The sequence below is a fragment of the Phyllobates terribilis genome, unplaced genomic scaffold (genome assembly GCF_046119375.1).
Source record: "Phyllobates terribilis strain yellow unplaced genomic scaffold, ASM4611937v1 Scaffold_3__8_contigs__length_932513732, whole genome shotgun sequence".
Classification (NCBI taxonomy): Eukaryota; Metazoa; Chordata; class Amphibia; order Anura; family Dendrobatidae; genus Phyllobates; species Phyllobates terribilis.
In genome coordinates, this window is record NW_027362763.1 from 706,990,873 (window position 1) to 707,135,051 (window position 144,179).

The following is a 144,179-nucleotide window of genomic DNA, read 5'->3' on the forward strand; positions in this document are numbered from 1 at the left end:
GCTGATTGGTCGCGGCCGCTGCCCGCGACCAATCACCGATTTGGGCGCCACATTTAAATAGCGGCCGTGACCAATCACCGATCTTGCCGCCACATTTAAACACTGCTGTGCTAATTGGTCGCGGACGCCAGCCACGACCAATCAGCGAGCTTGGCGCCAAATTTAAACAACGCTCTGCTGATTGGTCGCGGACGCCAGACGCGTCCAATCAGCAGTATTGGCGCAAAATTTAAACAACGCTCTGCTGATTGGTCGCGGCCGTCAGCCGCGACTAATCAGCGATTTTGGCGCCAAATTTAAACACTGCTCTGCTGATTGGTCATGGCCGGCGACCAATCAGCGATTTTGGCGCCAAATTTAAACCCCGCTCTGCTGATTGGTCGCGGTCGCCGGCCGCGACCAATCAGCAGTATTGTCGCCAAATTTAAACACCTTTTTGCTGATTGGTCGCGGTCGCGACTAATCAGAGATTTTGGTGCCAAATTTAAACACGCTCTCCATTCCTCACTAACACGGTTCGCGATCAATCAGCGATTTTGGCGCCAAATTTAAACACCGCTCTGCTGATTGGTCACAGCCGCCATCCGCGACCAAACAGCGAGATTGGCGCCAAATTTAAACAACGCTCTGCTGATTGGTCGAGGCCGGCGACCAATCAGCGATTCTGGTGCCAAATTTAAACCCCGCTCTGTATCGCTCTGCTGATTGGTCGCGGTCGGCGGCTGCGACCAATCAGCAGTATTGGCGCCAAATTTAAACACCGCTCTGCTGATTGGTCGCGACTAATCAGCGATTTTAGTGCCAAATTTAAACACGCTCTCCAGTCCTCACTAACACGGTCCGCAGATTGGTCGCGGCCGCCGCCCGCGACCAATCACCGATATTGCCGCCAAATTTAAACACCGCTTTGCTGATTGGTCGCGGTTGCCTAACGCGACCAATCAGCGATTTGGGCGCCAAATTTAAACGCCGCTCTGCTAATTGCACCCCGTCGGCCGCATACGTATTCTAGAATACCCGATGCGTTCGAATCGGGCCACCATCTAGTATTATAATATATACCGTCATATATCCTGTATACTGTATGTGCACAGGTATCTGATGTTATATATAGATAATATATTATATGACTTGCATAATATGTGATGTCTGTATCAGTGTATATTCTATCACACATTCTCCAGTATTTTGTATATAATATACTATGAGTACAGACATCTGATGTTATCTACAGGATAATATGTGAACGGTATAACATCTGATGTCTGTACTCATAGTATAATATATAGCAGTCACATATTATCCAGTAATAGTGCAGTCATAGTGTATGATATACCAGTCATGTATTCTCCTGTATACTGGATGTAATATACTATGTGCACAGACATCAGATGTTATACCGGATATGTCGCCGATATATCATTCACCAGTCACATATTCTCCTGTCTTCTTATTTCAAAATGTAACCAGGCCTACTACAAGGAAAGGATGTGACTGTAGTCACTTATATTCTGCTTTACAGATAACTCCCCCCTCCCGATTCTGTGTAGATGTTAGGGTACTGTAGTGTGACTGTGTTAAGATAAAGCATTGGGCTTTAAAAGTCTCCTCACTGTGACGTGCTAAACATGTCACTCTTCGCAAGGAGAAATGTTACCCCTTAGATACCGGTCTGACGCCTCTCACCCAGCCAAACCAGAACTCACACTTTGCACTGATGAGGGGCAGTACCCCGAAACACAATGTCTGCAAATTGAGTTTCAAGGTATTGGCTTTTACCCCAAGGCTGTGTGCCCACGATGCATTTTTTAAGCGTTTCCGCAGCGGCAAAAATGCTGCAGAAACGCTTAAAAAACGCATGGTAGAAGGCCTGCCATGTTCCCCAATGATAATCCGCATGTGCTGTGCACATGCTGCGGAAATTTCCGCTGCGGATTATCATTGCGGAAAAATACGCAGCATGTCCATTAATTTTGCGGACACGCAGCGTAATCGCCGCCATTGACTTGCATTGAAACGCATATTATCCGTGTCAGCACATTTGCACACACGGATAATATGCGTTTCTATGTGCAGATGGTACCCGGGTGTGGAGGACAGGAGACTCTCCTCCGGACCCGGGTACCATAGAACCTGTGAAAAAAAGAATAAAATAAAAAATAAATATTATACTTACCTTCTGATGGCCCCCGATGCGCTTGTCTTGGCTTGCCGACAGATCGCGGTGGACTCAAGGACCTGCGCTGACGTCATTTAGTCATGTGACGGCAGGTCCTTTAGGGTACCGCAAGCTGCCAGCAAGCGAGGACGGATCGAATAAAGACTCCGGGGGCCATCGGAAGGTAAGTATAGATTTATTTTTTTATTTTTTACCATTCTTTATGGTCACACTATATAAATCCATGCCGGTTGCATGGATTTATATAGTGTGACCAAGTTGTCAAGCACTTTCCAAGTAATGCTAAAATCGCTTGGAAAGCGCTTGACAACTCGAATGCGGAAATGCATGTGAAGAACGCTTCACATCCGCAAGTCCCTGGCAGGAAAACGCATGTACAATCCGCATGTACAATCCGCATGTACAATCCGCATGTACAATCCGCATGCGTTTTTTTCTGCCAGGGAGATGCAGAAACGCTCAGGAAAAAATCCGGAGCATTTCTGCATCGTGGGCACATAGCCTAAGTCATGTGATAAGGCTTGTTAAAGGTTCACTATTGACTTTTAAGATTGCTACTTCCTGTAGGTGGCAGTAGAGTTCTAGTCTTCCTCCTCTCTGAAGAGACAATTTGCGTTAATATATTCACCTAGAGTCTTCTCCTGTATCCAGCGCCGTTCTGCTCCTCTTCTGAGTGACGTCATTGCTCTTCTAGCTCACCTTATGCTTTATGTGACGTGGAAGTCTCTTTTACCAAGTAAGTCTATGGACCCTTGTTATGAGCCTCATTCTTACACTCCATAGACTTATTTTGTGAAAGTCACTTCCAGGTCACGCAGAGTGACTCAGAGAGTCTGCAGAGCGGTGACATCACTCAGAAGAGGAGCAGAACGGCGCTGGTCCTGGAGAAGGCGGCGGTAGGTGAGTGTATTGATAAAATTACATACACTACAATGACATTTAGGTGGACGGTTTTGTCTATTTTACAATAGAGGTAAAAATATATTAATCAATTCTGAAAACATCATGCAATTTACCAGCCGCACACTTTTTGTTTCCAACACACTTTTCAGAGCTCAAATTTCTGTAGTCCCTGTGTCACTGCAGATTGCTGAATCGTGATAGAGCGCTGTGCACACACTGTCACGATTCCTCCGTATTGCCAGCGTAGTGATCGCAAGTAAGAGTTTGCATTGTTATGGTCACATGCCGACTAGAGTCTGACACCTCTCTGAGCAGCTAACTGCAAGAAGTGGATGAGAATCTAGTCGGCATTTGACCACAACTATCCCATCATTACTCCGGCTTTATCTTTTTAAAGTCTTGTAACCTCTGCTCCCTTTATAAAGTAACCATAGGTAAATACAAAAAAGAGGGACCACTGCTCATGGGCCCCCTAGGCCAAAATTTGCCAGCCAGCCCCTGGATGCGGAGGACAGGGCTGTGCACTTTAAAGCAATAATCTTGAGAACATACAGTCACAATGATTTTATAATCTGTGGGCACATACATGCAGGATACACAGATTATATTCTGCCTTTAAGGTATTTGTATTCACCCACCAATACTCCTCCGATAGGAGCCGTACCGGAACGTCTGGACCGCTGCACAATATTTTATCATTAAACCCCTACAGCTCTGACCATTTCTCCAGTGTTTACTTCCAGGAAATAATTATGCCTTTCTAGGAATTAATCATCGCCGGTGGGGGAGCTGTCATTTTCTCTACTTCTGTGATCTCAAAACAGTATTTCACATAACATCTACTTTGATGTTCTGGGCCTGGAAGAAAAGATAAAACAAATTCCACCAAGTTCCTATTAACAGGAGACTGAAAATAGTATCATACCCTGCAACATTGAGAAGTGGAAAAAAGAAGCACAAACATCATTCAAATCGCCCGCTCTTATTTAGTTTTGGGACATGTAGCACAATGATATATTACCCCCAGGCCATAACATCAACCACAGATGTCTACCTATGGTGCCGCAAAGGTGCATGAAGCTGTAAGGGACCAGTCAGATTGAGTGTGGCATGCCCAGGTCGGCTCAAGCTAATTTCCTCTAGAGGCGGCACAGAAGAAAGGACACCAGACAGTCTCTCAGAACGGTGCTAACTTTACTTAAGGTTTCCGAGGTTCAGTCTCCATAAATTTACAATTCCACTCTGATACTATGGGCGGCACGGTGGCTCAGTGGTTAGCACTGTATCGTGGCTCAGTGGTTAGCACTGCAGCCTTGCAGCACTGGGGTCCTGGGTTCAAATCCCACCAAGGACAACATCTGCAAGGAGTATGTATGTTCTCACAGTGTTTGTGTGGGTTTCCTCTTACACTGTAGATTGTGAGCCCCAATGAGGACAGTGTCTCCACCCGGTCACTCTCCTGGTCAACAACTTAACTTCCTACAACCCGTCTTGGCTACGGCAAGGTACTACCAGGCTACTCTCATTCTCCCCATGTCAGCTTTTCCTATCAAGTTTAACCAACCACATGTTTAAAAAAAAAATTTACATTCCTCAACATTGAAATTCCAAACACCAAGAAAGAAGAGTTGTGGAATTTTGGAAATCAGAGAATGGATAGACGTTACTGATATGGAAATGATGAAAAAATAAAAACAGAATCTTCAAAACATCTGGATTTATTAAGTTTGGAGTATGAGCCACGTGCAGAAATCCCGACACTTACAGCCTCGGCTGCTGTCACTGAGGTTATTAATGGTCGTCTGTGGAATGTTCTGTTGCGCTGAATGCGCTTGGGCAAATCATCAAGATCCGCTGCTGGCAGATCCTGTGCAATGATTGACCAATGACGTCCCAGATTAGCTCGATGGGAGACAAGTCCGGAGACGCTGCAGGCCAAGGTAGCACATTTAGGCCATGCAGTCTGCTCAAAGTAGCACAAGCAAAAAGTAACTTGTTGCCTTAACAAATCTGCTGGGACTCTATGGAGAAATAGCCGTGCCACTAGTTCCACAATTGATCCATTCTGTACTGCAAGTGATATTAGACGTCACACACCAAACCTAAGGCATCACAAATTGTATACACAAACCTCCTGAAAACATCTGCCCAATATTGGGTTACAAGCCAGAGGACCAGCTACAGGTGCTTCACTGATCTCACACCATTGCTCTCAAAGACCTTCATGGTGCAGAGCAAGACGGCAATGACCCCTGGAGTAAAGATCTGACCATGATGAGTCCTGCTTTTGTCTTGCACATAATCATAGCCAGAGATGAGTCTGGACACCATTTGAGCAATGCCATGAAGAAGCCTTTACGAGGAAACGTGAAAGTGTCCTATGAGATGTTTTTGAACACAACATCAGGCCACATGTTGCTGGTGTTACTGTGAGCAGCCTTCGTGGTCTAAACATGCTACCATGGCTGCAGCGTTTCCAGACTTGTCTCCCATCGCCCACATCGATCAGTGATTACACAGGAGCTGCCAGCAGCGGATCTTGATGATCTTCCTCAGACCACCATTAGTGACCTCATTGATAGCAGCCAAGGCTGTAAGTGCCGGTATTTCTGCAAGTGGCTCATACTCCAGACTGAATAAATCGATAAGTTTGGAAATTTTTGTTTACATTTTTTCAGCATTGGCAGATCAGTAACATGTCCATCCCGTGATTTCCAATATTCCACAACTTTTTCTTCTTGATGTTCCGCCTCCAGCTCAAAAATATCTCCCGGATCCGTACATTCCTCAACCATGAATCTGCAAAAATACTAGTCCACGCCCTCATCATCTCCCGCCTCAAATACTGCAACCTCCTGCTCTGTGGTCCCCCTTCTACCACTCTCGCCCCCCTCTAATCTATCCTAAACTCTGCTGCCCGACGAATCCACCAGTCCCCCCACTATTCCCCGGCCTCTCCTCTCTGTCAATCTCTTCACTGGCTCCCTATTACCCAGAGACTCCAATTCAAAACCCTAACTATGACATACAAAGCCATCAACAGCCTGTCTCCTCCATATATCTCTGATCTAGTCTCCTGGTACTTACCTGCACGCAACCTCCGATTCTCACAATACCTCCTCCTCTACTCCCTTCTTATCTCCTCTTCCCACAATCGCATACAAGATTTCTCCCGTGCATCCCCCCTACTCTGGAACTCTCTACCCCAACACATCAGACTCTCGCCTACCATGGATATCTTCAAAAGGAACCTGAAGACCCACCTCTTCCGACAAGCCTACAACCTGCAGTAACCACCGCTCCATCATACCACTGCACAACCAGCTCTACCCTCACCTACTGTATCCTCACCCATCCCTTGTAGACTGTGAGCCCTCGCGGGCAGGGTCCTCTCTCCTCCTGTACCAGTCGCTGACTCGTTTTTGCTCAAATTATTGTACTTGTTGTTTGCTATGTATACCCCTTTTAAATATGTAAAGCGCCATGGAATAAATGGCGCTATAATAGTAAATAATAATAATATGCTCAACAACATTGAAATTAAGGGCCTAACCGCCCAACACTCAGTAGGCAATAATAAAAAAAAACAAGTGCAATAGATATAAAAGGTGGAGGTGGTAGAAAGAAGAAAATAATAACACTAAGAGGCCAGTCCATTTATAAAATATTGACTTCTTGCAGTTTATTTTCAACTTTTTTACATGGCCCCTACCACCCACCTGTATCTGATTTCTGCCCCTGATTTACTATGATAGTTTTATGTAAGAATACAAAGAAAAAATAAAATGATGGCATGTTTTATCAGATGCCATAGGTATGGAGAAAATAGCGGTTAGTGGAGTATTCCTCCATACTTATGGCAGTCAATGGAGTTTGTATGGGTGGTGCACAGCCCTTGGGACATAAAAGGACTGTGGCACTGATGTGTGGCAGTGCAATGAGATGTAAGGGTCCTTTCACTCTGGTGGGTAAATTGCCTGCAACAAACGCTGACTGATTATATTGCATCTCAGTCAGTGTATCACGATTCCACCACGCTGTGTGTGACAGCTTAGCTGCTCTATAGGATAGGGGCGTGCTGAGCTCTCGGTATTGTGATTGACAGCTCAGCTGCCCAATCTGCCCGGGCCTGCAGAGTCTTCCAGGTGCCACCTGTTTTGGGTGATTACCTGGCTTTTTAGCTGGCTGACTATTATCAGGCTTTGCTAGTTGTAGCTTTTAGCTCAGTGATGTGTTCGCTCAGTGCTCTGTATTCTGATCTTTGTTGCAGGACCCTGGATTTGCCTTTTTAACTACCCGTTTGTATTACCTTTTGCCTTGATGCACTTTGACTTTGGTTTCCTGACCCCTGACTTTTCCTCTGACTATCCATTTGTATTATCTCTTTGTCTATGACGTACCCTCCTGGCATTTGACTTCGGACTCCTTGACTTCTCTGTCTCAGGACTTGCCCGTGAGAAGTGACTCAGCATCACAGTGGGTAAAGGTTATTGTGAAGAGAGGGGAGGAGGTGAGCTGTAACATCTCCTATTGTGAATGGTGGATCCTGTGTTATCTACTGTATATAGAGGTGTTATCAGTCATTGTACAGAAGAAGGTGAGCTGTGACATCACCTATTGTGATTGGTGGATCCTGTAGTATCTACTGTATACAGAGGTGTTATTAGTTATGGTAGGGGTGGTGAGCAGTGATGGCATCTATTGTATATAGTGGATTCTGTGTTATCTTCTGTATATAGAGCTGTCCATTGTAGAGAAAGGGAGGAGGTGAGCTGTAATATCACCTGTTTTAAATGATAGATCCTTGGTAATCTGCTGTATATAGAGGCGTTATCAGTCATCGTAATCCTGTCTGTGATGATAATGAGACTGCTGAAAAGTCTTCTGTACAGAACAGGACATGCGAGTCTAGTATTAAGCCATTCTGACTTGTAAGAACATCGTACAATTTCTGGAAAATAAAAACAAATACAAATACATGTAACATAAAATCCAGATTTATACAGTATGTTGTTTTCTGATGACACATTGTTACATTAGCATCAGCTGAATGTGTCCCTGCATCGTGTCAAGATATCCATCCTCATTATCAAACTATCAAATAATTCTAAACCACAATCGCCTTATCCAGCTTAAGTAAAGAGATTATTTTAAGCTTATCTATGTGACATTTAACTCCTTTTTTTGATAATAGTAGTTGGTTAGTGGCCAGATCAGAAAGAAAATAAAGTCTGTTAATAAAGGCAGACATTTATAACCAGCTGCTGAGCAGAACGCCGGGGCACGAGGACACACATGTATAATAAGTGCTCGCAAGTTACACTTCTGAAAAATGCCCCCCCAAAAAATCGTCAAACAGAATAGGCGCTAGCTCTTTTTTTGGCAACGCATCCAGGATTTGGATGATTCTTGTGATTCTCAGGCTGTTTCTGACTGAGGCCCCATTCGCACATCTGATAATCACAGAACACGTACCCTTTATAGTCTTCGAGTCTTTTCACATGACCATTGTTTTTTACATCCGATTGATCTGCAAAAAAAAAAAATTAACATGCCCGATTTTTATCTGATTTGACCTATCAAGTGAATGGGTCTGAAAAAACCCCAAAGAAAAATAAAAAAAAGAACGGCACAATAATCCCATCTCTGAGTTGAATCCATGTGCAGTTTTTCATTTACTAAGCCCCTGTTCAGACAGGGATATTTCACGGTCTGTATACGGATCGCAATGGCAGGAACTGACCGCAGGTCTCTCAATCTTACAATCTCGCGGTCAGTCTGGGTATTGTGGTCCCTATGCGGACCGTGAAATATTCCCGCCTAAGGCTGGAAGCTTAGGAAATCTTAGAAGTCTTGGAGAATGCAACTCTCTCCGATAAATTAACAGCATGCAGCAATCCCGACGGTGTAAGGGTTCATTTACATTTACTGATTTTGCGGGGTTAAATAACCACCGATCGGTAAATATTTACCCCTCGAAGGTCGTTTAAATGCCTTGACAGGGCTCCTGAACGATCTATAATAGATCATTCAGTGCATGTAGGCTGCCATGGTTCTCGGCAGCACAAATCTTGTTTACACAGGACAATGTGCTGCAGAGTACGATGATCTTTTGGGAAAACCAAAAGATCATTTCACCCGACGATAGAGCGTTCTGCTCATCCATCAGGTGATCGCCAGCCTGTTTAGAATGCACAATTATCGTGAAATGAGCGTTTAAGATAATGTTGCAAAGTAAAATGCATCTTGACTGCTTCAAGGTATCACAAAAAAAAACCCCATAGCATCTGCATGGTCCATCTGACCACAGAGGTGTATTTTTTCTTAATTTTGCAAACTTTAATTTAACAGCCATCTAAACTAATAATAATGAAAGCAATAAATGAATAGATAAATAAATATAAACACTTCAATATAACTCTGTTCTTCTTCTTCTAGACTGGTAAAAATTATACTTTTATATTTTTCCATCTAAGTGAAATGATAATTCTCGGACTGGCCGTCGGCCCTCCCTACCCGAGCATGACAGCTGCATAGAAATATATGCGGTCATGCTCAGGTAGGAAGAGCCGACGGCCAGTCCGAGAATTATCATTTCACTTAGATGGAGAAATATAATTTTTACCAGTCTAGAAGAAGAAGAACAGAGAGTTATATTGAAGTGTTTATTTATTATTATATTGCCATTTATTCCATGGCGCTTTACATGTGAAAAGGGCTGTATGCATACAAGAACAATTACAATAATCTTGAACAAATCGTGACAGCGACTGGTACAGGAGGAGCTTGGACCCTGCCCGTGAGGGCTCACAGTCTACAAGGGATGGGTGAGGATACAGTAGGTGAGGGTAGAGCTGGTCGTGCAGCGGTATGATGGAGCGGTGGTTACTACAGGTTGTAGGCTTGTCGGAAGAGGTGGGTCTTCAGGTTCCTTCTGAAGGTTTCCACGGTAGGCGAGAGTCTGATATGTTGGGGTAGAGAGTTCCAGAGAAGGGGGGATGCACGGGAGATATCTTGTATGCGATTGTGGGAAGAGGAGATAAGAGGGTAGTAGAGCAGGAGATCTTGTGAGGATCGGAGGTTGCGTGCAGGTAAGTACCGGGAGACTAGATCACAGATATATGGAGGAGACAGGTTGTGGATGGCTTTGTATGCCATGATTAGGGTTTTGAACTGCAGTCTCTGGGTAATGGGGAGCCAGTGAAGGGATTGACAGAGAGGAGAAGCCGGGGAATAGCGGGAGGACAGGTGGATTAGTCAGGCAGCAGAGTTTAGGATAGATTGGAGGGTTGCAAGAGTGTTAGAAGGGAGGCCACAGAGTAGGAGTTTGCAGTAGTCAAGGCAGGAGATGATGAGGGCATGCACTAGTGTTTTTGCAGATTCGTGGTCGAGGAATATGCGGATCCTGGAGATATTTTTGAGTTGGAGTCGTCAGGAAGTAGAAACGGCTTGGATATGTGGTTTGAAGGAGAGATCAGAATCCAGAGTGACCCCAAGGCAGCGAGCTTGTGGGACTGGGGAGAGGGAACAGCCATTGACGTTGATAGATAGGTCGTGTGTGGGGGATGAATGAGATGGTGGAAAGATGATGAATTCTGTTTTGTCCATGTTAAGTTTTAGAAATCTAGCAGAGAAGAAGGATGAGATAGTGGACAGACATTGTGGGATTTTGGTTAGTAGGGAGGAGATTTGGGTCTAGAGAGGTAGATCTGTGTGTCATCAGCATAGAGGTGATAATGAAAGCCATGGGACTCTATGAGCTGTTCCAGGCCAAAGGTGTAGATGGAGAAGAGGAGGGGTCCTAGGACTGTTAGGTATGAGGAGATCCAAGATAGGGCCAATTCTGTGATGCCGAGAGTTGAGAGAGGGAATGGTCCACTGTGTCGAAGGCAGATGACAGGTCCAGGAGAAGGACGAGGAAAGAATAGGGTCGCTTAGATTTGGCGGTTAGTAGGTCGTTGGTGACTTTAGTCAGGGCAGTCTCAGAAGAATGGTGCAGTCGGAAGCCAGATTGTAGGCGGTCAAAGAGAGAGCAGGAGGAGAGGTGGGAGGACAGTTCAGAGTGGACATGTTGTTCCAGTAGTTTTGAGGCATAGGGGAGAAGTGGTATGGGGCGATAGCTAGACAGAGAAGATGGGTCAAGGGATGGCTTTTTGAGGATGGGTGTGATCAAGGCATGTTTGAAGCATGAGGGGAAGACTCCAGTTGTTAGTGACAGGTTGAAAAGGTGGGTTAGGGTTGGGATGAAGATGGTGGTGAGGTTGGGGATGAGATGGGATTGGGTCAAGTTCACAGCTGGTGAGGTGTGATTTGGAGAGTAAAGAGGAAAGTTGATCTTCTATAATGGTGGAGAAGCTGGTTTTGGAGGAGGAGGAGGAGAATTGAGTAGGTGTGAGGAGGGGCTGAGGGGACTTTTGGCAAAAACTTTGTCTTATGTATTTATTCATTTATTGTTTTCATTACTATTATCAGTTTAGATGGCTGTCAAATTAGAAAAAAAAGACGAATTGATGATCAGTCGCCAGTAATTAGGGCTTATCCACATGTTGCTTTCATATCGCATTTTTACTATGGTAACAGGAATATCGCAGCTAATGACATGAGGTGGATATGTGAGGATGCTCCTGCAGCTCATCAGTTATTTTCTAGATATACAGTATCATGCACCCATTACAATCTTTTCAAATATCAAGTGTTTTCTTTTTCTTTTTGGAGGACAGATTGATCGTAAAGATGTCCTATAATGATAGTCAATGGCCCGTGAAAAAAATAATAAAAAAATAATAAATACAATGGATAGCAAAAAAATCTGATTCTCAAAAAATCCGAGAAAATAAATGATTGAAACCGACGTAAGTGGATGTCCTCCAACTTTATCAGACTCATGAAAAGCTCAGAGACAAGTCGTTGCTTCCGCTCCAGCCCGGAGGTAAACAGGTCCATAGTAGGAAGCTGGATAAGATCCCGGCAGCGGCCATATTCATTGTCATTAACGTTCCCAAAAACAAAGACTAGATTCTGAGTTGTAATTAATGTTCGTTAATACAGTATTATTTTTCTCCACCTTCCCCTCTCCGGAGCGGCAGCGATTTCCTATGGGTTTGCTCACAAGTTGCCAGCACCTCGGGTAACTACATGAGCCAAGAGCTTCACAAGAGAACAATCCTATTCAAGGCTAATTAGGAGCTGAGTGTTGTCGTGTAATAAACCGCATTCCACAAAACTTTAACCATCTGGTGCACAAGTGGCAGCCCGCCAACGAGGGGAGATATAAATAACCGCCGCTCGCTGGCAGCACTATGTGCAGAGACGACCGACCACTGCTGGAAGAGCTCTAGATGCTGTTCACTTGTTACTGAAACGCATTTAATATGCAGCACGGAGACATTTAATTAAAGGGAACGTCCAAGAAATGGGAAAAAAAATGGCCTGAATGGAGGGGGAAGCATGAAATCAAAGAGCATCTACATGTTTGGTAAGTCGCCTGCCGCTTTCGTGGTCCTACCGGTCTTCATTTTTCATTAGCTATCCTGCAGTGATGATGGTCCAGCTACACTCTTATGACTGCTGCAGCCAATCACTAGCTGCAACTGTTATGTCTTAACCAAGCTACCGATTGGCTGCAGCAGTCACATGATGGTAGCCAGAATGTAATCAATGCAGAACAGCTAATAAAGACCAGCGAGACTACCAGAGAGGAAGGCGATTTAGTGCTGTGAAGTGGTGGGAAAAAAAAACTAAAAATTCCACCACTTTTAATGAGCATGCTCTAAACTGGATAAGGATCATTGTACAGGAGGGGGAGGAGGTGAGCTGTGATATCAGCTATTGTGAATGGTGGATCTTGTGTTATCTACTGTATATAGAGGTGTTTTCAGTCATTGTACAGGAGGAGGAGAGCTGTGACATCACCTATTGTGATTGGTGGATCCTGTGTTATCTACTGTATATAGAGGTATTATCAGTCATTGTACAGGAGGAGGAGGTGAGCTGTGACATCACCTATTGTGAATGGTGGATCTTGTGTTATCTACTGTATATAGAGGTGTTTTCAGTCATTGTGATGATAATAAGACAGCTGAAAAGAATTCTGAACAGAACTGAAAGTAAAGAGTCCAGGTATTGAGGAGGATTTCCACCCAAAACAAAGTTATTGTAGCAGATAACATTTGGATATTATTGAGGTGTGAATTTGTTTCTTGATTGCTTCATTAAGAGACACAGAAACCATGGGTGTACATTGCTGCCACCTGGAGGCCGATACTAAAAATTACAGCTAAGAAAAAAAAGTTGGCTCCTCCTCAGCTGGCTAGTACACCCGCCTACTGGCAACCAAGCTATTCAGTTGAGCTTAGTGTCATTAGGAGGCAGACACAGGACTGGAGCTCCAGAATGGCTTCTCTCAGAAATTAATGTCTTTTTTGTTTTCTTTTCCTTTTTCTCTAAAAGAGGTCATTTAATCTTCATCTCGTCTCCTCTGATAGGGTAACAGGAGGATGGCCGCTGTTTTCCCGACCAGAGAACACATTCTGCCATGGATCAGTCTGTGTCCTCTCTTCTCAGAGATGATAGGACCCTTTCTTCTTCCAACGCAGTTGGCATTAGAGCACTGGTGCGGATGGTGTTTTTTTTTTTTTTTTTTTTCCAGCTCCCGATACCAGGATAGAAAGACGAGACTGTGTCCGCTTCAGCCTGGGCCATTAACCTCGGTCTGTTACAGATCAGACCAAGGTATCCCAGACTCTAACCACTCATGGAGCGGGTACCCATAGCCACCTCTACACCGGGAATCTCGTTTTGTTACTAGTGGATTTTCCACATCTACTGCAATTTCTGGGAAAAACCTGCACTAAAACTCAGCGTACCAGCAAGAGAAACTGACACGTTGCGGATTTGCTGCGAGTCAGTTTATGCCGAGAATATAAATATAGTATAGTAGGCCGGTTTCTATAAATCTCATCAGCTTTGCTGTAAATACAAGATGCCGGGTTTTTTAAAAAAAAAAAAAAAAAAAAAAAAAAAAGTTTAAAAAAGTGGAGCCAATTGCTACATACTTGATAAAACTTTGAGTCCAAATATCATCATATGCATCTCTACCTAATTACCCCCAAGCGATTCAGTGAACTCTGACGGCTCTTCAACAAATGCAATGGCCTCTGCTGCCATTATTGGGGAGAGTTTCAGCTGCGAGAAGGTCAATCCTGCCCAAACTACTCTACAAAAAGACTTTGCCCATTTCAATTCCTTATAGATTATCCACTCTTCCATCCTCCAATTCATCGGGACCCATTAAAAAGACACAGAACAGCGAGACGGATCCAACAATCTAGTAGATACAAAAGGGTAGTCTGGGGGTCCCGACTGGGCACCTCTCCTCCATAGAGCACCAGCTTGTTTCTTCACTTTTGGACATATTTCACATGGATGGAGGCTGAGAAGCTCTGGATTGCATCAGTCCATTCTTACTCCTCTGTGGGAATCCACCTCCTACATTCATGTTTAGCCCCCGCATATAGTTTTAATTTGGGCAGTATGGAATATCTGGTTAAAAAAAAAAAAAAAAGATTCTTCACGCCTTGTTCACAAAGCACAAAAATAAGCCGCTTTTGCTACATGTGAATAGTCTCCCCATGCCTTTATATCTTTTTCTTCCCTGATCAGCAAAACCATCGGTTCAGTTTGCAGAAGCGATGGGCTCTCTCAAAATAAAAGTTACTCCTTTTTGTACTCTTAGAACCTCTTGATTCGCCACAAAGATGTCACTATCCTTATATGCAGATCAGACAGTGTGTACAGAGCCTACTCCAGCCGACCACCAGGGATAAATGACTGCCGTTAGGCAAGGTTTCCCCGATCGGCGGTAACGAGCATCTTGCCTGTCCATCGGATGATCGGCAGCCTGTTTATACTGTGCAATCATTGAGAAACTAGTGATTCTAGGATTGTTCACTGTAAATACACCTTAAAAGCAAAACTGTCAGCAGGTTTTTGCATGAAATCTGACAGCAGCGTAATAAAGGTGCAGAGACCCTGATTCCAATGATGAGTCACTTATTAGGCTGTGTTTTTCCATTTCAGTAGTGTTTTCTCAGCAGATCATCACTACAGGACTAAGCATCTTGTGACTCCTGGTCTAACCATGCCCCCCCCCACTACTAATTGTACACTATATATTCATAGAACTCTACCATAGAAAATAGCCAATCATTAGTGTGGGCAGGGTTATACACAGCTCAGCATTCAGAGCTATGGTAGATCCACAGCACAGAAAACAGATTTTGATATGACAGCATGCAGACTAGTAAATGATTCCTCAATGGAATCAGGCTCTCTGCCCCTACATGATGCTGCTCTGATTACACAGCAAAAACCTGATGCAGCCTCCATACCCAGTATAAACTTTAGATGTTCTGGTTTCATACTCCAGCCCCCCTTCATATGCTGAACCCCTAATTGCCATTAGCTAATCGGGACCATATCTCCACTTTGCACAAGTGTCAGGACCAGGGGAACCCAGAAACACTTCTTGCACATAGTAATGGCAGCACAGTCTGATAGCCAGAAAACAGAGACAATGGAGCCAGAGCATGTCCCCCTGTTACATACTGGCATATAAGCCTGATGTAACACTAAATTATTGAATAGGTATGAGGATTTAAGTGGATATTTATTAGATACAATTTGCCATTTTTGGGGCCAAATTGTTTATGCTTAAATGTTGGACTTTGTAATTTAGTTTAAAGAAATTATGCAACTTTTTCCCTATAGCCTGTGTGTGCCACCATTTATTGCTGGCTGCAGAATGAGTCAACTGGGAATCCATAAGTGAACTTGTTCTGACCGTCCAATGGGACAGTTTGTATCTATTATTTTATCTTTTTCTGAGCGCATCTCAGCTGATTTATGAGCACAGACCACAAAATTGAATATGCATGAAATCAAAGTATATAAAAGCCAAAATTTTGAGGAAACTTTTTATAGAACCAAAAATTACAAAACTGATTTTTAGCCTCAAGAACAAGTTGTTCTTAGAGGTGGACAAGCCATCACTCCTTTAAGCCCTTACTTTAGAAGATTGCTAGTCTCTAGATGGGAATCCATTTCTCCCATCTAAAGAATCAGAAGCCCCGCTCCCTTATTTGTTTTCATGTTTTGTCTGGCTTTTTTTTAGTTTATTCCCCAGTTTTTTTTTGCTATATGCTAGTAGTAAATGTATTGCTTTGATCTCCGTTTGCTACTTTTGCAGTAAGTTCTTCTTTGCTTCCTAGGTAAAGTTTCTTCTAGTGATAGATATTTGCTTCTGATAACTGAATTACTTTTTCCACTTTTCTATCTCCATATTAAAAAAAAAAAAAAAAAAAAAACAAAAAACTAATTTCTATCAAGAAAACACAAAATGCAATACTTTTAAAAACCATTTCTATTTACATCAGTGAAATTTTTAACAGGAAAAATTTGATAAAACTACAAGGTGAACAAGAAATAAATAAATTCCAGGTAAAAAAAAATCCACTGTAGAAAATGACTAAAACCCAAACAAAAAAAATGAGTAAAAAAAGTTACTCAACTTTAGAAAACAATTTAACAAACAAAAACCTTAAAAACATTTTAACCAAAGAAAGTGGACAAAGATAAAGAGCCGTGACTCATAATTCGGCACATCTTGCTGATCATATGTAACAGCGCTGTAGTGGAAAGGTAACATTTAATTCTAGGATTTCCTTTGTGTACAACCTATGTCAGGGGGAACTACAACTCCCAGTATGCTCCATCAGTGGATGACAATTATGCAAACTCCTGATCAGCCACCAGAATATGATGATATCTGGAGGATCAGGAGCAGATATATAATATCTAATATAGTAGCGACTGCTTTTCACATCAGCTTATACAGATGATTTCCAGTGTACAAGTGACACCATGTGCAGCTGAACACAAAGGCGAGTTAGAAATATGGAGACATTCATGCTGCTGGAAAGACTTTAGTGGCCGCTAGGTTATTCTGTAGGCTTCTTCTGAAAGTACATTGAAATCTTCCTTGAGGAACCCGATGCTGAAACCTGAAAGCAAAAGAAAAAAACTAATTATATACAAGAACACAAACGCATTAGTTGTGACCAGAAAATGCTTCACTATAGAGCCCGTTGGGAGTTTTAATTCCACAAAATATAGAAAGCCACATGTTTGATATCGCTGCATTATATGCGATGATTTAGAGGACCATAGTTCAGATGTACTGACTTCAGGGCGTAGATCCCTTCTCAGAGGCCATGGCTCTGGAATCACCCAGCTTTCCAACTGTGTGAGAAATCTTATCTCCTCTGTTCACTTACTTGGTATGTTTGTAAGCGGACCCTGTACGACCCCTGCTCACCACTTTTCTTTAGGACCAGCCTGTTTTTACTTTGCATGTGTTTTATATGCTGCATCTGGCTCAGTTTATAATTATCTGATAAGCAGAGGGGGAGGCCTCTGGCCCAACACCTGACTGCATTTGCTAGCATATATATTGTGAGTACTCCGTCTGCCAGTGTGCATCTGACAAGTGTGATGAACTGAATTAAACCTGAAGGAAACTGGATACCCAGGCAAAGTAAACAATGGCGGTTTTTCACTCTCCCCTATAATCCTCCACTTTCTACTAACCCCCCTAATCCCTACACCTAGCAATGAACTCTTCATCTCCCCCCTCCATCTCACCTCCTCCTCAGAACTATCCCTAAACATTCATTCCTGTGCCTCTAAGCAAAGAGCCACCTAATGCCCTCTCCTGCTCCCACCGGCTAACACTTTCCTTGCTCCTCCTCACTGCCGGTGATATCTCTCCAAATCCTGGCCCTCCTCACCACATCCCCAGTCACTTCCACTTCCAATCCACGATCACAAACTCTCGCAACCCTTCTAACCCTATACCCATCGGCCCAGCCCCCGCTTCCCCAGTCCCACTAACAGGAGCTCTATGGAACGCTCACTGTCTACAACAAACTTTTCTACATCCATGATCTTTTCATTACTAACAAACTTTCTTTCCTCTGCATCACTGAAACCTGGCTTACCCCCTCTGACAGCCTCTCCAGCTGCACTTTCGTACGGAGGATTCCACTTTTCCCACACCCCTTGCCCCAGTGGCAAGCATGGTGGAGGAGTTTGTTTTAGCCTGCCAGAAAACTGCTCCTTCACCAAAATCCCACTGCCACCCTCCGTTACTCTCCCCCCTTTTGAGGTGCACTGTGTGCTCATCTACTTCCTCTCCAACTGGTTGTCATTTACCGCCCGCCTCCCCAAGGGTCAACCACCACCACCTTCGACCACTTCACTTACTTTCCGCTGACATCCCCCACTATTCATGGGTGTCTTCAACATCCCCATTGACACTTCCCTCTCAGCTGTCTAAGTTCTCTCCCTTCCTCCTTCAATGGCCTTCCGCAGCCACTCACAAAGATGGCCACACACTGGACCTCATCTTCACCCGCCTCTGTTCCCTATCTAACCTCCTTCACCTCTCCCACTGTCTAACCACAACCTACTTATATTCTCTGCCCTCTCCAGGTCCACAATCTCTACTCCACAAACTTGCACACCCTTGCAGAAATCTTAAACACCTTGACCAACACTCACTGAATCTCTTCTCCCTCTTAGACATTGGTTCTGCATCATGTACCGCCACATCAGCTGCAGCCCTTAATTCAGTTGCGCCCCCCCCCCTCTCACACATACCAAAGCTCGCACAATCAATAGGCAACCCTGGCACACCAGCCTGACTAAACAGAGGCTTCCAGGGTTGCTGAGCGGAGCACTTAATCGCATTCAAACAGTCCCTAACTACTTTCAAGTCCACACTCACAGCAGCAAAACATACTTCTCATATCCTCCTTATCTCAACACTAAACAGCTACTCACTTTCAATTCTCTCCTGTCCCCCAGCCGAAGTCTTTGCCTCATTCTTCAGACAGAAGATTGTCTCATGGTGTCAAAGCTTTTGCTTAAAGCTCCACAGCCCTCCTCCTCCAAAACCAGCTTCTCCACCATTAAGGACGATCAACTTTCCTTTTTCTCTCCAAATCGCAGCTGACCACCTGTGAACTTGACCCAATCCCATCTCTTGCCACAGTCTTCATCCTATCCCTAACCCACCTCTTCAACCTGTCACTAACTGGTGTCTTCCCCTCATGCTTCAAACATGCCTCAATAACACCCATCCTCAAAAAGCCCTCCCTTGACCCATCCTGTTTGTCTAGCTACCGCCCCATATCACTTCTACCCTATGCCTCAAAACTACTGGAACACCACGTCCATTTTGAACTGTCCTCCCACCTCTCCTCTTGCTCCCTCTGACTGCTTACAATCTGGCTTTAGACCGCACCATTCTACTGAAATTGCCCTGACTAAAGTCATCAACGACCTACTAACCACCAAATCCAAGCAGCACTACTTTGTCCTCCTTCTCCTTGACCTGTCCTCTGCTTTTGACACCGTAGACCATTCCCTCCTACTACAGACTCATCTCTTGGAATCAGACTTGGGCCCCATCTTGGATCTCCTCATACCCAACAAACCAGACATTGAGTCTCTCACTCACACACCACCTCCTCACCTCCTATGTGTCGGTGTCCCCCAAGGTTCAGTTCTAGGACCCCTGCTCTTCTCCATCTACACCTTTGGCCTGGGATAGCTCAGAGTCTCACGGCTTTCAGTATCACCTCTATGCTGATGACACACAGACCTCTCTGGACCAGATATCTCCTCCATACTAACCAGAATCCCACAATGTCTGTCCGCTATTTCATCCTTCTCTGCTAGATTTCTAAAACTTAACATGGATAAAACCAAATTCATCTTTCCATCATCTCACCCACCCCACATCTGACCAATCTATCAAAGTCAATGGCTACTTACTCTCCCCAGTCCCACAAGCTCGCTGCCTCGGTGTAACCCTGAACTCGGATCAATCCTTAAAACCACATATCCAAGCCCTTTCCACTTCCTGCTGAATGCAGCTCAAAAATATCTCCCGCATAAGCACATTCCTAAACCACGAATCTGCAAAAACACTAGTGCACGCCCTCATCATCTCCCGCCTTGACTACTGCAACCTCCTGCTCTGTGGCCTCCCCTCTAACACCCCTTCAATCTATCCTAAACTCTGCTGCCTGAATAATCCACCTGTCCCCCACTATTCCCCGGCCTCTCTTCTCTGCCAATCCCTTCACTGCTCCACATTACCCAGAGACTCCAGTTCAAAACCCTAACCATGGCATACAAAGCCATCCACAACTTGTCTCCCCCATATATCTCCATATATCTCTGACCTAGTCTCCCGGTACGCAACCTCAGATCCTCACAAGATCTCCTTCTCTACTCCTCTTCCCACAATCACATACAAGATTTCTCCCGTGCATCCCCCCTACTCTGGAACGCTCTAATCCAACACAGACTCTGGCCTACCATGGAAACCTTCAAAAGGACCTGAAAACCCACCTCTTCAACAAGCCTACAACCTGCAGTAACCACCGCTGCATGATCAGCTCTACCCTCACCTACTGTATCCTCACCCATCCCTTGTAGACTGAGCCCTCGCGGGCAGGGTCCTCTCTCCTCCTGTACCAGTCGCTGTCACGATTTTGTTCAAGATTGTACTTGCTGTTTGCTATGTATACCCCTTTTTCACATGTAAAGCGCCATGGAATAAATGACGCTATAATAAAAAGGATCATAAATAGCTGCTGGCATCTCCACCCTGATGGGAGTTGTAGTTTTGAAACACCTGAAGTGTAGCAGATTAGAAGCCGCTAATATTGCAGTGAAGAGGGAACGTTGGCAGCAACCCCAGCCTTTATATTAAGTACGGCCACTGCAATTATTAAAAAAATAAATCTGATCAATTAGCAATGAAGTCCTGAGTGGACGTATCTAAAGAAAGCAGCCAAGTAATTTCCCAACAGCGAGCTCCTTACATCTAGTGTGACTTCATATGCCATCACCCAAGTCAACCAGGACTCCACAAAAGCGGAGTGTGCCCAATTATAAAGAGTCTGCATACCTCGCTACAGTTTTGTAAGAGAGTGTCATAAAAAAGGTGTGTTGGTAAGGAGTAAACAAAGTTGTGTTATTGTTAAGGGGAGGCACTTTTTAGGTGTAAAGTACAAAAGCAATCGTCAGAATCGGCACAAGGCAGATGAGTTGCACCATTTTTACTAGATTTGTACCCGGACAAGTCCACACACCCACAGCATGCATGGGCAGTCAAATTCCCCACCGACCGCATGGGTGCACACTATGAATTCATGGGCAGCAGGTGGCCTAGACATGGGGTGATGTGGTAAGTAAAGGGTTTGGATCATTTATGCCAGTATGCACCAGGCTATGGTATTTTAGAGATCAGCAAATGGATGACCCCTTTAATCCTAAGACATAGTAAATAGCGAGCTTTATCTAGTGATGGCTACTGGAACTGTCTTTGCAGAGATTTGAGGTTGCATCATAAAAATGTAACTATGACTGCGCTACAGAAAGGTTTCTTTCTGTAGCATGGATTTCTACAAGCAGATGCACTTAGAGTATTTCTGCAACTCAAAAATTCTATTATCTCCCACCTATGAAGAGACATGAGCTAACATGCAGATTTACAAGTACTTACAGATTTAGGAGAGTTTGCTGTACTTCTTGCAGGGGTCTTTTTTGCACTCCCACTACTTGATGATGGGCTGTGTGTTACTTTACAATGTGCTGTGGACTTATCAGATTTTATCTTGCTCCCAATTGCGGACAGCCAGTTCTTCTCAGGGGTGCAATTTTCTTTGTCTTGCAGACCAGAGTGTACAAGACCGGACAATTTAATGGGTCCGTCTATGGAAGGTGATCTATCTGCGCTGTCCTTGCTCAGATCTGCAAGGCTTAGACACCTTGCATCAATGGCGTCGTCCTTCTCTGCAGAGCACAGATCCATATTCATTTTGGTCTTCTTTGTGCCCGGTTCCAGCTCCATCACACAGTTACAAGAAGTAAAGCATTCATGCTCTGACTCCTCGCTGCTTGTCGCCAGACGTCTCTTCGCCCTCTTCTCCAGGGTTGATGGTGCTCTGGAATCAGACCCTACAGGGTGCTGCTCGACAGGAGTAAATGCCTTCCGTGGTGATGGGGTTTTAGGAATTGGTGTGAGTGATTTAGGTGTACGGGTGACCCAGTTTGTAATAGTTAGCTTAGACGTAGACTGCTGCTGGGGAGATGGATGCTCCTTCTGCTTTGGTGGTGTGTGCAACCTCTGTAATGGCACGAAAGGGGATGTTGGTGTGCTTGAAGAAATCGGGAGGTCCCCAGCATAACTTGGGGCACAGGTTGCTGGCGTTGGTGAAGTCATAACAAGAGGGTTTTGTATTTTATGGGATTTTGCAGGGGTGCGGTGAAGAGAACCTGAGGACCGCAAAAAAAAAAAAAAAAAAGTTAGAAAATAAAGTTAAATCTTTAATAATTTTAGCAGCTGTGAGTTTGCATTACCTTTCAGACTACTAAACCAACTTGTAGTAGTTGTAACACAGTTGCAACAGTTTTCCCAAAAGTTCAAACATGAGTGGTGCAAATCCATTACAAGGAGGCCCATTAGATTTGTGCACTTTTATTTTGCCCCAGTACATACATACACATATACATATATATAACTATGAAAGACACCACATGATCCTGCAGTACTCAATTCTGAAATTAAATCTAAATGTAGGGAAAAAAATAAAAATCTGCAGAACTGTGAATGTGCAACAGTTATAAACACCTACTATGTGCTGGTTTACGGAGTGTAACAGACATGGATTCTTACAAAGTCATGTGTAACTACAACTCAGCAAGTATTTGGAACTATAGGCTGGAGACAACTTTCTTAATTTTTTCTTCTACATGAAGGTTTTTTTTTTCTCACCTGTACATGGAAATTCGACCTTCTTTGGACAAGTCCATCCCACTCTGTTCATGGTCTCCTCCTCAGTACCATTGCTGCCTCCCCTCTTCAGTCTCCAGATTCTTATAGTATTATCATCAGAGCAGGTAACGATCTACAGGCAGGATACAAAATAATGACAATTAGAAGAACAAATCCAGTTACAAAATTATATACATGTCCTGTGGAAGCATTACTGTAGTGGGTCTCTGCATGGAGACTGTACCCTCAGAGCTGTTACCTGTATTAGAAGATGAGAATCCTGGTAACATTGCAAACTGCTTGAAAAAACAAGCAACATTGCAACTTACCCCTTGACTAGTTTCCAGGTCACCTCTGCTGTCTATCAGAGGAGGCCGGTTTCTTCAGCAAGAAGCTCAGAACATGCAAGCTTTTTGTTTTAGAGCCTGTAAGTGCTGCTCTGAAGCTGGCCGGATTGGCCAGAAATCAGTAGACCTGTCTTAGGGCGAAGCCAGATGGCCGTATAAACTGGACCGCAGTGCGAACTGGTTGGCGACTCAACTGCAGCATGACAGCTTTATGCATTTCTATGCAGCTGTCACACTCGGGTCAGGAACGCTGCAGCCAGTCCGAGCATTGCAGTCCAGTTTATACGGCAGTCTGACTGCGCTTTTAGTCCAGTGCTGCCTCTGCTTGCAGCATTGGAGGGCACATCGTTCAGACCTGCATGTCCCCAGACCTGTCAATGATCAGGTGCACACCTCTCCAGTAAGCAGGAAGACAGGGAAGCGGTGCGCTCCTGAATACACGAGTCAACCCATTAATCTGCCATACCATAACTATCTAATCTGACAACTTAATTTGTCAAAGAGCTTGTCATTAGAACACAATCTGTTTGGACAATTGTAGGCTGACCAGTTAAAAGTACTCACTCCCAAAAAGCAGGAGGGGAAGCTTTTTCCCATGCCATCATGCAGTCATTACAAGATTGTGATGGTCTTAAAAGTGCAAAACATTTTAGAAGAATAGAGAGCACCACCATACCTGTGATTGGGATCCAGCTGTGACATGCCAAACAAGAGTCAAATGAGTAGAGGAAAAGAGGACATGCATCGACAGGGATCACAGCAAGTATAAATATTTGACACAAGTCGAAACTAAAATATTTAAAAAAAAAAAAACACTTAAAAAGGCACAAAAGCCATGAATACATTTCAGACCACAACCCTATAAAGGTTGAGATCTAATCCATCTGTCTGTAGAATGATACACAAAGAGCCAATGAGATATACAGCACTCAGTTATAAGTATATGATAAATCTGGAGCTACCTGCACTAATGTAGGAAAGAGACTCAAAGTATAAAAAAAAAAAAAAAAAAAAAAAAAAAAAAAAATACAAACTAGTAAACACTACATGTAAAACACAAACCACAAGTCTGGTAGGCAAAAAGGCAAGTAGTGTAAGGCAAGGTAGCAGTATCTGGTGCTCATATAGAATATATCATGCAAAAATAACTCCAAAATAGTGCAGTTGACATCATGACAGATCATAAGCTAAGAACAATAGCAATGTATATTGCTGGCACAATAGTAATTCATACATCTAGATTAAAAAAAATAAAAATTATAAGTATCAAAGCTAAGAAGTAATCTGTTGGGATAAAGCTAGCACCATATACTGCTACCTCTCCTACATTAGTGCAGGTAGCTCAGATTATTCATCATATACTTATAACGGAGTGCTGTATATCTTATTGGCTCTGTGGGTATCATTCTACAGACAGATGGACTAGATCTCAACCTTATAAGGTTGTGGTCTGAAATGTATTCATGGCTTTTGTTCCTTTAAGTGTTTAAATGTTTGGTTTTGACTTGTGTCAATAAATATGTATTATACTTATGGTTCTTTCTCTACTCCTTTAAAAAGAGCAAAACGTTGTACATAACAAACCTTAGTAAAATCTGTAGGAGACCAAGTGACCGAGGTGACGTCTTGACTGTGTCCCTGAAGCATTATAGGAGCAGCACGGGGACTGGACACCTAAAACATTCAGGGAATGAAAAGTTAATTATGAATTGATGGGTTAAAGCTTTTTTTTTTTTTTTTTGCATAAAGTAGTGAATACGTGATACCTTGAAGTTGCCATTTGCCCAGTAATATATAACTTAACAACTTCCAGCAGTTCCCCTCTCCCTGTCCGCACCCCGTGGAAATTTAAGCAGTCCAGTAAGTGAGGGAGGAGGGATATGATGCTGCAGACTCAGACTTATGATAGGAGAAAAATAGTAGTAATGACTGATTGTGCGGAGCTCAGACCAGTTATAGAAAGAAAACTCATTTACACAACATCCAAAGTTTTAGCTGGCTGCAATGCAGGGGCATGTTTTTAACATGTACGTTAACGAGTTTTGGTCTGGATTTGCAACCGGGCCACGATCGGTGGCTGTAATAGGACTGCTAAAATGCCCCCACATCATGGCCGTCTGAACGATGCCCAATACACGCTCTAGAATACAATCGCTAGTGTAACAACTATGTTCAGTGTTTGGTTATAGGGCAGTAATTTCAGGCCTTTACCGCAGACCTAACACCCTATGAGAGAACATGCAAAAGTGGATTTTTTTGCTTTTTATAGAGGCCAGAGCATAATAACTAAATGCAAAGCAAGGCACCAGAAGCCAGAAACACATTGGTGGTATGGATTTATTGTGGATTTTCTGTACTCATCTTAAACATTATGGAATAAAAGCAGTGAAAAAGTTTTAATACACATTCAATGAGCCGGAATATTTTTTCTTCCTGTGGATTGATGAGGTGCACCGATGTTCCCATCCATGGTGAGCAGCTATTTTCACAATATAAAATGTGCACGTTTGCTCTTAGTGCAGACTTTCTAGACGATGGCATTCACACAGGTGAGAGTCTGGGCACTTCCATTGCAATGTGCTGCCTCTCCTCACACAAATACAAGGTGTAAAGACACATTGCACATCCACATGAAGGTTTGGAGCACGAGAAGTTGTTTTTTTTGTAGTATAATACAAGCTGCACAGCCGACCACAAGCATTATGCAGTGACAAACCCAACAGGAAGCCTCAACGCTGCGCCTAAACCTGACAGCCCATAATATGCACATCACCATTGCTCTACATAAGATGTATAGACTCGCTAGTAAAAGCCATCGACATGTGACATAATACACCGTGCTGCAGAGTGTTAGGACGTTATATAGTAAGGAAGACCAAGCACTCACTAGAACACCAGGTACTACCGATTTTATCTATCAGTTCCAAAAATAAACTAAACACACCATGACTAACAAAGTTTATCCACTCCACCACAAGGTGGCGCTTTATAACATGTCAGTAGGGACTAGCACTGCACTCTTTTGCAACTCCAGTCCCTTTGTTAAAAAAAAAAGTCATTCCATCTCCCAAAATTGAATGAATCAATGCAGATACCATAAAGTGCTTTTGGAAAGGCAAATTGAGGACAACTTGTTCATGTAGGAGAGGTGGTCACTTATCACATATTCCCATGCCAGAACAAGGTGCAAACCTCCATCATAGAGCATTTGAGGCTTTGTTTTCTAGCAGAAACCATTTCAGAACAAGCTTTTTCAGGAAGTTTGAGCTGTTATTTTCTGTAGCATTTTTGGAAAAGTTTTTTAAACTTTTTTGTGCAGCCTTTTGATTCTACAATGCCTAGTTTGGAGCATTTAGCATCAAGAGGTGCTTCAAAAAAAGAAGTGGCATGCAAGGTTTCATCCCACAAGGCTTTTTTTTTCCTCCAACTATACATAATTGCATAGTCAACATGGCAGACTATGGGCGGTCCGCCTTATAGATTCCTCCTTTGCTGCATGGAAAAAAAAAAAAAAAACATGTAAGCGGACCCCTACGAACAACATCTAAAAGTCGCTCAATTAACAGGAATGTAAAAAAAAAAAAAAAGTTTCAATCCAGGAATTAACAGCTGTGATTCGATAATTCTGTATCACGTTCATGTAAATCACTTTTACTACTTTCCAGACGCAGAAGACGTTCCTGTGTAACAGACAAGTGACGGCGTAAGTGGCATCTGCTTCTCAGCTGACGGCTACGCTCACTTTCACTCCGCGCTGTCAGGGGCAGATTAAGAGGCTGCGATCCCGGTCCGCACAGCTGCTCCGAGCTCATACAATACAACAGACGGCCATTCATACGCAACATGTGTCGCCCCACGGGAGGGGAGGGATGAGGACTATCTTGTGACTCCTTGTCAATGATGATACATTCCAGTAAGCCCCAGCATGAACAGCCCGCTAATGATACAGCAGCTATCACGTTTCTACAGGGGTTTTTCATTAAGGGGCAAAATGTGAAGTTATCCCCTTACCCATATTATATAGGGACCCTAGCCAATTCAGAGAATGGGGTGAAGGACGTTCTCTGGATCGTTGGGGGTCCCAGCAGTTGGTTACCTACATATAGGGAATTGGACTTCCTGGAATCCAAACGGTAAGACTCGAATCCACCAAGAACATTGTGCTTCACTAGGAATGAAGAGGTGCATACAGTGTGCGCCGCAAAGTCTGGAGTGGTGATATAAGGGAATGGAGAGGGCCATGCAAGCAACTGCATCTCCATTCCCAGTAACATGCAATAGGACCAGTTAGAGACGTCGTTATGACTCGCAAGTATTGAACATTTGTGGCGCATCCTTTGGCTCTGCAATAACCCTTTAAAGTCGGCCACACATTAAGTGGCAGACGGGCAAACGATGCTTCGGCCGATTCCCCCATACACAGGGGGTACTCCTGTGTTCTCCGGGAGAACAATGCAATCGGCAGTCTGAAATCGGATGTGCCGATTGACATCTCCCCCAACCATCAGCTGGCCGGTGCCCCATTCACAATAGACAGTCAGCCAAACCGGTCAATATCGGCAGGTTCAGCCAACATTAATCCAATGTGTATGGGGGCCTTAAGACTTAATGCACTGCAACCAGACGTTGGCAGAGTCACTAAGACAAGAAACGGACGGCAAATGTTTTTGGTGTGGCTTTTCACACTTGGGTACCAAAATGCTTCAAAAATAATTTTATATATCACTGCCAAAATTTATGTAAAAGAAAGCCTGGAGGGGTTGTCCAAACGAAAAAGGTTGCTTTGTTTGAAGGGTCCGTAGACTATACAGGTGTCGTTATGTGGTGCCCTGCTGCGTACAGGTGCCACAGAACCCAGTAGGGTGCATGGATGGACTTCTCCACAAGAGGCCCTCACACATTCACACACCTCCACCCTACCACCTCAGACCACCAGAAGGAGCCCGTTAGGGATATAAATATCGAGGGTGGAGCCAGGCAGTTCAGTTTCGTGTCGAGTCGAGTCTGAGAGTGTGCTGGCACTTAGACCAGTGAAGAGGCAGCACGCTAGCGGCAGTGCTTAGGTGAGCCAAGGCCTACAGCACGAGTTGAAGCCTAGTGAGGGCCCTGAGTGTGGCCGACGGCAAAAAGGAAAGGAGAGAGGAGTCGAGGGGGCAGAGGAGCGTACCAGGCTCACCCCAAACTATACACCGGGTCCGCGCCTACGGGGCCCCTTTATACCCAGTAGGGACCACCGGATACCTGGAGGACTACAAGTCCCAGGTCGACCAACGCTGACTATTGTACCAGGGCTGGGAGTCACGGAGGCCCCAGCGTCCAGGGAGAGCGATCTCCAAGAGAAGGCCCTACCACCAAGTGCAAGAGAGACAGTAATAAAGCCAGGCCTAGCTCCAGGCAGGTCAGAAGCTTAGTAAGTGAAAGCAACGGATCAGGAGGCCCTATACCTGCTCACTGGGGAGAGTCCAGAAGTGCACCCTGCGTACCGAGTACCCTGGACCATACCTGCATCAACACCAGTAAAGGTACCGAAGCAAACCCCCGTGTGAGTGTGTCATTTCTCCCTGAACCACCATCCATTCCCCCACGCTGCCCTGAGGCCCGCTCCACCTGTGGGGAGCAGTTCCATCATAAGCTGCCCTACCATCTGCCTCAGAGGACTGCTCTGCAGCGGCAGCTCCCTTTAGCCGCATTCCACAGGTGGCGTCACGAACTTTCCAAATCCCCTATAAATAATTCCCCTTTTTGTTGACCGCCCTGGGCCACGGACCGGGCCAGCCACCGTGATATCCCCCACCGGCATCCATAGAGGCCTGGCTGCCGAGTGCCCCATGGCTCTGGAGGCACGTCATCTCCATACAAAATGTCTGTCCAATATCTATTCAGTAACCCCTAAAATTGGTAGAAAATTGTTATTTGATCTGATTAAAGGGTCTCATCTACCAAAAAAATTGATCTGACATGCTAAAAAAAAAAAAAAAATTTTTTTATTTGATGAACACAATTGTACTGAAAAAGCAGATAGCTGAATTACAACTCCATTACATTATACGGAATAGAAAAGTTATTAATATAATAATATTACCTTGTTCAGAGATGTGGCCAGACTGCTTATTAATGTTGACATATAGCAGGACTCATTCTTCCTTGGAAGACCACAACTCTTACTCACTGCCCAGTGATTACTGCAGCACTCGATGGATCTGCCCATAATCCCGAAATAGTTGAGGTAAACTATTGTCAATGCCTCTTCCTTCGATATGAGAGTTGTCCCAACTACTATAATTCTCCATAAAGCCTTAAGGCTCATTAACATCTGAATGGAAGGACAAACTGAAAGCCTAAATCCTCATTTTATGCCAAGAACTATTCTCAGGAAATTTGATGTTTCATGTGAATTGGAGCCCGATTGTATACATCCTTAAAAGCCTATACTACTATATGGCAATCTGGAATTGCAGATCTGCTAGCAGGTCTTATAGAGTCCATTTCCAATGATCTAACTCAGGAATCTGTACAGCCCATTCGGGTTGTAGCAAAACCTAGGTAGGACTGGGTTAAATAGCTTTACATGTCTTGATTAGGACACCTGGAGAGCCAAGCACCAGAGAAGGCTAGGCATTCACCTTAGTCAGACTGCTGGAGAGCAGAGCAGACTGTATGTGTCTTGGAGAGACACAGGCCAGACTCCACAAGTATCAGTGGTTGCCCTGGATAAATATTGTTTTGTTTGATCAAGCTGGGTTAGCTGAGCTGTATACGAGTAGACTGGGTCTGTCCTATTTAGTCAGAGCATGGACAAGACCAGAAACATTAATGTTGCCTCCTACCTTTAAGAGTGAAACCCTACAAGGTTTATTATTAACCTGCAAAACTAAGGAAGCGCTCTTATGGTCCCCTGCCCCCAACCGGCATTACACCGAGCCAGCTGAGCACCAGCCAGGAATACTGCCACCCTCCGTCTCAAAATAGAGGCTAGGATATTTTTCCCCCTGAATTGGGTAAGCTTGCCATGAACAGTTTACAGTCGCTGAACTTGGTTTTGTCAGACAACTTAGTTGTGGAACCAGTAACTTTACAAAGAGGGACTACAAGGCACAGGGACACTATGCTGTGGTGTGCCATGAGGCACTATGCTGTGATGTGCCATGATGTGCCCAGAGGCGCTGTGAGGCACTATGTGATATAAAGAGCTATGATGTGCTCTTTGTGAAGCACAAAGAGGCTTTATAAGGCACTGTGCTCAGATTTGTATTTAATAGAGTAATCCATCTGAATGAAGGCTAAACCTTTCCTTTGGGTGGTAAATCTCATCTGACAGTAGCCCCACCCGAAGGAGCCAACTGATGAGACGCAGCTGGACAGCAGACCGTCACAGAGACCATGTGCTGTATTAACACCATGTGCCGTCCTATGGATGGAGTAAACAGACTGGAGGACAACAGTAAATACCTCTGAGTGTTACTTTAACATTTACTGAGCAGATTGAGGCTCATTTTTGTGGTGAACGCTGAAGGCCAATCATGAGGCTCTGTGCGGCCCAGACATGTGGCTAACTTTAGCCTAGAGGTCCTGAAGCCAAATTTATAAGCAAGAGGTCCTTGGCCAAGATGGGGACTTAGAGCGCACACACACCCATGTCTGAGTTTTGCACTAACATCCTTCAGCCTTCCCTAGTAACCATAACAAGGAAAGGGCCCCATAAACAAGGTAAACATTCACAAAGATCACTCACCACCAGCTGTACGGATTCGGAGGCTGGACCAAGTCACAGGCCTGTTCCTCTCCATTCGGCCATGACTGAGCAACACTGGGGTGGTCAATCCCAGGCAGGGCCAATAGTGCGCCGATCAAAGCTGGAGCCGCCGACCCCAGACAGGGGCGCAGTTGCACAGCAGTGATGCTCAGCCATACCCAGATCTTCAACAGGTAACCCTGTCTAAGGTTCTCCTCATCAAGGACTCTCCGGTACGCTCGTCATCAGGGCCGCAGGCTGGTACAAAACAGTAGCTGGAAACATGTTGGAAGACATGGGTCTGCTACTTTTTTCACCGGCGTGCATTTTAGGGCACGATTTCTTGGACAGCGTCCTGGATCTGTGCAACCGGGATGCGCGGCTGTCAGGCCACCATAAGGTAATGGTGCAGCTGCTGCTCGCACCCGTCCGACGGAACAGGCCCCCTTGGACCCACCATGGCACTTGGAAACTGACCGGCCCAGGTCTGGGAATAATCTTCTTTCGTCTGCCGCTGTTTTAACAAGGTTCCCCCTCAAGGACAGGAAACCAACTGAGGTGGTGGAGGCACCGCCCTTTTATTCTGTAGGTTTCCTGTCCTGGAAGGGCGGATCCCCTCTCTCGTTGTAGGTGCCGTCATGGGTAATAGGAAAAATGAGAATATCTGATGGTGTGAATGGACAACTCAGACCAATGTCATCCAAGATTAACCTAATTGGTCAAATAACTATGTAAATGCAGCTTAAAAGCCGATCACACATGGTCCCATTTCAGGGAACAATGACTGCAATCAGATGTTACTGTTGGGAAACTATACAGCAAGTTTTTAATATTTCTACAGTGCCACCAACAGGAGAAAAAGTGTGCCTGCTAGAATAAATAAGCTGGCTGTGCAAAGCATAGACATATCTTGTCATGCTGTGCAAGAATCTTTGTAGCCACTCTGCTTTGGATAATGGAGTATTCTGACCAGTGAACTACTCCCCTTTTAAAGGGTTATTCCTTTCTTCATAGACAATCTTGTTGAATATGGCATAAAAAAAAAAAAAAAAAAAAAAAAAAACACAGGACTTTTGCAATTTACATCTCATTAAAATGAACAGCCGTTAAGATACTACATTTTTACAGCTCATTGGCTACAAGACCGACAACTGTTTGGTGTCTAGCTTGTAAGCACTGCGCCAAAGCTGACCAGGAGTAAGAGGTAACGGTCCAGCAATTTAGGCTAACTTTAAAACAGTGCTTACAATTTCAATAGGAAAAAAACAAACAAAAAAAAAAAACTTGTAAGCACTGTGCGTGTTCTGTTGACTAGCAGTGGTGGACGGTTGCCAAGGCAACCAGCTGTAAACAAACCTGCCCAAAAAAAAAAACTTAATATCTTAAGAACGGTTGAAAATTTTAATAAGTAGTAAGTTGCAAGTTTGTTCATCTTTTCAAGCACGATCCAACAATATTTATGAAGTTGAGAATAACCCCTTTAACTCAGATTAAAAATTTCTATTGGAAGAAACGTAGGAAAAAGCTATACAAGTATTTACCCACATGCCATATCACACTTACCTGCCAGATATAAGCGCTGTGGTCACTTGAGCCGCTAAGGAGAAACTGTCCGTCAGGACTGAGGCTGGACTTGGTATAAAAGGTGGAATTGTAATGACCGCAAAACACAGAAACTGATGGGAGAGATAGATTTGGGTGAAGAGAAAGTTACAGCACGACATACAGGGATTGCAGGCAGATGTTATATCGTTCACAGAAATTACCGAATATAGATTAAAATGACTTTTGCCCATTAGACCTCATGTTTACATCTAACTTTAAAAGCATTGAAGGACCGCTGTAAAATGAGTTGTGAAAGAGCAGAGACCAGCTAAAAATAAGCCGGTAACCAGGGCACACCGCACCGGCTCCCACGAGAAGGAATTCCTGCAATGTAATAAATCTTACAGTCTGTTCACTTCCACACAAGAACCAGAGAGCTGCAGATTCCTCTCAAACCTCTTACCAGCTTGACCTCAAATTAAGAAACAAGACAACACTTTTCCTGTATACCCAGTGCAAGACCCATTGGAGACTTTACGGAGTTTATACTGCCCCCTAGTGTTGAAAACAGTTAATACAATAAAGAGTACACCCGGGAGCTGTACAGATTTAAAGAGCTGCAGGAAATGGTGCGAAAAAGCTTAAACTGTTCCTGTGCAGTTTCAATTATGCCCATTAATATGGATATTAGTTGTACAAGCTAATTAAAAGGGGTGGTCCTCAGTGATCCTAGTTGCAGAACAGTTTAGCAATGTCTGTGCAATCAGAGGTGTCAGTGTGGCCGTGGTAATCAGACTCAAAAGATTGCACTCTTCTGACCGCTGATGTGATCTGCACGGATTAGGCAGCAACTGGACCGAGCACTGGAGATCACCTGGTTGTTAATTTGATAACGAATGCACAGAAAAAAAAAAACCTAACATTTTTTGCAATCAGGCGGCCATTGAGTTATGATAGTTTAACTTTTATTTTTGGACGGTCTTAAAGAGTAAATGTCATTTTAAGTTTTACTTCACATGAAAATAAGCAACTTTATAATACATCTTATAGAAGTCTGACACTCGTCCTGGATTAATCTTGCACTCAATTTGTGGATAAAATCTGTATTTAGCGAAGACAGATTATCCCATTACTGGACTAAAACAATATTCATAAAGCACATAATATATAGCCAGGCTGAGAACATCTAAATAATAGAAGCTGACAGTTGGAGCTTTTAGAATTCAATAGAGAGGGGAGGAGCTAGGAGACATTCTACTGAAAGTTCCATAGAACTTTGAGAACTAACGGTCATCTCCTATCTCAGGAATGCGAAAGTCTTCACTCACTGGAGAAGTTTAACCACTTCGCGCCAGAGCCTGTTTTTGCCTTCGTGACCGGGCCAATTTTTTCAATTCTGACCACTGTCACTTTATGAGGTAATTACTCTGGAACGCTTCAACGTATTCCCCTGATTCTGAGATTTTTTTTTTGTGACATATTGTACTTCATGATAGTGGTAAAATTTCTTTGATATCACTTGCGTTTGATTGTGAAAAAAATCGGAAATTTGGCGAAAATTTTGAAAATTTTGCAATTTTCAAACTTTGAATTTTCATGCCCTTTAATCAGAGAGATATATCACACAAAATAGTTAATAAATAACATTGCCCACATGTCTACTTCACATCAGCACAATTTTGGAACCAAAATTTTTTTTTGTTAGGAAGCTATAAGGGTTAAAAGTTGACCAGCGATTTCTCATTTTTACAACAAAATTTACAAAAACATTTTTTTTTAGGGACCACATCTTATTTGAAGTGACTTTGAGGAGCCTTTATGACAGAAAATACCCAAAAGTGATACCATTCTAAAAACTGCACCCCTCAAGGTGCTCAAAACCACATTCAAGAAGTTTATTAACCCTTCAGGTGCTTCACAGGAATTTTTGGAATGTGGAAGAAAACAATGAACATTTAACTTTTTTTCACAAAACTGCTACTTTAACCTCAAATTTTTAATTTTCACAAGGGCAGCCAGAAAAAATGGACCCCAAAATGTGTTGTGTAATTTCTCCTGAGCACGCTGATACCCCATATGTGGTGCAAAGCCACTGTTTGGGCGCACGGCATGGCTTGGAAGGTAAGGAGCGCCATTTGACTTTTGGAATGGAAATTTGACTGGAATGGATAGCGGACGCCATGTTGCATTTGGAGAGCCCCTGAGGTGCCTAAACAGAGGAAACCCCCAACAAGTGACCCCATTTTGGAAACTAGACCCCTCAAGGAACTTATCTAGATGTGTGGTGAGCACCTTGAACCCCCAGGGGCTTCACAGAATTTTATAATGTTGAAGTGTGAAAATAAAAAAAACACATTTTTAACACAAAACTGCTACTTTAGCCTCAAATTTTTAATTTTCACAAGGGCAGCCAGAAAAAATGGACCCCAAAATGTGTTGTGCAATTTCTCCTGAGCACGCTGATACCCCATATGTGGTGCAAAGCCACTGTTTGGGCGCACGGCATGGCTTGGAAGGTAAGGAGCGCCATTTGACTTTTGGAATGGAAATTTGACTGGAATGGATAGCGGACGCCATGTTGCATTTGGAGAGCCCCTGAGGTGCCTAAACAGAGGAAACCCACAACAAGTGACCGAATTTTACAATCTACTCCTCTGTATAAATTAATCTAGTGGTGGGAAAATAAGTAGATAGGTAAATGGTCACTAAACCCATAGATTAATTCCCACAGAGGTGTCATTTCTATAATGGGGTCACTTCAGGGGGGATTATGCTGTTCTGGCACTTTTCAGAGTACCAGAGCTAAAGAATCCCCCCTGAAGTGACCCCATTTTGGAAATGAAACCCCTCTGGGAATTCATCTATGGGTTTAGTGACCATTTTAACTCAATGGATGATTTCCAGAAACAAGCACGCAATGGAAGGTTTAGATTCTGGAGAACCCCCCCTGGAAATTAAGTGAGCTCTACTCGAATGTGTCATTCACTAAATGAACCAAATGTTTGAATGACAAATTGGGATACATTTTTACAGTTTAAAAACGTGGTTCTGTGTGGAAGATTTTAAAGCAGTCAGTGACGCATAAGGCTGGCAATGATGGGCATTGTGGGCAATAGTAGCGGGTATCACGCCTCATTCCTCTCTTAGTACATACACGACATCTTTTCTGGGGGTTCCTTCTTGTTTCCGTTGCTGGAATAAGTGCAATAAAATGTCGCTCAGTGAGTCTTTTCACATCCTCAGATTCTAATGGATGAGCGGGGCTAACACTTTGAAAGACAAGATTTTCAATTACCTTTTCTTGATAATCAAGAAAAGGATCTGAATTTCCTGCTTTTTTGTACAACACAAAAGAATTGTATGTGGCCACCTGAAACAAATAAATAACCAACTTTTTATACCAGGTATAGGACTTTCTTGATACCTGGTATGGCTGTAGAACCTGGTCTGCAAGGTCCACACCCCCCATGTGTTTGTTGTAGTCAATGACTGACACAGGTTTTTGCTTCGGAGTGGTGGATCCTAGTTCTACAGTGGCCCTTGTGGCATCTGTGTGGATCAAGCTGAGGACAAAAATATCCCTCTTATCCCTATATTTCAGGGCAAGCAGCTCTCCGTTGCGTACAGCCCCTGACTGCCCCTTTTGAAACTTTTGGTTGACCAATGGTTGTGGAAACCCCTGACGGTTTTTACGGATGGTCCCACAAGCCCCGATGTTGTGTTCAACCAGACTTTTAAATAGGGGTATGCTGGTGTAATAATTGTCCACATATAGATTGTAGCCTTTTTGAAAAAATGGACTTATCAGCTCCCAAACAATTTTTCCAGATGTCCCCAGATAAGTAGGGCATCCTGGTGGGTTTAGTTGGCCATCTTTCCCCTCATATATGCGAAAAGCGGATGTGTATCCGGTTGAACTTTCGCACATTTTATAGAGCTTTATTCCAAACCTTGTCCTTTTAGATGGGATAAATTGCTTGAGGTGCAGTCTTCCTTTGAATTTTACAAGGGACTCGTCTATAGAAATATTTTGTGTTGGGGTGTAGAGGCTTAAGAATTTTTCTGACAAATTTTCAATGATGGGTCTAATTTTATATAACCTGTCATGTTCTGGGGCATTTCTGGACAGGCATTGACTATTGTCGTTAAAATGCCAAAACCGCATGAGCATTTCATAACGGGTCCTAGGCAGAATGACTGAAAACATAGGGGTGGCTTGAACAGGGTGGTTGGACCAGTAGGATCGAATGCTCGGTTTTTTAACAAGCCCCATGGCAAATGTAAGTCCTAAAAATTTTTTTATTTCCGGGACATTAGTTGGTGTCCATAAATTTGCCCTAGCATAGTAAGATCGGGGATTCTGGCTTATGAATTGGGACGCGTATAAATTTGTTTGCACGACAATATGCTCTAGCAAGCGGTCTGTAAAAAACAAATTAAAAAAATGAATTGGTCCAAAATCTTCCACCTCCACATTTATACCAGGAATGGCGTTGAAATCAGGGCTGAATGGAGCAGCCGAATCTGAAGCCTCCCATCTGGGAAATGCTAGATCATGTGGCAACGCCCCTTGTACACTGGCATGCGCCAATTCACTAGTAGCAGGGACAGCGCTTGTACTGGGCAGTGTTCCCTGATTTGGAGACGTTTCTCCAGTAGCGCTATTTGCCCCTATTGCTGTACTGGTCCTTGGGCTTGAGGATGGACCAGAATCACTGCTCATTTCTGGGCTCTCAGTGTCGCCGCTACTAAAGCCCTCAAAATCCATATCTCCATCTGAGACTGCACTGTCATCAGTGTCAGAACACAGCAGGGCATACACCTCCTCTGCGGTATAAGTCTGACGGGCCATTTTATTTTTATATTTTTTGACTGGACGGGACCTGACTGACTGACTGACTGACTGGACGGGACCTGACTGACTGACTGACTGACTGGACGGGACCTGACTGACTGACTGACTGGACGGGACCTGACTGACTGACTGACTGACTGGACGGGACCTGACTGACTGACTGACTGGACGGGACCTGACTGACTGACTGGACGGGACCTGACCTGACTGACTGACTGACTGACTGGACGGGACCTGACTGACTGACTGGACGGGACCTGACCTGACTGACTGACTGACTGACTGGACGGGACCTGACTGACTGACTGGACGGGACCTGACCTGACTGACTGACTGACTGACTGGACGGGACCTGACTGACTGACTGGACGGGACCTGACCTGACTGACTGACTGACTGACTGGACGGGACCTGACTGACTGACTGGACGGGACCTGACCTGACTGACTGACTGACTGACTGGACGGGACCTGACTGACTGACTGGACGGGACCTGACCTGACTGACTGACTGGACGGGACCTGACCTGACTGACTGACTGACTGACTGGACGGGACCTGACCTGACTGACTGACTGGACGGGACCTGACCTGACTGACTGACTGACTGACTGGACGGGACCTGACTGACTGACTGGACGGGACCTGACCTGACTGACTGACTGGACGGGACCTGACCTGACTGACTGACTGGACGGGACCTGACTGACTGACTGACTGACTGGACGGGACCTGACTGACTGACTGACTGACTGACTGACTGGACGGGACCTGACTGACTGACTGACTGACTGACTGACTGGACGGGACCTGACTGACTGACTGACTGACTGGACGGGACCTGACTGACTGACTGACTGACTGACTGGACGGGACCTGACTGACTGACTGACTGACTGACTGACTGGACGGGACCTGACTTGACTGACTGACTGACTGACTGACTGGACGGGACCTGACTTGACTGACTGACTGACTGACTGACTGGACGGGACCTGACTGACTGACTGACTGACTGACTGACTGGACGGGACCTGACTTGACTGACTGACTGACTGACTGACTGGACGGGACCTGACTGACTGACTGACTGACTGACTGACTGGACGGGACCTGACCTGACTGACTGACTGGACGGGACCTGACCTGACTGACTGACTGACTGACTGGACGGGACCTGACTGACTGACTGGACGGGACCTGACCTGACTGACTGACTGGACGGGACCTGACCTGACTGACTGACTGGACGGGACCTGACCTGACTGACTGACTGGACGGGACCTGACTGACTGACTGGACGGGACCTGACCTGACTGACTGACTGACTGACTGGACGGGACCTGACTGACTGACTGGACGGGACCTGACCTGACTGACTGACTGACTGACTGGACGGGACCTGACCTGACTGACTGACTGACTGACTGGACGGGACCTGACCTGACTGACTGACTGACTGACTGGACGGGACCTGACTGACTGACTGGACGGGACCTGACTGACTGACTGGACGGGACCTGACCTGACTGACTGACTGACTGACTGGACGGGACCTGACCTGACTGACTGACTGACTGGACGGGACCTGACCTGACTGACTGACTGGACGGGACCTGACCTGACTGACTGACTGACTGACTGGACGGGACCTGACTGACTGACTGGACGGGACCTGACCTGACTGACTGACTGACTGACTGGACGGGACCTGACCTGACTGACTGACTGGACGGGACCTGACTGACTGACTGACTGACTGGACGGGACCTGACTGACTGACTGACTGACTGACTGACTGGACGGGACCTGACTGACTGACTGACTGACTGACTGACTGGACGGGACCTGACTGACTGACTGACTGACTGACTGACTGGACGGGACCTGACTGACTGACTGACTGACTGACTGGACGGGACCTGACTGACTGACTGACTGACTGACTGACTGGACGGGACCTGACTTGACTGACTGACTGACTGGACGGGACCTGACTGACTGACTGACTGACTGACTGACTGGACGGGACCTGACTTGACTGACTGACTGACTGACTGACTGGACGGGACCTGACTGACTGACTGACTGACTGACTGGACGGGACCTGACTTGACTGACTGACTGACTGACTGACTGGACGGGACCTGACTGACTGACTGACTGACTGGACGGGACCTGACTGACTGACTGACTGACTGACTGACTGACTGGACGGGACCTGACTGACTGACTGACTGACTGACTGACTGACTGGACGGGACCTGACTGACTGACTGACTGACTGACTGACTGACTGGACGGGACCTGACTGACTGACTGACTGACTGACTGACTGACTGGACGGGACCTGACTGACTGACTGACTGACTGGACGGGACCTGACCTGACTGACTGACTGACTGACTGACTGGACGGGACCTGACTGACTGACTGGACGGGACCTGACCTGACTGACTGACTGACTGGACGGGACCTGACCTGACTGACTGACTGACTGGACGGGACCTGACCTGACTGACTGACTGACTGGACGGGACCTGACCTGACTGACTGACTGACTGGACGGGACCTGACTGACTGACTGACTGACTGACTGACTGACTGGACGGGACCTGACTGACTGACTGACTGACTGACTGACTGGACGGGACCTGACTGACTGACTGACTGACTGACTGACTGGACGGGACCTGACCTGACTGACTGACTGGACGGGACCTGACCTGACTGACTGACTGACTGACTGGACGGGACCTGACCTGACTGACTGACTGACTGACTGGACGGGACCTGACTGACTGACTGGACGGGACCTGACCTGACTGACTGACTGACTGGACGGGACCTGACTGACTGACTGACTGACTGACTGACTGACTGGACGGGACCTGACTGACTGACTGACTGACTGACTGACTGACTGGACGGGACCTGACCTGACTGACTGACTGACTGACTGACTGGACGGGACCTGACCTGACTGACTGACTGACTGACTGACTGACTGGACGGGACCTGACCTGACTGACTGACTGACTGACTGGACGGGACCTGACCTGACTGACTGACTGACTGACTGACTGGACGGGACCTGACCTGACGGGACCTGACCTGACTGACTGACTGACTGGACGGGACCTGACCTGACTGACTGACTGACTGGACGGGACCTGACCTGACTGACTGACTGACTGGACGGGACCTGACCTGACTGACTGACTGACTGGACGGGACCTGACCTGACTGACTGACTGACTGGACGGGACCTGACCTGACTGACTGACTGACTGGACGGGACCTGACCTGACTGACTGACTGACTGGACGGGACCTGACTGACTGACTGGACGGGACCTGACCTGACTGACTGACTGACTGACTGACTGGACGGGACCTGACTGACGGACGGGACCTGACTGACGGACGGGACCTGACTGACGGACGGGACCTGACTGACGGACGGGACCTGACTGACTGACTGACTGACTGACTGACTGGACGGGACCTGACCTGACTGACTGACTGACTGACTGACTGGACGGGACCTGACCTGACTGACTGACTGACTGACTGACTGGACGGGACCTGACTGACGGACGGGACCTGACTGACTGACTGACTGACTGACTGACTGACTGACTGGACGGGACCTGACTGACTGACTGACTGACTGACTGACTGGACGGGACCTGACTGACTGACTGACTGACTGACTGACTGACTGGACGGGACCTGACTGACTGACTGACTGACTGACTGACTGGACGGGACCTGACTGACTGACTGACTGACTGACTGACTGGACGGGACCTGACTGACTGACTGACTGACTGACTGACTGACTGGACGGGACCTGACTGACTGACTGACTGACTGACTGACTGGACTGGACGGGACCTGACCTGACTGACTGACTGACTGACTGGACGGGACCTGACCTGACTGACTGACTGACTGACTGACTGGACGGGACCTGACCTGACTGACTGACTGACTGACTGACTGGACGGGACCTGACTGACTGACTGGACGGGACCTGACCTGACTGACTGACTGACTGACTGACTGGACGGGACCTGACTGACTGACTGGACGGGACCTGACTGACTGACTGACTGACTGACTGGACGGGACCTGACTGACGGACGGGACCTGACTGACTGGACGGGACCTGACTGACGGACGGGACCTGACTGACGGACGGGACCTGACTGACTGACTGACTGACTGACTGGACGGGACCTGACCTGACTGACTGACTGACTGACTGACTGGACGGGACCTGACCTGACTGACTGACTGACTGACTGACTGGACGGGACCTGACTGACGGACGGGACCTGACTGACTGACTGACTGACTGACTGACTGACTGACTGACTGACTGACTGACTGACTGGACGGGACCTGACTGACTGACTGACTGACTGACTGACTGGACGGGACCTGACTGACTGACTGACTGACTGACTGACTGACTGACTGGACGGGACCTGACTGACTGACTGACTGACTGACTGGACGGGACCTGACTGACTGACTGACTGACTGACTGACTGACTGGACGGGACCTGACTGACTGACTGACTGACTGACTGACTGGACTGGACGGGACCTGACCTGACTGACTGACTGACTGACTGACTGGACGGGACCTGACCTGACTGACTGACTGACTGACTGACTGGACGGGACCTGACCTGACTGACTGACTGACTGACTGACTGGACGGGACCTGACCTGACTGACTGACTGACTGACTGGACGGGACCTGACTGACTGACTGGACGGGACCTGACCTGACTGACTGACTGACTGGACGGGACCTGACTGACTGACTGGACGGGACCTGACTGACTGACTGACTGACTGGACGGGACCTGACTGACTGACTGACTGGACGGGACCTGACTGACTGACTGGACGGGACCTGACCTGACTGACTGACTGACTGGACGGGACCTGACCTGACTGACTGACTGACTGACTGACTGGACGGGACCTGACTGACTGACTGACTGACTGACTGGACGGGACCTGACTGACTGACTGACTGACTGACTGGACGGGACCTGACTGACTGACTGACTGACTGACTGACTGACTGACTGGACGGGACCTGACCTGACTGACTGACTGACTGACTGACGGACGGGACCTGACTGACGGACGGGACCTGACTGACGGACGGGACCTGACTGACGGACGGGACCTGACTGACTGACTGACTGACTGACTGACTGGACGGGACCTGACCTGACTGACTGACTGACTGACTGGACGGGACCTGACCTGACTGACTGACTGACTGACTGGACTGGACGGGACCTGACTGACGGACGGGACCTGACTGACTGACTGACTGGACGGGACCTGACTGACGGACTGACTGACTGACTGACTGACTGGACGGGACCTGACTGACTGACTGACTGACTGACTGACTGACTGGACGGGACCTGACTGACTGACTGACTGACTGACTGACTGACTGGACGGGACCTGACTGACTGACTGACTGACTGACTGGACGGGACCTGACTGACTGACTGACTGACTGGACGGGACCTGACTGACTGACTGACTGACTGGACGGGACCTGACCTGACTGACTGACTGACTGGACGGGACCTGACCTGACTGACTGACTGACTGACTGGACGGGACCTGACTGACTGACTGACTGACTGACTGACTGGACGGGACCTGACCTGACTGACTGACTGACTGACTGGACGGGACCTGACCTGACTGACTGACTGACTGACTGACTGGACGGGACCTGACTGACGGACGGGACCTGACTGACTGACTGACTGGACGGGACCTGACTGACGGACTGACTGACTGACTGACTGACTGGACGGGACCTGACTGACTGACTGACTGACTGACTGGACGGGACCTGACTGACTGACTGACTGACTGACTGACTGACTGGACGGGACCTGACTGACTGACTGACTGACTGACTGGACGGGACCTGACTGACTGACTGACTGACTGACTGACTGGACGGGACCTGACTGACTGACTGACTGACTGACTGACTGACTGGACGGGACCTGACTGACTGACTGACTGACTGACTGGACGGGACCTGACTGACTGACTGACTGACTGACTGACTGGACGGGACCTGACTGACTGACTGACTGACTGACTGACTGACTGGACGGGACCTGACTGACTGACTGACTGACTGACTGACTGGACGGGACCTGACTGACTGACTGACTGACTGACTGACTGGACGGGACCTGACTGACTGACTGACTGACTGACTGACTGGACGGGACCTGACTGACTGACTGACTGACTGACTGATGACTGACTGACTGACTGACTGACTGGACGGGACCTGACTGACTGACTGACTGACTGACTGACTGGACGGGACCTGACTGACTGACTGACTGACTGACTGACTGGACGGGACCTGACTGACTGACTGACTGACTGACTGGACGGGACCTGACTGACTGACTGACTGACTGACTGACTGGACGGGACCTGACTGACTGACTGACTGACTGACTGGACTGGACGGGACCTGACCTGACTGACTGACTGACTGACTGACTGGACGGGACCTGACCTGACTGACTGACTGACTGACTGACTGGACGGGACCTGACCTGACTGACTGACTGACTGACTGACTGGACGGGACCTGACCTGACTGACTGACTGGACGGGACCTGACTGACTGACTGACTGACTGACTGGACGGGACCTGACCTGACTGACTGACTGACTGACTGACTGGACGGGACCTGACCTGACTGACTGACTGACTGACTGACTGGACGGGACCTGACTGACGGACGGACCTGACTGACTGACTGACTGGACGGGACCTGACTGACTGACTGACTGACTGACTGACTGACTGGACGGGACCTGACTGACTGACTGACTGACTGACTGGACGGGACCTGACTGACTGACTGACTGACTGACTGACGGACGGGACCTGACTGACTGGACGGGACCTGACTGACGGACGGGACCTGACTGACGGACGGGACCTGACTGACTGACTGACTGACTGACTGACTGACTGGACGGGACCTGACTGACTGACTGACTGACTGACTGACTGGACGGGACCTGACTGACTGACTGACTGACTGACTGGACGGGACCTGACTGACTGACTGACTGACTGACTGACTGGACGGGACCTGACTGACTGACTGACTGACTGACTGGACGGACCTGACTGACTGACTGACTGACTGACTGACTGGACGGGACCTGACTGACTGACTGACTGACTGACTGGACGGGACCTGACTGACTGACTGACTGACTGACTGACTGGACGGGACCTGACTGACTGACTGACTGACTGACTGACTGACTGACTGGACGGACCTGACTGACTGGACGGGACCTGACTGACTGACTGACTGACTGGACGGGACCTGACTGACTGACTGACTGACTGACTGACTGACTGACTGGACGGGACCTGACTGACTGACTGACTGACTGACTGGACGGGACCTGACTGACTGACTGACTGACTGGACGGGACCTGACTGACTGACTGACTGACTGACTGACTGACTGGACGGGACCTGACTGACTGACTGACTGACTGGACGGGACCTGACTGACTGACTGACTGACTGACTGACTGACTGACTGACTGGACGGGACCTGACTGACTGACTGACTGACTGGACGGGGCCTGACTGACTGACTGACTGGACGGGACCTGACTGACTGGACGGGACTGACTGACTGACTGACTGGACGGGACCTGACTGACTGGACGGGACCTGACTGACTGACTGACTGACTGACTGACTGGACGGGACCTGACTGACGGACGGACCTGACTGACGGACTGACTGGACGGGACCTGACTGACTGGACGGGACCTGACTGACTGACTGACTGACTGACTGACTGGACGGGACCTGACTGACGGACGGGACCTGACTGACTGACTGACTGGACGGGACCTGACTGACGGACGGGACCTGACTGACTGACTGACTGACTGACTGACTGGACGGGACCTGACTGACTGACTGACTGACTGACTGACTGGACGGGACCTGACTGACTGACTGACTGACTGACTGGACGGGACCTGACTGACTGACTGACTGACTGACTGACTGGACGGGACCTGACTGACTGACTGACTGACTGACTGACTGACTGACTGACTGGACGGGACCTGACTGACTGACTGACTGACTGACGGGACCTGACTGACTGACTGACTGACTGACTGACTGACTGGACGGGACCTGACTGACTGACTGACTGACTGACTGACGGGACCTGACTGACGGACGGGACCTGACTGACGGACTGACTGGACGGACCTGACTGACTGGACGGGACCTGACTGACTGACTGACTGACTGACTGGACGGGACCTGACTGACTGACTGACTGACTGACTGACTGACTGACTGACTGGACGGGACCTGACTGACTGACTGACTGACTGACTGGACGGGACCTGACTGACTGACTGACTGACTGACTGGACGGGACCTGACTGACTGACTGACTGACTGACTGACTGACTGGACGGGACCTGACTGACTGACTGACTGACTGGACGGGACCTGACTGACTGACTGACTGGACGGGACCTGACTGACTGACTGACTGGACGGGACCTGACCTGACTGACTGACTGACTGGACGGGACCTGACCTGACTGACTGACTGACTGGACGGACCTGACTGACTGACTGACTGACTGACTGACTGGACGGGACCTGACTGACTGACTGACTGACTGACTGGACGGGACCTGACTGACTGACTGACTGACTGACTGACTGGACGGGACCTGACTGACTGACTGACTGGACGGGACCTGACTGACTGGACGGGACCTGACTGACTGACTGACTGGACGGGACCTGACTGACTGGACGGGACCTGACTGACTGACTGACTGACTGACTGACTGGACGGGACCTGACTGACGGACGGGACCTGACTGACGGACTGACTGGACGGACTGACTGACTGGACGGGACCTGACTGACTGACTGACTGACTGACTGACTGGACGGGACCTGACTGACGGACGGGACCTGACACGGGACCTGACTGACTGACTGACTGACTGACTGACTGGACGGGACCTGACTGACGGACGGGACCTGACTGACTGACTGACTGACGGGACCTGACTGACTGACTGACTGACTGACTGACTGACTGGACGGGACCTGACTGACTGACTGACTGACTGACTGACTGGACGGGACCTGACTGACTGACTGACTGACTGACTGACTGGACGGGACCTGACCTGACTGACTGACTGACTGACTGACTGACTGGACGGGACCTGACTGACTGGACGGGACCTGACTGACTGACTGACTGACTGGACGGGACCTGACTGACTGACTGACTGACTGACTGGACGGGACCTGACTGACTGACTGACTGACTGACTGGACGGGACTGACTGACTGACTGACTGACTGACTGACTGGACGGGACCTGACTGACTGACTGACTGACTGGACGGGACCTGACTGACTGACTGACTGACTGACTGACTGGACGGACCTGACTGACTGACTGACTGACTGACTGGACGGGACCTGACTGACTGACTGACTGGACGGACCTGACTGACTGGACGGGACCTGACTGACTGACTGACTGGACGGGACCTGACTGACTGGACGGGACCTGACTGACTGACTGACTGACTGACTGACTGACTGGACGTGGACCTGACTGACGGACGGGACCTGACTGACTGACTGACTGGACGGGACTGACTGACTGGACGGACCTGACTGACTGGACGGGACCTGACTGACTGACTGACTGCCTGACTGACGGACGGGACCTGACTGACTGACTGACTGGACGGGACCTGACTGACGGACGGGACCTGACTGACTGACTGACTGGACGGGACCTGACTGACTGACGGACTGACTGACTGACTGACTGGACGGGACCTGACTGACTGACTGACGGGACCTGACTGACTGACTGACTGACTGACTGACTGACTGGACGGGACCTGACTGGACTGACTGACTGACTGACTGGAACGGGACCTGACTGACTGACTGACTGACTGGACGGGACCTGACTGACTGACTGACTGACTGACTGGACGGGACCTGACTGACTGACTGACTGACTGACTGACTGGACGGGACCTGACTGACTGACTGACTGACTGACTGACTGACTGGACGGGACCTGACTGACTGACTGACTGACTGGACGGACCTGACTGACTGACTGACTGACTGACTGACTGGACGGGACCTGACTGACTGGACGGGACCTGACTGACTGACTGACTGACTGACTGACTGACTGGACGGGACCTGACTGACCTGACTGACTGACTGACTGGACGGGACCTGACCTGACTGACTGACTGACTGGACGGGACCTGACTGACTGACTGACTGACTGACTGACTGGACGGACCTGACTGACTGACTGACTGACTGGACGGGACCTGACTGACTGACTGACTGACTGACTGGACGGGACCTGACTGACCTGACTGACTGACTGACTGGACGGGACCTGACCTGACTGACTGACTGACTGACTGGACGGGACCTGACTGACTGACTGACTGACTGACTGACTGGACGGGACCTGACTGACTGACTGACTGACTGACTGGACGGGACCTGACCTGACTGACTGACTGACTGGACGGGACCTGACTGACTGACTGACTGACTGACTGGACCTGACTGACTGACTGACTGACTGACTGACTGACTGGACGGGACCTGACTGACTGACTGACTGACTGACTGACTGGACGGGACCTGACCTGACTGACTGACTGACTGACTGACTGACTGACTGGACGGACCTGACTGACTGGACCTGACTGACTGGACGGGACCTGACTGACTGACTGACTGACTGGACGGGACCTGACTGACTGACTGACTGACTGACTGACCTGGACGGGACCTGACCTGACTGACTGACTGACTGGACGGGACCTGACTGACTGACTGACTGGACGGGACCTGACTGACTGGACTGGACCTGACTGACTGACTGACTGACTGACTGACTGACTGGACGGGACCTGACTGACTGGACGGGACCTGACTGACTGACTGACTGGACGGGACCTGACTGACTGACTGGACCTGACTGACTGACTGACTGACTGACTGACTGGACGGGACCTGACTGACGGACGGGACCTGACTGACTGACTGACTGGACGGGACCTGACTGACGGACGGACCTGACTGACTGACTGACTGGACGGGACTGACTGACTGACTGACTGACTGACTGACTGACTGGACGGGACCTGACTGACTGACTGACTGACTGACTGACTGACTGGACGGGACCTGACTGACTGACTGACTGACTGACCTGACTGACTGACTGACGGACGGGACCTGACTGACTGACTGACTGACTGACTGGACGGGACCCTGACTGACTGACTGACTGACTGACTGGACGGGACCTGACTGACTGACTGACTGACTGGACGGGACCTGACTGACTGACTGACTGACTGACGGGACCTGACTGACTGACTGACTGACTGGACGGGACCTGACCTGACTGACTGACTGGACGGGACCTGACCTGACTGACTGACTGACTGGACGGGACCTGACCTGACTGACTGACTGACTGGACGGGACCTGACCTGACTGACTGACTGACTGGACGGGACCTGACTGACTGACTGACTGACTGACTGACTGACTGACTGACTGACTGACTGACTGACTGGACGGGACCTGACTGACTGACTGACTGACTGACTGACTGGACGGGACCTGACTGACTGACTGACTGACTGACTGAGGACGGGACCTGACCTGACTGACTGACTGACTGACTGGACGGGACCTGACTGACTGACTGACTGACTGACTGACTGACTGGACGGGACCTGACTGACTGACTGACTGGACGGGACCTGACTGACTGACTGACTGGACGGGACCTGACTGACTGACTGACTGACTGACTGGACGGGACCTGACTGACTGACTGACTGACTGACTGGACGGGACCTGACTGACTGACTGACTGACTGGACGGGACCTGACTGACTGACTGACTGACTGGACGGGACCTGACTGACTGACTGACTGACTGGACGGGACCTGACCTGACTGACTGACTGACTGGACGGGACCTGACCTGACTGACTGACTGACTGGACGGGACCTGACCTGACTGACTGACTGACTGGACGGGACCTGACCCTGACTGACTGACTGACTGGACGGGACCTGACTGACTGACTGACTGACTGACTGACTGGACGGGACCTGACCTGACTGACTGACTGACTGACTGGACGGGACCTGACTGACTGACTGACTGACTGACTGGACGGGACCTGACTGACTGACTGACTGACTGACTGGACGGGACCTGACTGACTGGACGGACTGACTGACTGGACGGGACCTGACTGACTGACTGACTGACTGGACGGGACCTGACTGACTGACTGACTGACTGACTGACTGACTGGACGGGACCTGACTGACTGACTGACTGACTGACTGGACGGGACCTGACTGACTGACTGACTGACTGACTGGACGGGACCTGACTGACTGACTGACTGACTGACTGGACTGACTGACTGACTGGACGGGACCTGACTGACGGACGGACCTGACTGACTGACTGACTGGACGGGACCTGACTGACGGACGGGACCTGACTGACTGACTGACTGGACGGGACCTGACTGACTGACTGACTGACTGACTGGACGGGACCTGACTGACTGGACGGGACCTGACTGACTGGACGGGACCTGACTGACTGGACGGGACCTGACTGACTGACTGACTGACTGACTGACTGGACGGGACCTGACCTGACTGACTGACTGACTGACTGACTGACTGGACGGGACCTGACTGACTGGACGGACCTGACTGACTGACTGACTGACTGGACGGGACCTGACTGACTGACTGACTGGACGGGACCTGACTGACTGGACGGGACCTGACTGACTGGACGGGACTGACTGACTGGACGGGACCTGACTGACTGGACGGGACCTGACTGACTGGACGGGACCTGACTGACTGGACGGGACCTGACTGACTGGACGGGACCTGACTGACTGGACGGGACCTGACTGACTGGACGGGACCTGACTGACTGACTGACTGACTGACTGACTGGACGGGACCTGACTGACTGACTGACTGGACGGGACCTGACTGACTGACTGACTGACTGACTGGACGGGACCTGACTGACTGACTGACTGACTGACTGGACGGGACCTGACTGACTGACTGACTGACTGGACGGGACCCTGACTGACTGACTGACTGACTGACTGACTGGACGGGACCTGACCTGACTGACTGGACTGACTGACTGACTGGACGGGACCTGACTGACTGGACGGGACCTGACTGACTGGACGGGACCTGACTGACTGACTGACTGACTGGACGGGACCTGACTGACTGACTGACTGACTGACTGACTGACTGACTGGACGGGACCTGACTGACTGACTGACTGACTGACTGGACGGGACCTGACTGACTGACTGACTGACTGACTGGACGGGACCTGACTGACTGACTGACTGACTGACTGACTGACTGACTGACTGACTGACTGACTGACTGACTGGACGGGACCTGACTGACGGACGGGACCTGACTGACTGACTGACTGGACGGGACCTGACTGACGGACGGGACCTGACTGACTGACTGACTGGACGGGACCTGACTGACTGACTGACTGACTGACTGACTGACTGGACGGGACCTGACTGACTGACTGACTGACTGACTGACTGGACGGGACCTGACTGACTGACTGACTGACTGACTGACTGACTGGACGGGACCTGACTGACTGACTGACTGACTGACTGACTGACTGGACGGGACCTGACTGACTGACTGACTGACTGACTGACTGACTGACTGGACGGGACCTGACTGACGGACGGGACCTGACTGACTGACTGACTGGACGGGACCTGACTGACGGACGGGACCTGACTGACTGACTGACTGGACGGGACCTGACTGACGGACGGGACCTGACTGACTGACTGACTGGACGGGACCTGACTGACGGACGGGACCTGACTGACTGACTGACTGGACGGGACCTGACTGACTGACTGACTGACTGACTGACTGACTGGACGGACGACTGGACTGACTGACTGATGATGGACGGGACCTGACTGACTGACTGACTGGACGGGACCTGACTGACTGACTGACTGACTGACTGGACGGGACCTGACTGACTGACTGACTGACTGACTGACTGACTGGACGGGACCTGACTGACTGACTGACTGACTGACTGACTGACTGGACGGGACCTGACTGACTGACTGACTGACTGACTGACTGGACGGACCTGACTGACTGACTGACTGACTGACTGGACGGGACCTGACTGACTGACTGACTGACTGACTGGACGGAGACCTGACCTGACTGACTGACTGACTGACTGACTGACTGACTGGACGGGACCTGACTGACTGACTGACTGACTGACTGGACGGGACCTGACTGACTGACTGACTGACTGACTGGACGGGACCTGACCTGACTGACTGACTGACTGACTGACTGACTGGACGGGACCTGACTGACTGGACGGGACCTGACTGACTGACTGACTGACTGGACGGGACCTGACTGACTGACTGACTGACTGACTGACTGACTGGACGGGACCTGACTGACTGACTGACTGACTGACTGACGGGACCTGACTGACTGACTGACTGACTGGACGGGACCTGACTGACTGACTGACTGACTGACTGACTGACTGACTGACTGGACGGCGACCTGACTGACTGACTGACTGACGGGACCTGACTGACTGACTGACTGGACGGGACCTGACTGACTGACTGACTGGACGGGACCTGACTGACGGACGGGACCTGACTGACTGACTGACTGGACGGGACCTGACTGACTGACTGACTGACTGACTGGACGGGACCTGACTGACTGGACGGGACCTGACTGACTGGACGGGACTGACTGACTGGACGGGACCTGACTGACTGGACGGGACCTGACTGACTGGACGGGACCCTGACTGACTGGACGGGACCTGACTGACTGACTGACTGACTGACTGACTGACTGACTGACTGACTGACTGGACGGGACCTGACTGACTGGACGGGACCTGACTGACTGGACGGGACCTGACTGACTGGACGGGACCTGACTGACTGACTGACTGACTGACTGACTGGACGGGACCTGACCTGACTGACTGACTGACTGACTGACTGACTGACTGGACGGGACCTGACTGACTGGACGGGACCTGACTGACTGGACGGGACCTGACTGACTGGACGGGACCTGACTGACTGGACGGGACCTGACTGACTGGACGGGACCTGACTGACTGGACGGGACCTGACTGACTGGACGGGACCTGACTGACTGGACGGGACCTGACTGACTGGACGGGACCTGACTGACTGGACGGGACCTGACTGACTGGACGGGACCTGACTGACTGGACGGGGACCTGACTGACTGACTGGACGGGACCTGACTGACTGACTGGACGGGACCTGACTGACTGACTGGACGGGACCTGACTGACTGACTGGACGGACCTGACTGACTGACTGGACGGGACCTGACTGACTGACTGGACGGGACCTGACTGACTGGACGGGACCTGACTGACTGGACGGGACCTGACTGACTGGACGGGACCTGACTGACTGGACGGGACCTGACTGACTGGACGGGACCTGACTGACTGGACGGGACCTGACTGACTGGACGGGACCTGACTGACTGGACGGGACCTGACTGACTGGACGGGACCTGACTGACTGGACGGGACCTGACTGACTGGACGGGACCTGACTGACTGCGACGGGACCTGACTGACTGGACGGGACCTGACTGACTGGACGGGACCTGACTGACTGGACGGGACCTGACTGACTGGACGGGACCTGACTGACTGGACGGGACCTGACTGACTGGACGGGACCTGACTGACTGGACGGGACCTGACTGACTGGACGGGACCTGACTGACTGGACGGGACCTGACTGACTGGACGGGACCTGACTGACTGGACGGGACCTGACTGACTGGACGGGACCTGACTGACTGGACGGGACCTGACTGACTGGACGGGACCTGACTGACTGGACGGGACCTGACTGACTGGACGGGACCTGACTGACTGGACGGGACCTGACTGACTGGACGGGACCTGACTGACTGGACGGGACCTGACTGACTGGACGGGACCTGACTGACTGGACGGGACCTGACTGACTGGACGGGACCTGACTGACTGGACGGGACCTGACTGACTGGACGGGACCTGACTGACTGGACGGGACCTGACTGACTGGACGGGACCTGACTGACTGGACGGGACCTGACTGACTGGACGGGACCTGACTGACTGGACGGGACCTCCTGACTGACTGGACGGGACCTGACTGACTGACTGACTGACTGGACGGGACCTGACTGACTGGACGGGACCTGACTGACTGACTGACTGACTGGACGGGACCTGACTGACTGGACGGGACCTGACTGACTGACTGACTGACTGGACGGGACCTGACTGACTGGACGGGACCTGACTGACTGACTGACTGACTGGACGGGACCTGACTGACTGGACGGGACCTGACTGACTGACTGACTGACTGGACGGGACCTGACTGACTGACTGGACGGGACCTGACTGACTGGACGGGACTGACTGACTGACTGACTGACTGGACGGGACCTGACTGACTGGACGGGACCTGACTGACTGACTGACTGACTGGACGGGACCTGACTGACTGACGGGACCTGACTGACTGACTGACTGACTGACGGGACCTGACTGACTGGACGGGACCTGACTGACTGGACGGGACCTGACTGACTGACTGACTGACTGGACGGGACCTGACTGACTGGACGGGACCTGACTGACTGACTGACTGACTGGACGGGACCTGACTGACTGGACGGGACCTGACTGACTGGACGGGACCTGACTGACTGGACGGGACCTGACTGACTGGACGGGACCTGACTGACTGGACGGGACCTGACTGACTGGACGGACCTGACTGACTGGACGGGACCTGACTGACTGGCGGGACTGACTGACTGACTGACTGGACGGGACCTGACTGACTGGACGGGACCTGACTGACTGGACGGGACCTGACTGACTGACTGACTGACTGGACGGGACCTGACTGACTGGACGGGACCTGACTGACTGACTGACTGACTGGACGGGACCTGACTGACTGGACGGGACCTGACTGACTGACTGACTGACTGGACGGGACCTGACTGACTGGACGGGACCTGACTGACTGGACGGGACCTGACTGACTGACTGAGGACGGGACCTGACTGACTGACTGACTGACTGGACGGGACCTGACTGACTGGACGGGACCTGACTGACTGGACGGGACCTGACTGACTGGACGGGACCTGACTGACTGGACGGGACCTTGACTGACTGGACGGGACCTGACTGACTGACTGACTGACTGACTGGACGGGACCCTGACTGGACTGACTGACTGACTGACTGACTGGACGGGACCTGACTGACTGGACGGGACCTGACTGACTGGACGGGACCTGACTGACTGGACGGGACCTGACTGACTGACTGACTGACTGACTGACTGACTGACTGACTGACTGACTGACTGACGGGACCTGACTGACTGACTGACTGGACGGGACCTGACTGACTGACTGACTGACTGACTGACTGACTGGACGGGACCTGACTGACTGACTGACTGACTGGACGGGACCTGACTGACTGACTGACTGACTGACTGACTGACTGACTGACTGGACGGGACCTGACTGACTGACTGACTGACTGACTGGACGGGACCTGACTGACTGACTGACTGGACGGGACCTGACTGACTGACTGACTGACTGACTGACTGGACGGGACCTGACTGACTGACTGACTGACTGACTGGACGGGACCTGACTGACTGACTGACTGACTGACTGGACGGGACCTGACTGACTGACTGACTGACTGGACGGGACCTGACTGACTGACTGACTGACTGGACGGGACCTGACTGACTGGACGGGACCTGACTGACTGGACGGGACCTGACTGACTGGACGGGACCTGACTGACTGGACGGGACCTGACTGACTGGACGGGACCTGACTGACTGACTGACTGGACGGGACCTGACTGACTGGACGGGACCTGACTGACTGACTGACTGGACGGGACCTGACTGACTGGACGGGACCTGACTGACTGGACGGGACCTGACTGACTGACTGACTGGACGGGACCTGACTGACTGACTGGACGGGACCTGACTGACTGGACGGGACCTGACTGACTGACTGGACGGGACCTGACTGACTGACTGGACGGGACCTGACTGACTGACTGACTGACTGACTGACTGGACGGGACCTGACTGACTGGACGGGACCTGACTGACTGACTGACTGACTGACTGACTGACTGACTGGACGGGACCTGACTGACTGACTGACTGACTGACTGACTGACTGACTGACTGGACGGGACCTGACTGACTGACTGACTGACTGACTGACTGGACGGGACCTGACTGACTGACTGACTGGACGGGACCTGACTGACTGACTGACTGGACGGGACCTGACTGACTGACTGACTGGACGGGACCTGACTGACTGACTGACTGACTGACTGGACGGGACCTGACTGACTGACTGACTGACTGACTGGACGGGACCTGACTGACTGACTGACTGACTGGACGGGACCTGACTGACTGACTGACTGGACGGGACCTGACTGACTGGACGGGACCTGACTGACTGACTGACTGACTGACTGACTGGACGGGACCTGACTGACTGACTGACTGACTGACTGACTGACTGGACGGGACCTGACTGACTGACTGACTGGACGGGACCTGACTGACTGACTGACTGACTGGACGGGACCTGACTGACTGACTGACTGACTGGACGGGACCTGACTGACTGACTGACTGACTGGACGGGACCTGACTGACTGACTGACTGACTGGACGGGACCTGACTGACTGACTGACTGACTGACTGGACGGGACCTGACTGACTGACTGACTGACTGGACGGGACCTGACTGACTGACTGACTGACTGACTGGACGGGACCTGACTGACTGACTGACTGACTGACTGGACGGGACCTGACTGACTGACTGACTGGACGGGACCTGACTGACTGACTGACTGACTGGACGGGACCTGACTGACTGACTGACTGACTGACTGGACGGGACCTGACTGACTGACTGACTGACTGGACGGGACCTGACTGACTGGACGGGACCTGACTGACTGGACGGGACCTGACTGACTGACTGACTGGACGGGACCTGACTGACTGGACGGGACCTGACTGACTGGACGGGACCTGACTGACTGACTGACTGACTGACTGACTGACTGGACGGGACCTGACTGACTGACTGACTGACTGGACGGGACCTGACTGACTGGACGGGACCTGACTGACTGGACGGGACCTGACTGACTGACTGGACGGGACCTGACTGACTGGACGGGACCTGACTGACTGACTGACTGACTGACTGACTGACTGGACGGGACCTGACTGACTGACTGACTGGACGGGACCTGACTGACTGACTGACTGACTGACTGACTGACTGGACGGGACCTGACTGACTGACTGACTGACTGACTGGACGGGACCTGACTGACTGACTGACTGACTGACTGGACGGGACCTGACTGACTGACTGACTGACTGACTGACTGACTGACTGGACGGGACCTGACTGACTGACTGACTGACTGGACGGGACCTGACTGACTGACTGACTGGACGGGACCTGACTGACTGACTGACTGACTGGACGGGACCTGACTGACTGGACGGGACCCTGACTGACTGGACGGGACCTGACTGACTGGACGGGACCTGACTGACTGGACGGGACCTGACTGACTGGACGGGACCTGACTGACTGACTGACTGGACGGGACCTGACTGACTGGACGGGACCTGACTGACTGACTGACTGGACGGGACCTGACTGACTGGACGGGACCTGACTGACTGACTGACTGGACGGGACCTGACTGACTGACTGACTGACTGACTGGACGGGACCTGACTGACTGACTGACTGACTGGACGGGACCTGACTGACTGACTGACTGACTGACTGGACGGGACCTGACTGACTGACTGGACGGGACCTGACTGACTGACTGACTGACTGACTGGACGGGACCTGACTGACTGACTGACTGACTGGACGGGACCTGACTGACTGACTGACTGACTGACTGGACGGGACCTGACTGACTGACTGACTGGACGGGACCTGACTGACTGACTGACTGGACGGGACCTGACTGACTGACTGACTGACTGGACGGGACCTGACTGACTGACTGACTGACTGACTGGACGGGACCTGACTGACTGACTGACTGGACGGGACCTGACTGACTGGACGGGACCTGACTGACTGACTGACTGACTGACTGACTGACTGGACGGGACCTGACTGACTGACTGACTGACTGACTGACTGACTGACTGACTGACTGACTGACTGGACGGGACCTGACTGACTGACTGACTGACTGACTGACTGACTGGACGGGACCTGACTGACTGACTGACTGACTGGACGGGACCTGACTGACTGACTGACTGACTGGACGGGACCTGACTGACTGACTGACTGACTGGACGGGACCTGACTGACTGACTGACTGACTGGACGGGACCTGACTGACTGACTGACTGGACGGGACCTGACTGACTGACTGACTGACTGGACGGGACCTGACTGACTGACTGACTGACTGACTGGACGGGACCTGACTGACTGACTGACTGACTGGACGGGACCTGACTGACTGGACGGGACCTGACTGACTGGACGGGACCTGACTGACTGACTGACTGACTGGACGGGACCTGACTGACTGGACGGGACCTGACTGACTGGACGGGACCTGACTGACTGACTGACTGACTGGACGGGACCTGACTGACTGACTGACTGACTGGACGGGACCTGACTGACTGACTGACTGACTGACTGACTGACTGACTGGACGGGACCTGACTGACTGACTGACTGACTGGACGGGACCTGACTGACTGACTGACTGACTGGACGGGACCTGACTGACTGACTGACTGACTGACTGGACGGGACCTGACTGACTGACTGACTGACTGGACGGGACCTGACTGACTGACTGACTGGACGGGACCTGACTGACTGACTGACTGACTGGACGGGACCTGACTGACTGACTGACTGACTGGACGGGACCTGACTGACTGACTGACTGACTGGACGGGACCTGACTGACTGACTGACTGACTGGACGGGACCTGACTGACTGGACGGGACCTGACTGACTGGACGGGACCTGACTGACTGACTGACTGGACGGGACCTGACTGACTGGACGGGACCTGACTGACTGACTGACTGGACGGGACCTGACTGACTGACTGACTGGACGGGACCTGACTGACTGGACGGGACCTGACTGACTGGACGGGACCTGACTGACTGACTGGACGGGACCTGACTGACTGACTGGACGGGACCTGACTGACTGACTGACTGACTGACTGACTGACTGACTGACTGACTGGACGGGACCTGACTGACTGACTGACTGACTGGACGGGACCTGACTGACTGACTGACTGACTGGACGGGACCTGACTGACTGACTGACTGACTGACTGACTGGACTGGACGGGACCTGACTGACTGACTGACTGACTGACTGGACGGGACCTGACTGACTGACTGACTGACTGGACGGGACCTGACTGACTGGACGGGACCTGACTGACTGGACGGGACCTGACTGACTGACTGACTGACTGGACGGGACCTGACTGACTGACTGACTGACTGACTGGACGGGACCTGACTGACTGGACGGGACCTGACTGACTGACTGACTGACTGACTGACTGACTGACTGGACGGGACCTGACTGACTGACTGACTGACTGACTGACTGACTGACTGGACGGGACCTGACTGACTGACTGACTGACTGACTGACTGGACGGGACCTGACTGACTGACTGACTGGACGGGACCTGACTGACTGACTGACTGACTGGACGGGACCTGACTGACTGACTGACTGACTGACTGGACGGGACCTGACTGACTGACTGACTGACTGGACGGGACCTGACTGACTGGACGGGACCTGACTGACTGGACGGGACCTGACTGACTGACTGACTGACTGGACGGGACCTGACTGACTGGACGGGACCTGACTGACTGGACGGGACCTGACTGACTGACTGACTGACTGGACGGGACCTGACTGACTGACTGACTGACTGACTGACTGACTGACTGACTGACTGGACGGGACCTGACTGACTGACTGACTGACTGGACGGGACCTGACTGACTGACTGACTGACTGGACGGGACCTGACTGACTGACTGACTGACTGACTGACTGACTGACTGGACGGGACCTGACTGACTGACTGACTGACTGACTGGACGGGACCTGACTGACTGACTGACTGACTGGACGGGACCTGACTGACTGACTGACTGACTGACTGACTGACTGACTGGACGGGACCTGACTGACTGACTGACTGACTGACTGGACGGGACCTGACTGACTGACTGGACGGGACCTGACTGACTGGACGGGACCTGACTGACTGACTGACTGACTGGACGGGACCTGACTGACTGACTGACTGACTGACTGACTGACTGACTGACTGGACGGGACCTGACTGACTGACTGACTGACTGGACGGGACCTGACTGACTGACTGACTGACTGGACGGGACCTGACTGACTGACTGACTGACTGACTGACTGACTGACTGGACGGGACCTGACTGACTGACTGACTGACTGACTGGACGGGACCTGACTGACTGACTGACTGACTGGACGGGACCTGACTGACTGACTGACTGACTGACTGACTGACTGACTGGACGGGACCTGACTGACTGACTGACTGACTGACTGGACGGGACCTGACTGACTGACTGACTGACTGGACGGGACCTGACTGACTGGACGGGACCTGACTGACTGACTGACTGACTGACTGGACGGGACCTGACTGACTGACTGACTGACTGACTGGACGGGACCTGACTGACTGGACGGGACCTGACTGACTGACTGACTGACTGGACGGGACCTGACTGACTGGACGGGACCTGACTGACTGGACGGGACCTGACTGACTGGACGGGACCTGACTGACTGGACGGGACCTGACTGACTGGACGGGACCTGACTGACTGACTGACTGGACGGGACCTGACTGACTGACTGACTGACTGACTGACTGACTGACTGGACGGGACCTGACTGACTGACTGACTGACTGACTGGACGGGACCTGACTGACTGACTGACTGACTGGACGGGACCTGACTGACTGACTGACTGACTGACTGGACGGGACCTGACTGACTGACTGACTGACTGGACGGGACCTGACTGACTGGACGGGACCTGACTGACTGGACGGGACCTGACTGACTGACTGACTGACTGGACGGGACCTGACTGACTGACTGACTGACTGACTGACTGACTGACTGACTGGACGGGACCTGACTGACTGACTGACTGACTGGACGGGACCTGACTGACTGACTGACTGACTGGACGGGACCTGACTGACTGACTGACTGACTGACTGACTGACTGACTGGACGGGACCTGACTGACTGACTGACTGACTGACTGGACGGGACCTGACTGACTGACTGACTGACTGACTGACTGACTGACTGGACGGGACCTGACTGACTGACTGACTGACTGACTGGACGGGACCTGACTGACTGACTGACTGACTGGACGGGACCTGACTGACTGACTGACTGACTGACTGACTGACTGACTGGACGGGACCTGACTGACTGACTGACTGACTGACTGGACGGGACCTGACTGACTGACTGACTGACTGACTGGACGGGACCTGACTGACTGACTGACTGACTGACTGACTGACTGACTGGACGGGACCTGACTGACTGACTGACTGACTGACTGGACGGGACCTGACTGACTGACTGACTGACTGACTGGACGGGACCTGACTGACTGACTGACTGACTGACTGGACGGGACCTGACTGACTGACTGGACGGGACCTGACTGGACGGGACCTGACTGACTGACTGACTGACTGACTGGACGGGACCTGACTGACTGACTGGACGGGACCTGACTGGACGGGACCTGACTGACTGACTGACTGACTGACTGGACGGGACCTGACTGACTGGACGGGACCTGACTGACTGACTGACTGACTGACTGGACGGGACCTGACTGACTGACTGACTGACTGACTGGACGGGACCTGACTGACTGGACGGGACCTGACTGACTGACTGACTGACTGACTGGACGGGACCTGACTGACTGACTGACTGACTGACTGGACGGGACCTGACTGACTGACTGACTGACTGGACGGGACCTGACTGACTGACTGACTGACTGACTGGACGGGACCTGACTGACTGACTGACTGACTGACTGGACGGGACCTGACTGACTGACTGACTGACTGACTGGACGGGACCTGACTGACTGGACGGGACCTGACTGACTGACTGACTGGACGGGACCTGACTGACTGACTGACTGGACGGGACCTGACTGACTGGACGGGACCTGACTGACTGGACGGGACCTGACTGACTGACTGACTGACTGACTGACTGGACGGGACCTGACTGACTGACTGACTGACTGACTGACTGACTGACTGACTGGACGGGACCTGACTGACTGACTGACTGACTGACTGGACGGGACCTGACTGACTGACTGACTGACTGGACGGGACCTGACTGACTGGACGGGACCTGACTGACTGACTGACTGACTGACTGACTGACTGACTGACTGACTGACAGATCTGACTGACAGACTCACTGACAGATCTGACTGACAGACTCACTGACAGACTCACTAACCCTAACTCTTACTTTCTTTTTTCTTTTTTATTTTTTTTACTTTTACAGTGGCAAGGCTGACAGCTCTTGTCACACTGTTTCTCCTCTGCTCTCTCACTGAGATCGGAGGAGAAACTGCATTTATCAGGCAGATCGCCCGGGAAAGTTTGTTGCTAAAACAAACTTCCCTGGTGATCTCTCTGATTGGCTGGTGTGACGCTGACATCATCGAGACCTGAGCCAATCAGGTCTCAATGATGTCAGAGGTCACAGCACCGGGATCCCCGCCGCTGACAGGTATGTGGGGGGTCCCGATCGCCGACCACCGGCTGTCCCTATCTTTTAAATGCCGCGATCGCTATGGATTGCAGCATCTAGAAGATAGGAACAGGTTAACATCATGGGGACCTGATCCAATCAGGTCCCCATGATGCCACATGTCAGAGCTATCGCTCTGAATCGGTACCGCAGCGCTAGCAGGACCCTGGGGGTCCTGAGCGCTGCAGGACCACCCACCGTTTTTAAACGTCGGCGCTGCACAGAGCCCAGGCAGCGCCGACGTTTATGTACAGTGGGCGGTCCTGAACCGGTTAAGCATGAAAGATCAGTCCAGGAGGAGAAAGCAGCAGTTCTCATTTTCCTATATAATATTAATTTATATAAAAAAAACAAAACATTTCTGTACTTTAAGTCATCTTAAATAGCCTTTGCAGTAGGGGGTGTCAGTAACGCCCAGTCACCCAAGTAACTATAACCACTATTACAATGTCAGCCAATTCATTTTCTGTTGTAGTAGCATTGTGAATAAAATGAACCTAAATCTCTTTCCTGCGTTATATAAACACACAGCGTGTCAATTTGCTTTGATCTCTGTGTATTTTACCATTTGTAATGCAAAGGGTGAAACTTGTGGAATATAAACACACTTTCCACAATTCTTTGTTGCAAATTAATTACCAAAAGGAAACAGGTCATCAGGCTTTTTGACCTCAAAGCATCATAATCACAGTGAAGTACCTGCAATTAGGATTTCTTCTATACATCTATATTACAAATCTGTGTTTCTTAATCCACTGGCAAATGATTGACAGGTCACTTAGACCTGCTCCCCCACGGCCACCATCTCAGGCAGGCACACTCATTCCGGGGGCGATGCATAAGCAGTAACATCCTGATGCCATTGCAGGAGCTAGAATACCCATCTGCGCATACGCCGCAGGAATGACCGTGCCAGCGCAAGATCTCAGGCGGGGGAGCAGGTCACAGAGACTGACACCTGGCAAAGGTGTCAGTGCTACCCGTGGTGGCACATGTGCAGATGGCAACATCAGGCTGGTACTGCACATGCGCTACCCCTGGTATGCCGCTTGCATGAGACATCAGATGAGGAAGGTCACAGATGGGTGACCTGTCAATCACTGGCAGGAGGCGAAAAAAATCAGGAGAGCTTTAAGTGCAGACTAAGGCCCAGCAAGCCGATTTGCACAAGAATTTGCCGATTAAGAGATTGAGATTTGTAATATAGAAGTAATCAATAGAGATACTTCACTGATGACGTTACTTTGGCGGAACCCCTGCTGACCAGTTCCCTTTAACTGGGGGGGATTGAAGGGTTAACATGTAAATTTTCCTACGGGGGTACTGAGGAATTACACATAGTCAGCCCTGCAAGTGTCATGGCGGCTCCAGCTGGAGGACCGTCCATGATCAGCTGCCATCAGGTGGTGTTCATTACCTCACAAGATCACTTATGTTCTCACTTACCTGGGTCACTCTTTAATCCAGCTACATTAAACATATAGATATTATCGTCAGTACAACTAGCAAACAAGTTAGTGCCAGTGGAATCCAAAGTCAGGCTGGAATAACCTAAAAGAAAAAAAAAAAAAAAAAAGTCAGGAAAATTAACCGAAAGGCTATGTGCAGTATTAGTTTTTTTTTTTTTTTTAAATACTATTCAGTTGTTTTATAAATGCAAAGTTAGAAGATACCACATATCCTTCATTATTAAGTGATCTGGAAAAAATGTTACAAATACACTACTCAAAAAAATAAAGGGAACACTCAAATAACACATCCTAGATCTGAATGAATGAAATATTCTCATTGAGTACTTTGTTCTGTACAAAGCTGAATGTGCTGACAACAAAATCACACAAAAATCATCAATGGAAATCACATTTATTAACCAATGGAGGCCTGGATTTGGAGTTACCCCCAAAACTAAAGTGGAAAAACACACTACAGGCTGATCCAACTTTGATGTAATGTCCTTAAAACAAGTCAAAATGAGGCTCAGTATTGTGTGTGGCCTCCACGTGTCTGTATGACCTCCATACAACGCCTGGGCATGCTCCTGATGAGGCTGCGGATGGTCTCCTGTGGGATCTCCTCCCAGACCTGGACTAAAGCATCCGCCAACTCCTGGACAGTCTGTGGTGCAACGTGACGTTGGTGGATGGAGCGAGACATGATGTCCCAGATGTGCTCAATCGGATTCAGTTCTGGGGAACGGACGGGCCAGTCCATAGCTTCAATGCCTTCATCTTGCAGGAACTGCTGACACACTCCAGCCACATGAGGTCTGGCATTGTCCTGCATTAGGAGGAACCCAGGGCCAACCGCACCAGCATATGGTCTCACAAGGGGTCTGAGGATCTCATCTCAGTACCTAATGGCAGTCAGGCTACCTCTGGCGAGCACATGGAGGGCTGTGCGGCCCTCCAAAGAAATGCCACCCCACACCATTACTGACCCACTGCAAAACCGGTCTTGCTGAAGGATGTTGCAGGCAGCAGATCGCTCTCCACAGCGTCTCCAGACTCTGTCACGTCTGTCACATGTGCTCAGTGTGAACCTGCTTTCATCTGTGAAGAGCACAGGGCGCCAGTGGCGACTTTGCCAATCCTGGTGTTCTGTGGCAAATGCCAAGCGTCCTGCACGGTGTTAGGCTGTGAGAACAACCCCCATCTGTGGAAGTCAGGCCCTCATACCACCCTCATGGAGTCGGTTTCTAACCGTTTGTGCACACACATGCACATTTGTGGCCTGCTGGAGGTCATTTTGTAGAGCTCTGGCAGTGCTCTTCCTGTTCCTCCTTGCACAAAGGCGGAGGTAGCTGTCCTGCTGCTGGGTTGTTGCCCTCCTACGGCCCCCCTCCACATCTCCTGGTGTACTGGCCTGTCTCCTGGTAGCGCCTCCAGCCTCTGGACACTACGCTGACAGACACAGCAAACCTTCTTGCCACAGCTCGCATTGATGTGCCATCTTGGATGAGCTGCACTACTTGAGCAACTTCTGTGGGTTGTAGAGTCCGTCTCATGCTACCACGAGTGTGAAAGCACAACCAACATTCAAAAGTGACCAAAACATCAGCCAGAAAGCATTGGTACTGAGATGTGGTCTGTGGTCCCCACCTGCAGAACCACTCCTTTATTGAGGGTGTCTTGATAATTGCCAATAATTTCCATCTATTGTCTATTCCATTTGCACAACAGCATGTGAAATTGATTGTCAGTGTTGCTTCCTAAGTGGACAGCTTGATTTCACAGAAGTTTGATTTACTTGGAGTTATATTCTGTTTAAGTGTTCTCTTTATTTTTTTGAGCAGTGTACATTAAAGCTTATGCTCGCCACCATTACTGCACTCACACAAGAGAAGCGTATGCTCATGTGAAAATTGCCTGCTGTTCAGTACAGGAATTCTCATCACTTGTTCAGTAAGTTAAGGAGTCACATCATTCTTCAGCAATAACACGTATTCCTTCCAATCATGCATGGTTTATAAATGTAAAGGATTGACATACCAAGCTTACGAGAGCTGTTCCCAGGATAAGGAAGCGATTTTACAGGGATTGGGTCCTGCCGGTAAGTAGTGTAATTCTTCCTTAAGTCCCACATTTTGATAACACTGTTGAGAGGAAACAAAGAACGGCTGAAGCATGAAACAAGGTGCAAGAGATTTTAGTATTAAAAACTCTGAATTAGAATTATGGATGAGGCTTACCCATCAACTGCTCCAGCTGATATGATCGTGTGCTCATCCTGAAAGACCACCACAGTCACACTCTGCTGGGAATCCTGTAGATGAGAAAGGAAAAATGTAAAAAAGGGACTGTCAGCACAGAATGACTGTTCAAACAAAGTACAGGAGCTCAGTGCCTCATGGCGGGGCCAACTAGTTCAGTGCGCCTTCCTACCAGGATAGGAACAAAAACAGCAGCAAAACACGACCTTAAATGTCTTACTGTTGACAGACCACCAGGGATTAGCAAACTGCAGCACTCCAGGTCTTGTGAAACTACAACTCCCAGCATAACCGACAGTTATACAACAGCAGAAGTGTAATTACAACATGTCACTGACTTCGGCCAGTGATTTTTTTTTTTGTCATAGGCGAGCTCTATTCAGTTACACCAAAATGGTCTAGGTCCCATACTCCTGACCATATGAATGTAGAGGTGCATTTCAACTGCTTAAACAGACTATTAGGCTGTCATTCAACACTATTACCTCCATTTGATGACCGGAGTGCACCCTGTTGAATGTAGTGCAGACACGCAATGAGCACTTACTCTACCATTCTCAAGCATATGTTTACGCCTTCTTACCCAGGGTATCGCGTCCACTATTCCCAACAGCCGCCAGTTACCTTCAAATACCTCCCTTTCCCCATTGCAATCTGGCACTTATTTTTGCACACACACTGACTATCCATTTTTCCTACTTGGAAAGTAAATGAATAATTTCGGTTTACTCTTCAGGCAGCATAAAGGCTGCACCTGCTCCATTTAACTAGTTCTTGTTTCCTGACCATCTGTAATTGGGTTCTTACCACAGATGGGGCGAGTCCCCTGGACATCGGCTTTCGCTTCTTTATTTTCAGCGGCGTTTGTTTATCAGGTGCATTGTGAGCTCCGCTAATCTGCTTCACTTGCCTATAGAAGCCATCTGAAAAAGAAAGACAAAAAGCCAGTGTAAATATTTCACAGAGATGAAGTGGAGAATACAGCAACTTGGACCAAGCAGCACTGAAGAGCGTATCCAAACTGGAGATCATCACTCAAATTTGGGACGGTGTGGTTGGGTTCACCTGAACATGATCATCCCTTTGCTACTGTAAAGAGCAACTCTCACTATGACTATGAAGGCATGACTATCATTCAATTGCTAAATGATTTCAGTAGGTAGCATTCAATATAAAATCCCCTCTCCAGCGCAATTTAAGTGCATAAAATTCAATAAACTTAGTTAGACAGTAATTAACTGTGGGAGAGTCTTAGTCGATCACACAGAATTATAAGGGAAAATTTACAACCATTTCCTAGAGTCCAGCAGCCACATTTGTAGCCCATGGCTTCCGGATCAGAGCCCTGTGAACCTCCTACCTGATGGCATCCCGGATGCGGAGCAGGGCAGGCGTGAAGCACGTACGGCAAAAGATGCCATAAGGGAGGAACAGGCCATCAGGTGTCTGATCCAGTGGCCACGGCCTACCGACGTGGCAGCTGGACAAGAATCCTGCAAAATCATTCTGATCACCTAAATATTTTAAAAGTGATGGATAGCAAGTAGGATTGAGGGGGGTACAAATTAGAAAGCCAAGTCCTACATCATATCTCCATTTAAAGGGAATACCATTATGTGTCACAGAATTGTCAAAAAAAGCTTCAAAAGTAGAGTGCAAGAATACATTTCTCTTTTTACTGGCAATCAAAAACCACACTACAGTTATCAGATGTTGGCAAGAAACATAAAATTTACCTTTCTTATTGCATCGAATATCCCAGACCATAATATTGCCATCTCGTCCCCCTGTGCTGAATACGGCTGAAAAACAAAAGAAACATAAGTTTACACAAAGCAGTGCCATAGGGACTGTAGTAAGGACACAAGGGGCCCAACGGACAGCATTATCACACGTTAGTTGCAAAAAGAACTTCAGCACTCCATACATGAAAATATAAGAAATATTGTATCTAGACTAATGTCACTTTGAAAAATGAAGTTTTTTTGCGCATAATTTGGCCAATTTATGTGTGCCCATCAACCACGACAAGGTCACCTTCGTATGATGGGAAACTACGCTACGCTACCACTGGAAATGCCACTCTTGGGCTGTAAGCCTGTATGGACAATATGTCTCTGCTTGGGCTTTTAACCTACAATGTATGGGCTGGTAGAGCTAGTTAAAACCACCTGTGACTGAATGGGAGGGACACATGGTCAGAAAAAAGGCTGTCAAACTTCTAATAGTGTGAACACGTACCTGCTGGATTTTTGTAATTGAGATTACTCTTTTCTTCAGAGCACCCGAATAGACCAGTGAGCGACCCCTCTCTTTTTTCTATTAATCATTTTTGGGATCCCGCTCCTGGAGCATTGCAGCAGGTACGTGTTCACACTATTAGAAGTTTGACAGCCTTTTTTCTGACCATGTGTCCCTCCCATTCAGTCACAGGTGGTTTTAACTAGCTCTACCAGCCCATACATTGTAGGTTAAAAGCCCAAGCAGAGACATATTGTCCATACAGGCTTACAGCCCAAGAGTGGCATATCCAGTGGTAGCGTAGCGTAGTTTCCCATCATACGAAGGTGACCTTGTCGTGGTTGATGGGCACACATAAATTGGCCAAATTATGCGCAAAAAAAAAACCTTCATTTTTCAAAGTGACATTAGTCTAGATACAATATTTCTTATATTTTCATGTATGGAGTGCCGAAGTTCTTTTTGCAATTGAGATTACTCTTTTCTTCAGAGCACCCGAATAGACCAGTGAGCGACCCCTCTCTTTTTTCTTTTTTTTTTTAATCACACGTTAGTGTCACAGTGCAGCCTTGCTGTGCGTACACATTTACCATTCTAAAATTGAATTACCTACAAATTTCACTTAACTGCCATTAAATAAGTAGACTGAAGACTGCTGCAGATTTTAGGACATTTTCTGATAATTTTACCTTTTTCAAACTTGGAGAAAGTCACAGACTTCAGACTGCACTGGTGTCCTTTACATTCCCCGAGAAGCTCCCCGGCCTTCACGTCAAACAGCTTAGCAGTCTGGTCCCCGGAGGCTGTAACCTGCGAGAAAAACATCAGATGGAAACTTATTCTGACCCTTTGCTCCCCAACACCATCGTGACTATATACTGCCACTATAAGAACCTGGATTATTCTCCTAGGTGAGGAATCATTAGATGTAAAGTGCTTCTGACCAAACACCAAAAAACTTATTAAACTTGTATTAAAGTCTTCTGAACTTAGAATTTACTTACTAGTTTGTGCTCCCCTGGAACCCAGGCAAGATCAAAGACAGCATTAGTGTGTGCCTGCCAGTCTAAAGAGGGAGAAGAAACACTGCAGTATTCAAAAGGCAAGAAATATGCCATAAACTCAATAAAGAGGATTGTTTCACATGTCAGTTTCGGGTCTTTTGACTCAAACTTAACATACTCTTATATGAAAATGTTGAATTTGGGTCACAAGACCTGCAGCCAATCCAAAACCAGGAAAGTGATGTATGAAGCCAAGCTTAGTCTTTTACTCAGGTAATGCCGTATGATATGGCTTGATTCAGTAATAGCTATAGAGATGCACATGCATTAACCTTTGCAATATGATCTTACCTTTCACTATCTTTTGCTGCATGTCCCGGCACTCCGTATCATACAGTCTTACAAAGCCCTCCTCGTTGGTCACACCAAGAAGGTGAGGCATATCCGGAACTAAAAATGAAGACCAGGTACAGTTTGTACGCTTTATCAATAGCTTGGAAGGCAAATCTCAGACTTCCAATGATCGCACACCAACATCATATGCACTTGTCATTAAGAGATTGGCAACAACTAATTGATAAAAGCTTCATACTTTAGCCCTAAACCGTGTACATAGCTCATAGATGTGCAGCCGGGGTAGTGTCAACAAGTACAATATCAGAAAGACTAAATCAGTCACACGATTTACCCATGTGCCTGCTGCTGTCTTGGCCATTCTTGGATGCATCCTCTTATACAGAGGTGCTGAAGAGTAATGGAGCATAGTCAGCAAGAGCAGATACAGAAAGCAGAGTTGCATTCATCTGCATGGGCTGAATATGTCCAGCGTCTGTATCACAGAGGGTGCATCCAAGGATGGAGGAGTGAAATACTTAAGAGCCAACACCTTGTTTCCTATGGACAGTGACGATGCCTATACAGTTTACATGGCCCAGAGAGCGGAGTAGTTGGCCCTGAGAGATTGTTAGATTTACAGTTCAGAGGCTTTAGGATAATATACTGAAGTGGCCCAGAATGGGAAAATTTTATTTAAAAAAATAAATAAATAAAGAATTTGCAATTTGAAAGACTACCTAAAATAGTCTCACCTGAACTGAATGAGCATCCAAAAGGTGGTACTGGCATACCGACATCCCCATACGACACGTGCTCGTCTTCTCTGACGCATTGAAAGCTCGGCAGTAGACTCTGGAGAGGAAACCCATACAGCCCTGCAAGAGGGGAAAACATTTTATAGTAACAGATTAATAAATACAATTCCAAACATCAATATTAGAGTGCACTGTGGTGTTACAACAGTAAAAATAACATCCTAGGAGAACCTGTTGTGCCACGCACGTTACAGACAAATCACACAAGATTTATGATCAAATATGACATGCTAACCTAGCCTTAAATGGTTTGTTAAGTTACAAGGTATTGATCACCTAATCCCAGGAATGTGTCATCAATATTGGATTGGTGGTGTAGCAGACAACCTTTAAACACATTTTTGTCACAGGTCAAATGCAGGGTGCATGCATCAAGTCTGGGAGAACAGTACGATCTATACCAAGAAAATGCCGGCTCAGATTTATATGGCGGTCGCAATAAGTGTTAAAGCACTAAAAAAAAAAAAAATCAGTCGTCGATCCTTGACAGTGTCATGTAAATGGCTGGCTTGCTGGTGCACTCATGTAGATGTATTGCATTATTTATTTTCTTCACTTACATAGCACAATTAATTCTACAGCGCTTCACATAAATCAGTACTGTCCCCAAGAGACTCAATCTACATTCCCTATCAATATGTCTTTGGAGTTTGGGAGGAAACCGGAGAACTCAGAGAAAACCCACACAAACACGGGGAGAACATATAAAGTCCTTGCAGATGTTGTCCTTGGTGGGATTTGAACCCAGGACCCCAGCGCTGCAAGGCTGCAGTGCTAACAACTGAGCCACCGTGCTGCCCCCTTTCTCCTGAGATGCGAGATGCTGACTGCCCCCACAGCTGTCATCTTGGTTCTCCAAAGAATCCAAGCTTCATAAAAGAGCAGCAGTTACACTATATACTGCAGCACTGAGGCATTGCTAAATATATAGTACACGCGATCAAACAATGGCAGGTTAAGGCCCCCTAAGGAGGAGGGGACAAAAAAAAACAAAAAAAAACCCCACACAACTTAAATACCTGTTCCCCCATTGAAAAATGAAAACATTTGATAGTGTTTGTAAAAGTCAGAAAAACAATTATTCAAACATTACATTATTTGGTGAAAAGAAAAAAATGTAAATGACAGTTTCCTTATTTTTGCTGCTGCATCTGATGGGAGATTTTGCACTGGGAAAAAAGACAGCTCTCAACAGAACAGAAGAAACAAATTACAGATATCAGAAAATGGCAGAACTTATTTTTCCCCACTGTTGGAGTGGTATCACTAATATAAGTTACCCGCCCCTAATCTCATTCTTACCAGCCGCTGTCTTCTGTTTTCGGCGCTGCTCCGGTTGTCTCTTGCAGACTCTGACCTGCCCGATGGCTTTAGTGTTTGCAGGGCGGACCGGAAATCATTTTTTTAATGCAAGTCTATGACAGTCAGAACAAGGCTCTCAGACTTGGGCCCCCTTCACACATTTGTTTAAAACAAAACATATGCATGAGACAGTCCATTTTACTATCAGTGTGGTTTCCTTTTGGCCATCTGTGTGTACCATCCGTGTGCGACTGACCAGTGGTGATGTGACGCGCCCCCTGGGCCAGTGCTGTTTGGGGATTACCCGGAGCCGGATCTGATGGGGGGTGTAGTCTCCGAGTGGCGGCGACCCGGTCCGTGCCCAGGGTGTCAAACTCAGTGTGTGGCAGTCTTTACAGATGTTATTAGTTGTTCTTAGTGTCGACTACGCCACCCGTTGATTTGCGGTCAAAAGGCCGCCGCTGCAGCAGGGTCCGCTGAGGCTGGTGGTATATGTGCAGCTGTGGTAGTATAACCCCCAACGGGAGGGGTATAGCCTCAGGGGGTCAGGTGTAGAGGATGGTGGTAGTGGTGGTGCAGTGTGGATGGTAAGAAGACTCAGTCGGGCTGTGCAGTTCAGGGTTTTTACTTACTGCTGTTCTGTTGGTCACTCTGGCCTTGAGTGACCGCCCGAGCCGTGCTGCGTCCACCAGGTCCTGGACTCGGCCAACCCCCAAGCAATTCTGGAGCGTGGTCCTGAGCTCCCTTTCTGACTGTCCTCTCTACTGGCCGTTCCCACCAGGGGTCCACTTATGTCCGGCTCCCTCGGGTCTCCTGTTGGGTGAACCTTCTTTGGCTTTCCTGACCCTATGCTCAGTGTGCCTTCTTAGTGGACTTGGTGAGGGGCTGCTCCACATGTAATGTCGCAGCCTCCGGTTCTTAGTTGAGGGTAGTTTCTCTCCTCCACTAATTTGGGATCCGGTTCCCTTGCGTGCCAACCCTTCACCCTTCTGGTTGTATACTGGGTTCTTGGGGTTCCTTCTCCCCCTCTGGGTCCTTCTCTTCTCCTCTCTCTCTTCTCTCTGCAGGCGCTCCTGGACCTCTCTCAGGACTGACTGACCCTCTACAGAAGACTGACCCTGATCTAAGATGGTGCCCACCTTATATACTTCCTCTATGTGTGAGCTCAGGTGACCAGCACCCAATGAGCTCCTAGCCTTACCCAGACTGCTCCCCCTATCTGCCCCTACACTACTGGGATGTTCCACCCCCCTCCCACTCCAGCCAGGGACAGACACTGTCGTACCTGCACATATACTGGTGGGAGTACCGTCGGTCTGTCCCCCGGAAATGGGATGTATGTAGTGTATGCAGCTATCTGAGCTCAGTCCCACACTCCATCCTTACCCGGGAGTGGAATACCACACCTCTGGCTTGAGGTGTAATACCCCTGTAGCAGTCGAGCCCTCAGGGTGCTACAGATGTCATTAACTTTACTGCTCATCACAGTCGCTGGGTCACAGAGGGCAGCTAGCCCTGGTGACTGAGCGGTAAAGTTAATGATGTTACCGCTGTTCAGAAATGTCAGGTCTCGCGCAGTGGCTGCTTGCAAACACTATGGAGCCTCAGAACGAGGCTCCAAAGTCTCTGCACAGAGGATTCGGTGGACTATGACGCACCGGCTTGGGATTTATTTATTTTTTTTAATTTTTAGGAAAGCGATGAGCCAGGGAAAGAGTTGGGGAGTGTTTATGAATAAAGTATTTTAGTAATTACTGAGTTAGTAATGGGGGTGTCTGATAGACACTTCTCCATTACTAACCCCAGGACTTGATGTCAGCTATTAATTGTTCAAAATTACAGCTGACATCAACACCAACTACCATTACTCCGATTGCCACCGCACAAGGGCAATCGGGAAGAGCGAAGGCGAAGTGCCAGAATTGACACATTTAATGTGATGCTCCACTTCTGGGGTGGCTGCGGGCTTGTATTTTTAGGCTGTGAAGGGCCCAATAACCATGTAACCTTCCCAGCCTATTAATATCTGTCTGCTTTACCTTTGCTTGTTACCGAACATGGAGAGGGACCACACTTTATTTGGTGAACATAAGTACAGTAAACTACACACACACACACTGCACTAATTACATCTCACAGACAGGGCTGTGGAGTCGGTGAGCCAAACCGCCAACTCCTTAATTTCCCTGACTGACTCCACAGCCCTGGTCACTACTGAGCGTGTACATAGAGTGCAGCACAGATTCATCTCAACTAAAAGCAGAGATCAGGAATAGAACATTTCTTGACTTTCCCAAATTCTTATGAAAACATTTGCAGCACTTACCTATTGAACACAATTTATTATATATTTTAGGAGTTGGAGTGAGTCCATTTTATACCAACTCCACAGCCCTGCACACGGATATCTACCGTATATACCCCATATCCATCTATATCTTTGCACATCTTAATACCTAAACATCTATCATTTGTACTCTGGTACATGTCACACGGACAGCACACAGATGTGACACTTGGTCATCTGTTTGCAGGACATATTGAAATCCCTTTTTTTTTTTTTTTTTTTTTGTCCGGCAACATGGGATGCGTTTACTTGCAGGTCACATGGTTTGAGTAAAAACATGGATATGAGCGCAGCCCCATAGATTATAATGGGTGTGTACGTGTCTCCAGTATGTGGGAAAACGGACGCCACATATACTGGAGACACTGATGTGAGGGCTTGTGACAGTTACCCTCTGACTTCAGGTCAGTCAGGAGCTGTGGTCACAAGATGGCAGCCCCAGGTGAGTATTATACAATAGGCAGGGGACGGACCGTGAAGAAATAAAATGCTGCAGAGCATCTATAAACACTCACTGAATTTCTTTAACCACTCAAATAAAAGAAACGGTACGGCCGTATTCACACTGATCTGGAGAAACTCTTTCCCGCGTCATTTTTACTGCATAATAAACAGTAGGAAAAGAAAAAAAAAAAAAAAAACAGGGGCCGACAGATCATTGGTGCAACCTGTGGGGCCGCACAGGGAACCAAGAGGGCAGGGGGCCACATCCACCTCTAAAGCAGGGGGGCTTGTGCACTACGATCAGTGATTGGGCCCTTACACTGGGGCCCCTTCTACCAAATGTTCCATAGTTTCGTTCCATTTGGATTTTTACCCCTTTTATTCAGAACATTAAATGGTAAAATTAAAGCTGCCATTCACACTACAACTCATCCTACAAAAAAAATATGGCCGCATCCCAGGTGTAGGGAGGGTACACGCCGCAGGCCACATTCCTGGCAGAGCTGCCTCATGTTGGTCACTCACCCTTGTGACTCCAGCGAGGCCTGTACACCACACTCTGGAATAACGACATGGCTGGAAAGCGAGAAGGAACCAAGTATACTAGGAGCGGAGAGCACAGCGCCGGTGACCTGCCTCCTCCAGCAGCTGAACGTAAATAATGAACTCCCGCGAAATCCAAAAGTGCAATCTCCCGCGAAATCCAATCCGGGCTCCTCATTGGTCGCGGCAACATCCAATCCCTGAACAAAACCACGCCTACGGAAAAAAATCACCAATCACAGCGTACGTTGCTACGTAGCGATACGTTTTGCGCAAGCGCAAGAGAAAGTGTCATGGCTGCCTGCTAGTGGTTCCGTACAGTTGTACTGGTTTATGATTTTTTTTGGAGGGTGTTGAGTACAGAACCAACATGGCGGCCGGAGGGAGCGCTGCTAGATCGTTTCTAGCCGATGCCGGTTACGGAGAGCAAGAATTGGATGCCAACTCGGCACTCATGGAGTTAGATAAAGGTAGGGAGGAGGGAATAAGGGGGGAGGTTCTGCCATTGGCTGGCGGAATACTGCAGCCAATCGGATCAGTGCTTTCACTTTCTGAAATACGGTTAAATGAAAGCTGCACTGTGATTGGAAACTGAGACCGTGTAAACCTGTCCCGGCAGCCAATCAGGTTGCTGATTCTTACCAAGGAGAGATTGAAGCTGTATTCTGATTGGTTGCTCCAGCAAGACCGTAACTATGCGGTTTTACGGCAAAACACAATTTTTAAAATTGTAAATGGCCTCAGAATAAACAGCAAAAACGTGCGACCGTTCATAATTTATCAGTGCACAGTTAGGCTCAGGCTGTGTGCCCACGTAGCGCTTTTCAAGCGTTTATGCTGCGGAATTTACGCAGCGGAAACGCTTGTGAAACGCTAGGTAATCCGCACCCCATGGTCCCCAAGGGGATTCCGCATGTTCTATGCACATGCTGCGGATTTTTCCGCAGCGTTTATGCTGCGTACAAAAATCCGCAGCATGTCATTTAATTTTGCGGAAGCGCAGCGGAACTCCCGCCATTGACTTGCATTGAGACGCATAGAAACCGCGACTGTACATTTCTACAAGCGGCTTCTATGCGTCTCTATGTGCGGATGGTACCCAGTTCTGGAGGAGAGGAGACTCTCATCCAGACCTGGGTACCATTGTACCTGGAAAAAAAGAATAAAATAACGGCGGCTTCTCTCTGAATGCCGGCATCGTTTGAGGACCTGCGGTGACGTCACAGTCATGTGACCGCAGGCCCTTCACCGCTCTGTCTCGCGAGATGCCGGCATCCAGGAACCAGACAGGAAGCAGCGCTGCAGCCACGCCGGGGCCTCGGGGGTGAGTATAGCTTTATTTGTTTTAATTTTTACGGTTCACACTATATAAATCCATGCTGTTTGCATGGATTTATATAGTGTGACCTAGTTGTCAAGCACTTTCCAAGTGATGCTATCGCCTGGAAAGCGCTTGTCAATCTGCATGCGTTTTTTTCTGCCAGGGAGATGCAGAAATGCTGCAGAAATTTTCTGCATCGTGGGCACATAGCCTAAATGCCCACAATGCAGAAATGCTCCGGATTTTTCCTGAGCATTTCTGCATCTCCCTGGCAGAAAAAACGCATGCGGATTGTACATGCGGATTGTACATGCGGATTGTACATGCTTTTTTCCTGCCAGGGACATGTGGATGTGAAGCGTTCTTCACATGCATTTCCGCATGCGGGTTGACAAGCGCTTTCCAAGCGATTTTAGCATTACTTGGAAAGTGCTTGACAACTTGGTCACACTATATAAATCCATGCAAACGGCATGGATTTATATAGTGTGACCAAGTAATAGTTAAAAAAAAGAATAAAAATGGTAAAAAAAAAACATTATACTCACCTTCTGATGGCCCCCGGTCTCCTGTGCGGTGCGTCCTGGCTCGCGATGGCCTAAAAGGACCTTCCATGACGTCATTTAGTCATGTGACAGGTCACGCGACCGCCGACGTCAGAGGTCGCGTGACCCATCACAAGACTAAATTATGTCATGGAAGGACCTTTTAGACCATCGCGAGCCACCGGGGAGCCAGGACGCACCGTACAGGAGACCGGGGGCCATCAGAAGGTGAGAATAATGTGTTTTTTTATTTTCATTTCTTTCTTTTTTTTTTTTTTTTTTTTTTACAGGTTCTATGGTACCCGGGTCTGGATGAGAGTCTCCTCTTTTCCAGACCCGGGTACCATCCGCACATTGAACCGCATGATATCCGCATGTACACATTCAATGCAAGTCAATGGCGGCGAAAATGGCACGATTACGCAAAATAATTGGTAGTTCTGCGGATTTTTCCGCAATGATAATCCGCAGCGGAAATTTCCGCAGCATGTGCACAGCATATGCGGATTATCATTGGGGAACATGGCAGACCTTCTACCAAGCGCTGCCAAGTGATGTTTTCAGTATGTGGCATCTGTAAACCTTTAACATATACCAAGATGACTTTGTGCTATCCAAACAGCAACACATTTACTTTGCCAATTAATCTAGCAGTGCGACTGTATAGGTCCCAGTACAACAATAAAAATGATACCTGTCTCATAGTGATCCGATGTGCCAGCGCTGAGAAATCAAGCTTTGAAGCCTTATGCAAATTAGCTTGGAAGTGCATTGGGGGCGTGTCGGCACGCAAAGCATATGCAGATACGCTCCCACTGCACTTGCAGACTAATTTGCATCTGACTTCAAAGCTTGATATCTCAGTGCACTACAAGACAGGTATCAGTTTTATCGTTGTACCTACTGCTAGTTTCAGTAGTAAAATGGTCCTGACTTGTTCCTGACAAAGTTTTTTTTTTTTTTTTTCCCCACCCCCCCATAATTGGTTTTACAAGGCTTTAATTGTATAAAACAACAAGTGGAGTAATTCTCGCCTCTCCCATGCTGCCTCTTCACTGGTATCCTGCCGCCGATCTTTGTGCACGAGGTTTCCGCCATGTTTCTGCACCTCTTGGCAGCAAAAACGCTGCAGAAATTCCTCACGTTTTTGATGCTTTTTTTTTTTTCTGCGTGGAATTGGCCCCAAAAACGCAAGGGAATCCTTATGCCAGCAATGTCTATGAGAATTCTGAAGAGCTGTGCACATGATCAGTATTTTTCCTTTCGGGATTTGATGTGCGTTTAAATCTGCAGCATGTCAATTCTTTGTGCGTTTTTCCTATTGAATGCATTGCCAAAAACGCATGGCAAAAACGCATCAAAAACGTGCGGAATTTCTGTAGCATTTTTGCTGCCAAGAGGTGCAGAAGCACTCCAGAAATTTCTGCACAAAATAGTCACCGTGATCACATAGCCTTAGGGTATGTGCTCACGGTCCAGATTTGCTGCGGGTTTGACACTGTGGACTTATGCAGCGTCAAACCCGCAGCGACCAGATGTTACAGCATAGTGGATGGGATTTGTAGAAATCCCATGCGCACTATGTGTATCTGGGCACCTGCGGATCACCCGCAGAAACTAACATGCGAAGCGTCTTTCCAGACCGCAGCATGTCAATTTCTCCGGCGGGTCCACATGTGGACTTTCCTCATAGACCTAACCTCTATGAGGAAAGTCCGCAGGTGAAAAAAAAAAAAATGCTGTCGTTCATTTGCATAAAATGAGCGGAAGCCGCCAGCCACTCTTCCGCAGCGTCAAACCCGCAGGACTGGAAGCGTCGTGGGCACATACCCTTATAGGGCTCAGTAATTCCTTTAAAAATAAATCAGCTGCAGCCGTGAAAGAGATGGACTCCCAATTGGAGGAAAAGTCACCCTTATTGGAATTATTTACAACTGTTCCCACAGAGTGAATACTTGAAGTTGCGACTCATCTCTGATCTTCTCTTTAAAGAGTAACTAAACTTTTTCGATAATGAAAATTGCATGGAACCAGCTTCCAATCCCCAGCTGTTCCCCGGTGTATTTTCGTCCGTTCAGATGATTGGAGTACAGATGATGGCAGTGATGGGTGCTGACCTGTTTTCTCCTCTGAGTGTTGTGCTTAGGGTACAGTCGGATGATGATCGCATCGCAGTGCATGGACTGGCCAGCGGCCCTCCTGACCTGAGCATGACAGCTGCATAGATATACACGCTCGGGTTGGGAGACCCGCCGGCCAGTCCGAGCATTGTGATGTGATTGTCGTCCGAGTTATACGGCTGTCCCTTATCAGAACAATCCCCGCAGCGGCTTATCCCCAGAGTTAGGGAGATGCAGGTGCTGAGCCTTCACTGCCATCATGTGTACTCCAAATGAGTAAATTCTTATATCAATGCAGCTGAAGGCAGCAAATAGACTGGGGACAGGTTGGGATATGAAAGCCATTTACATGCAATTTTTTACTACCGGAATGAAGAAAAATTCCCTAATAAAATGATTTGCAAAGTTATATAACTTTCTATCCTGGACAAAATTATATATATATAAAAAAAAAAAAAAAAAAAAAAAAAGAGAGAATATTTAATTACTCTTTAAAGTTGGTCATATATAGGTGATAAGTGCTAGTCGATTGTTCATTCTTCCCCGAATTTACAATACATAGGCAAGTGTTCACCTGTTTTTAATGGGGAGAGAGGAGATAGCTGCTGCCAGTCAGTTCTTATCAGGTTTATCTACCCTTAAAACAGATGGATTGGCCATTGATATTCAAATTGCCTGAGACTTCGATAATTGACATCTGTCTGGGTGGGGACAGTCGGGAGACCCCCCCCCCCCTCCCATACTCACCAGATGGTCGGCCAACTTTCTTCTAAGGTGTATGAGGGTCTGAAGAATTTCAGCATTCAGCAATTCACCAGATCACTTCTTCCGACCTACACTAGAAAGGTGAAGGTTGGAATCACTTCCTTTACATCCAGTCACTATTCACAGCAGGTCCCGAAGGGCAGAAGGATAAAGCAGGGACATCTTGGCGTCATGGTACTCGGGGAAGGGGCATTATCCCTCCAGTCTGCTGATGTTTTTTATGCATATTTTTTATACATCAATCATTACTTTACCTTGCTTCATAATGTTAATTTTTTTTATCCAGGATTAAGATCTGGCAAGCTCGGGGAACAATGTGAAGCCGTTGTCCGTTTTCCAAGACTGTTTCAAAAATATCCGTTTCCAATCCTGATTAACTCTGCATTTCTCAAGTTGGCCGACGTCTTCAGAGTTGGGTAGGTGGCTGAACGTGAAATCTAGAGGACAATGCGGCATAAACATGTATAGAGGACATTGAAAGTATCTGTTAAATTAATGAGGGGTCACAGAGGAGGTCCTAACAAAGATCCTTCTTGTCCCCAATGTTCCTGGTACAAGTCAGTGTGGTTATTACCGCTCCCCGTACTGATCATTGTGGTCCCTACTGCTCCCAGTATTGATTCTTGTTGTCCCCACTGCTCCCGGAACAGATCCATGCTGTCCCTACTGCTCCCAGACCAGATCCATGCTGTCCCTACTGCTCCCAGACCAGATCCATGCTGTCCCAACTGCTCCCAGACCAGATCCATGCTGTCCCAACTGCTCCCAGACCAGATCCATGCTGTCCCAACTGCTCCCAGACCAGATCCATGCTGTCCCAACTGCTCCCAGACCAGATCCATGCTGTCTCAACTGCTTCCAGACCAGATCCTTGTGGTCCCAACTGCTTCCAGACCAGATCCTTGTGGTCCCAACTGCTTCCAGACCAGATCCTTGTGGTCCCAACTGCTTCCAGACCAGATCCTTGTGGTCCCAACTGCTTCCAGACCAGATCCTTGTGGTCCCAACTGCTTCCAGACCAGATCCTTGTGGTCCCAACTGCTTCCAGACCAGATCCTTGTGGTCCCAACTGCTTCCAGACCAGATCCTTGTGGTCCCAACTGCTTCCAGACCAGATCCTTGTGGTCCCAACTGCTTCCAGACCAGATCCTTGTGGTCCCAACTGCTTCCAGACCAGATCCTTGTGGTCCCAACTGCTTCCAGACCAGATCCTTGTGGTCCCAACTGCTTCCAGACCAGATCCTTGTGGTCCCAACTGCTTCCAGACCAGATCCTTGTGGTCCCAACTGCTTCCAGACCAGATCCTTGTGGTCCCAACTGCTTCCAGACCAGATCCTTGTGGTCCCAACTGCTTCCAGACCAGATCCTTGTGGTCCCAACTGCTTCCAGACCAGATCCTCGTGGTCCCAACTGCTTCCAGACCAGATCCTCGTGGTCCCAACTGCTTCCAGACCAGATCCTCGTGGTCCCAACTGCTTCCAGACCAGATCCTCGTGGTCCCAACTGCTTCCAGACCAGATCCTCGTGGTCCCAACTGCTTTCAGACCAGATCCTCGTGGTCCCAACTGCTTCCAGACCAGATCCTCGTGGTCCCAACTGCTTCCAGACCAGATCCTCGTGGTCCCAACTGCTTCCAGACCAGATCCTCGTGGTCCCAACTGCTTCCAGACCAGATCCTCGTGGTCCCAACTGCTTCCAGACCAGATCCTCGTGGTCCCAACTGCTTCCAGACCAGATCCTCGTGGTCCCAACTGCTTCCAGACCAGATCCTCGTGGTCCCAACTGCTTCCAGACCAGATCCTCGTGGTCCCAACTGCTTCCAGACCAGATCCTCGTGGTCCCAACTGCTTCCAGACCAGATCCTCGTGGTCCCAACTGCTTCCAGACCAGATCCTCGTGGTCCCAACTGCTTCCAGACCAGATCCTCGTGGTCCCAACTGCTTCCAGACCAGATCCTCGTGGTCCCAACTGCTTCCAGACCAGATCCTCGTGGTCCCAACTGCTTCCAGACCAGATCCTCGTGGTCCCAACTGCTTCCAGACCAGATCCTCGTGGTCCCAACTGCTTCCAGACCAGATCCTCGTGGTCCCAACTGCTTCCAGACCAGATCCTCGTGGTCCCAACTGCTTCCAGACCAGATCCTCGTGGTCCCAACTGCTTCCAGACCAGATCCTCGTGGTCCCAACTGCTTCCAGACCAGATCCTCGTGGTCCCAACTGCTTCCAGACCAGATCCTCGTGGTCCCAACTGCTTCCAGACCAGATCCTCGTGGTCCCAACTGCTTGCAGACCAGATCCTCGTGGTCCCAACTGCTTGCAGACCAGATCCTCGTGGTCCCAACTGCTTCCAGACCAGATCCTCGTGGTCCCAACTGCTTCCAGACCAGATCCTCGTGGTCCCAACTGCTTCCAGACCAGATCCTCGTGGTCCCAACTGCTTCCAGACCAGATCCTCGTGGTCCCAACTGCTTCCAGACCAGATCCTCGTGGTCCCAACTGCTTCCAGACCAGATCCTCGTGGTCCCAACTGCTTCCAGACCAGATCCTCGTGGTCCCAACTGCTTCCAGACCAGATCCTCGTGGTCCCAACTGCTTCCAGACCAGATCCTCGTGGTCCCAACTGCTTCCAGACCAGATCCTCGTGGTCCCAACTGCTTCCAGACCAGATCCTCGTGGTCCCAACTGCTTCCAGACCAGATCCTCGTGGTCCCAACTGCTTCCAGACCAGATCCTCGTGGTCCCAACTGCTTCCAGACCAGATCCTCGTGGTCCCAACTGCTTCCAGACCAGATCCTCGTGGTCCCAACTGCTTCCAGACCAGATCCTCGTGGTCCCAACTGCTTCCAGACCAGATCCTCGTGGTCCCAACTGCTTCCAGACCAGATCCTCGTGGTCCCAACTGCTTCCAGACCAGATCCTCGTGGTCCCAACTGCTTCCAGACCAGATCCTCGTGGTCCCAACTGCTTCCAGACCAGATCCTCGTGGTCCCAACTGCTTCCAGACCAGATCCTCGTGGTCCCAACTGCTTCCAGACCAGATCCTCGTGGTCCCAACTGCTTCCAGACCAGATCCTCGTGGTCCCAACTGCTTCCAGACCAGATCCTCGTGGTCCCAACTGCTTCCAGACCAGATCCTCGTGGTCCCAACTGCTTCCAGACCAGATCCTCGTGGTCCCAACTGCTTCCAGACCAGATCCTCGTGGTCCCAACTGCTTCCAGACCAGATCCCCGTGGTCCCAACTGCTCTCGGTACAGAGCATTGTGGTCCCCATTACTCTCGGTACAGGTCAATGTGGTTCCCACTGCTCCTGGTACATGTCAATGTGGTTCCCACTGCTCCTAGTACAGGTCAATGTGGTTCCCACTGCTCCTAGTACAGATTTTTATGGCCCCCACTGCTCCCGCCGCTGATCCTTGTGGCCCCCACTGCTCCCGCCGCTGATCCTTGTGGCCCCCACTGCTCCCGCCGCTGATCCTTGTGGCCCCCTCTGCTCCCGCCGCTGATCCTTGTGGCCCCCACTGCTCCCGCCGCTGATCCTTGTGGCCCCCACTGCTCCCGCCGCTGATCCTTGTGGCCCCCACTGCTCCCGCCGCTGATCCTTGTGGCCCCCACTGCTCCCGCCGCTGATCCTTGTGGCCCCCACTGCTCCCGCCGCTGATCCTTGTGGCCCCCTCTGCTCCCGCTGCTGATCCTTGTGGTCGCCACTGCTGACTTTATCTCATTTAGAGAATGCACCATTTACAACGATAGGAATCGCTTAACCAGTTAAGCGAGCAGATGATTGCATCTTCAAGTTTCCTATGGAGAATAAAAATAAAGTACCAAGTAAAAATAAAATAGTTTTTAAAAATCTTACGACACCAGAACTGCCATTTTTTTGGGTTGCTGTGCTTCCATTCAGAAAATGACGACACAGACCAATTATTATTTATTTTTTTTCCAATTTTCTGATTTTTATTTTTACCACCCAAAAAAAACTACACACTTTAAGTTACCATAATTGTGATGACCTGAAGAATCCTGTCGCCAGGTCTTTTTTATCACTCAATAAATGCAGTGAATGTGAAAAAATAATGGTGGAAACCCTTTTCATTCACCTTTTCTCTGTACATGGAATTTTTTTCTCCCTGTTTTCCAGTGCATGGAAAAATGAATTCAAAGTGACAGTTCACCGAGCAAACAAACCATGAAACGGCTGCGTAAACGGGAAACGTATAAAAAAAAAAGTTATAACTCTTTTTTTACATTGTAAAAGTTATATTAATGTTACTAGCAGTTTTCTTGCTGCTTGGTCGTCTGCCGTTCTGTTCTAAGGGGAATTTGTCTTTTTTTTTCAGCAACAATTTCCTCCGGCTTTGTGTCCTGAAGGTGACCCAACAGAGCGAGAAGCACCTGGAAAAGATCCTGAACGTGGACGAGTTTGTGAAGAGGATCTTCTCTGTTATACACAGTAATGACCCCGTAGCTCGGGCCATTACTCTACGGTAAGTGCTCGGCCATATTTGTGCCACGCTGGAGCAGTGGTCTTCACCCTGTGGCTGTTCAGGTGTCGCAGATCTTGGGGATGTCCGCGCATGCAGGGAGTTGTAAAAGTCCCAAGTTGGTGATCAATGCATTACAGGTAGAGGTGAGTGGATCGTGTCGCGGGACTCCGGTAATTGGCGGCTAGATGGGTGTCCGGCGAATCTCTTACCTTACGGTTCCCCCTCTGCGGCATTTTATTTGTCAGGTGCAAGTCATCTCTACTTCTTTAGCGAATATACCCTTTAATTATCATTTTGTCTTTTGCAGGATGCTGGGCAGCATGGCATCCATAATTCCCGATCGAAAAAACGCCCACCACAGTATACGGCAAAGCCTGGATTCTCATGACAACGTGGAGGTGGAGGCCGCAATATTTGCTGCATCTCATTTTTCTGCACAATCAAAGTAGGTCTTTGAAACTTTAGTCTCCTGTCTGTGCGCTGTCAAGTAATCTGGGGTTTGAAAGAGAAAAAAAAATAGTAAACGTATTATAAGTGCGCTTGATGTCACAACATGCATTTATAAAGGGAAGTAATCTTCCAGCAAGGTATCTTTGGAACGTGTCATTTCTATGTTTGTCCAATACTTTGTATGTACAGCGATCCGGTATGGGTTAAACTTTGAGAGGTATTCTCAAGTTTAAAAGTTATCTCCTATCCACGGCTGCTGTAGAAAGGCGAGTGCAGCGCTCAGCAGCCCCATAGGGAATGGATGGAGCAGAGATCGATCATGAGCGTTACCGCTCCATTTATTCTCTAATGGGCTGCTGGAGAAAGGCAAGTGCAGCGCTCAGCAGCACCATAGGGAATGAATGGAGCAGAGATTGATCATGCGCGCTATTGCTCCATTCATTCTTAATGGGGCTGCCGGAGAAAGGCGAGCGCAGTGCTCGTCTGATTTTCAGCACTCCTATTAGAATGGATGGAGCGGCAGTTCACATGATCGATCTCCACTCCATTCATTCCCTATGGGACTGCTGAGCGCTGCGTTCGCCTTTCTCCAGCACCCCTTAGAGAATGAATGGAGCAGCCGTCGGGCATTAAACTTGTCACTCCATTCTAAAACAGGAATAAAAGTGTTCTAACAACTGGTGTGGGGTCCCTGCCATCAGTCCCCCACTGAATAATAAGTTATCACCTATCATTTGAATAGGTGATAGCTTGCTTTAAACCCCTTTAATTTACATTACTTCACATTTTCTCTTTTTTTTTTTTTCGTTCCATCAGAGATTTTGCTGCTGGAATCTGTAACAAAATTGGTGAAATGATCCAAGGTAAGATTTTTTTTTAACTTTGATGTTTAGCTCTCCTGTACATGAAATCAACACATGTGACTTTCTACATTTTTAATGCTGTTTCCTCTCTTTTTTGCAGGCTTGGCCACGCCAGTCGACCTAAAGCTTAAACTGATTCCCATTCTCCAGCACATGCACCACGATGCCATTTTAGCTTCTAACAGCCGCCAACTTCTTCAGCAACTCGTCACCTCGTACCCCTCAAGAAAGATGGTGATCGTCACGCTGCACACCTTCACCCTGCTCGCTGCGTCATCCTTAGTAGACATTCCCAAGCAGGTACAAGGGTGTTCACCTATCATTTTCTATGGGGTTTTTTCTTTGTCTGTAATATTGATGGCCATCAGTATGTGATTATTAGAGCCGTGGCGCTGTGCCTGGTAATGCATTTCAGTCTAGTGAATGGGTCTGTAAGATCAGGCACACACATACATGCCGGTGTGATTGTTGGGAGTGTCGAGAGTCCGATCCCCACTTATGAATACTTATGTGAATGAATTTTCATTGAGACCTTTTGTAGATCAAAGTTACAATCCACACTGAATGAAATATGTATGTGGTGTACACTAAAGGGACATTTAGTTCTTCTGTGAATGTGCGGTGGATTCTTAATGAAAATGTAAGTATTCTGTAAATTGCAACCTCGATTTTTCTTCCTTCAGATTCAACTATTGCTGCAGTACCTGAAGAACGACCCCAGGAAGGCGGTGAAGAGACTCGCCATTGAGGATCTGAAACTTTTGGCCAACAAAACTCCTCACACTTGGAACAGGGACAATATTCAGGTCCGGTGCTTCGTGTAAATAAATATATAATATATATACATATGAGCTACGATTGAGTGCAGATCTAGCTGCAGTGTAAAGCATAGGGGCATTATATAATACTCAGGATATATATAGCTATATATACAGCGTTTGTGTGTGTGAATATATATATATATATATATATATATAACTGTTCAGTGGTCTCTTAATTTTTGCCAGAGCTGATTAGCTCTGGCAAAAATTAAGAGACCACTGAACAGTTTTCTATTGGAAAGCATGGAAAGACTGGTGGAAAGCATGCCGAGACACATGAAAGCTGTGATTAAGAATCATGGTTAGTCCACCAAATATTGATTTCTGAACATAATTTGAGGTCTGAAAGCACTGTTTCTTTTTTAGTATTTTGACGCTTTATCATTTGCTGCAAATAAATACAACATTTTTAGCTTTGAATTTCAGAGACATGTTGTCAGTAGTTTATAGAATAAAGCAACAATGTACATTTTACTCAAAAATATACCTAGAAAAATCAGAGAAACTGAAAATTTTGCAGTGGTCTCTCAATTTTTGCAAGAGGTGTGTGTGTATGTGTGTGTGTGTGTGTGTGTGTGTGTGTGTGTGTGTGTGTGTGTGTGTGTGTGTGTGTGTGTGTGTGTGTGTGTGTGTGTGTGTGTGTGTGTGTGTGTGTGTGTGTGTGTGTGTGTGTGTGTGTGCACTGCTCAAAAAAATAAAGGGAACACTCAAATAACACATCCTAGATCTGAATGAATGAAATATTCTCATTGAATACTTTGTTCTGTACAAAGTTGAATGTGCTGACAACAAAATCACACAAAAATCATCAATGGAAATCAAATTTATTAACCAATGGAGGCCTGGATTTGGAGTCACCCCCAAAATTAAAGTGGAAAAACACACTACAGGCTGATCCAACTTTGATGTAATGTCCTTAAAACAAGTCAAAATGAGGCTCAGTATTGTGTGTGGCCTCCACGTGTCTGTATGACCTCCATACAACGCCTGGGCATGCTCCTGATGAGGTTGCGGATGGTCTCCTGTGGGATCTCCTCCCAGACCTGGACTAAAGCATCCGCCAACTCCTGGACAGTCTGTGGTGCAACGTGATGTTGGTGGATGGAGCGAGACATGATGTCCCAGATGTGCTCAATCGGATTCAGGTCGGGGGAACGGGCGGGCCAGTCCATAGCTACAATGCCTTCATCTTGCAGGAACTGCTGACATACTCCAGCCACATGAGGTCTGGCATTGTCCTGCATTAGGAGGAACCCAGGGCCAACCGCACCAGCATATGGTCTCACAAGGGGTCTGAGGATCTCATCTCGGTACCTAATGGCAGTCAGGCTACCTTTGGCGAGCACATGGAGGGCTGTGCGGCCCTCCAAAGAAATGCCACCCCACACCATTACTGACCCACTGCCAAACCGGTCATGCTGAAGGATGTTACAGGCAGCAGATCGCTCTCCACGGCGTCTCCAGACTCTGTCATGTCTGTCACATGTGCTCAGTGTGAACCTGCTTTCATCTGTGAAGAGCACAGGGCGCCAGTGGTGACTTTGCCAATCCTGGTGTTCTGTGTTAAATTCCAAGCGTCCTGCATGGTGTTGGGCTGTGAGGCATAACCCCCATCTGTGGATGGCTGACCCTCATACCACCCTCATGGAGTCGGTTTCTAACCATTTGTGCAGACACATGCACATTTGTGGCCTGCTGGAGGTCATTTTGCAGGGCTCTGGCAGTGCTCCTCCTGTTCCTCCTTGCACAAAGGCAGAGGTAGCGGTCCTGCTGCTGGGTTGTTGCCCTCCTACGGCCCCCTCCACGTCTCCTGGTGTACTGGCCTGTCTCCTGGTAGCGCCTCCAGCCTCTGGACACTACGCTGACAGACACAGCAAACCTCCTTGCCCCAGCTCGCATTGATGTGCCATCCTGGATGAGCTGCACTACCTGAGCAACTTCTGTGGGTTGTAGAGTCTGTCTCATGCTACCACGAGTGTGAAAGCACAACCAACATTCAAAAGTGACCAAAACATCAGCCAGAAAGCATTGGTACTAAGATGTGGTCTGTGGTCCCCACCTGCAGAACCACTCCTTTATTGAGGGTGTCTTGATAATTGCCAATAATTTCCATCTATTGTCTATTCCATTTGCACGACAGCATGTGAAATTGATTGTCAATCAGTGTTGCTTCCTAAGTGGACAGTTTGATTTCACAGAAGTTTGATTTACTTGGAGTTATATTCTGTTTAAGTGTTCTCTTTATTTTTTTAAGCAGTGTATATATCATATTTATCTGTCTATCTTTGTGATTTTCATATTGCCCACACCTGTTACTTGCCACAGGTGAGTTTGAACAAGCATCACATGCTTGAAACAAAGTTGTTTACCCACAATTTTGTAGAGGTGCCAATAATTTTGTCTGGCTTATTTTTGGGGTTTTGTGTGAAATTCTGTCCAATTTTCCTTTTTTCTCTCTATTTTTTTGTGTTGTTCCAATACACACAAAGGAAATAAACGTGTATAACAAAACATGTGTAATTGCAATAATTTTCTGGGAAAAATGCTTCATTTTCTGGAACAATTTTAAGGGTGCCAACATTTTTGGCCTTGACTGTAGATCTGTATATTGACTCCTTTTTTTTTCTTTGATAGGCTTTATGTGAATGTGCTCTCCAGACTCCATACGACAGCCTGAAACTGGGGATGGTCACTGTACTCTCCACTCTCTCTGGCAGCATCTCCATCAAGCAGTACCTTAGTTCACCCCCAGGTACAATATCCCAGAGGGACCAATATTGTGCTACCCAAAAAGACTTCTTCCAACAATCAGACCAATATTAGGGTCATTTATTGCACTTTTCATGTCAATTTAGCCATGTAAGTAAAGTTACAATGTGAAAATCATGGTAAAAATCTGCCGATCTAGCCAGGGATTATTTATTTCTTTATTGCTTCATTGGGGGACGCAGGACACATTGGGGGACATTGCTGCTGACACTAGGCAAAAAAAGCTAACTCCTTCCCAGCAATGTACACACAAAGAATGGCACAAAGATAATCTGTTTTAGCCTAGTGTCAGTAGGAGGCAGACACAAGTCAGGACCCAATCCCGTTTCCACCTTGGGTTTTGTTGTTTTTTATTAATGATATCCCTTTTTCTTTTGGCTTGTGAGGGCTCAGTGTGGAGTTGTGTCACTACTGTATCCTCTCTGGTCTACGAGGCCGGACCCTAACCCCCTAACGCTGCAAGAGTGTTTGGGATTCTCCGGCAGACGGTCCTTGCCACCAATCCACTGCCCGCTCGTCCCCCAGAGGCCGACAGAGTGTGGCGGGAAAACAGATCCATTACCTGCCAGCTGTCCGACAGTCTACTCCCGGGATGTCTTCTGTCCGTCTTCCATTACTGGACTACGAAGAAGGATTTGGGAATTCTGCGCGCACCGATGCCACCTCTTCTTCCTTTTTCTGCTCGGCACCATCTTCTAGTCGCCGGCTCGTACTCAACCGCTGCAGCTCCCATGAACTCTGCAGCTCTCCACCTGATTCCTCTGAACCACCATCGCCATCAGCTTCCCCAGGACCACCGGATCCAGGGTCTGAGTAAGCTCTGCCACCGGGAGGTAGCTCTAGAGCATAGCTCCCTCTGGCTAATTTCTCTTTCCTATGTCTAACTCCAGGGAGTCTCCCTCCCATCCTTCGCCTATTGTCCTGCACTTTGCATGATTTTACTGTAACAAAAGGTTTCCCTCTGGTTAGACGAGGAGTCCCTCTACCCAGTTTGCAGCCCACAAATCATGCTATCCCTCCCAGAAGACCCCAACTGCCCGCAAGAGAGTGCGCCCTCCACCCTTGAGTGGGCCGTAGCTCTCTCTCAATCAGTCTCTGACCTAACCAGAGTATCCCAGATCTTGGTATCGGTCATAGAACGATTGCCCAATCCTTCCTCCTCCATGGGAGTCCCGTCCGCTTCCCTGGGCATTCTGGACCATCTGGTTTACCAAACCCAACAGGGTAGATCACGCAGGTGTTCTAAAAAACTTGCTTGCACTAGCTCATTGTCTAGTGCTCCATCACCCTCAGCATCCTCCAGGATCCCATCCCTCTCATCCCCCACCTCCGACATTCCAGAGTCGCAGGAGTTAGACTCCCTTTCTGAGTCAGATTCCAATCTGGACTTCAAACAAATCTTAAAACTACGGGACTTGGTGGATAGTCTGATTCTAGCATAACAAAGACCCATACAGGTCTTTTATCCATTTGTGTCCGACCTGCTACAGAAATGGGCACTCTCCCTCAGTGGATCCCCCAGTCTCCCGGCTCTCCACTTACCCTATCTGTTGGAGCCTCGCTAAAGGAGCCCTCCAACAGGCACACCGAAGCTTACGCTATACCAGCCTTTGAGGCCGCGGGTTCAGCCCTCTGTTCGTCGTTTGCCACAACGTTGGTATCTTTAGTCTGTTTCGGTTTGGTCGAAGCTTTTCCACCAAGGTATCCTGTCGGTCGCTCCCTCTTCTAAATTGGCAGATCTATCGGGCCTGCTTAGCCCCGGTGGCCGGCAACACCATTACCATCCGCAGGGTCTTCTGGCTTAAAGGGGTTTTCCCAATAACAAAAGTTAATTTTAATCAGTAGATCTTGGAATAATAATAAGTTCTACAATTGGATGTGTTTACATAAAATGTTCCTGTGCTGAGATAATCTTATAAATGTGCCCCTGCAGTGTACTGTGTAATGGCTGTGTCTGACCGTGCAGGAACATGGTCTGATTATACCACATCTCCTGGGCAGGGGAGGAAGCAAAAGACAGTACAGACATTACAGCTGGGGGTCACAGCTGATTCTTTCTTTGAGGTAAAACATTGTTTTAAAACAGGCCGTGAAATGTTTTATCTCACAAAAAGAATCAGCTGTGATCCCCTGCTGTAATGTCTGTATACTCTTTTTCTTCCTCCCCTGCCCAGGAGCTGTGGTATGATCAGATCATGTTCCTGTACGGTCAGACACAGCCATTACACAGTACACAGCAGGGGCACATTTATAAGATTATCTCAGCACAGGAACATTTTATTTAAACACATCCAATTGTGGAAGTTATTATTATTCCAAGATCTATTGATTAAAATGAACTTTTGTTCATGGGAAACTGCATGGACTCAGCATCCAAGAAGTCATTCTCCAGTCTCCCTTTCCACGGCTCCCAGCTTTTTGTAGAAGAGCAAGGTAATATTATTTCGGATGACACGGGATGGTTAAGAGTACTTTGCTTCCTCAACAGAAGGCTAAACGACCGCCCCCTAAGAGACACACAATCCAGTTTCATTCCAATCAGAAGTTTACAGTCCAAAACAGTAACCGCCAGGACAAGTCTCAGGAAAAGAGGAGACCTTCCATCAGGCCAGCCCCCTCCTGGTGTCCACTATCCCATTAGCGCCGGTCCTCCATGCCTTGATCCAGTAGTTGACGACGCCGGGGTCCAAGACGTCATCTCCTACGGCTACAAAATAGAATTTTCCACCTCCCATACTTTAGTTTTTTTGAGTCCCACCCCCAAAGAACCCTCCCCTCATTCCTGTTTTTTTTCAAGGCTATTGATTCGATCTTCAAGGCAAGCATCCTCATTCCCGCTCCCTCGCAGGAAGGCTGTTAGGGTTTTTGTTCAAACCGGTTTGTGGTCCCAAAAAAGGATGGCTCCTTTTGCCCCATCCTGGACCTCATATTATTGAATAGACCTGTCTATGTGCTTCACTTCAGGATGGAGTCCCTTCGGTCAGTGATAGTCTCCATGGAGCCTGAGTAGTTTCTATGCTCGCTGGACACTCAGCATACCTATCTGCACATACCCATTTTCCCACCTCACCAGAGGTTCCTCCGCTTCACAGTCCAGGAATCCCGCTTTCAGTTGATCATACTGCTGTTTGTCCTAGCCACAGTACCCAGGGTTTTCACAAAGATAATAGCGACGGTCATGGCCATTTTTCGAAGCAGAGGCCTTCTCATCATCCCCTATCTAGACAACATTCTCATCAAGGCTCCATCCCCCTCAGCAAGTCACAAGAGTCTACAGATCTCTGGAAATTCTCTCTCGTCTCGGCTGGATCATCAACAGTTTGAAGTCGTCTCTGATCCTGGCCCAACCCATTGTTTTCCTGGGAATGCTGTATGGCAAGGGTTTTTCTGTCCGAAGAAACATACTCAGCTGTACTACGCAGAATTCAATCTCTGAGGTTCCTCCCCATGCTCTTTCCAGTTTTGCATGAGCATACTGTGCAAGATAGTAGCCTTGATGGAAGCAGTTCCATTCTCTCAGTTCCACACTCGCCCTCTACATCTTTTTCTACTATCAAGATGGGACAAGTCCAATCGCTCCCTGGATTGGATTGTCACACTCCCCGCCCTGATCAAGAGGTCCCTGGAATGGTGGAGACACTTTACCCTCGTCCGCTACGGAAGATCATTTCTGCCAATGCTTTGGAAGGTTGTAACAACTGATGCCAGTTTATGCTGTTGGGGAGCAGATTTTCAAGACCTAACAGTCCAGGGCCGGTGGACCGCTCAGGAATCGTCCCTTCCCATCAACATTCTGGAGCTCAGAGCCATCTTCCTTGCTGTGTTTCACTTGCAGAACCTTATCTCCACCCGTCCTACACAAGTCCAATCTGACAATGCCACAGCGGTGGCATAGATCAACCACCAAAGAGGAACTCAAAGTCGAGCAGTGATGTCAGAGGTTGCTCGGATCCTGTCATGGTCCGAACGGGATGTACCAGCAATCTCAGCGGTACACATCCCGGGAGTGGACAACTGGGCCACCGACTTTCTCAGGCGAGAAGGCGAATGGTCCCTGAATCCATTGGTTTTTGACTAGACTTGTCTCAGATGGGGAACTAATGACGTTTATCAGATGGCGTCCACACTGAACCAAGTTTGTATCCAGATCTTGCTATCCTCTAACAATCGGCTCTGACGTGCTGGCAATTCCCGGTCCAAGTTATCCCTCACATACCTGTATCAACCTTTGCCGCTGATCCCCAGGGTGGTCAAGAAGATCAAGGCGGAGGGAGTGTCCAGCATACTCGTCCTCTGGATTGGCCCAGAAGATCCTGGTACGTGGAAATAATTAATCTCCTTGCAGACACTCTGTGGAAATTTCCGGATCTTCTCTCGCAGGATCCTCTCTTCCACCAGAAATCTCAATTGCTCATTTTAACGGCATGGCTGTTGAGGCCGCGGTACTGAAATCTGCCGGTTTCTCCGATTAGGTTATTCAGACCATGATCGGGTAAAGGAAGCCGCCTTCCTCTCGCATTTACCACTTTACAAGCTTGTCTTATCTTATCCTGATGAAGAAGTTAGGCAAAAACTTTTAAACGCGTTGATGATTTTAAATTGTAACAGACAATGAACTAATAAAAAGTGATCCAAAAACCCTCTATGGAACCAGACGGTATGTTTCTTCCACGTGGACAGCCGGCAGCGCAGTGAAAACCGGTCTCTCTTCCTTTACCATTCTTTTTCAGAAAATTCTAGCAACTCGTCCACAGATCAGGACCTTCCTTAAGGCGGCCACACACTCCGTTCCTCCTTACCAGCCTCCGGTAGAATCTTGGGACCGCAACTTAGTTCTGGACGTCCTTGAAAAGTCCCCATTTGAGCGACTACGAGAGATGTCTCTCTCCTTCCTTTCCTGGAAGGTTGTCTTCCTGGTAGCCATCACCTCAATTAGATGAGTGTCCTAGCTCGTAGCACTTTCCTGCCGTTCCCCATACCTGGTTTTCCACCAGGACAAGGTGGTCTTGCGTCCGATCCCATCTTTTCTTCCTAAGGTGGTTTCCTTGTTTCACCTCAATGAGGACATACTCCCTTGTGTCTGTCTTACTCGGGAGCTGTCACTGCAGAAACTGGACCTGGTGAGAGCCCTTTTGATTTTACTTTTCCAGAATGGCACCCTTCAGTCGAGTAGACTCTTTGTTCATAATTCCCGAAGGTCCTCAAAGAGGCCTTCCTGCTTCCAGGTCTACCATTGCCTATTGTGTCCGTTCTGCCTATCGGATAAGGAACAGAGCGCGTCCACTCAGGGTCACAGCTCACTCCGCTCGCGCAGTGGGGGCCTCCTGGGCTGTCTGTCACCAGGCTTTGGCTTTGCAGATTTGCAAGGCTGTTACATGGTCTTCCACTCATACCTTCGCAAAGTTCTACAGGGTTCACACCTGCTCCTCGTTGGATGCGAACCTTGGTTGAAAGGTCCTGCAGGCTGCAGTGGCCCGAGCTCAAACTTGAGGGTACTGTCCTTTTGCCCATCTTTGGGACTGCTTTTGGACATCCCATGGGTTCCTGAGTCCCTCAATGAAGCATTAGAGAAATGTAGATTTTGGGTACTCACCGTAAAGTCTTTCTCGGAGCCTTCATTGGGGGGACACAGCAGCCGCCCTTGTAGACAGTTACACAGGTGCTGCTCTATTTTTGTATTTATGTTGCTTCTCCTACTGCTTTCTCACTAACTGATTAACTTCGGGTCAGTTGGTGGGGTGTATACTGCTGAGACGGAGATAACTTTTTTTTTTTTTTCCTAGTGGTAGTAGCATACACCCATGGTCTCCTGTGTCCCCCAATGAAGGCTCAGAGAAAAAAGATTTTACATTCAGTGCCCAAATCTTCTTTATTGGTCCTATGCCAGGAGTTTTGAGAAGTTGACAGAGTTTACGTACTTTTCTGTCTCGTTTAAAAGATGTTTTATTTTTTTAAGGTGCCATAGCGGGTACTGCCAGGTATACTGACCTGATTAAGCTGGCACAGGAGTGCAGTTATCACTGTAACCGCGGCATCGCAGCTCACGGGGTGACTGTCCTCACCAATATTGTGGCTTCGTGTCAGGATATCGGTGAGTTAATATCATGCTGTAATGCATCAATTTACTCATTGATGGCGATTTGTGTTGTGATTTATTGATTACCATGGATTTACAGATCAGAAATCGCTGTCCGCTTAATGGGCATCTAGCAAAATTTTGGTTTTCTGCTACAGCTTTAGGAAGGAGTAAAACTCACAAAACTCCCGTTAACACTAAAATTTTCTTAAAAAAAAAAAAAAAAATACTTTTTATTTCTCCCCCTGTAAAACCACATGGAAAAAGGAAACACGATTGTAGGTGACATGGGGCGCTGACGTTTTTTTTTTTTTATAGAAATAGTTTCAGGAACTTTTCCTAGAATTGATTCTTGATGCCCCAAGCAGAAGTTAATTTCAGAATTTGTCAATCCAAGGCTATGTTCAGGCAAAGGTGGCAACTCACAATCCAGTGTTGCATGTTGTGTATGGGATTGCGCCTGTGTCCTCATCCAAACGCTCAATTGAAACTAGCGCTCAACACTAGTCCTGCAAAATGAGAAATCGAGCTGTGTTCAGGGGTTTTTTTTGCACAGGATTTGGCTGTCCTGCAGTTGGCACAGTGATCAGGAGCACCATGTAAATTAATGGAGCCAAACAAATAATTCCTTAATTTATGTGTAAAATTAAAAATCAGCGTGAATGATTGCTGCCAGCTCAATGGGACATTAATAGCATATTAAAAGGATATGTCATAAATACCCATGAGCTGCCACCTCTTCACTTTTGCTGAGCTCTGTTTTCTAGATAGAAGCAGGTCCGGGCAATGGGACCCAATCTATTTGTCCTCTTGATTATGTACATGATAAACTTATGGTCTCAAATCCTTATCTAAACCACAATTCTTCACTTATAACTTCTTTCAGATCATATGGCTCTGGAGAAGGATGCCGTATTCGGCCTTGAATCTCTTCTCGTCCTGAGCAGTCAAGACAGCAGCGCTGGCGCCCAGCAAACCTTAAAGGTGAGAAGAGCTGTGGAAGGTGTACGGGCATGGCAAATACGTTATTACAGCTGCCTTAGAGGCCATTCATTGCTCTTAGTGTCAGAAGGAATATGCATAGAATTGTCTTTATAGTCAATATCACATTATTAATGCTTCCTGTTTCCTTAGACCGCTCTGTCCTGCATGGTGAAGCTGGCAAAGTGCCGCCCGTATCTGAGCCAGTCCGTTGTGGAATCGCTCCTGACTCAGCTCCACAGCGCGCAGGACCCTGCCAGGATCTATCTGTGTCATTGTCTGGCCTCTGTGGCCATGCAGCTGCCGGTGCTTGGAGATGGGATGTTAGGAGACCTGGTAGAACTGTACAAAGTCATCGGGAGATCCACCACAGACAAACAACAGGAGCTGCTGGTAGGTAACCTCAATCATGTACAGGTGCATCTCACTAAATTAGAATATTATCAAAAAGTTAGTTTATTTTAGTTCTTCAGTACAAAAAGTGAAACTCATATATTATATTGGCTGTAAGCCATAATCATCAACATAAACAGAAATAAACACGTGAAATAGATCACTCTATGTGTAATGACGCTATATAATATATGAGTTTCACTTTTTGTATTGAAGAACTGAAATAGATTAACTATTTTATTATATTCTAATTTAGTGAGATGCACCTGTACAATACCCACAAGATCCCGGATTGGATCTCTCTGCAATTGCACGACAAAATCCTCATGTCTTACATGCGGTTTGTGCCGAGGATTCACCGTGGATTACGTCCCCATACATTGAAGTGGTGAAATCTGCAACACCGTGAGCTGCAGCGACCCGAGCTCGCTCCGATTGCTGATGCAACCGAAAATTTTAGAATTGCACAACCTGATCCCTTGAGACTGACGATTGATTTAATTTTTACTTCACAAGTGTAGATTTCTAGCCAAATTTATACTATACTTTTTTCTTTTTATTTAGGTTGCCCTTGCTACCGTTATTTTTGTGGCGAGCCAAAAAGCGCTGTCTCCTGAAGTAAAGACTGTAATAAAGCAACAACTGGAGAACGTGTCTAATGGTTGGACAGTGTATAGGATAGCCAGACAAGCCTCCCGTATGGTAAGATCAGTGGTCATCACACTGTCTTGAAGGCTGGTAAGGTGGAGGGTAATAATTGTTTCCCCGCATTTCTGTATCTCAGGGGAACCACGACATGGCGCGTGAGCTGTATCAGAGTCTTCTCACGCAAGTGGCTTCCGAACATTTTTACTTTTGGCTGAATAGCCTGAAGGAGTTCTCTCTCGCGGAGCAATGCCTCACCCGTCTGCAGGAAGACGACATCGGCTTGGCCCTTTCTGCCATTGCTGATTCTCTGAAATCCTACCACAAAGGAATCGCTTCGCTTACGGTCAGTAGAAGAATCCTTCTTGCGCAGTAAGGCAATCTATTGGCATCAGGTCTTGCGCTTTACTTACACACTATGCGCTCCTTTCTCTACACAGCCTGTGTCCAATATACCTTTAAGGTCCCAGTCCCCCTGCAAATTCTGGCATAGGTTCTCCTCTCTCACTACACAGCCTGTATATAATCTCCCCCTTTTGCTACATTAACACTTTGTGAAGAGAGGGTTAGAGTAGAGAGAGCAGATCATGTTAGACAGCAGCCAGGAGCATTGTGCTGTCACATCTATATTAGAAGTCTCAGCACAGCCAGCTAGGTGAAGGAGTTGATCAGGGTCTACAACAGGGATGTGAAACTCAAACACACATAGGGCCAAAATGAAAAACTTGGACAAAGTCGCGGGCCAATCAGTATACAGTATAATGGGCCCTTCAGTCCTCCATACAAAATAATGGGCCCCACAGTCCTCCATACAAAATAATGGGCCCCACATAGTCCTCCATACAGAATAATGGCCCACATATCTTTCCATACAGTATAATGGACCCCACATAGTCCTCCATATTTTATAATAGGCCCTATAAAGTCCTCAGTATAGAATAAAGGACTTACATAGGGGAGGTGGTTCTTGTGTCGCGAGCCAAATATAATCACGTTGCGGGCCAGATGTGACCCACGGGTCAGAGTTTGGAGTGTGTGGTCTACAACAACAAAAATGGTCAAAAAATTGTAATAAAACCAGAAAAGCCCTTTATATCATACGATGCGTTTTCACTCTCTCCTTTAGGCGGCCAGCACACCTATGAACCCGCTGAGCTTCCAGTGTGAGTTTGTGAAGCTGAGGATTGATCTTCTTCAAGCTTTCTCGCAACTCATCTGCACATGTAACAGCCTGAAGACCAGCCCGCCCCCAGCCATCGCTGCCACTATTGCCATGTCCTCCGGCAATGACCTCCAGCGCTGTGGACGGATCTCCACCCAGGTGACTTGAGATTGCTTTTGTGTTTTCTTTGCGTATGTTACCTAAAAAAAATAATAATAATAATAATACTAATTTTTCAAGTGATCAACCCTTGTGAAGATACCGATAGTGACTTGCAGAAACTCATAATCTAAATGACTGTGGTGTCAAGTGTGGAACTTGACGTCGGAGTTGCATGACATAAGGAATCTTATCTGGTGCACCAAGAATACCTTGCCATGTGCCACCTCGGCATCTATTTATCCGTTTCAGGCTGGAATGTTCCTTTAAGCAAAAATTTACAGTGTCCATTTCCAACTTGTCCACGAAAGGCTCCCGATGCATAAGTCAAATTATCCATAGGCCTCCATTCACCTGACAAAGGCCATAGGAGTGTAAGTTTGGCCTTCTCTAATCTGGTGTAAGTCCGTATACCTTTCCTATCAGCTGTATGAATAGCCACAATCTGCTGCAATATTCTACCCAAAAACATGCCACATGGGAGCCTATGAGTACCACAACACGCCTATACCGTGGCATCCAAAAATCCTCCCACGTACACAGTGTGAATGAACCCTTATTTGCTATGCCGAACTATGTCCATTATGTATCTCATCCAACAATCTGTGACTTCTTATTCTTCTTGGACTGTTCATGTAGGTGACATATATATCTTTTTTTTTTTTTCACAGATGAAGCAATCTATGGAAGACTTCAAGAATCTAGCCACGCGCTATGGGGATCTCTATCAATCCTCTTTTGATGCTGATTCTGCTACACTCAGGAACATAGAATTGTATCCAGAACATTTAATACAATTCATTTTTCTTTTTCTTCTATGCGGTGTAAAATCCTGATAGTTGGTAGAAGTCCGTATCTTTACTTCCTAGAAAACTTTCTGATAAGTATCACATTGGATGTAGGCTGGCTGTGAATGTCCTGTCTTAACAAAACTCCTTATAAGCACTTAGTATATTTCCTTCTTAAGTATCTCTATAAGTGCCATCTGTAGAGTCTAGTTACTTACCTTAATCCTGAGCCCTCACCAGACAACAGCAGAGCTGCCTTTTAATCTCTCACACCATTGAGGCTCTGATCTTGGATCCAGACTCGTGCAGGTAAGAAATATAAAGCTGCTCTCATTCCCCCTGATCGGTAGATGACTGAGAGAAGAAGTGTAGCTTATTATTAAAATATTATTAACCATCATCTGTTAATCCTAGTAAATGTTCAGTTGCCCTGTATAAAAACGACTCTTTAAAGCTGTTGTCTTCTTTGGTGACTAAGGTGAGAGTCCTTGGTGTAGAATATTACTTCCACTTTAAAGAAAGTCCATCACCCCCAAAATGCATATTAAATGAGCTATACAGGGTTATAAGGGACGTATCACCAATAAAAATCATACCTATTACTGGTTCAGCGACTGAGAAAATAACTTAATTTGTATGTAAATGAGGGGTCTTTGTTGCACCCATGGCGGGACCAAGAGTTTGGTGCACTGTTACGCCCCCTTCATTTGTATATCTAGGGCCTTCTCTTGCTTCTGATTGATAGTGCTTCTCAGAGCGAGCAATGTCTGAATGCTGTGGTGTGTGTTCATTGACACTGCCACTGCCTGTGTGCACACAGTGGCTGGGCAAGTTCTCCTCCCTGTTTTTCTGTTGAGGCTGCTCGCTACACTAATACATCTGGAAGTGTGTTATCATTGGTGGCAGTAGGGATAATCACTTATTAGGTGATGGAGTAAACTCAGTAGCAGTGTGCTCATCACTAGTGTATTTCTTCCCTTCAGCTGCAATAAACTCAGTAGTAGCGCACATTTTCTCTCCACCCTCTCCTCTGTAGCCGCTTGCTACACTTCCGGGTGTATTAATGTAGCAAGCAGCATAGGCAGAAAATAGATGAGGAGAACGCGTCTATCACTGTGTGTGCTCGCGGCCAGGCATAGGCATTGTCAGTGCAAATCCACACACACTCGGGCAGCATTCGGACAGTGCTCGCTCTGGGAAATGAGCATGATCAATCAGAAGCAGGGGAAGGCCTCAAATATACAAAGGAGGAGCTGCGACAGTGCACCAAACTGTCGGCCCTGCCATGGGTGCAACAAAGCCCCCTCATTTGCATGCAAATTAAAAGCCATTTTTTCCAGTGCTGAACCAGCAACAGGTACAGTGCTAGTATGGTTGTTATAGGGGATAAGTCCACTACAACACTATATGACTAATTTAAAATGCATTTTGAGGTTGACGGACTCCCTTTAGTACCTCCGAGTCCAAAAGTTTCTCATGTATTGTTTTTTATTTTTGAATTTTTAGTTTCCAGGAAAATAGTTTCAGTGGGTCTTTACAAGCTGACAGCGAGTACGAGCGCAGGATGATGTCTGTCTTTAATCAGGTTCTGGAGGAGGTAGAGCAACTGGGCAGAAAGCATCCACCGGTCTCCTACCTGGTAAGTGGAGAAATATTTCTGAATGCCACATCTACCGAAAGTCTATACTGCTATAAAGACCTAGTGCCCAGGTTTCCCATTCTGTAGCATGTGTACCAAGAGGTACATTTCTTGTTTTTTTATGCACTGTCGCTGTATTTTTTAAATATGTAGCGCAGTGTATGATCAACTCATTGAGGTCTTCTCTAATCCCTCATAGCTGATTTTGATGTATCTAGTAACAGGTGCTATTCTCATGCTCAGTAGTTTGCCAGGTACTCCTTTTCATTTTCCAGTTCTTCTTCATTAGCATGCTGCCAGCTCTATAGGTGCTGAACTTCCTTTCATTACTTCCCAGCATGTATTGCACCCATTATTGTCCAATGACTTGCCTCATCCGCACTGAGCAGAGAATTGCGGCAACTGCAGTTCTGCATTGTTTGGAATTTTTACGGAGTTATAGCTAATGAACTATTTTATTTTTTTTTCTTAATGCCACAACTTTCCCTAAAACATAGCAAAACTGCGATAAGTCGACCTAACGCTAGTTTAAACATGCGTAGCATAACATGAAAGTTGTCCTAAAATTTTGGTAAAAGTAATCCTTACAACTACCAAATCAATGATCGTATACAGTCATGTTAAAAAAAAAAAAAGCATACTCCGCTTCGGCAAAATACATGATTTTTTTTTTCATTGAAAAGTTTGTCACAACTGTATCCTAGAACAGCGATTGGGTGTGTTAAAATCCTTTTTCTTTCCTCATATCCCCAAATATCTGTTGGCAAATCCTGCCAACATTAAAGGGGTTTTAACCTTTCAGAAAACCCCTGTCTGCTGGATACATTTTGTAATAAAATACAAAATAATGGGTGCTGCTCACCCTCCCCAGGTCCATTGCTTAGTACCTACCCCTGCTCCCAGAGTCAGTAATTGGCCACTGCACTGACGTCAAATCAACAGCGCTGCAGCCAGTCGGTGAGTTCAGCGAATCTGAGCGGAGCATTCCGACTAGACAGGCAAAGCCGCTGATTTAAGTGATTTGTTGCTCTATCAACATGGCGCCAGTGCTGCATCCAAACTCCGACACTGGGTGCATCGGTGGAGACTCAATGCTGGACCTGGAGAAGGTGAGAAAAGAAGTTTATTTATTTTTGTTTATAAAAGACCTTTGGAACAGGGATTTTCTGAAAGGGGCAACTTCTTTAACGTATGTCTATTTGCCGTTACCATCGCTGTATGTCACAATGTGGCTACAGGGTGGCACTGTTCTCATTGAGTTTACTAAACAATCTACAGTTTCGCTGTTTGCAGATGTTGTTGCAATTTCATTCAACCCAAAAACTTCCATATATAAAAATATGTAGGAAAAGGGCACCAAAAAATTAATATAAGTTAATAAAAAATATATATACACTATAGTAGATGTACAGTACAGACCAAAAGTTTGGACACACCTTCTCATTTAACGATTTTTCTGTATTTTCCTGACTTTGAAAATTGTACATTCACACTGAAGGCATCAAAACTATGAATTAACACATGTGGAATTATATACTTAACAAAAAAGTGTGAAACAACTGAAAATATGTCTTATATTCTAGGTTCTTCAAAGTAGCCACCTTTTGCTTTGATGACTGCTTTGCACACTCTTGGCATTCTCTTGATGACCTTCAAGAGGTAGTCACCAGAAATGGTTTTCACTTCACAGGTGTGCCCAGTCAGGTTTAATAAGTGGGATTTCTTGCCTTATAAATGGGGTTGGGACCATCAGTTGTGTTGTGCAGAAGTCTGGTGGATACACAGCTGATAGTCCTACTGAATAGACTGTTAGAATTTGTATTATGGCAAGAAAAAAGCAGCTAAGTAAAGAAAAACGAGTGGCCATCATTACTTTAAGAAATGAAGGTCAGTCAGTGCGAAAAATTGGGAAAACTTTGAAAGTGTCCCCAAGTGCAGTTGCAAATACCATCAAGCGCTACAAAGAAACTGGCTCACACGAGGACCGCCCCAGGAAAGGAAGACCAAGAGTCACCTCTGCTTCTGAGGATGTTTGGGCTAAAGAACACAAGGAATGGACATTAGACCAGTGGAAATCTGTGATTTGGTCTGATGAGTCCAAATTTGAGATCTTTGGTTCCAACCACCGTGTCTTTGTGCGACGCAGAAAAGGTGAACGGATGGACTCTACATGCCTGGTTCCCACTGTGAAGCATGGAGGAGGAGGTGTGATGCTGTGGGGGTGCTTTGCTGGTGACACTGTTGGGGATTTATTCAAAATTGAAGGCATACTGAACCAGCATGGCTACCACAGCATCTTGCAGCGTCCTGCTATTCCATCCGGTTTGCGTTTAGTTGGACCATCATTTATTTTTCAACAGGACAATGACCCCAAACACACCTCCAGGCTGTGTAAGGGCTATTTGACCAAGAAGGAGAGTGATGGGGTGCTATGCCAGATGACCTGGCCTCCACAGTCACCAGACCTGAACCCAATCGAGATAGTTTGGGGTGAGCTGGACCACAGAGTGAAGGCAAAAGAGCCAACAAGTGCTAAGCATCTCTGGGAACTCCTTCAATATTGTTGGAAGACCATTTCCGGTGACTACCTCTTGAAGCTCATCAAGAGAATGCCAAGTCACCGGCGCCATACTTACATACTTACCTAACCAGGAGGAGCGTTGCCGTGGCGCCTCTCTTCGCCGGTGCAGGAGCGAGGCGTCGGATCGGCTCATGCGCATAGTGCTATCCGGCGCCATTTTACTGAAGACTCATTTGCTGTGTGTCTTCAGCAAAATGTCGCCGGACAGCGCGGTGCTCTGATACCGCACTACTCCCCCGGCAGAACAGGACGCAGCAGCGCTGGAGCACAGAGAAGAAAGGTGATTGGTGGGTGAGGGGACCACACATACCAGGATTGGGGGGTGAGGGGACCATGCATACCAAGATTGGGGGGTTAGGGGTACCACACATACATACCAGGATTGCGGGGTGAGGGGTGCCATGCATACCAGGATTGGGGGGTGAGGGAACCACGCATGCCAGGATTGGGGGGTGAGGGCACCACGCATACCAGGACGAGGGGTACCACACATACCAGGATTGCGGGGTGAGGGGACCACACATGCCAGGATTGCGGGGTGAGGGAACCACGCATACCAGGATTGGGGGGTGCGGGCACCACGCATACCAGGATTGGGGGGTGAAGGGTACCTCCCAAACCAGGATTGGGGGTGATGGGACCACCCATACCAGGATTGGGGGGTGAGGTGTGCCATGCATACCAGAATAGGGATGTGAGGGGTGCCATGCATACCAGAATAGGGATGAGGGGTACCATACATACCAGGATAGGAATGCGGGGTACCATACATACCAGGATAGGGATGAGGGGTACCATGTATGCCAGGATAGGGATGAGGGGTACCATGTATATCAGGATTGGGGATGAGGGGCCCATGCATACCAGGATAGGAATGAGGAGTGCCATGCATACCAGGATGTGGGTGAGGTGTGCCATGCATACCAGGATGAGGGATACCATACATACCTGGATAGGGATGAGGGATGGGGTACCAAACATACCAGTATTGGGGTGAGGGGTGCCATGCATACCAGGATTGGGGGTGAGGAGTGCCATGCATACCAGGATTGGGGGTGAGGGATGCCATGCATACCAGGATTGGGGGTGAGGGGTGCCATGCATACCAGGATTGGGGGGTGAGGGGACCATGCATACCAGGATTGGGGGGTGAGGGGTAACACACATACCAGGACGAGGGGTACCACACATACCAGGATTGGGGGGTGAGGGGACCACGCATACCAGGATTGCGGGGTGAGGGGACCACGCATACCAGGATTGCGGGGTGAGGGGACCACTCATACCAGGATAGGGATGAGGAGTACCATGTATACCAGGATGTGGGTGAGGGGTGCCATGCATACCAGGATGAGGGATACCATACATACCAGGATAGGGATGAGGGATGGGGTGCCACGCATACCAGGATTGGGGGTGAGGGATATATATATATATATATATATATATATATATATATATATATATATATATATATATATATATATATATATATATATATATATATATATATAGCAGGGCACAAAAAGAAGAAATATTTATAAAAATTGATCTTATCCATAGATATTCTCTTCATTCTCATTCTCCAACAGGGAGAGGACAATAAGTGCTGTCAGATGCCTCTGGAGTCCAGAGATTTCCATACAAATGACATAATAGGCCGGCAAAACTGAATTTGTTCTTCTATCTATGGGATATGATCCCATACTGAAGTCTGGCAACCATAATGATACGACCATATAATGAGCATGGATTCTTTGCTCTCACAAGAGATAAGCCACCATCTGGCAGTGTTAGGGTATCGGTAAATGACGGCTTTGTCAGGTGGATCTGCTCCTAAACCCACCTGAAAAAGCTCCCTAAAACACACAAAAGAGTGAACATAAGCATTTGTATGCAAAAACGGCTCGCTGTGCATGTGTTCAGTCTTCTAATCGTCTTTTAAGTGCTCTAGGTTTCCAAAGCCGCAAAGCAGTTAAAAGAAGCAACCCGACCGTTCTTCAGGTGTTTGGAAGACGCCACAAACTGAATAAACCCCACAACTATCAAATGCTAGGTTTTCGCTATACAATTTGTGGCGTTAAGCGACCGGCTTATTGCTACATGTTTGCCCATCGGTGACTGTTTAATAGCCCGTTCAGACAGGCCGACTATGTTTACGATATGCACAGAATGATCAAGCTGACATTGTTCTCAGCAGCACATCGTCCTGCTTACACAGGAGGATGTGCTGCTGAGAATGATGGTTTTTATTTTATTTTTTTACCAAGCTAAAAGATCATTCCATCCGATGAACGAGCGTCTTGCTAATTAAGGTGATTAGCAAGTTGTTTAATCTGGTCAATTATCGGGCAATCATTGTTGCAAGGAACACTCATTCCCAATAATGTTATAGTCTAAATGCAACCTAAAGCCCCCCCCCGTACACTTTAGATAGTTGTTGGCCGAACAGATAGCTGCCAGATGAATTGTCTGCCGACAACTCTCTCTTCTGATTCCTCCTGTACAGTTAAAGGGGTATTCCGATCTCCAAGATCCTATCCCAATTTGTAGTAGGTGTAATAATAATAATATTAGGAAATACCTCCAATTAGAAATGTAGTATAGTTCTTCTGATTCGCTGTTACTTACCCCATGTGCTGGGCACTGCAGTAGCTTGAGTATCCATGCTTACGACCACTCATATAGTGACAGTTAGTTGTTATTGGTCGTAACCATGGATATATCTAAGCTACTGCAATGTCCTGCACATGGGGTAAGAGACAGTGAATCAGAAGAACTATGCTACATTTTTAATTGGAAGTATTTGCTAATATTATTATTACACCTACTACATTTTAGGATAGGATCTTGGAGATGGTAATACCCCTTTAACACTCTACTTGTGCTCAATTGATGCCTCTCTGAGATGCTCTAAGAAACAAAATGGATCCTGGAGTGATCTACTTTGCTCCTAAAACTGTGGTAAGATTAGATGAACATTGGCGCTTTCTTCCAGAAACAGCGCCACTCTTGTTTATGGGTCGTGTGCGGTATTGCAATTCAACCAAATTCTCTGAAATTGGGCTAAGCTGCAATAGCAGCCCTGGCCCATGGATAACAGCAGTGATGTTTCCGGAAAAACTTACAGTAATGTAGATATATTGTGTATGGGGGTAAGAATCTGACTTTTTCTTACTACTTATTTTTCAGCACACCTCATGCCTGTGCAATGCAGTCATCAGCCTCCTAAAAGTGCCTCTCTCCTTCCAGAGGTATTTCTTCCAGAAGCTGCAATCCACAAGTATCAAGGTAAAGTATCAGGCCGGCGTCTTGCCCGAAGTAATATATCTGTAGATTTGTTCTGTACAAGACAAGGGGTTTTACTGATTCTCCCTGACCGGAGGGAGGACATGGAAAGAATGAATGAATGTACTTTATGAATAATCCCTCTTAAAGTTGTCAATACAGTCAATATTTTCCTTACATGGGGCTGCTCGTTTTGACTTGGCCCTTTATTTATAACAATGCCACCTATAAAAGTCTGTAATCCTGCTTTTTTTACACTGCAGATAAACACCCAATTATTGCTGACCTGCTACCACCTGCATATAGTGAAGCTCCGCTGACAAAGAATGGCGGGTTTCCACTTTTAAAGGACCATTTAGACGGGCTGCCGATCAGCCGACAACTAAGTTGTTCGAGTGAATGGATCCAATAAAAATTATCATTATCATGTGCTGCCGACAACCTCATGCTGTATGGGGACAGGACGGTCATATTACCGACAGTTCTTCCCCATACAGTTGTTGACGGCATTAAACATGCACAGATTGACTTGTACATAGTCGATTGGCGCTTGTTAGATCATCACACCGGTGTCTTATTACACCGCTGGAGTGGTAACAATAATGGCTGTACCCTGCCCCTAGTCTTAAACGTAGCAGCCGCCGTCTTCTGCTCTTCCCAGCGTCGCTCCGGTCCTGCTCCTTCATCTTGTGATTAAAGTTTCTGACTGCCCGGAAGTAAGAGAGAGAACGGTCACAAGCTCTCAATGTAAATCTAAGAGATCATCGTTCTGGCTCTCATAAACTTACAATGAGAAGTGACGTCTGGTCTGTCCTGCAAACACCGGGGCCATCCGGTAGGTCACAACCAGCAGAAGCGGCTCCGAGAGCAGAAGAAGACAGCGGTGGTGGCTGGTAAGTATATTAGTAGGTGTAGGGAACTTACATTAGTGATACCACTATAGCGGTGAAATAAAAAAAAAAGTAAAACCGTCAGAGTGGTGCTTAAATTATCTGAAATTGATCCCGTTTTAAAGGTCTTAAAAGGGGTTTCCAAATTTGAAAATACCTAAGTCCCCCGGCTGCAGGGAGAAGAAAAAATAAATAAATATATTGTCGTCGGAGCTGTTGCCGAGCCACAGATCGCCTCTGATAGCAAATCGATCTGCTGCTGTTGTCGGCACTGGTCCTGTTGGGCCTGCTGCTGGAGCTGCTGCATAAGCAATTTGGTGGTCTCCTGTTGTGCCATCTGCTGTTGATGCTGCGTTTGCTGCACCTGCAACAGATGCTTGAGCAGGTCCTCCATCCTGTCCGGTGTCACTTGCTGGCTTATGGCTGACTTCATCCAGGACATGCGGTTCTTCTTATAAAGTCACATGTGTCTGCTGGGAATGCTGCCCGCATTCTCCACCAATTGTAGGGATTGTACTCACTCAGGTACGGTTTGAGGCAAACAGGAGGCATGTTCCTTTAAGTGTCCATAACTGTTTATTGGTTTCATAAACCGTGTAAAAGCAAAAGTGCAGGCAAAAACAAAGAAAACAGTCCGTTTAGCAAAACTCTGATTAGCCAGCACTGTGGTCACACAGGCTGGTGTAGCATCCAGTACATGGCTCAGAGCCCTGTCTGAAGACAACCACACACATGTGCCAAACAGCCTCCATTATATAGGCTGGTAACCTCATCCAGAGGTGAGGTATGTGGGTTGTTGGACCTGCCCATCTCTCCTAGTAACCCGTACCCCGGTGCACCAAACGCTTCTCTTAGTGTGTGCGTGCACTAGAGAAACTACACCGGGTTACATCACAGAGACCAGCCATCTCTGTGACACATAACTCCCATCGACTACACGACCATTAGCCACCTTACTATAATATAGATAGATAGATATATATGAGTGCGCAGTGGAGATAGCAGCGCAGTATGTGAATGCATGCCATAGGCGGCGAGAAAGAGAACTGTGATATGCCATGGACTTCCATAGCCCCCACCCTGAATATTCCCCCCACCCATCGTTCCCGCAGTCCCCATCCCTATCCCCTACTGTACACTTGCTTTGGCAAAACTAATGTTTATTGAATTGAGTATACAGTCATGGCCAAAAGTTTTGAGAATGACACCAAAATTATATTTTCACATGATCTGCTGGCCTCTGGTTTTTCTTAGTGTTTGTCTGATGTTTATATCACATACAGAAATATAATTGCAATCATATTATGAGTACCAATAGGTTATATTGACAGTTAGAATGAGTTAATGCAGCAAGTCAATATTTGCAGTGTTGCCCCTTCTTCTTCAAGACCTCTGTAATTCTCCCTGGCATGCTCTCAATCAACTTTTGGACCAAATCCTGACTGATAGCAGTCCATTCTTGCATAATCAATGCTTGCATTTTGCCAGAATTTGTTGGTTTTTGTTTGTCCACCCGTCTCTTGATGATTGACCACAAGTTCTCAATGGGATTAAGATCTGGGGAGTTTCCAGGCCATGGACCCAAAATCTCTATGTTTTGTTCCATGAGCCATTTTGTTATCACCTTTGCTTTATGGCAAGGTGCTCCATCATGCTGGAAAAGGCATTTTTGGGCGCCAAACTGCTCTTGGACAGTTGGGAGAAGTTGCTCTTGGAGGACATTTTGGTACCATTCTTTATTCATGGCTGTGTTTTTAGGCAAGACTGTGAGTGAGCCGATTCCCTTGGCTGAGAAGCAACCCCACACATGAATGGTTTCAAGATGCCTTACAGTTGGCACGAGACAAGACTGGTGGTAGCGCTCACCTCTTCTTCTCCAAATAAGCTGTTTTCCAGATGTCCCAAACAATCGAAAAGGGGATTCATCAGAGAAAATGACTTTGCCCCAGTCCTCAGCAGTCCACTCCCTGTACCTTTTGCAGAATATCAGTCGGTCCCTGATGTTTTTTCTGGAGAGAAGTGGCTTCTTTGCTGCCCTCCTTGAAACCAGCCCTTGCTCAAAGAGTCTCCGCCTCACAGTGCGTGCAGAAGCACTCACACCAGCCTGCTGCCATTCCTGAGCAAGCTCGGCACTGCTGGTAGTCCGATCCCGCAGCTGAAACAGTTTTAAGATACGGTCCTGGCGCTTGCTGGTCTTTCTTGGGCGCCCTGGAGCCTTTTTGACAACAAGGGAAGCTCTCTCCTTGAAGTTCTTGATGATGCGATAGATTGTTGACTGAGGTGCAATCTTTGTAGCTGCGATACTCTTCCCTAGGCCATTTTTGTGCAGTGCAATGATGGCTGCACGTGTTTCTTTAGAGATAACCATGGTTAACTGAAGAGAAACAATGATACCAAGAACCAGCCTCCTTTTAAAGTGTCCAGTGATGTCATTCTTACTTAATCATGACTGATTGATCGCCAGCCCTGTCCTCATCAACACCCACACCTGTGTTAATGGATCAATCACTAAAACGATGTTAGCTGCTCCTTTTAAGGCAGGACTGCAATGATGTTGAAATGTGTTTTGGGGGTTAAAGTTCATTTTCTGGGCAAATATTGACTTTGCAAGTACAGTAATTGCTGTTAAGCTGATCACTCTTTGACATTCAGGAGTATATGCAAATTGCCATTACAAAAAATGAAGCAGTAAACTTTGGAAAAATTACTAATTGTCTCCTCTCCTGCGCTCACATACTGTTCTGATCTCTCCCCTGCGCTCACATACTGTGCTGCTCTCTCCTGCGCTCACATACTGCGCTCACATACTGCGCTGATCTCTCCCCTGCGCTCACATGCTGCGCTGCTCTCTCCTGCGCTCACATACTTCGCTGCTCTCTCCTCCATGCTCTCTTCTTCCCCCAGCAGGATATATGTTTTCTCTTCCTCTTTCATGGATCTGAAGTTCGGGAAGAGATCGGAGAGTCTCCTGAAATGAGTGTCCCTCACTGCTGAGTATTTGATGCAGTGTAGCAGGAAGTGGGTCTCATCCTCCAGGACCTCTAGGTCACCGTGTAGGCACAGTCTGTCCTCTCTGGGCTTGTAGCTTTGTCTGTGCCGGCCATCCTCGATGGCCAGATTGTGGGCACTGAGTCAATAGCGGCTCAGGATCTGGCGGTCTCTGGGGTCCGGGAGTTTTTCCTGATATGGAGCCGGTCTGTAGTCTGTCTGTAGACTCCGGTACATGGTCCGTTTCTTTGTGGCAATGATATCGTTCCTCCAGTCACTGACAAATCTCTCCTGACCCTCGTCTACCATCTTCCTGATTCTGGTCCAAATTAAATAAAATAAAAAAGCGGTCTATAGGGCGCTAAAAGAATGAACACTAGAGGTGAAAAAAATTTTAAGGATAAAAAATAAATTTAATGAGCCCTTTCCACAACGCGTTTCGATAGTAAACTATCTTCCTCAGGTGGTACCACACAACACCGGAGTTGTGCAGGGGTGCACAACTCCAATAGGTGAGTGGCCTTTTGGCTGTTTCCGTCACATCTACCTATCAGGTCCTTCACATAGCGCGCTTTTTCTCCTTTTCTCTTCCATCTTCCTGATTATGGCTTTTGTCAGGCTGCTGTGGTGGTTGTTTCAGTCAGGTTAGGTTTGGTCGGGGTGGGTTTGAGTGAGTTGCTCTGGTGGTCCTGATTTGTTTGACCCCCGTACATGTAGCAGAGCTTTATAGTGATGGGAGCTTGGGCTGCTACTATGTAGGTGAGCCTGGAAGGACCGCGTCCTCTTCAGAACTGCTAGGTGCAGTGAGAATCTGCCCAGCTCAGCCCCATATGCCCTGTTGGAGGTGCTCCGATGGACCTGGAGAAGGTGCTCACAGAATTCCAGGTGGAATATTTCTGTTGGGCTGGAATCCCACCTTGACCAGTCAGGGTATGTGTGAGGACCCCAGACTTCGCTGCCGTACAAGAGGATTGGGGTGATGATGGCATCGACGATTTTTAGCCAGATCCTCACTGGCTGCTTCAGATGGTAGATTTTCCTACGGATTGCATAGAAGGTTCTGCAGGCCTTGTCCTTCAGGATCTCTATGGCGTGTTTGAAGCTCCCTGACCGGTGAATTTTTAGGCCCAGGTAGGTGTACTTGTCCGCTTCTGTGAGAGCGCAGTTCTTTAGCATGAATGAAGGGTGCTGGTCCAGTCTTGTTTTTCTCTTTTGGAACACCATGATGTTGCTTTTGTTTGGGTTGATGGGTAATGCCCATGTGGGCTGAATTTCTCCAAGGTTTTCAGGTGGTCTTGGAGACCCTTCTCGGTTGGTAACAGCAGCAGTAGGTCATCTGCATACAGCAGGAATTTCACCTGGGCGTCATGGAGGGTGAGACCTGGTGCTGCGGAGGATTCCAGAGCGGTGGCCGCTCATTGATCTAGATATTGAAGAGCATTGGACTTAGGCTGCAGCCCTGTCTGACTGGGAAGTAGCCAGCACTCAGCACAATATTGAACAGTTTAGCCATTGCAGCCTGTATCTCTCGTGAGCTGTATTTCAACATTTCCAGTGGGATTCCATCCAGGCCGCTTGTGGAAGACATTGTCATAATATAAAGATATGTAGAGATATATTATATATATATATATATATATATATATATATATATATATATATATATATATATATATATATATATATATATATATATATATATATAATATATATATATATAAAATATATAAACACCTTAACTGACAATCCATACATGAAGGCTAATATTCATTAAAGGAATATTCCCATCTCAAGATCCTTTCCCAATATGTACAGTCATGGCCAAAAGTATTGAGAATGAGACAATTAGTAATTTTTCCAAAGTTTACTGCTTCATTTTTTGTAATGGCAATTTGCATATACTCCTGAATGTCAAAGAGTGATCAGCTTAACAGCAATTACTGTACTTGCAAAGTCAATATTTGCCCAGAAAATGAACTTTAACCCCCAAAACACATTTCAACATCATTGCAGTCCTGCCTTAAAAGGAGCAGCTAACATCGTTTTAGTGATTGATCCATTAGCACAGGTGTGGGTGTTGATGAGGACAGGGCTGGCGATCAATCAGTCATGATTAAGTAAGAATGACATCACTGGACACTTTAAAAGGAGGCTGGTTCTTGGTATCATTGTTTCTCTTCAGTTAACCATGGTTATCTCTAAAGAAACACATGCAGCCATCATTGCACTGCACAAAAATGGCCTAACAGGGAAGAGTATCGCAGCTACAAAGATTGCACCTCAGTCAACAATCTATCGCATCATCAAGAACTTCAAGGAGAGAGCTTCCATTGTTGTCAAAAAGGCTCCAGGGCGCCCAAGAAAGACCAGCAAGCGCCAGGACCGTATCTTAAAACTGTTTCAGCTGCGGGATCGGACTACCAGCAGTGCCGAGCTTGCTCAGGAATGGCAGCAGGCTGGTGTGAGTGCTTCTGCACGCACTGTGAGGCGGAGACTCTTTGAGCAAGGGCTGGTTTCAAGGAGGGCAGCAAAGAAGCCACTTCTCTCCAGAAAAAACATCAGGGACCGACTGATATTCTGCAAAAGGTACAGGGAGTGGACTGCTGAGGACAGGGGCAAAGTCATTTTCTCTGATGAATCCCCTTTTCGATTGTTTGGGACATCTGGAAAACAGCTTATTCGGAGAAGAAGAGGTGAGCGCTACCACCAGTCTTGTCTCATGCCAACTGTAAAGCATCCTGAAACCATTCATGTGTGGGGTTGCTTCTCAGCCAAGGGAATCGGCTCACTCACAGTCTTGCCTAAAAACACAGCCATGAATAAAGAATGGTACCAGAATGTCCTCCAAGAGCAACTTCTCCCAGCTGTCCAAGAGCAGTTTGGCGCCCAACAATGCCTTTTCCAGCATGATGGAGCACCTTCCATAAAGCAAAGGTGATAACTAAATGGCTCATGGAACAAAACATAGAGATTTTGGGTCCATGGCCTGGAAACTCCCCAGATCTTAATCCCATTGAGAACTTGTGGTCAATCATCAAGAGACGGGTGGACAAACAAAAACCAACAAATTCTGGCAAAATGCAAGCATTGATTATGCAAGAATGGACTGCTATCAGTCAGGATTTGGTCCAAAAGTTGATTGAGGCATGCCAGGGAGAATTACAGAGGTCTTGAAGAAGAAGGGGCAACACTACAAATATTGACTTGCTGCATTAACTCATTCTAACTGTCAATATAACCTATTGGTACTCATAATATGATTGCAATTATATTTCTGTATGTGATATAAACATCAGACAAACACTAATAAAAACCAGAGGCCAGCAGATCATGTGAAAATATAATTTTGGTGTCATTCTCAAAACTTTTGGCCATGACTGTAGTAGGTGTAATAATAATAATATTAGCAAATACTTACAATTAGAAATGTAGTATAGGATTTTTGATTTGCTATGTCTCTTACCTCATGTGCAGGCATTGCAGGACCTAAGGTATCCATGGTTACGTCCACTGATAAAGTGACAGCTAGCTGCTAGTGGTCGTAACCATGGATACCTAAGGTCCTGTATTGCCTGCACATGAGGAAAGAGACATAGCGAATCAAAAATACTACACTACATTTCTAATTGGATGTATTTGCCAATAATATTATTATTACACCTACTACATATTGGGATAGGATCTTGGAGATGGGAATACCCCTTTAAGTATCAAAAACACCAATGAGAAAAGCAATGCAAGCCATTTAAAATCATTTTGCAAATCTTTATTAATATATACAGACAAGACAATCTAAAAAACCTATAAAGAAATGAGACTCCACGGGTAATGAAAAAGCGGGGGACATCAGCCAGAAAAAGTTAAATCATAAATAGGTACCTTGCTGAATAGTAAATGAAAAAGGAAATCTATTTAAATATGGGTAGCCATGACAAAACCTTATTATAATAGTATAAAGGAGTAAGGTAATCAATAATACTGCCTAAGTCGGCCTCCTACATAACCTACCAATCACTTATTAAGAACAAAAAAAAAAACAGTTAACATAATAGGTACCCAGAGAACTCCAATGCTGTTGCACTGCACCCAATGCGCGTTTCGCAGGAACATTGACCCCTGGACTAAGCATTTCCTGCGAAACGCGGGTCATGTGCGGTTCCACAGTATTGAAATTCTCTGGGTACCTAGTATGGCTTCATTTTTTTCTAGATGATGTCCCCCGTTTTTTCATTACCTGTGGTGTCTCATTCCTTTATATGTTCTTTAGATTGTCTTGTCTGTATATATTAATAAAAATTTGCATAATGATTTTAAATGGCTTGTATTGTTTTTCTCATTGGTGTTTTTTATAAATATATATAAATATAAAGTGTCCTTAAAATGCTTCAAGAAGAGTCAGGTTGTTGCTTTCCGGCCATTTCTGTATCTTTGCAGAATCTGCAACGTCTGAGGATAAAATATCCTGAGTCTTCAGAAGCTTCGGCCACCAGCGGGGTCTCGCCTTGGGATAGCAGCGTGTGTCACTTCATATACGGGGGACATTGGCGGTCAGGCGCGGAGGGGGGAGGAAACAAAGCCTGACTGTCCCAGTATAACCTTCCGGCTCACTGCTCCATTGCGGGGGGCTTTTTCTCCCTAGTAACCTGCACACAGAAGTGGGGGGACGGCAGTCAGTATTAATTCATCATAGGAGCAGGGATTCTTCCCTACTTTTATGGAGGTGACCCTAGTGACGACAACAATTTAGTGCTAGGCTGACAGCAGGGAGCAACGGAAGTTGTTTTTTAGTTTTAGTGTCTTTTTTTTTTCTAATGGATTTTTCCGGTTTTGGAAAATTCTGCCTTCCAGGTCGAGCGCTGAGTCTCTGCCTCTGCTCCCCAGACAATAACAGACACCAGAAACTCAGTGTTGGATTTGGGGAGGGGAGAGCAAAGCACAGTTTTAAAAAAAAAAACTTGCAGCTGGGATACAAAGGTAAAACCCCTTTTAGTGATTGTGGGCAGCAGAAGCCGTGTATAATATTTTCCATACAGTTATTAAATGTCTATAAATCATCCAAATCACTAAAGCTTCATCTATGCAAAACTAATAGGCGTCATCTTCTTTACTCCTGATTAGCTGGCCCTGTCTCCGTCACCCCGCAATCCTACAGAGCCTATAGCTGTGCAGAGCAACCAGCAGATGGCGCTGAAGGTGGAAGGGGTAGTTCAGCACGGCTCCAAACCCGGCCTGTTCCGCAAGATCCAGTCTGTCTGCCTCACCGTCTTCTCTACACTGCAGAGTAAACCCGGGCAAGACTACAAGGTAGGTTGGCATACATATAATATGTCTTACTTACCCTCCCTGGGTCCAGCGCAAAGCCTCCTCTGCTGCTCCCGCTGTCTGTTATTGTCTGCAGCTGTGATGTCATGTTGATAATGCTGGACCCAGGGAGGGTTAGTAAAGCACTTCTTTTTTTCTTTTTTTTTTGGGTATTTTTTTGCTTGTTAGTTTTTTTAAAACAAAGTACATGCCACGGGTGTGTCAGAAGTGACAGACAGGCAGTCGGTTGCAGAAGATCTCTTTGTTTGGCATTACAGACACCTTCTTAGATCTGTCTCACTCTAGGACCCAGCGGCTACATCCTTCTTGCTAATTGACACCCAGGCCTGGGTGTTTAAATATGTGCTGTTTGCCACAGGGAAGCACCGGTTATATTCACTTGTCTCCTGTGAAGGCTTGGAGCTGTTGCAGTCTGCTTGCTTCCTCTCTGGTGCTAGGAGGATGGTAGGAGTAATCTCTCTGAAGTTGGCTCAAGCGAAGTTACTTTTCCCCGTGTTTGTCTCCTTTGTTGTCTTTAGTTGTTAGTGGGGACTGACTAGTGCTCATCCCCACTTCCGTATCCATGGCTAAGCTCTAGGGATATACAGGGCTTAGGTTCCTGTTCGGCGATTGGTGAGGAACCAATATAGGGACGATAAGGGAGACAGTGTGATATCCGATCAACCTAGGGGGTCTCCACTCCCCCTTTCCCAAGTGTCTGGGCTCCCTTCCCCTCATCCCTTCGTGTTGCACTTAGTCTTTCCCACACCTTGCGTGACATTACACCCGAGAACGGCAATTTTCCAAAACCAGAAAACCTCTTTACGGATTATTTGCATTCAAGCCACCTCTCCATTTATTCTTTATAATAAATAGAGCTGCGTTTTCGCTATCGGTGTGGGGTCTACATATTATCGCCTATTATTTTGGGATATATTTTAATGCTGGGAATTGTCCTTTATCAATATCGCCTACATTTCCTTTACCCAGAACCTCACAACTTCGCGGCATAATACCAGTGTTCTACATATCAATTCGAAATCAGTATCTGCAAATATTTAAAATTTGATAAAAAAAAGCGTTAACGGGATAATGTGGCTCGGACCATCACGCACCGTTACATGTAGCGCACAGGATGTAAAAGGCGATGGACGAATGATTGCCGTAAATGATGACTCTTTGGTGCCTTCTTTGGATCAGACTTGTTTCAACCCAAATCTTCTCAAGTAAAGTGACTTTTTGTAAGCCAAATTTTTGCACCGTTTTCCATTTGCACTGCACACCCCAATGAGATCCTCTTATAGAGAAGTTGCAGTCTTTACATTGCATTTATAAAAAAAAAAAAATACATTTTATATTTGTAGATTTTTTTTCTATATGTCTGGCAGAGCATCTTCCCAGCAGGAGAGTCATTTCACATTCATGTATTCAGAAGGTCACAGATTTCTGGCCTCGGTAGAAGCCTCGGAGCAAGACCTCACGAGGCAGCTTCATCTCCGGAGCGGCACATCGCTGGCGGCTCCCCCCGCGCCCTGATGCCAAGTGACACGTCTGCGAGCTGTATTAATTGGTAATGCCTTGGCGCAGCCGTCATAGATTGTCATCCCAATGCTCCGTCTAATTGATTCGTTATTTTATAAAATAAACGAGTGAAGGAGTAAAAAGAAGATGAAAGATGTGTTACACAAAGAAAAAAAAACCTGCATTTTCCATAGAGATCAAGTCCAGCAATTGCTTTACTAGTGAAGGGTAAAATCTTACAGCCATTACCTGATTGCTCTAGGTAAGTTCTCAGTTACCCACTGCAGGGGGCGCTCTGCACAGCACTTCACATACTTTTCTCATACCGTGTATATGCAGGTTCTACACATTTATTGCCTGGAAATACAAAATGCTGTGCAATCTGGTAACATATTGAGGTTTTGGGCGGCCATATCCACCTCTAATCCTACGTAATGGGGTCTAAAAAGTAGATTTTTTTTCCTGTTTTTATGAGTTTTTCCAATATATATTGAGAGTGAGTGGTCTTGAAGGACAAACTCTTTGCTGGGAATGGAGAACTTTATCAGGATCAGGGGGGGGTTTGCAGGACTTGGACTCCAACTGAGATGTCTGTCTACTATATACATTTCTCAAGTGAGAAAAGACTCTTTAAAGATATTGTCTTAAGAGGGTCCGGTTCCCCCAGCGATCAGCTGGTAACACTTGGGAAGGCCTTCGTTGACCGTACATTTCCTTGTGGTATTACATGGCAGCAGTAGAGCTGAGCGAAAATATTGGCAGGTCCTGGTCCAGCATTGGGGTCCTTATTGCGTGGCAGCCATACCAGGGTAGTGTCACCTGCTTTGGCTAGCATCTTGGGGGTTTCGTGATTACTAAGCCCCCCCACAACATGAGGCATTATCACTAGGCTTCATGTGGCATTATGATGTATGTCGCACCGTGCCACCATGACATCGTAGGGGCCTAATAATCACAAGAATCACCGACTTTCGAGAAGTTCACACTGCCCTGGTCCAAGTGACACGGAGCACTGACTTGGACCCCAGGCCAGGGTGGTGCAAACCTTTTTGCTCAACTCTACACGGCAGCCACTAAGAGGGGCACACCATACTCTGTGGCTCATAGAACAGATCCCTATGGGCAAGGGTTATCTTATCTAGGAAGCTCCTTTTTAATTTTGAGGTCCATGTGCCCAAGATTCAGCTCATTTCTTGTAAAATTTGGCCCATTATCAAGTCAAGCAAACAATTGACAAAAAATCTGCCCAATCTATTCTTCCTAATTCTGCTTTTTGAGGGACAGTACTGTGAAAATGGCAAATGCAGCTGACTTTGAGAACATTACCTATTATTTTTCTGTTCCATTTTTTTTTCTTTTATAAAGTTGCCAGCGGAGGCGGTGAGGACCGAGATAGAGCAGCGGGTCGAGCCCCACAATGATTATTTCAGCACCCAGTTCCTGTTAAACCTGGCAGTCCTCGGGACGCACCAGATCACCGTAGAAGCTTCTGTTGTGGACTCCAACGGAATCCTTTGGAAGACCGGCCCCAAAACCAGCATCTTCGTCAAGTCCTTGGAAGACCCCTACACTCAGCAAGTACGACTACAGCAACAGCCGCAGGTCCAGCTGCCCCCGCAGCAGCCAACGCAACGAAACGCCTACTCCAGATTTTAGGGTCTGGCAGACAGAATGGATGGAAAATAATTATTTTTATATTTCTGTAGGAAAACATTTTTTGCTATAAAATATCTTTGTATTATCCGTGAGCATTGCGTGCATTCATTCACTGCTAAGTGCACTCCAGATCACTTCAAGGTCGGCCGTCATTATACTGCTTCGGCCATGACAGAAAAGGTTCTTACACAACAACACGCCGGAGGTCAGTAAAACCCATTATATAGCAGTGTGACACATCTTCAGCACTCGTGGATATGTCAAGACCAGGTAGGTCACCTTACAAGCGCATGGCATCATTTCCAAAGTTACAAAACTCTTCTTCATGCACGAATGCAAACTTTGCATAATCTGCAGTTTGCAGCAAGGGTCAGAAAAGCTGCAGTTCCTGAAACTTCTGACTTTTTATGTTTATGCACCATGATGTGGACTATCCTTATCAGTGCGTTATCAGCTCCTTGCACAGGTAAAGCTGCTAAAACCAATAAACATTTACAATATAGTCACTATTAGAATCTGAGCTTTTAACTCCATGTCACCGGTTACGTGGAGACGTCCTAAGAAGCTGCACCCATGAGACTCCAGCTGCGCCCCTGCTAACAACCCCTGAACTCATCTCCAGCTTCTGAAAGCCACTTATCCCCGCACTCATTGCTTTCAGTCCCTTTATTGTGCTCCACCCTCCGACAGCTATAACATTTGCCGCTCCAGAAGGATTCACATGTGCCTGGATTGCATATGTAGGAAAACCTGCAAGGAAAAAAGTTATATCCTATCTCTGCCCGTGGAATATGAGAAGAACTCAGGTCCCTGATTCTTTAATTATGCGATTTATTGAAGTCACTTTTTATTTTTGCAGACTTTTTTTGCACCAAATACTTCATGAATTTTGCACAAGACCAAAAATGCTCTTTGTTTTAACCCCTTCACGTTATCCGCTGTATAGGTACAACACAAGTCAGAAGTGGGTGTATGGAGCGGGTTCACACAGCAAGCCTGGCACATGATGGCTTTATATTACAGCCAGGACCTGCCCGTAAAAATCGCGGGTGGAGCGGAGCTAAGCCTGCGATTGTTAACTTATTAAATGCCGCTGTCAATCTCTGACAGCTGCATTTAACACGTGCACACGTGTCATTAACTTCGCCCCCGTGATGTGATCGCGGGTTGCCGATGAGTTATTATGACAGCCGGGGGGCAGCTGATGACCCCTGTACCTGTCATTACAGCTACAGCCTGTGGCTGGGCTTCAGAGGAGACCGTGATTTTTGCTATGTGCACTGATGCTGTCGCATCTCTGTATATAGCACAAGCGATCAGACGATCACATCTTCAAGTCCCTTAAGGGGGCTAACCGTAACAGTGAAAAGGGGGGGGGGGGGAGGTTTTAAAAAATGACAAAATAAATGTTCAAATCATCCTCCTTTCCCCCCATTGAGAATAAATATAGATATTAAAAAAATACTTGTCGCGTTCAGAAATGTCTGATCTACCAAAATATAAAAACAATTAACCTGATCAGTAAAAGCCGTAAAGAGAAAAAATTAGAAAACGCCAAAATTACGTTATTTTTGATCTCCGCAATTCCACAAAAAATGCAGTAACAAGCAATAAAAAGTCACATCTATCCCAAAATGGTACTAATATAAACGTCATCTCGCCCCGCAAAAAATAAGCCATCACACAGCTCCATCAGCCAAAAAATAAAAATGTTATTAGTCTCAGAAAATGGAGACAACCCCCAAATTTTTTTTTTTTTCTAACTTGTGATTTTTTTTTTCACCGCTAAAGTAATAAAAAACCTGGACATGTTTGGTATCCACGTAATCATATTGATGAGGAGAATCATACTGCGAGGTCAATTTTACCACAAAATGTACACCATGAAAGCAATTCCCCAAAAAGTGTCAGAATTGTGGGGGTTTTTTTTCACAATTTCACCGCACTTGGAATTTTTTTCCCGTTTTCGAGTGCACAATGTAGTAAAATGAATGGAGTCATTCAAAAGTACAACTCGTCCTGCAAAAAAAATAAGCCCTCATATGTCTATGTAGACAGAAAAATAAAAGAGTTATGACTCTGGGAAGAAGGGGAGTTAAAAACGGAAATTGGCTGCGGTGTGAAGGGGTTAACCAGTTTTGGTTAAATTCCAGTAAAAAGTCATAAAAATGTGACATATTTAAGACTCCTCCAGAAACCATACACCAGGGCAGGGACTGTGAGTGAGAAGCATTAAAAAAAAAATGGGACATTTGGTAAAAGTCGCATTTCATGAATCTGTCTGAAACATCTAGATAAGAAAAGATGTCGAGGGAAAAATAAAAAAGGAGCAAATTGTTCCAGAAAAGTGGAGAAACGGCAATGATGAATTGGGGCCATTCCAGGCAAATCTGGGCAGAATCTGAGGCTTTGACTGCAGATCGTATCCAGTTTGGAGGAGACCTAGGCGGTAATGATTTTCATATTGGCATTTATTATACTCCTGCTTTTGGGTGGACTCCACTTCCTCTTTCCTGATAAACGAAACCCTGGATGAGGTTTCACGAATCATAATGAAACTGATGTTGATTGCAGCCCATTGACTTTCCTATTCTTGGCATGATCTGTGTTTAGTGCTTCAGAAAAAAAGAATAGAGAATTTGCACAATGTTCCAGTGATTAGCTCTCTTGGGACCATGAGTCATCATTTGCATTTTTGTTTTGTTTTTTTAAGTCACTTTTTTCTTGTGGTTTTCGCTAACAATTTAAATTGTTCAAAATACGTGATTCGTGAATTTTGCAGAAAACTCCAAATTGTTTTGCATGCTACCATGACCTGCAGAGTCTCCAGACTTGTCTCCACATCTGGGACGTCATTGGTCGGTGATTACACAGGAGCTGCCAGCTGCGGATCTTGATGATTTTTCCAAGTGCATTCAGTAGCAGAACCTTCCTCTGACAACCATTAATAATCTCAGTGATAGCAGCCGAGGCTGTGAGGCTGGGTGCCCACGTAGCGTTTTTCAAGCGTTTATGCTGCGGAATTTACGCAGCGGAAACGCTTGTGAAACGCTAGGTAATCCGCACCCCATGGTCCCCAAGGGGATTCCGCATGTTCTATGCACATGCTGCGGATTTTTCCGCAGCGTTTATGCTGCGTACAAAAATCCGCAGCATGTTCATTAATTTTGCAGAAGCGCAGCGGAACTCCCGCCATTGACTTGCATTGAGACGCATAGAAACCGCGACTGTACATTTCTACAAGCGGCTTCTATGCGTCTATGTGCGGATGGTACCCAGTTCTGGAGGAGAGGAGACTCTCATCCAGACCTGGGTACCATTGTACCTGGAAAAAAAGAATAAAATAACAAATAAAGTTTATACTCTCCTTTCCGAAGGCTTCTCTCTGAATGCCGGCATCGCTGAAGGACCTGCGGTGACGTCACAGTCATGTGACCGCAGGCCCTTCACCGCTCTGTCTCGCGATATGCCGTAGCCGGGAACCAGCCAGGAAGCAGCGCTGCAGCCACGCCAGGGCCTCGGGGGTGAGTATAGCTTTATTTGTTTTAATTTTTACGGTTCACACTGTATAAATCCATGCTGTTTGCATGGATTTATACAGTGTGACCTAGTTGTCAAGCACTTTCCAAGTGATGCTATCGCCTGGAAAGCGCTTGTCAATCTGACTGCGGAAACGCATGTGGAAACGCATGTGAATCCGCATGTATTCTGCAGGAAAAACGCATGCACAATCTGCATGCGTTTTTTCTGCCAGGGAGATGCAGAAATGCTGCAGAAATTTTCTGCTTCATTTCTGCATCGTGGGCACATAGCCTAAGTGCCGGGATTTCTGCACTTGGCGCTCATACTCCACACTGAAATGTTTTTGAAAATGTTGCATTTAGCCATTATTTGCAGATCAGTCACCTGTCTATCCATCCTGTGGTTTCCATCATTCCATGACTTTTCCGTGTTGAGAATATACAGTGGTCATGTGATATGGGAGAAGTCAAAAAGGGGTCTGAATACTTTGCATACCCACTGTATATTGAAAAATAGACTTGATGTGGTTTGATAATTTGTTAAAAAAAACAACAGACTTTTTGACTTCTCCCATATCACATGACCATGAAAAATTGCGTTGCTATTGCTACTGCTTTCTAGGTATATATACACATAACAATGTAAAATACCAATGAAAATAAAAATATTCTGCAAATCTAGCTAGAGAATTTTAGAAGAAAAGGATCAGTAAAAAAAAAAAAACATCATAAAAAGGTGCAAGTGCCTTATGAAAACAATCACCTAAATGAGCAGGTCACTGCCTCCCTCAAGATCATCATACTCTTCTTCTGCTGCTACATTCCTTCCATTTTTCATTATTGATTTTTTTTGCTCATTTACATGGGATGCGCACAATTATCTGTATCTGAGCGATAATTGCTTGGCATAATTGGGTATCTCCTTGTAACTTTTACATAGATGATGGAGACTCGTAAAGGAGGCGATATGATAAAGTGCTGTTCCTTCAAGCTTGACAGGATCTCATCTACAAGAAAAGGGGTCAGATGGGCTAATCCGAAAGTGGCCGGCAATCTTATCATCCTTTCCGCTCAGCTGCTGAGTACATTATAACCCAATCTGAGCCCGGACTGTGGAAAGAGACCGAATTCTTACATAATTATGTATAACGAGATTGTACTTAGATACCGCCAGCTTCTTTCTGAATTTTATCAGTGCAATTCATTTAAAGGGGAATCAAGCCTCAAGGAAAACTCTATGGGCTCAATTTTTTATTGCATTTCAGCCTTTTTTTTGTCTAGTTTTTCATGTTTTTTTAATTTATTTATTTGCATCTTATTTTTTTAATTTGCGCCTTTTTTCAAGTCTACTTTATATGAGTTCAGTTGTGTTCTTTTTTTTTTTTTTTATGTTCGTCATTGTGGACTGGGTTACCAGATGTTTTCGGGTGATTGATCATTTTTAAAAAGTCACAATTTTTTTTTGCACAAATGTACTACAATCCCCTTCCCCTAATCTGGAGTAATTTTTAATGCGTCTCAAATTTTTGCACAAATTTTTTAAAATTTTGTTCTCTAAAGGATAAAAAAAAAAAGAGCATTTTTGCTTTGGGTTCAAAATTCAAAAATAAAACCATTAACATGGTTTTATAACATACCTGATGCTGCTTTTCTTTCAATGTCTGCCATCAGGGGACTAACCAGATGCCCACATTCATATTCGACTGTCCCCAATGTGGGGGGGACACCAAACAGCACCTCATATCTCAGCATCCTGCGGCCCTGTGACACTAAGCAGTTGGATATTGCAAGCTCCTTCCTCTATGAGCCAGAGCGGCGCTAAGGCCACGTTCACACGTTCAGTATTTGGTCAGTATTTTACATCCGTATTTGTAAGCCAAAACCAGGAATGGAACAATCAGAGGAAAAGTATAATAGAAACACGTCACCACTTCTGTATCTTTTTGCCCACTCCTGGTTTTGGCTTACAAATACTGATGTGAAAGACTGACCAAATACTGAATGTGAGAACATGGCCTTACTCCGTTGCGCTGGAGCTGTGCATGTATCTATGGTTTGTAAAAATCTCTCCTTTCTCTCTCAATGAGAGGAGATAAGAAGCCGGGCTGATCCTCCGCGCTGGTCCAGAGACACACAAGGGTTAATGATAAACCAAACCTTCTTTATTCCTAGGCCAAGGAATAAAGAAGGCCTAGGAATAAAGAAGGTTTGGTTTATCATTAACTCTTGTGTGTCTCTGGACCAGCACGGAGGATCAGCCCGGCTTCTTATCTCCTCATTGTTTACTGATCAGCGGGGTCTCCTGCAGCGGCCATCTGACAGGTGCTTCATAGTTGGTTGTGACTCACACAACCTCAGAAGGTGAGTCAGACTGATTGTGGGACCTGGTATTTACTTTTATACGGATAAAGCCCTATGTGCGCTGTCTTTCCTATTTTTTTTTCCTTTCTCTCTCCTAACTCTCTCCTTACTCTCTCGCCTAACTCCCTCTCTCACCTAACTCCTTCTCTTCTAACACTCTCTCTCCTAACTCCCTCTCTCTCCTAACTCCCTCTCTCTCCTAACTCCCTCTCTCTTCTAACACTCTCTCTCTTCTAACACTCTCTCTCTTCTAACACTCTCTCTCTTCTAACACTCTCTCTTCTAACACTCTCTCTCTTCTAGCACTCTCTCTCCTAACTCCCTCTCTCTCCTAACTCTCACTTTCTACTAACACTCACTCTCCTAACTTTTAACTCTCTCCTAACTCCCTCTCTCGCCTAATTCCTTCTCTTCTAACTCTCTCCTAACTCCATCTCTCTCCCAACTCCCTTTCTCTCCCAACTCCCTTTCTCTCCCAACTCCCTTTCTCTCCCAACTCCCTTTCTCTCCCAACTCCCTTTCTCTCCCAACTCCCTTTCTCTCCCAACTCCCTTTCTCTCCCAACTCCCTTTCTCTCCCAACTCCCTCTCTCTCCTAACTCCCTCTCTCTTCTAACTCTCACTTTGTACTAACACTCACTCTCCTAACACACTCTTTTTTTCTCTCTCTCCTAACTCTCTCTCTCTTAACTCGCATTTTTAGGCCACGGCCCCACTATCAGTATTTGGTCAGTATTCGGTCAGTATTTTTTTTCTCAGGAGTGGAAGCCAAAACCAGGAGAGGGTGATAAATGCAGAATTGGTGACTTGTTTCTATTATACCTTTTCTCTGATTGTTCCTCACCTGGTTTTGGCTCCCACTACTGAGAAAAAATACTGACCGAATACTGACCAAATACTGATATTGGGGCTGTGGCCTTAAGCTGTCTGCTCTAAGTTTGCAAAGGATTTGTAAATGTGTTTTGTTTGAGTTTTTTTAGGGGGTTTGTTTGTTTTTTCGGGGGGAGGGGTGCTTCTTTTTCTGGCTTGTAAAATCTACTGCAATTTTGATGTTTTAGGACACCTATAAGAAAAAATGTTCATTCTGCATTTGGAAAAAAAATGCCACAGACCCCCCAAAAAAGCACCATAAGTGTAGAAAAAAAACACTGTTTAAATCTGTAAAAAGCATGAAAAAAATGGTGAAGTATTGCAGCTCAGTCCTATTCACTTCAATTCGGCAAAGAATAATAGACGATTTTCACTTGTATTGTCCTCTGTATTCGATCTGTACATCGTTATCTGTATGCCATCTATTTTTATATATCGACGTACAAGATCAAATACAGTTTTCTATGTAAGAGTATGTGCACACTACATCTTATTTTCAGGCGGTTTCTGGCTAAAATCCTCCTAAAATAGGCGCTCCGAAAATGCCCAAAAGAATGAATATACACATTTATATGTAAAAATGACTGAGGCCGTGTTCACACATTGAGCATTTGGTGAGTTTTTTACCTCAGTATTTGTAAACCAAAACCAGGAGAGGAACAATCAGAGGAAAAGTATAATAGAAACGCGTCACCACTTCTGGATTTATCACCCACTCCTGGTTTTTGTTTTTCAAATACTGAGGTAAAAAACTCACGAAATTTTCTAAGTGTGCACATGGCCTTACTGTTCAGGCTCTTGAGCATCTTTTAACTGCTTCAGGTTTCCAAAGACGCTAAGTGGTTTAAAGAAGAGACCGGTCCGTTCTTCAGGAGTCTCCCGACTCTGAGTCAATGGGAAAGCTCAAAAGACGCCCTGGTGTCTCTTTGGACATTTTCACTTCAGAAATTGCTAATGGTTTCTTCATTGTTAAATGGAGAAACAAAAAATGATGGACAAACTCTTGAAAAAGCTCCAGAGGTAAAAAATGATGCAGCAAACATTCAAGAAACAACCAAAAATAGCAAAAAAAAAAAAAAACCTGTCCTGAAGCGTCTTCTTCTTGCAAAACTCAGCAGGTCAGCTGGTGTCTAGAAGACGTCGTGTGTACATACCCTTAATAATATAAATGTAGCCGTAAAAAAAATGCAATATGGATAATCTACAAGTGCTTCTCACTAAATTAGAATAGACAACGCCAGAAGCCTCTGACCTGGGCCAAGGAGAAGAAGACCTGGACTGTTCTCAGTGGTCCAAGGTGTTGTGTTCAGATGAAAGTAAAAGAGTGGAGAGACACAATCCAAGCTGCTTGAGGTCTAGTGTGAAGTCTCCATAATCAGTGATGGTTTGGGGAGCCATGTCATCTGCTGGTGTAGGTCCACTGTGTTTTATCAAGACCAAATGTCTACCAGGACATTTTAGAGCACTTCATGCTTCCCTCTAGCTCTTTGGAGATGGAAATGTCATTCTCCAGCAGGACTTGGCCCCTGTCCACACTGCCAAAAGTACCAATACCTGGTTTACACACCACAGTATCACTGTGCGTGATTTTCAGCAAACTCGCCTGACCTTAACCCCATAGAGAATCTATTATAGAGAATCTATGGGGTATTGTCAAGAGGAAGATGAGAGACACCAGACCCAACAATGCAGACGAGCTGAAGGCTGCCATCAAAGCCACCTGGGCTTCCATAACACCTCAGCAGTGCCACAGGCTGATCGCCTCCATGCCACATTGCCGCATTGATGCAGTAATCGATGCAAAAGGAGCCCGACCAAGTATTGAGGGCATTTACTGAACATACATTTCAGTAGGACAACATTTCGGATATTAAAAACATTTTTGAAGCTGTTGTTATAAAGTATTCTAATTTACTGAGATAATGACTTTTGTGTTTTCATTGGCTGTAAGCCATAATCATCAACATTAACAGAAATAAACTCTTGAAATAGATTACGCTGTAATGACTCAATATAATATATGAGTTTCACTTTTTGAATTGAAGAACTGAAATAAATTAACTTTTTGATGATATTCTAATTTAGTGAGATGCACCTGTAACTCGCCCCCTGGGCCGTGGGGCGCTCGGAACCGGGCAATAGGGAGACGATGGGGGTAGTAGTGGCGACCCGGTCCGTGGCTCAGGGTGGTCAGACCAGTGGCAGTCTCTTAGATGTTTTAGATAATGTCCGACTACGCCACCCGTGGATTGCGGTTATTAGGAACCGCCGCTGCAGGGCAGACCGCTGGGGCCGATGATGTATGCAGCTGGGATGGTGTGACTCCCCACGGGAAGAGTGCGGCCCCAGGGCAGTGTAGTGGATGGTGGGAGTGATGGTGGTGAGAGTCCCAGTACCGTTAGCGCTGGAGGAGCGAAAGAGCACACAGACAATGTACTGCAGTCCAATGTCTTTTACTCACAGTTCAGGTACTCCGGGTCATTTCTGTACAGGTAGTGACCGCCCGAGCCGTGCTGCGTCCACCAGGTGAGGGGCTCAGTCAACTCCCAGGCAGCTCAGGAATATGGCACAGGACCCCCTTCTTTCCCTTCTCTGGCCTGCCTCACCAGTGACCCACTTTTGTCCAGCTGCTGCGGACTTGTTCAGGTAAACGTGGGCCCCGTCCTCCGCTGTCCTATATGGTGCCTTCCTAGCAGGTTTGATGAGGTGTCGCACCAATAAATGATCACGACGTCCGGTCTTTGGCTGAGGGTTGTTTCTCCTCCACCAACTTGGGATCCGGTACCCTTAATCTGCCTGACCCTTCACCCTGTATTCTCGTGGGTTCTTAGGGTCCCTTCCTCCTTCTTGTTCCTGAGCCCTTCTGTTTCTCTGTCTCTTCTTCTTCTCTGTTCCTTTCTGTTCCTTTCTGTTCCTTTCTCGTGGAGCTGGGATGAGACTTAATCACAGCTCCCTTTCACCTCCTCTCTCTCTCTTCCTCGGCCTCTCTCTAGGCCCACTCTGGAGTAGAGCTCCTACAGAGCCTCTACTCCCTGTCTTCTCCTCAGTCTGCACAGACTGCCTGAACTTCACCCAGAGCTAAGATGGTGCCCACCTTTTATACCTCCCTCTGACCATGAGCCCAGGTGACCAGCAACCAATGGGCTCCTTCCTATGCTCAGGAACCAACCCCTATCTGCCCCTACAGCACTGGGTGTTCCACCCTCCTCCCCACTCCAGCCAGGGACATAGTCGGTCGTGCCTGCACTCTGTCTAGTGGGAGCACCGTTGAGCTGTCCCTCGGAAATGGGGTGTGTGTGCTGTATGCAGCTAACTGAGCCCTGGTCCATACTCCATCCTTACCTGGGAGTGGAATATCACACCTCTGGCAGAGGTGCAATACCCCTGTAGCGGCCGAACCCTCGGGGCGCTACACCTGTATATGGGATCTGTTTTTTTTTTGTTCACTCATAGAATTGAATGGGCGAGTTTCATCCAAAGGAAGAAACTAAAGCATGGTGGACTTTGTTTTCACACAGACACTCAGTCATCTAAGATATTAAGCTGTATAACACACTTGTAGGAACCTGGCCAGACACCTTTAATGAGTGAAATCTCATTTAATTGTTTCATATGACCATTTTTTAGGTCTGTGGATATGAACATCATTTCATTGTTTGTACAAACATATTTTAAGCCTAAAACCTTCCTCTTCGTTGCCTTGATTTGGTGACCTTAGATGAGCCGAAAATGCTAATCAGATCTCATTAATTAGTCCAGATGACTTCTGGCATTCATTTATTTCATCATTTCTTCCATTATCCGGGTGTTTATTGACATGATTCATGCTGACATCTGTGGAGAGGAGGTTAGTAGAGGCTGGTAGTGCTCAGTTTTGGGAATATAGAAGGCAGGTCAAGAAGGTAAAACTATGGTACCACATATAGGGCTCGTCGTGACGCTCCGTATATCAGTATGGGCTACATGGTTAAAAGAGTCTTCTGAGAACAGAAGAATATAAATTAAAAAAAAGGATGTCATTATGAATCAATTCTCAAATACCTTAAATTAGGAAATTATCTCACCTTGTTAAATTGATAAAATCGCAAAGACAAGCAACTTTGCAATTTACATCTTATTAAAAATACTCTCTGCTCTTAAGAATGGAAAAAAAAACACATAAAAAGCGCAAAATGTGAACAAACACATAACTGAGTGTGCACGATTTGTAGATCAGCATGTCCTCCTTGGCTAGTTGGCCAAAAATTTTTTTTTTTCACCAATTTGTCACCTATATGAAAGAAAGGGAACTACTAGAAACCATTAAAAATCATAATTGTTTATTTTGTTTTTAGGCCTGATCTAGGGTCTAAATGATTTTTAGTCTGAGTTAATGTTCTATGTCATCTACTATAGATTAACCTCGACCTGACATCCAACTTACATGTGTACCTCACAAGTTGGGTGCGGCTGTATGGAGCATGCCCAGGAGCTGAGCCCGCACCCAGAAGCTGAGCCCGCACCCAGAAGCTGAGCCCGCACCCAGAAGCTGAGCCCGCACCCAGGAGCTGAGCCCGCACCCAGGAGCTGAGCCTGCACCTAGCATATTCTGGCTGTGTTACACAGCCAGCATCTGCCTGAGAAAGGAGCGATCAGAGCTGAGCTCCAATCACTCCTGTTAATGCTTTAGACTACGTTCCCATGATGATGTCAATCTCTGACAGAGGTTTTTACATTGCATCCCCAAAACCTCCAGAATTGCCATGTTTTATTCACCACATCTGTGCAAAAAAATGCAATAAAAAGTGATCAAAACATCACTTTTATCCCAACATGGTAACAATAAAAACACCATCTTGCCCCTTCAAAATCAAGCCCTTAATAAATTCAATCTACTTAAAATTTACAAAGCTAAGGGTCTCAGAAAATGTTGACACAAGTAAAAATACATTTATTTATCTTTTACAAATTTCTGAATTTTTTTCACAATTAAAATAATATAAAAAACATAAGTTTGGAATCACGTAATCATATTGACCTGGGTAATCTTACTGCTATTGGTCACTTGTACCACACATTGAAAGTTGTAAAGAAAAAATAGCAACAAAAACTCTTTTCAGAATTAGTTTTTTCACAGTTTTTCAGCACTTGGATGTACATTGTATGGTAAAATGAATGGTGTCATTCAAAACTACCGTACGTCTTTTCCTTAAAAAAAAAAAAAAAACAACCCCACACATGGCTATATCGACGGAAAACTGAAAAAAAATGTTGGCTTTTGGAAGAAAAGGGAGAAAAAAAACATAAAACGTAAATACGAATGTGGTCCAAATGCTTCATTCACTTCTAGGAGTCTATGGGAGCAGTACTACAGATGTAACCACCGCTCCTATAGACAGTGAAGGAATCTGGGAGTATGGAACACTGTTTTTGTGATTGGCGGCAGTCCCAGTGGTCGGACCCCCCAGGTGAAGATAAAGAGAGGACTACTATCCCTGCACTAAGAGTACACAACACAAGCTGAAAATGACGTGTTCTCAAATTGTGAATATCCAGTGTAAAAATAAGAATATTTCAACATTTAAAGAATAACTTTTATTTCATAAATCAATAGTACATATGAAAAGAGTAAATTTTGTAATATATCATATCGAAGGAATATGCTTCTTTCTCCTCTTGGACTGATCTTTCATTCTCAGTTGACTGGTAAAATCTGTCGTCAGTGAAGACGGACTTTCCCATTACTGAGATAGATGGCAGTTGGTGCTCATACCATTCTATGGAGAAGGGGGGAGGAGCTAGAGGCAGTAACTGACATTATACTGCAAGTTAATTTGAATTACAGTTTCATTTATTTTAAATAATTAATAAAATAGAACATTCCAAACAAAAACAAACTGATAGATTCAGTGGTGCAAATAGAGTCCGATGGGCCCCAGTGCAAAATTACTACCTGGGCCTCCAACTTCATGTTGCACAGATGTATGGCCCCCTATAGTGTTCTAGATACTATAAAGACATGCATGTTCGCTCCCTATGTAATAATGCCCCCCATCCTAGCCCTTTCCTATAATAATGCCTCCCATCCTGTGCACCTTCAAGCAGAGATGTATGGCCCCCTATAGTGTTCTAGATACTATAAAGACATACATGTTCGCTCCCTATGAAATAATGCCCCCCATCCTAGCCCTTTCCTATAATAATGCCTCCCATCCTGGTCACCTTCAAGCACAGATGTATGGCCCCCTATAGTGTTCTAGATACTATAAAGACATAGATGTTTGCTCCCTATGTAATAGTGCCCCCCATCCTAGCCCTTTCCTATAATAATGCCTCCCATCCTGTGCACCTTCAAGCAGAGATGTATGGCCCCCTATAGTGTTCTAGATACTATAAAGACATACATGTTCGCTCCCTATGTAATAATGCCCCCCATCCTAGCCCTTTCCTATAATAATGACTCCCATCCTCGGCACCTTCAAGCACAGATGTATGCCCCCTATAGTGTTCTAGATACTATAAAGACATACATGTTCGCTCCCTATGTAATAATGCCCCCCATTCTTGCCCTTTCCTATAATAATGACTCCCATCCTGGGCACCTTGTAGTAATAGTGTCCTTCCAACCTGGACCCTTTCTGTAATAATAACTCCTGTCCTGGGCACCTTCAAGCAATAATGTTCCAGATCCTGGCCCCTTCCTGTATCAATGTCCTCCATCCTGGACCCCTTGATGGTATAATGTGCACCATTCTGGGCCCCTTCATGTAATAATGTCCCCTTCCTGTAATTATCACCCCCATCCTGTGCCCAATCCAATAACAAAGTCTCCTATTCTGGTCCCCTTTCTGTAATATGTCCCCTATCCTCGTATAATTACGCCCATCTTGGCCCCTTCCTGGTATAATGTCCCCCATCCTGTAATAATGTCTCCCGTCATGGGCCCCTTCCAGTAGTAATGTCCCCCATTCTAGACCCCTTCCTGGTATATTGTTCCCCTTCCTGGGTCCCTTTCAGTAATAATGCCCTCCCTTCCATCCTGGACCCTTCTTGTACTAATGTTCCCCATTCTGCTGCTCTCTTCCACCACATTTAAAAAAAAAAAAATTCTTCTTATCTTCCTCCACTCTCATGACGTTGTCCTTTTCTATAGCCGGCACGGAGGGCGGCAACTGATTTAGCCATGAAGGCACAGGCACGGTCATGCACCACCTGTGGCTGGCACACATCGATGTCAGCTGCCGGTCTCTGATTGGCCGGTAGTGTGTATTGAAGTGCAGGGACCCAACGGATCTCTGCGCCGCAATACATTCCAGCTGAATTTACGTCCTCGGGCCCCCCGCATGCATGCACGTTGCGATTGCAGCACCTGAATAAATTCCCTCTAAACATTGCACATTTTGTTTGATTATTCTATAAGTCTGGAGAATAAATGGATCTGCGACCTTGGGTGGAATCGATTTGCAAAACCAATATACAAAGGCTTTTACTTTTTCAGTCTAGTGCTCTTAATATTTTATTCAGCTCACTTATAACATGAAACATTCATTAGAGGGACGACGCTGTGTTATGGAGGTACACGGCCGATGCTTTGTTTCGTCCTCATACTCCCATCAGTCAATGGCTGCATGATGCCGATTGCCGGCCCTCTTAACTCCAGAATTTAGGAAATGGATCTGATGCCGTATTATTCATGAATAAATTACACATTTCTCTGGTGGGAGCAGTGATAAATTCATGTGGCCGCAGAATGCCGAAATCTATTAGGGTGACAGATAAGGTCAATTTAAAATCTCAAATCGAATTTTGTTTCATTTCTTTCAATCAAAATCCTAACGAACATTAGGGCCATGTCATACAGAAGACAGACGTGCCGCACCGTGTCACTGCAGGAAACGTCGTGGTGTGATATAGACACGGGTCTGAAATTAAAGACACCCTGACTTCAGAACGGGAGCATCTATATCAATCCCGTCTCCACAATTATGGATTACATTTCTCTGTTAGATCACACAAAACATTAAAAAAAATCCATTGTTATAATTTTCACCTAAGAACTTGTCAGTTTTTCATTTTTTACACTGTTTTTTATTCCAAGAGCCATAACTTTTATTTTTACTGCCATATAAGTTTTCTTTTTTTATGGGACGAGTTGTCATTTTAAATGACACCATTGACATTACTATATATTCTACTAAAAACTGAACAAAATAGCAAGTGGGTCGAATTGAAAAAAAAAAAATTCCACCATTTTTGGGGGTCGTTCACTTTGCGTTAATAATAGCCTTATAGTTATATTGTATAAGTGTGTTTTTTTTCTCTTATTACTTAAAAAAAAAAATAAAAAAATAGACAATCGCCATATTCTGATAGCCATCTGATTTTATTTAATTTTTTCTTTTGGGGGGTGAGCTACATCACAGAAAAACAAAACTTATAGAAAAAAATGTTGTTTGCCATTTTCACCGAGTTCACTGTATGGGATAAATATTATTTAATTAGTTCAAATTATTACTCATATGGCAATACCAAATATGTATTTTTTTATTTTTTAGGTTTCACTATTTGCATTAGGGGAAAAGGTAGGAGGAAATTAAACTTACTCTGTCGCCTACAATGCAAAGATTTCACTTCTTACATTACATGAGCGATATCTATTGTAAATTCCACAATAGCTCAGAAACCGGCAAATCGCTCCACACAGTATACTGGCCGCCATAAAATGCCCCATACAGGATACTGGTCCCCATATAACGCTCCATACAGGATACTGGCCCCCATATAATGCTCCATACAGAATACTGGCTTCCATATAACGCTCCATACAGGATACTGGCCCCCATATAACGCTCCATACAAAATACTGGCCCCCATATAACGCTCCATACGGAATACGGGCCCCCATATAACGCTCCATACAAAATACTGACCCCCATATAACGCTCCATACAGAATACTGACCCCCATATAACGCTCCAGGCAGGATACTGGCCGCCATAAAATGCCCCAAACAGGATACTGGTCCCCATATAACGCTCCATACAGGATACTGGCCCCCATAGAATGCACCATACAGAATACTGGCTCCAATATAGCGCTCCATACAGGATACTGGCCCCCATATAACGCTCCATACAGAATACTGGCCCCCATATAATGCTCCATACAGAATACTGGCCCCCATATAACGCTCCATACAGAATACTGGCCCCCATATAACGCTCCATACAGAATACTGGCCCCCATATAACGCTCCAGGCAGGATACTGGCCCCTATATAATGCTCCATGCAGGATACTGGCCCCCATATAACGCTCCATACAGAATACTTGCCCCCATATAACGCTCCATACAGAATACTGGCCCCCATATAATGCTCCATACAGAATACTGGCCCCCATATAACGCTCCATACAGAATACTGGCCCCCATATAACGTCCCACGCAGGCTGTTCCCCCCCCCACATAATGCCCCATGAAGGCTGTTTCCCCCACATAATGCCCCATGCAGGCTGTTCCCCCCCATATAATGCCCCATGTAGGATGTCACCCCACCTTATCATGTCCCATGCAGGATGACACCCCCCCCTTCCTTATAATGCCCCATGCAGGATGTCACACCCCCCCTCCCTTATAATGCCCCATGCAGGATGTCACACACCCCTCCCTTATAATGCCCCATGCAGGATGTCACCCCCCCTCCCTTATAATGCCCCATGCAGGATGTCACCCCCCCCTCCCTTATAATGCCCCATGCAGGATGTCACCCCCCCTTATAATGCCCCATGCAGGATGTCACCCACCCCTTATAATGCCCCATGCAGGATGTCACACACACCCCCCTTATAATGCCCCATGCAGGATGTCACACACCCCCACCTCACCCCCCTCCCTTATACTGCCACAGGCCTACATATAATAAAAAAAAAAAATCAAATACTCACCTCACGCCTCACCTGCTGCTGCTGCTGCTCCGGACTCCAGCGTCGCCGGCCTCTGCGCTGTGACTGCTCAGGAGAGAGTGCGGTGTAAAGACGTCACCGCGCCCTCTGACCTGAGACGTCACTGTGCAGCAGCCGCGGAGGATGCAGGAGCTGCTGCGGAGGCACGGGGAGGGGTAAGTATTGTGTCGGGTGCCGGGGCCATGAGCAAGCGGGGGGGGAGCGGGCTCTGACGGTGAGGGCCCCCCCCCCGCCTGCTCAGGGCCCCGGGATTTGCCCGGGTGCGCCGGGTGCTGACGCCGACCCTGGTGTGCTGCTTGCGTGCCTGCTTCTAGGCGGCATCAGCCTTCTCCAGTTTTTGCTTAGTGTCGCATAGGAGGCACACCTAAAACTTTTACTCCGTTTTCACCGACGGGATTACAGATGAAGAAAAGTGGGTCTACTGCGAGACTCCCGGCATGGCTCCTTCCTCGGCCCTTTATTACGGGGTGCACGGTTGAAGTCGAGACGGCTATTCCCCATGTCGCTCCTTCCCCAGCCCCTCGGGTGCTGGTTCGAAGTCGAGACCCCCCTCCTTCCCCAATTCCTTTTGGTTTCTGGGTTGAGGTCGAGGCGAGGATATAGCCCCCTGATGGTGACAGCAGCACCTCCCTAATCCCCCCCTGGGGGTATTAGGTTGAAATGCCTTAGGTAGGGCCTGTACAGGCAGCAGCTCCCAGCAGCCAGCACACTATGGCTGAATGCAGGGACCCCAGCCCTGCTGCGGGCTCCTGTCGGGGCCGGGGGGAGTGCAGGCAGGCATGACACAACAGAGGCACAGGCCTCCCTGCGCCCTGTTTCTGCGGCAGCACCAGCTCTATGGTGCCTCAGGGGGACTCTTCACAGGGCCCCCCCCTTCCGCTTATACCCCACCGCTATCATGCCTTTAAATCCGGGGGAGGTCCTTTTCAGATCCGGCCCCCTCCCGGACTTCTGCGCCGACCTGGAGTCCCTTTGGGCATCCCCGGCCCGCCCCCCCCGGATGACAAATATGACACTCTACAGTGTCATAGAGGGGGCGGATGGAGACTGAAAGGGCGCGATTTCACACAGTTCTGCCGCCCTTTTCAGCTCTCCGCCTCCCTTCTTTCTTAACTCCACTCCAGCGGCCATTATCTGCTGCAGGATAAAGAGAACCAGGCAGGACTGCTATTATGCACTCTGTACAGCCTGCAGCAATACTCTACTCAGTGGCAGCACGTACCCCCACTGCCAGGACTGCATCCAGAGTACTGTGCCAGAGCCCCAAGAAGCCCCTGCCAATGCTTCGGTGTCTAATGCCACGCCGGAATGGGTCACTCAGATGTCGCAATCTATGACGCAGTCTATAGATAACCTAACCTCCACATTGCTTCAGGCTCTGCAGAGTCATGCCTCGGCTATGAACGCTACCCAGCAAAGGGAAGGCTCAACTCAGGGACATGACGACCCGGGCACATCCACGTCTAGGTCAGGACGCAAGCGGACCCACAGTTCATCTGCGTCATCCCATAGCACACGGTCATCCCCTTCTAGGGAGAGACACCGTAGTTACAGGTTATCTAGACCGTCCCCTACCAGGGACAGACAATGCAGTTCTCTGTAGCGATCCCTGACCAGAGAAGGCCTCCACCCCGGTTCACCCAGCAGGAGACTCCTTAGCGATACACAGGATTCGGAAGGCATCTGTGATTCCGACTCAGACAAGGAAACTGAAGGGTCCCTGATCCCAATCCCCCCTAGCAATACAGCGCTAGTTGAGGACGTAATCTTGTCCATCCATCGGGTGCTGGACATTTCTGATCCGCCCCCGGAGGCACCACAACACAAGATTTCCTTTGAAGGAGTTCTGAAGCCACCTAAGGTCTTCTTTGACCACCCAGAGTTTAAGTCGATCCTTAAAAAGCAGTTCTCACAGCCTGAGAAGAAGTTTACCAATCGCAAATATCTGGAGGCGCGGTACCCCTTCCCACAGGAGGCCACCAAGGAAAGGACAGATCCACCCGAAGTGGATCCCCCAGTCTCTAGGCTAGCAGCACAGTCACTCCTTTCACTGCCAGATAGCTCAACCCTCAGTGACGAAGCAGACCGGCAGGTAGAACGCATGGCTCAATTTTAGAGGCCGCATGGGCCTCCCTGGCTCCCGCGTTCGCCTCAGTTTTGGCTGCCAAGGCCATCCTGGCTTGGGCCCAAAATTTGCAAGCCGGCCTCCAAGTATCTGCTCCTGAGCTGTCGGACCAAGCGGTTCAAATAGCTGTTGTAGCAGATTACATGCTTCATGCAGCTCTGGATTCTGCAAGGGGTGCAGCGGGGATAGCATCAAACGCCATCACAATTCGGCGTATCCTCTGTCTGCAGGAATGGAAAGCAGACGCAGCCTCAAAGCAGTCCCTCACGTACCTCCCGTACCTCAGTGGTCGACTTTTTGGTGAACAGTTGGACACGATGATATCCAACGCCACCGGGGGTAAGAGTACCTCTCTCCCCCAACTGAAACCCAAACGCACTTACAAGAAGCTTAACCAAACTCGATTCTGATCCTTTAGGAACTCTTCGGGCTGGTCCGTCTCACGGCCAGCACAAAATAGCAACCGCTCCCCACGCAGGGACAACTCGTGGTCGACGCAAAAGTCGGACAAGACCTGGCAGTCAAAAGCAGGCCAGTCAAAGTCCAAAGGAGGAAAATCTCAGACTTCCTCCTCATCATGACTCACGGACTCCGGAAGACACCCCACCTGTAGGCGGCCGACTTTTGCTCTTTCATCAAGTCTGGCTGCCTATTACAGAAGACAGGTGGGTCAGGGAACTAGTGTCTTCGGGATACAAGATAGAGTTCACTTCCAACCCACCAAACAGACTCTTTCTTTCAGTTCCCCAAAAACCGCCAGCCAAGGCTTGTGCCTTCCGCCAAGCGGTCTTCTCGCTTCTTCAAGCAGGAGTCATAGTACCGGTCCCCGCGGCCGAGCGCTTCCGAGGGTTCTACTCCAATTTATTCGTAGTCCCCAAGAAAGGAGGCGGCGTACGGCTCATACTGGACCTAAAACAGCTCAACAAATATGTACGGGTACGTCACTTCCGCATGGAGTCCCTTCGGTCCATCATTGCGTCCATGGAAAAGGGAGAATTTCTCGCCTCCATAGACATACAAGACGCATACCTGCATATACCAATTGCACCCGCCCATCAGAGATTTCTCAGGTTCCCAATCGACCAGGACCAATATCAGTTCGTGGCTCTCCAGTTCGGACTCGCCACGGTCCCCAGAGTGTTTACCAAAGTCATGGCAGCCACCATGGACGTCCTGCACTCCAGAGGCATAGTAGTCATTCCATACCTGGACGATCTCCTTATCAAGGCTCCCACCTTCAAGGACTGCGAGCTAAGCGTCTCAATCACAATCGACACTCTGAGTCGCCTGGGCTGGTTAGTCAACCTACAAAAGTCATCACCAACCCCGAGTCAGTCTCTGACCTTCCTGGGAATGCTATTCAACACCTTCAGGGGTCTAGTGCTTCTTCCCAAGGACAAGGCACTGCCTCTCCGTCTAGGAGTTCGCACTCTCCTCAGCAAACCCCCTCGATCTCTCCGGTTTGCCATGAGAGTCCTTGGCAGGATGGTGGCGGCACTAGAAGCGGTCCCATTTGCCCAGCTTCACCTCAGGCCCCTCCAACTAGCCATCCTCAAGTCATGGGACAGGAACCCTTTTTCTCTCGACAGGGAGTTCCAGCTGACATCGTCAACCAGGAGGTCCCTGCACTGGTGGCTCAAGCCCACCTCACTAACAAAGGGGAAATCCTTTCTCACAGGTCAATGGAAGGTTCTGACCACCGACGCGAGTCTGATGGGTTGGGGTGCTGTTAGAACCTTGCTGTTAGGTTTTTTTTCCTTTGCTGGTCACATGACCTTGTTGGCCTATTTAATCCTGCTCCGCCCTTCTGGCTTTGCTGGACTTCATTGTATATCTACTTTCTAGCTAGCCTGTGCTCTGTATCTAACTCTGTTAGTTTGCTTGGTCTACGGACCTCTAGGTTCTATCTATTTTGTTTGTTCGTCTGTCTGCTACTATTTCTGTTAGGAGGTGTCCCATATTCCTCCCAGTCCTTAGTACTTGTAGGGATTCCCTCCCCAAATCTATAGGTCTCCGTACAGACTAGATTAGGACTTTAGCAGGTCTGATCGCAGGATCAGGTTCCCTGTTACATCGTAGGGATTCAGCTGAGTCTTATAGTAGGGACAGATCTCCTCTCTTTCCTTAGCTTTGGTAGCAGAACATAACAGTAAGTCCAGCCTGTAAATTCTCTAAGGAAAGATTTTTTTTTTGTTCCATCATGGTGTCGGTTCAGGATTTGGCTAAACACCTGCAGGGACTCTCTCTGGAAGTGGCCAAGCTCCGTCAGCACGTGAGTAACTGTCCTGGAGCATATTTCTTGGAGCCTAAGGTATGTTTGCCGGATTTATTTTTTGGTGAACATCGAGAATTTTTTTCATTTAAAAATGCTTGCTTATTGTATTTTCGTTTGAGACCCAAGTCCTCTGGGGATGAATCCCAGCGCGTAGGGTTCATAATGTCACTTTTGCGCAAAGAGCCTCAGGAGTGGGCCTTTTCTTTGCAACCTAGTGATACATGCTTCAGATCAGTGGATAGTTTTTTTTCTGCTTTAGGACTATTATATGATGATCCTGACCGTGTGGCATCAGCTGAGACTGAGTTGAGACGTTTAAAACAAGGATCAGGTAATATGGAAAAATATTGTACACATTTTCGTCGTTGGTCCACTCAAACAGGGTGGAACGATTCTGCTCTGAAAAGTCTATTTCTTGCTGGGCTCAGTGAAAAGGTTAAAGACCTGCTAATTGCTTATCCTACACCTGAGGATTTGCAACAGGCTATGCAATTAGCTATACGGGTGGACAGAAGACTGCGTGCTAGGGTTAATGAGAGCAAATCCTCTGCTATGTCAGTTTCTGGTTATGATAATGTGTGTACTAACAGTGGTGAACCGATGGAGATTGGATCGGTGGCACCTCGCTCTCAAGAAAAACACCGTCGTTTTTCAGAAGGCTTGTGTTTCTATTGCGGGAAATCTGGTCATTTGATTAAAGGCTGTGAGCTTCGTATGAAGAAAGAAAAAAAAATGGTCAGTCACGCCCGTATTGCCTGTTTAAATTCCAAGGGTATATTTTTAGCTGCTTCCACGATTGCTCAGGAAAAATTAATGGAATTTCGGGTGTTTGTTGATTGCGGGTCTACACTGAATGTTATTGATGGGGGATTCGTGGAAAAACTCAATTTAAAACCTGAACCTTTATCATCCCCCATTGCTGTGGTTTCTGTGGATGGCTCCCCTTTGAAGAATATTACTCTCAAGGTCAGTGAATTTCCTCTCACTATTAATGGTGTTCACCATGAGAAATTGGATTTGGTAGTGTTGAATAACTTGCCTTCTCCAGTAATATTGGGTTTGCCCTGGTTAAAATTTCACAATCCTGTACTGGATTGGTCTACCAGTGAAATTAAATCCTGGAGCCATAAATGTTATGACAAGTGTTGTAACGGGCGTATTGCAGCTTTGGATAGGGGAGAATTGCCTGTTCCTATTCAGGATTTTTGGAGAGTTTTTTCTGAGAAAGAATCGCAGGTTTTGCCTCCCCATAGAGACTATGATTGTTCTATTGAATTTGTCCCTGGAGCGACTCTTCCTAAAAGTCGTTTATTTAACCTTACTATTCCTGAGAGGAAGGCTTTGGAGGAATACATACAGACAAGTTTGGCCGCCGGTCACATTAGGCCCTCTAAGTCTCCTGTGGCGGTTGGATTTTTTTTTGTAAAAAAAAAGGACGGCGGTTTACGTCCTTGTCTGGATTTTCGTGAGATTAACAAAATTACGGTACGCAATCCTTACCCACTGCCATTGATTCCTGATCTGTTTAACCAGTTATTGGGGGCCAAGTGGTTCTCTAAAATTGACCTTAAGGGGGCATACAATCTGTTGCGCATGAAGGAGGGTGATGAATGGAAGACTGCTTTTAACACTCCTGTGGGTCATTTTGAGAATCTGGTTATGCCTTTTGGTCTTACTAATGCTCCTGCATTTTTTCAGAATCTGATTAATGACATCCTTAGACCTTTGATCGGTAAAAATGTGGTTGTGTATTTGGATGACATTTTGATTTATTCGCCAGATCTGGAGTCTCATTGGCGGAGCGTGCGTGAGGTATTACAGTTATTAATGGACAATTCGCTTTTTGCTAAGCTGGAGAAATGTGAGTTCGCTGTACAGAGAATTAGTTTTTTGGGCTACATTATCTCCAGCAAAGGTTTTGAGATGGATCCGGTTAAGGTTCAGGCTGTGCAGGAATGGCCTAGGCCTATTGGTTTGAAATCAATACAGAGGTTTTTGGGTTTCGCCAATTACTATAGAAAATTCATAAAAAATTTTTCTAGTATTGTCAAACCTCTGACTGATCTCACCAGGAAAGGTGCTGATGCGGTTCAGTGGTCTTCTGAGGCCATTGAAGCTTTTGTGTATCTCAAGGAGAGGTTCACCTCTGCTCCCATCCTTATGCAGCCTGATGTTACTAGGCCGTTTTTGGTTGAGGTTGATGCTTCCTCTGTGGGGGTTGGCGCAGTATTGTCGCAGGATAACGGGGATGGATTACATCCCTGTGCATTTTTTTCAAAAAAATTTTCGGAGACTGAATTGAATTACGATATTGGTAATCGGGAATTATTGGCTATTAAACTCGCATTTGAACACTGGCGCCACTTCTTGGAAGGTGCGGAATTTCCCGTTCAGGTTCTTACGGATCATAAAAATCTGATATATCTTGACGCTGCCAAGCGCCTGAATGCCCGTCAGGCTAGGTGGGCACTGTTTTTCTCGCGGTTTAATTTCTCCGTTACTTACATCCCTGGTACTAAGAATGTTAAGGCGGATGCCTTGTCTCGCAGTTTTTCTCCCATAGTCGGTGCTGAGAAAGAGGAAAACATTTTACAAGAAGGTGTTGTGATAGCTGCTTTAGACTCCGTTTTGGAAGATGAGATTCTTAAAGCTCAGGAGAATGCCCCATCTAACACTCCTCATGGGAGGTTGTTTGTGCCTGGGACCTTTAGGAGAGATTTGTTTGTTGAGTGTCACGAATCTCGGTTGGCAGGTCATCCCGGAATCTCTGAGACCAAGAGACTGGTGGGTCGCAGTTTTTGGTGGCCTGGATGGCAGAAGGAAGTCATTAAGTGGGTGCGCCAATGTACTATATGTGCTAGATCTAAGTCCTCACATACTCCTGCTGCGGGGTTGCTTTGTCCTTTGGAGGTCCCCAGTGCTCCTTGGACACATTTGGCTATGGACTTTATAACTGACCTTCCCCCCTCTGAGGGTTTTACTGTCATCTGGGTGGTCGTGGACCGTTTTAGCAAGATGTGTCACTTGGTTCCCTTCGTCAAACTGCCCTGCGCTAAAACTCTCGCTAAGGCCTTTGTCAAGGAAATTGTCAGACTTCATGGCGTTCCTACTGACATTGTTTCTGATAGGGGTCCTCAGTTCGTGGCTCGTTTTTGGCGTGCCTTTTGTGACAGGTTGGGAATTCATTTGTCGTTTTCGTCCGGATATCATCCTGAATCTAATGGCCAGACAGAAAGGAAAAACCAGGATGTTGAGCAGTTCTTGCGTTGTTTTGTGGCAGACAATCAAGAGGGGTGGTCTG

General features: G+C 47.3%; 2 protein-coding genes across 3 annotated transcripts; one reads left to right on the forward strand and one right to left on the reverse strand.

Moving 5' to 3' along the window:
- Positions 1-16,554: 16,554 nt before the first annotated feature.
- On the reverse strand, positions 16,555-75,761 carry DTL (denticleless E3 ubiquitin protein ligase homolog). Its single transcript, XM_073671984.1, has 15 exons — positions 75,563-75,761; positions 70,882-71,004; positions 70,145-70,243; positions 69,794-69,855; positions 69,479-69,599; positions 68,285-68,350; positions 67,356-67,471; positions 66,528-66,601; positions 66,328-66,431; positions 64,286-64,390; positions 32,634-32,746; positions 24,923-25,012; positions 22,992-23,124; positions 21,720-22,492; positions 16,555-17,142 (listed from the first exon to the last, which is right to left on the reverse strand). Exons 1-15 carry the CDS (start codon positions 75,756-75,758, stop codon positions 17,080-17,082), a joined length of 2,238 nt encoding a protein of 745 aa, XP_073528085.1. The 5' UTR covers positions 75,759-75,761; the 3' UTR covers positions 16,555-17,079.
- A 70-nt stretch (positions 75,762-75,831) lies between these two features.
- INTS7 (integrator complex subunit 7) lies at positions 75,832-119,873 on the forward strand. 2 transcript variants are annotated; one of them, XM_073671981.1, is made up of 20 exons: positions 75,832-76,050; positions 80,618-80,747; positions 84,669-84,815; positions 85,123-85,260; positions 86,082-86,128; positions 86,229-86,428; positions 86,812-86,934; positions 89,584-89,701; positions 95,675-95,809; positions 96,681-96,778; positions 96,929-97,168; positions 97,733-97,870; positions 97,953-98,159; positions 98,940-99,134; positions 99,806-99,909; positions 100,163-100,231; positions 101,429-101,561; positions 107,335-107,433; positions 116,427-116,612; positions 119,496-119,873. In XM_073671981.1, exons 1-20 carry the CDS (start codon positions 75,951-75,953, stop codon positions 119,784-119,786), a joined length of 2,898 nt encoding a protein of 965 aa, XP_073528082.1. In that variant the 5' UTR covers positions 75,832-75,950; the 3' UTR covers positions 119,787-119,873. The 2 variants fall into 2 exon arrangements, with proteins under 2 accessions (XP_073528082.1, XP_073528083.1); XM_073671982.1 differs by lacking the exon at positions 95,675-95,809.
- The last annotated feature ends 24,306 nt before the right edge of the window (positions 119,874-144,179 follow it).

Bases quoted from the DNA above. Each gene is read 5' to 3' on its own strand.
- DTL (XM_073671984.1), bottom strand. From the start codon at position 75,758: ATGAGGAGCCCGGATTGGATTTCGCGGGAGATTGCACTTTTGGATTTC. The intron at 70,244-70,881 runs GTGAGACTATTT...CTTCATTTTTAG, and splicing joins TGGATGCTCATTCAGTTCAG to TTCCGGATATGCCTCACCTT. The intron at 23,125-24,922 runs GTTTGTTATGTA...TCCTGCCTGTAG, and splicing joins CTCCTACAGATTTTACTAAG to ATCGTTACCTGCTCTGATGA.
- INTS7 (XM_073671981.1), top strand. From the start codon at position 75,951: ATGGCGGCCGGAGGGAGCGCTGCTAGATCGTTTCTAGCCGATGCCGGT. The intron at 95,810-96,680 runs GTGAGTTAATAT...AACTTCTTTCAG, and splicing joins GGCTTCGTGTCAGGATATCG to ATCATATGGCTCTGGAGAAG. The intron at 97,871-97,952 runs GTAAGATCAGTG...TCTGTATCTCAG, and splicing joins CCAGACAAGCCTCCCGTATG to GGGAACCACGACATGGCGCG.